Source organism: Aphelocoma coerulescens, chromosome 7, assembly GCF_041296385.1.
Source record: "Aphelocoma coerulescens isolate FSJ_1873_10779 chromosome 7, UR_Acoe_1.0, whole genome shotgun sequence".
Taxonomy (NCBI): Eukaryota; Metazoa; Chordata; class Aves; order Passeriformes; family Corvidae; genus Aphelocoma; species Aphelocoma coerulescens.
Genome location: NC_091021.1, coordinates 30,925,240 through 31,066,329, shown reverse-complemented (window position 1 = coordinate 31,066,329; position 141,090 = coordinate 30,925,240). Strand labels below are relative to the sequence as shown.

Here is a 141,090-nt window from a genome sequence, read left to right as displayed (position 1 = left end):
CTGAAGTGCTCACCTCCAGCCATCTCTTCCTGAGCAAGCAGGGCCAATTGCAGACCACAGGGACACAGAAGAAGGAGAGGCAATGACAGAAGGAACGGCTGGTCACCTTCCTCCAAGGGCAGCAGGGTTGCAAGCCCTTCTCCACGCCTCACATGGTGTGGAATGAAAGCCTGGGGTGAGTTAATGGACTTCTGTGAGCCAGAAGTACCCACCCTGTGTGGTAGGTCTGAGGCCCACTGACTCTTGTAACTCTGTAGATAAAGCTGTAGATGGAGTAAATACTAAATCCATCTAGTTCAGTTCCTGCTAGACAGAAAAGGTAACAGACATCTGGCCACATATTGTCATCAATACCAAGTTTATTATTATGGATCTGATTCCACGGGAAATCCAAAATACTGTCCTGAGAATGGGTCCTCAGTGGTGACCTCAAACAGTGACAACAGACACTGATTTCTCTGAAAATCCAAGAATTTATAGAATACAGAAACAAGCCACCTTGAAAGCAGACTGCTGGGTTCAGGTGGCTTCTGAGACACTGCTGTCTCTCTGGGTAGGTTCACAAAAGAAATCTGCCACACCTGAGATCTAAACCTGAATTTTAAATTTTTTTTTCACTGCTTTGATTGCAAGGTCGTCTTCTTGTAACTCACAGTAGCAGAAGGTCGATGGCATATCCGGAAGGTGGGTGTGCAACCACTTTCTCTGCCTTTGGCCATGATCAATGTTTAACACGTGGAAGTCTCTCCAGGGACAGAAACATCTTAACCTCCCCAAGAAATCTGTTGCAATGCTTCATAATCTCTACCATACACCAAAAAAAATTTCATAAGGATCTGACCTTAATTTCTCTGCTGCAGTTTAAGCCTCTAATTCCTTGTCTATCCACCATGGACAGAGAAAGCAGGTGATTCCCTCCCTTTCTGTGGCAGCCTTTCACACACTTGACAGTTGCCACCTTGCTTCCCTGGTCAGTCCATATTCCAGATGCTCAGTCTATTCCACATTTCTTAATCACTTTTTTTTTTTTCCTAGAGTTCTGGTCATTCCCACTGCTCCCCCTGGACTTTCTCTGATGGTTCATGCCTTTTTTGATCTGAATGACTTTCTGGTCTACTTTTGTAATCCATGATTTGCCACTATTATTTGGACTTCTCAGCCTCTCCTTCAGCCTGCCAGCTGTCACCATGTGCTTGTAAGTTTAATAAGTGTTCCCTATCCCATAATCAGTGCCTCTACTAGTGATCTAAGTAGTACCAGACCTAGATGCATGTACTGGCTATCACTTATCCCTCTACCACATGAGTATTGCATTGTTTGGTAGCTGCCAGGAAGCTTGTTATGCATCAGCACCTTTTTGTGCAAAGTGCTATGCAAAATCAGAAATGGAAGATGGATTCTGTACCAAGAAATTAACAATCTAATTAACTGTTTTTTTACCCCAAAGGGATATGCCAACTCCTTCCTTATCACACTTCGCATCTGGAAAAATGAGACCATTCGCACACCTGTTTTCTCACAAAATGAGATGACCACTTCTTTCTAGAAGTCCCAAAAAAGTAGTTATTACCAGCATTATCAAGAGCCATATTTAAGGCTTGGTTTTAACTGCAGTAAGCCTTGCTTAAGTCTAAAAGACTTCATCTGTCTGTGTCCCTCTTGCTGTCTGCTCACTCACTGTCTGCCGCACCTCGGATGCGAGTCAGGCAGCTCCTTGGTTTTCAAACCTGACTGCTCCCAGTCTGAGTGACACATCTTATGGTGACACAACTGCTGCAGGGTCTGCAGGAATTGTCTGAAAGCCAAGAGCTCTGTCCAAAGGAAGGAAAAATGGCAGGGATATAGTTATGTGAAGTGAATGAGTAAAATGCATCCACTCCAAGACTGCAAGGTAAAGTAACTGAGAATGTGGCATTTTGCACCACTCCTGTTGTGCAGAGTAAACCAGTTTTTAGAAGCTAAATCATGGCACTGGTTGTGTCAAGCAATGAAACTTCATCTTATTTTATGGAGCTTTGATCTTCACAGGCCAATACCAAGCTAAAGTATTCCAGCCAGAAAGTCTGTGACTGTGTGTTTGCAAAGCACCTGTGACAGCAAAACGTGGGCTCTGCTGTTGCTTCTGGAGCTGAAGATTTAGTAACAACTCCTGTTGTTTATACGTGCAAAACATTTGGAATTAAGCACAGATTTGTGCTCTCTTTAAGTGTACTTTTAATTACTTCTGATTAGGATAAAGAGGATAATTTTCTTTTGCAAATTCTCAGGATATTCAGAACATCTGGAAATTAAAGCAATTCTTTGCATGCCAGGTTATTAGTGTCAATGAGAAGAGAGGAGAGAGGAGAGAGGAGAGAGGAGAGAGGAGAGAGGAGAGAGGAGAGAGGGGAGGAGAGAGAGGAGAGAGAAGAGAGGAGAGAGGAGAGAGGAGAGAGGAGAGAGGAGAGAGAAGAGAGAGAAGAGAGAAGAGAGAAGAGAGAAGAGAGGAGAGAGGAGAGAGGAGAGAGAAGAGAGAGAAGAGAGAAGAGAGAAGAGAGAGAAGAGAGAAGAGAGAAGAGAGAGAAGAGAGAAGAGAGAAGAGAGAAGAGAGAAGAGAGAAGAGAGAAGAGAGAAGAGAGAAGAGAGAGAAGAGAGAAGAGAGAAGAGAGAAGAGAGAAGAGAGAAGAGAGAAGAGAGAAGAGAGAAGAGAGAAGAGAGAAGAGAGAAGAGAGAAGAGAAGAGAAGAGAAGAGAAGAGAAGAGAAGAGAAGAGAAGAGAAGAGAAGAGAAGAGAAGAGAAGAGAAGAGAAGAGAAGAGAAGAGAAGACAATACAATGTGCTCATTGTCTTTATCATGGGATCACAGCAAGGATATCGTCTTTTATCATGGAAGAGCCTCACTACAAACAGGAGTGGTTTTGCAGCTGAATGCAGCCCCGAGGCTCCATACAGGATCTCTCACCACCACACTGCCCCAGCAGATCCATGCTGATGGAACTGGGAAGCAGGCATGGATGCTAGTGATTTACTGGGAACACAGGAGGCTGCTTGTTTTAATATATGGCACATATGGCATGAATGTGTTAATGGAATTTATACTGTAAAAAAATTATGTCCACAACAAAGTATGGAATTACTTAGGTAGGATTTATGCAACAGGCATAAAATCCAGTGGAAACAGACTAACCTTTCTGAGGCTTATTAAGTTTTCTTTTTATTTATGGAAATGTCTTAATTTATGCAAGCTGAATGCCAGAAAAGAAATACTATAGATTTAATCAAAACCCAGCTCTTGTTATTTATAAACTTTCACAGCTTTATTCTGCTCTTGTTTACATCAGGAGTAAAATTATTTGAAGTCACTGGGCCCAATCCCAAATCATCTGCATGATTGTGTTGAATGGGCATCAGCACTGTGGTGGTATCAGCTGACCCCAAAGTGATGCTAAGAATGAGCAAGAAAATGTGAAAAAAAAAATGGGACATTAAAAAATTTGCAATTTTCCTGCTTACCTTTGTTGTGTATGTTACATTAAATATACATCAAAGTAACACTCTTCCTCCTTGTCTGCCTGCAAGGAGTAAGATGCAGGCCTCCCTGAGGCCTCCCTGAGGCCCCCAGGACAGGATGGTTTTTACTCCTTGGTGGTGAGGAGGATATTTATCCAGGTTACTAAAAAAGAGATGACACTTGAGTAACCACACTGTCCTTTCATTAGTGGGCAAGGCCCATACTCACAGCTTCAACCAAATTGTGACAATGTCTTTCAAAAAATTACATTCCTACAAGTGTCGTGAAAATCAGAGAGGCACAAGTCAGTGCTCTGGTGAGAGGAGACAGTGTCCCCAAGGGTTACACCATGTCTGGCAGGACAGGCCAGCCAAGGAGGCCACTTTTAGCCAGCCACCAACAGTGTCACACACAGGGTGGTGCTTGCAGTGCAGAGGGACGAGGCGGATGGAGGGAGAAAAATGTGCAAATCCATTGGAAAACAGGCTTCTGTTCTTCATCAGTCTACATGTCTTAGTGCATCTAAATCCTGCACAAATTTCGTCCTGTACTTTTCCACAGCTATAGCACTGAAGCGTCTTAATTTCTTACAGACACTAATGAATGCAACCTTAAAACACCCCCTGAGGTCAGCTGGGGTTACTAACTGGAGGTGACAATAAATGAGCTTCAGCAAACCTTGCTCTGGTGGTTTCTAACACCACCTGATCTGCTTCAGCTTCTCCCCAAAGTCACTGCTGCATGGCTGGCAGAGAGGAGCTGGGGCTGGCTCCCTGCTGCTCCCGGCTTCCCAGCCTGCATCCCAAAACCAGGCAAAACATCACCAATTGAGGCTGGCATCTTGGAAAAGAAACTTGTACATCAGCCCAAATCCCAGTGTGTAATGCTAATGCAGGAGGAAATCAAATGGCACCGGGCAGAGAGTCTCTGGCCTTTGGAGACCTTGCCCCTGGAAATGAGTTTGAAGTGAAGCACTGTGTCTTTTCCTCTGATTTTTAAAAGCAAAGGATTTTTAAAGCTTCCTGATGAGTAACTGTCCTAGTTCCATGGGTCAGGGAGAGTTCAGGATGGGGGCAGATAGCAGGAGGGGGAATTGGAGTTCTAGTGCCCGGATTTCACCACTCTGGATGATGATGAGCCAAATGCAGTGCATCCTGCTGCAGAACCAGCCCTGGAGAAGGCCTGGACCCAGTGGTTTGTCCATGGTTCTCCCTCACACTGAGGTCTGTCTGCTACACCAAATCTAACTCCCATCTCTCATTTAACACTGTAAACACTGCACTCCACCCAGCTCACTACAACAGCAACCCAGCAAGGTCCATCCCTCACCTTGGGAACATGGAGGGCACCAGGAGACTCCCCAGGCTGTGCCCAGCATCCCAGTAGGATGAGTAGGGACAGGGACAGCCTGGTCCGTAAAGGTCTCTCCCATCACCTCCAGAGCAGTGCACACAGAGGCTCTGCTGAGTGATGGCAGAACCCTTCAGGAAAGGAGCCACTGGGTCCCCTGTCTCTCTGTGAAGTTCATGGGACTGAGATTTTTCAGGCTTATCACTTCACCCAGTCTGGGGTTGTAAATAGGGGTGATACCACCTGGAGAGCACCCCTGCTGTCAAATCTGGAGCTTCCACTCCAAAGCATGGAGTTTCTTCTAGGCAAAACATCCGTAGCAACTTCTATTATGTGGATTAATTGCCTGTATTTCTCTATATTTATTCCCAAGAATAACTGTATTCTCTAAGCTGAAAAATTGCATTGGTACATAAAAGGAAATGTAAAATGACCAGATTTGTACCAACCAAAGGCTGAAAAGGTTCCATGCAAAGAGATAATGTTTAGTAAAGTTATAATCCAATGAAAACCTTAATCTTACCATGTTTGGACCTCTTAACTAGACATCACAGTCTGTATTACTTAGAACAGAGTAAGGTTAATTTCTACATCACTCTGTATCACAGAGAAATCTGAAAACAATGTTCATATTTCATTTATTCTTCACTCTACTGAAACTCCCTTTCAAATCAAATCAACGTTAGCTGAAAATAATGCTTTGCCACAAAAACAAAGTGCATTCAGATTTGTTCTGCTTCCACCATTTCAGTTATACTTTTCACAATTATTTTGAATGATGCCCTGCAAATCCTACCTTGTCCTACAAAACTGCATCAGCATCTCCCATCTCTCCGAATTCATCTGTTCTCCCTTTGCCATTATCCCATCAAACTCAGCAACATGGTGATCTCTGCCTCTTCTATAATGCACACTGACCCAGAATAAAGAGAGGGAAAATATTAGCAAATGTGCTTCTTCTAACCGGGATCTTACATGTGCTCTCTAAATGGTGTCTGATGCAGTGCATATGCAGATCTGACTTTGAAAGTGTCATTTAGGAGAAACCCCGGGAGGATTCTCATCCTCTGAGTTTGCCAGCACTGACAGAACCTCACTACAAACACATTTAAACAAACGGGAAGGCAGGATGACTTGTAAAACTTCCTCTCAGGACTTCTGCAAAAGCTGTGATTGCCTGCTCGACAGATATAAAAATGGGAAAGGACAGGGTGGAAAAGTAGTAAGTGATCTGTCTGCCTTACTAAGCAGTTTTAATTGCTTGTGGAATGTGGACGTGCAGCCCCACACTGTAGGGGCTGGAATGGGCTTTTTGCTGCAGATGCAGCATTGTTGAGCCTGCAGAGCTACCACGAAATCCCACCTTAATTCCTGTCCCCATTAAGAGCAAAATATGTAGAACAAAGGTGCCGAAAGGATATAGTGGGCTTTTCTTGTTGATCTGACAGAGCAGTTGGGCACAATACAGTGTAAAATTGAAGTTCAGCTGTTACAAGGATGTGAGATCAGGTCCTCACATCAAGTCCATCTTGTCCCAGCTGCTGCGCTCTCAGTCCCACTTGATGTCTTGCTCGCTTGCTGACACCCTGGTAAAGTGTGGAGACCTCTTGGCTGGTTTCAATACCATCCTTGTTATTCATCACACAGAGTTTGAGACTTAGGCAGTGTTTAACAGAACACATAAAGCCAAGGCAGGGACCTGCCTCAATCAAGGCAGGGACCATGACACTTCACTGGCCACTTTAGTTCCACGAGGTCATGCTCAGCCCCATGCTCAGGCAGACACAAGAGAGCTGGGACACAACTCACAGTAGGACCCTCAGGAGGAAAGGTCCAAAAGTTTTATGGTCTAAATCCCCCTGTGTTTTTTGCCTCTTGGCACACTGGTTGTCAGTGAGGGGACTGAGGGGCAAGAAGCACACAAAACATTGCCACTGGTAGGAGGGAGCTGGACATAGGTAAACAAAATCCACCAATGGTGGTTGCAAGGTGCCACAGAAAGACAGAATCCTGCTGTGGAGCCAGCACTGGAGAACGTCTCCTGGACTTGAACACAGTTTTAAGCAAGCAAAACCCCTGTATGGCTGCTCAGGAGAGCGTGACGCGTCCGAAGGCTGGCAGCAGCAGCGGCCGCACGTCACAGCCCGTACACAGAGCCGCTCCAGGCTCCCTGTGAGCGACAGCTCTGCAGTGAGGGCTGAGCTGCACAACCCATCCTCAACACAGATATAAAAACAGAAACAAAGCACTTCACATTTGTCATTGCCTTTTCTTCATCTCTACGATCCGCCTTGCACTTTGCTTTAGCACAGCAATACCCTCCAGGGTCTCCTGATAAACCTGCCTGGGAAACTGTGCCTCCTGCACCACAGACATTCCCACCCCATGTCCCCAGGGCCACTTCAGGGACCCTGGCCCCAAATCCTCCTCTCCTTCTCTCCAGTGCCTATAAGAGTTGTCAGCCTTAAATCAATGCTGACTTAAATGTTTTAATCACCCTTAGGGAGTTCCTGCTCCTGGTTTTATTAATGCATTGACAATTTGGGATGCTTTGCATCAGCACTGCCTTACGCAGTGGCCATCTGAGGTTGAACTTGTCACAGATGCATCCCAGTGGCATAGCAGTAATCCTTTTCCAAGTTAATTGGCCCAGGCATGCTGCACACACCATTGCATAAAGCTCTGGTTTTACCTCTCTGGCAGCACCAGCCAGAAGCTGGCTTTGCTCACAGGCTGATGTCCCTACACCACAGCCTGGAGCCCCCCGGGCCCGTGTCAGACACCCCATCACACTCTCACCAGCCAAGCCAGCACAGCAGGCAGCCTGCAGGGCTGGGTATCAGGGTGAGTGCACACAACTAAAAATAGTTCAGAAACTGTGAAACCAGGACATCCACCTGGATACCAAGGAAGCGGCTTTCTTCCTTCCAGGGATCACATGCAACCAGTGTCTCTGCAGAGTGAGAGGGAAAAGGAGGATAATTCAGAGCAGCCACAACACTGCTGTGCTCTGGGGGAACATCTCTCTCCGTTACTTGTGGAGAGACTCAGACACAAGCCTTTAAATCAGGTGCTTAGCATCACACAGCATGAATATCCTGTATGTTTTTATTTCCTGTGTCTGACACTTTGCTATCTAGTAAATAATTTTACTATATACTTCATGTTAAAGAAAAAGAGTTTTATACTAAAATAGACTCAGAACACTTTTTTTACACACCTCAAGCTATGTTGCATGATAAATTTGGCTGGCTGAGCCTTCTCCTCCAGCTACAGAGACCCCAGCTTGCTGCTGGATCTCCTGGGGTTTGACCAGAGGAACTGCATCCCAGCTGGGGTGGGCTGACAGGGTTGTCACTGCCCAGTGAGACTCCCCTGGTATTACACATGCTGAATACTGTGCCTTGACATCACATCTCTATTTCCTCAGCATCCCCAAACCCATACAGTGCCAGGCAAGCTGATTTAAGCTTTAAAGTGTCTGACCAAAATGTTTTCCTCCTCCCTCCCTGCAGCTTTGCTCCCCATATAAAGGCACAAAGAGGTTCGTTTCAAACACACACTAATGCACATCTATAGGTGAACTGCATATTATCCTATAAATTGGGAATTAAAGATTCTTAGACTCTAACCCAATAGCAAAAAGACAGCAAATCCATGAAGAGATGCATCCTCTTTTCTGTTTCCGAATATATTATGCTTGCTTAAATCCCAGGAAGTGCCTGGTAATCACCCCAGCTTTGTTTCCAGGGGTATCAGCATGTACAGTGCTCATGCAAACACACGGAGCTGGGCTTCCCAAATCTCCAGGTGTCTACAGAAGGACTGACCAACTCCCCTGCCACTTGGCCAAGCAGCAACATGACCTGATGACTTTGCCAGGGCCATGAAGGGAAGGAAGGAAGGAACTGCACTACAGCACTGGATAGGGCTGCACTGCATCCCTTCCATTGCAAACCCATGAGACCTCGAGTGAATTCCCCAGTCCCCATCAGTGCTGTGAGACCCAGCACAGGGAGCCAAGAGCTGTAAGGGCTGTTTCAGTCACTCTGTGCTTGTGATGCTCAGCCATGGGGATCCTGAGTGGCACAGGTTAATGGGCTGCCCATATTTCCTAATCCTCATGAGCAAACACTGCCAAGAATGATTACTAGCCCCTGACAAAGGTCATGCTCTTATCAGGGCTCTACGCTCATTGCATCGGGATGTGTTTTCTTTACACTTGCATGTAGCTGCTGAAGCTCCATTATTTTCATGCATTTTATTTCTGACACAGCTTTTTTGTTGGTAATTCCCAGAGCTTGGTGCTGAGCATGGCTTTCAGTCACCTCCCTGCATAGAGGAGAGGAGAGGAGAGGAGAGGAGAGGAGAGGAGAGGAGAGGAGAGGAGAGGAGAGGAGAGGAGAGGAGAGGAGAGGAGAGGAGAGGAGAGGAGAGGAGAGGAGAGGAGAGGAGAGGAGAGGAGAGGAGAGGAGAGGAGAGGAGAGGAGAGGAGAGGAGAGGAGAGGAGAGGAGAGGAGAGGAGAGGAGAGGAGAGGAGAGGAGAGGAGAGGAGAGGAGAGGAGAGGAGAGGAGAGGAGAGGAGAGGAGAGGAGAGGAGAGGAGAGGAGAGGAGAGGAGAGGAGAGGAGAGGAGAGGAGAGGAGAGGAGAGGAGAGGAGAGGAGAGGAGAGGAGAGGAGAGGAGAGGAGAGGAGAGGAGAGGAATGGGAATGGGAATGGGAATGGGAATGGGAATGGGAATGGGAATGGGAATGGGAATGGGAATGGGAATGGGAATGTACTGAGTGGTTCCAGTTCTCAACAGACAAGGCTTAATATGATCAGGAGGAAAAACAATCCTTCAAAATGGAAAGCAAAGTTGAAGGAATGAGTGCTTTTAAGTTACAGCCTGTAAAGCCCAGTGCTGGGGTGCCAGAGTACCCCAGGGACCAGGACAGCTCCTCTCATGCAGTTCCACATAACCTGCTGCTGACCTCACCTTCCCTATGAACATTTTTCCAGGAATCTCCATTCTCTCCCATATCACCTTCCTCTCAAGTTTCTTCCCTGTCCTTTGATGCTATTTTTCCCTCCCCTGGCTGCAGGATGTGATGTTTTCCCTCTCTGTGTGCTCTCCAGCAGTAGCAGAGCTGTTTGTGTGGAGTGCTGGTGACATATTGTGGCTGGGCTGGTTAATCACACATATTCCCAAGAGCTATCAAAGCTGGTTGGATCCGAGCTCTGAGCTAGCACAAAATACTCATGCTGCCCCCCAAAATCGACACAAGCCAGCGAGGGCTGTGGTTATCCACATGCTCTGGGCTCAGCCCTTCTGCCTGTTGTGGTTTAGGGTTGGAGTCTGAAGGGTTTTACACCACTGATTTATAATTACGTACATGCATGGAGTATTGTTTAACACACAATCTTGTCTTCAAAAATACTGTGATTTAAGCTTGAACTTGATGGTATTTACATATAAATATAGACCCTAGCTCTGTGTTTAAACTGTGTATCATTGAACAGAGTGGTGAGGCCAGGCTCGTAGGCACTACAAGTAAGATAATTGTTTAACTGACATCATTACACTGATTTAAGGCAAGAGGAATTCCTGCATGCTAAAGTATATGCTAAAATCGCTATTTATTTATTTATTGTTATAAATTGTTCAAGCCTGTATTTATAAATTTTACAAACCCAGAGCCTAAATATACCTCATGTCAGCAGGTGGAGGGCAGGGGCAGCACCTGCAAGTGCTCCCAGCAGATCATATTCAGGCTACAGAATAGCTGCACAATGGTACTCAGAAAATATTCAAGTCCTTCCTCATGCCCTCATGCCAAATGATGTTTCAGAACTGCAACATCAAGTAATTTAAATACTGTCAGTTTATGCAGCATCTCAGTTATCCTTTAATAGTATAGTTACTCTTTTCTCAGAATAGAGTGGTGTCTAATCATGTCAGGATTTTCTTAAGTAATTCTGCCTCAGGGTAAAGAATATTTTTTTATACAACAGCAGTGGATCTATATGGCTTTAAGAAGCAGATTCCTCTAACACTCAGGGCCTGGCTTAGAGGAGGCTCCTGAACTGATTCTGTCAAAAAGTGTTTGCATTTTCTTCAGGGCGAGTTAGAAAAGGGAAAAAACCTAAATGCATTTTGACATTTGTATTTGGAGTGTTATCTGTCAAATATGCCAGGACCAGATCACAGATTTCCTCAAGATTGTCATGGCTCTCCTGCCTATCAGTAGCAATCTGGAGCTCACACAGGATGCAGGCAGAAAGGCACCCTGATAGAGTGCAATGACAGATTTCACATTAGGATGGAGGAGGAACAGCCAATGGCATCTTAAAAATTGCACATGGGTCTTCTCAGTAAGTGAGGTCTGACAGGACAGTTTGCAAAAACCAGAGAGGAAACAGAAACCAGAAGGCTGCCCAGGGCCAGGGCTGTGCTACCTGGAGCTGATCAGTGGCTGGTCACCACATGAGTCGTTCGTCCCTTTTCATCCCTTATGTTTTCTGATGCTCTGGGCAAATTACTCTGTAGGAAGTCTTGACCTTTCACTTCCTATTTATATGTTATTTTGGAGTGACTCTCCCAGTCCCCACTACTCTGAAAGCAGCTAGGGACATAGAGACTATGCAGAGAAAGCCAAGCAGCACCACCAGGGCTGAGGGATGCTGAGGAGCAGAGACACCCCAGGATGGGCATCCCCACATCCTGCAGAACCCCAGCCCTGGGAAGGGCTGCAGCATTGACCTGGTACCTGCTCCAGCAGGACAAACAACACTCATGCAGGACATCCAAGAACACCCTTGCCTGTTCAAAATCAGTGCCAGCAGAGGACAGAGGCTGCTTAGATTTTACATCGCTTCACCTATTTAGTCCCCCAGGCTGGCTATTGATTCTACAGGTGACATTACACAAAAGCCCCCATGGACTACATGACCATTTAGGACAATTTCTGGTACTCCAGCACATCAAGGTAGACCTTTTCAAGGTGATCTTCCAGATCTGCCCCTCCATCACACAGCATGTGGCTGTTTCCAAAGCACCCTATTCTAATATTCTGGTTTCATTACATACAAAGAGATCTGCGGGTCCCATTATCATATGAAATTAAAATTCACTGTGCTGGTTGCAGTCCTAGGTTTAAAGTATTGGCACTGCTAGCAAAACTGAGGCACCACGTGTTGTATCAGCCACACTGATTCGTAGATGAGGAATGCACAAGCTGGTGGCACATTGTACTCCAACATTAGAGCAAAAATGCCAGTGAAATGTAATGCTGTGTAGAGAGACATGAGCTGTTCCCAGGTGTATTAATAGTCAGGCTGAACTGGGGGGAAGAGGTGTTGGTCTGTTTGCTGCTGAGTATTCTTGAAATCCCATGTGGTAAAGTGGTGCTGGTCTGTTTGACCTCAGGTGATGTTATCCTTAGCAAGGGCATGCTTGTCCCAAGGTTTTTCAAGGATCATCAATATCCTACAGTTGCTGTCAACTATTTAATTATGGGTGCTTAATCACTGGGGGTGGATTAGCCCCTGGTCTTCTCCAAACACCAGCATGTACCTGCAGCAGAATCTGATCTTCATTCCAGACAGTGAGCTCACAGGTAGTTCCATAAGGTTGTCCCTGCACCAGGAATACCTTTCAGTCACATCCAGGCAGATGATCATAGGCTTCAGGAGGTGTTTGCTTCTCACATAGTGAATCCTTCTTCAGAGACAGGGCAGAGCCCACAGGATGTGGCAGTGGCCTGCATTTTTCCAGGGTTTGAGACATTGCTTGCAATGCACCACTGCAGGAGGCACCACGACTCCCCCCGCCATGTGACATAGAGCCTTTTGCATCTTGCTTTCCTCAAGGTTTCTGGGGAAGATGCTCCACAAAGCACCAATTCTTAAAAGTAGTTGATGCTTTCGTCCCATTTTCATTCCAGCCTGGTCCTGACTGCTCCTGCCCCCACAGCTTCTAACTGCACACAAACACTAAGTTTTTGTAATTCCTCCTCTCCAATGGGCCAATATATTACTCACTGACACGGTGAACAGGAATCATTGGCCATCACAAGATTGATGGAGTCCCCAGAGGCCAGGTGGGACAGCGAGGTGGTGCACAGAATGACTCTTAATATAGCTACCATCTATTTCACAGTACTTGTAGATTTGAATATGCTATGTACCTCAATAATTTACCAAATTTAAGGGAGTTTTAATACCCATGTTTTAGCTGTAATTCCACTTTCCTACGAAAACCTAATGTCTTCTGAATTCTATATCACTGCTGACATAAACAGCTCCTGTTTCTCCATTCAAAAGAGGCAAAAATAACCCATCAATAATAGGGAATATAAAGGCCAGATTTGTTTTTTAGCATCATCAGGATTTCAGAGCCAGGATGTGGAAGTGGATACATGCGCTATGGCATGGCCCCATCACCCCAGCTGCTGGGGAAACATCATTGCAGAGCAGAATAGAAACACTTCCTTATTTTATTTATTTTGGAATCAGAGGGGTATACAGGCATTGTAACCCCTGGGAATAAAATGTACATGGCAGTAAGGGCAGTTTGGAGGCTTAGCAGGAGCAGCTCTGGAGAGGGACACTCACTGGAGCAGTAAACCAGACTGCCCTGGGCAGGAGCAGCCCAAGCTCTGGAACTCAACCCTGGAACAAAACTCAGTGTTCCTACTCCACAAAGGCTCTCAGCTCATCCCAGCACAGCCAGAAGCCCCCAGCCAGCCCTGCACCTCCCAGGACGGCCCCAGCATCAGCCCCGCACTGGTCTCCCACCTCACCCAAAGAGACCAGTGCTGTGTGCTGGCCTCCAGAGAGATGTGTCAGTGGTGGGGAGTGCACAACAGCCAAAAAGAAAAATCAGGGCCAGGGCTGCACATTTTAGGATTCCTCATGGTCACTGAACCCAAACACCACCTCCTCCCAGCTGCAGAAATGGCTCCATGCCCAAGATCCCAGGGTGCAAACCCCAAGGAGCACGACTGACCCTATAACTCCAGGAACTCCTTTCCATAGAGCATCAACCAGGCTGAAAACAATGCTGGCCACCATGAATGCTCCACGTGTCCTTCTGTCCATCTGAAAATAAACACAATGAAAGTTCCCTTTAAATATTAAATAATGTGAATAAGACAACTCCAAAAATCCTCAGCAAGATCACCCCAGGACATGCCATAACTACCTCTAGTGCCTTATTAATGCAGAATAATAATAATAATAATAATAATAATAAATAAAAGAAAAATATTTAAATCATGTAATAGCTCTCTCACTAGCTACTTGCAAAGCACCCAGATCAGTGGGAAACCTGGGCTCTGCAGCCCATCAGGGAGATACCAAAAAGCACAGAGCTTTTTCCTGATGGTGAAGAGGAGGAAGAGACACCAGAGGGGATGTCACCACTGAGCTGAGCTGGGGACTCACAGAGGTACTTTGGCATCTGCTTGAAAATACATTAAAGCACTTCCTCTTGATGGACACATTTGCAGTATAAGTAGTTGTGTCCTCTTTATTTCACTCTGAGGTTTAATTAATATATAAATCAAATGCTTATAAAACTCACAAATGCTTGGGAAGATGTAAAATTTAATTAGTTTGCCCACACAACTCCATATGTCAACTGTTAGCTCAATTACTCTTTGCCATGAAATACTGACTGCACTTTCCCATATTACTAATTTCCCTCTATCTCAAGTCATGCTTAATCAACACCCTGAACTCAACACACACACTTGTGCTAAATTAAATATTGAGCACAAGGAGCAAATGCCTCTTTAATGAAACCACAGCTGTATTTTGCTCAGAAATGAGATCCTCACACAATATTGGGGCAGAGGGTAATCCCTGGGGTAATCCCTGGGGTGTGGGGCAGGTTATCACCGGCTCTGGGATGTGCTACCAGACCAGCTTGCAGGACATGCACTACCCTGCTCATGTTCTTCCATGACATGCTGGAGTAAATCCCTGTCTGTGTTTTCTTGGGATGGAGCAGATGCTGGTTGGGCAGGGACTGGAGGAGGCGAGGGGAGGCTGGGAATGAAGCACACGTCAGGGACGGGCGAGGAGGGGCAGGCAATGGGTGCACTGTGATCGGCCCAGGCGTGTGGTGTCAAAGTGCAGGTGTGCAGCAGCTAAAGACAGGGACAAGCGACCACTGTACCCATTAAATATGCATTAAAAGCACGTTCAGGTCAGCCCCCAGTCTGGCAGCGACAGTCAGTACAAATGAGCACTGACGCTGCATTTATTCCTATTTCAAAATTCTCAAGAGACAACAAAATGTCAAAATTATCATCTGGAAAGGGTCCAACAAATTCTCCATCCTCGCAAGTCCCCCCTCCCCCGTCCCCATCCCCACTCCCAGCACGAGGGCTCTGATAGCCCCTTGGCCAGGCTCTGTGCCACGCCGTGCCGGCCGGTGTGCCCGCAGCTTTCTCCCAGCCAGCCATGCCACAGGGTGACATGGAAGTGACCTTTGCTGGCTCATCCTCAGTGCCCAGCATGCCCAGCTGCTCCCAGCACAGAGCCAGCCTGTGGCCTCCCATGGGCTCCCAGATGGCCCATCCCACAGAGGATGGATTCTGGCTGCCTGCAGGGAGCTGGGGGACATGGCCACAGCGGTGTCACCATGGCCCATGGGACTGTTCAGTGGGGAGGAGGATGCTGGTGGCTGGAAATGCTGTGGCAGAGGGCGCAGCAGCCAAGTGGAAATTAAAAAAGCTGCGGGGGGAAGCACTAAACCATTTTGCCACTTTGAGGAGAACTCCCTTGGAATAAAGATGCTTATAACTCTACAAAAATACGGTGAATTAAGCTCTTATTTTTCCCATTTGTGCTACTTGCTGGTATATAATTTTCCTGTTTGTGCTGTGAATACAGACTATTCATTTTCCCTAAAACTATTTTCTTGCTGATTTTGCTTTCAGGAGTTGGTGTGGGAGCAGAGCCTGGCCATGACCACTGTGCATGATCTGCCAGCACTGCCTGCCCCTGGGGCTTCTGCTTGGAGCCACTTGCACCAGGCTTTGACAAGCCTGGAAACGTTCCATTGTCCTTCCTGAGGCAAGGGTCCACCTGTCACTGACCCCTGGTTTGCTCCGTGGGTTTGTGTTTTGTTCCCCTCCCTGTAAGGTGGGAGCTGCCAGCCTTGCTACCAGACCTGAGATGATGGTGGGAAGCTCTAAGTCTTGGATCAAGCTCTTCCATTTTACCATCCATAGTTCAAATCTCCCCTTGGCCCATGAGATCACGTAAGAGCCCAGTTTGCCTGTGACCATCTCAAAAAATTGTAATTTCAATGGTAAAAGCACTTTGAAGGTGCAGTTGAGGGGTTTTTTATGAGCTGTCCTGTATAAGCAGAGCTGGAACCCATTATACTGGAACCCATATTATACAAAATAATTTTAATCCTCAAGCTTCTTTCTTCAGGCAATCGACTTGTTTCTTTAATTCAAATTAGATCTTCATATTCAAGTCTCATTCTAGTTAATCATATTTTTCAATTAAATTCAATTGTCTGTGATCTTCCTAACTTCCAATGCTTTCTTGCATCTCTAATACAGGCAAATTTTGCATTTGTTCCTTTTACTTTCCCTTATTTTATTTTTTTTCAGGCTGGTGACATTTTGCTTAACAAAACCAATTTCCAGCCATGGGATAAGAGCAGAGCCATGGCTTGGCCTGATCATGTTTTGGTTGCCCATACATGAATGATGGCTGCTAAAACAATGATGCTGGGAGGGAAAATACATTTTTACAGGCCACCTGCCTCTGCTTGATGTTGGGGCATTCGTGGCAGGGAGGGAACTTGGAGTTATGGGGCAGCAAGGCTGGGACAGGCTCCTGCATGGGCAGGTGAAGGTGGAAAACCTGGTGGTTAGAGGTCAAGGAGCATCCCTCTGCTTTTTTAAGTGTCCCTTCAAAACACAGCCTTTATGCATTTATCCCTTCTAGAGAGAGAAAAGGAAGTGTTACATGGAAAGGGTGGTGTTAAACATGGATTTTAAGTACCTGGAAGAGCTCAGAGCAAGTCTGACTGCTGATTTCAAGTGTCTGATATTCAGTGCATTGCAGCTCAGCACTCCAGGCACAAGAGCACAGCTCACTGCCCGATACTGGATCCAAACCCATCCCTCCTGCAAGCTCTGCACCAACTCTGAAGTCCCACAAGGCCTCTGCAGTCAGACAGTACCTTCTGGTCAGGATGGGGAGACCTGGGGAAAACCAGGGCCATTCAACAGGGGAAGGCAGCTGACAAAAGGAAGGAGAATTTTTAGGACAGTTTTGTGCACAGCTGTGAAGGACCCAGGGAGCAGAAGAACCACCTTGGTGGTGAAGCTGACACTCATTAAGAAAACTCTTGGCCGTGGGAAGACTTCAGGCAACACTTAGTAAGGAAGTCATAGACTGGAAAATCACAGAATGGTTTGGGTTGGATGGGACTTTAAAGATCATCTTGTTCCAACCCCTCTGCCATGGCCAGGGACACCTTCTACTAGACCAGTAGCTTCAGAGCCCCATCCAGCCTGGCCTTGAACACTTCCAGTGATGGAACATCTACAACTTCTCCAGGAAATCTGTTCCAGTGCCTCAACACCCTCACAGTAAGGAATTTCTTCCTAATATATTCTCTAAACCTACCTTATTTCAGGATAAAGACAGGAAAGCCACTGCAGCCCCAGGATACACCTCTGCACACAGAGGTGATGTATATTATCAGCTACATCTTTACCTGGCCAGTTTTCTGACACAAGAGTGCAAAAGGCAGCTAGGAGCACCCTGCTCTCCCCAGTGACCACAAGACCTGGCACTCGCAGGGAAAGCGCTCCTATGAGATTTCCTCAAGTTATTGTATTAGGGATGTTTTGCTGCTTTCATGCTGCAGCAAAGTCTGGCTGTTTCACCATCAGCATCATCATGATGCTTTCAGCGCTTCTGGAAAGGTTACAGGAACCAGAGGACCAGAGATCAGGTGAGAAATTCAGTTTCCACCACCTTTTTTAAATACTAATAAATGCTGGCTATGATAAAAAAGCCAGAAACAGCCCCCAAGTGTATTTTGAAGACAGAAAGACCAGCAGGCAAAGAAAGAAAGGGCCCCAGTTTTATTATTTTGTATAATCAGAATATAATTGGAGAGCAGACGCTGTCTGTAGCACACTGCCATTGGGGACTCTGGTTTTCCAATAAGAAATCCATGAGGGAATTAGATGCTGTTTCAGTGGTGTTCTGGCTGATTTAAGGGATGCACCTGGAGCCAGAATTCATGCCTTCAGTTGCCGTACTTCACCAAAAGCAAAAGATGTAGGGTCCATTTGTAAATCTCTGCAAAAATTGGGTCTGCAGTGGGAACAGTGAGAGTCCCTTAATTATAGCAGTGCTTTTGGGAGCTGTGATAATTAGGAGTTTCCGGTGTTCTGGAAATCAAAGTGGTTTCTATTCTCTTCTTTAATTAATTCAGGCTTTTATCTGTGAAAGTGGAGATGAATTAAGGTCCTGCTCTAGGCAAAGGGCAATGATGCTTGTGCAGTCCCTGGCAGGGTGAAGCCACTGGACCTCCAGGACCTGGGTGACATCCCTCATGCTGCAGCATCCCTGGCCTCTGGTTCTTGATATTTTGGGGGATGAAGGGGAAAGGCCAGAGTGTGACATGCCTCGAGCAGGACTCGCCACAGCATGCCCATATCAGGAGAGACCTGCTGCATGGGGGAGTGCAGCTGTGTATCCACGGCAGGGGACACACTGCCTGCCAGCAGGAATTCAGCAGATAGCAGACACCCAGCATTTATCACCTCCCCACATGGGAAAGGGTGAGTCAAGCTGCGCAAAAATCGCAAGATTGCTGAAAAATCTTTTTTCTTTTTTTTATTCCTGCTCAAAGGAAATTATTGTTATAGGCCGCTTTTATTCCACCCTGAGAAGTGTTGATTTTGGGAGGTTTTCTAGGGCTGGGAAATCACATTGAAAATCCATGTGACTGTTAGAAGGTGACAACAGCAGTATGGGATTTGTGGTAAAATCATGCAGTATGACCAGAGGATCCCTCCATGATGTGAACTGCACATGCACGGATGGCAGGGAGAGGTTTCCAGCTGTAAGTAAAGCCTCCAGCTGATGGGACGACCTCGGTGCTCCAAACAGGAGCATCTGTCACCCACAAGAGCAGAAGCTAGCATAATGCAATTAACCCCTACAGCTAATTAATCAAATCCAGCCCCCACAATGTTATCAAGGAGCTGCCTGGAAATGATTCTTTATGTCAAAGTCTATTTTTAGATCAAATAAATCCAGACCCATCCCGGACAAGCTGTGCTCCATTTTGGGGCATCTCCACACTTCATCATTTCCTGGCAGTGAATTCTGCTGCAAGTACCCAAACCACAGGCTCAGCACTAGAGCCGTGCCCCAGAGCAGCTTTGTGCTGGATTAAACAGTTTTCCCAGAGAGAAACTGAATTCCTACATCCACCTTCCTCGACTTTCTGTTTTCTCCTTTTCCTACTAGATGGCGCCTGCATGACAGGCGGAGACGAGCCCCGGCGGGGAGCATCTCTAACAGGTCTCCTCCGTGAAGGGCCGATAAATGACACTTTTCCCCGAAAAGCCAGGCAGTTGAGAAGGCGATAACCTGCCGGGAGCTGATTACCAGCAGGAAGCCGTTTTCTGGTAGCGCCACGTTAACTGTACTTACCCAGGGATGCTGCCAGAGCCCCAGGAGGGAGGGGAGTAATGGGGCCCATCCAGAAGCTGTATCCAGCATAGCCCAGGTGTGCATAAACCCTCTATGGACGCTTCCAGCCCAGACATCCTGCTGAGCACCCTGGCAAGCACAGTTGTGACAAGGCAGCGGCAAGGAGGATGCTGGGGTTGAAGTGTCTGGCACGGCTGTGCAGTGACCCACACTCGGCCACATCTCACCTCAAAAGCCTGGTCCAAAAACCAGGCATTTCAGCATCATTTCTGGATCATCAGTGGGAGACATGCAGCTGATGGCATGACTGGTGTGGCTACAGACCAGACTTTTAGCCCCCACACAGCCCTCAGGTGGGAGAAGTACCCCCACAGCCCATCCCTCCCCACCTGGGATATTCTGAGAGGGACAGAGCACTGCTTTGGCATGCCTGAAACCTGCCAAGAGGCTGCTTCCCTCCGCCTGCTCCCTCCTGGCAGCTCCATGAGGATTCAGCCAGAGCTGTCAGGTGTCTGCATCACTCCCAGTCCTTCCAGGTAACCCAGCAAGGTCAAATGACAGCATGAGCTACCACTTCTTCACCCAACAAAGACACTGTGTGCCCAGCTCTGACTTCACAAAGCCATCATGTCTCCCCACATCCCACTTTTGCAGTCCCCAACTCATTCCCCTACACAAGCTCTCTATTTCACAACTGTCCCAGACTAACTCCTGGCCTCTGCTCACTGGCAATAATTAACCACGTTATCTCCACCTTCATTGTGCATGTACACTGTACATGTTCCAGCCTCTCAGCTCCTTTCTGAGCTTGGCATTTTCAGCACCCCTGGGCCATGTGCCAGTCCAGAGCAGACAGAACCCTGTTGTGCTGCTAACCCAATTTCCCAACCCAAACGGTACCACCGAGCCCCAAGAAAGCAGATTCCAGCCCAAAACACAGCTTTGGGACAGCCAGAGGAGGAGCTACGTTTACTGACTGCCCTACCAAATAGGTTTGGTTTCCCAGCGGTAAGTTTGCCACTTACTACCTCTGGATTTCAGGGGCAAGCTGAGCCATTCCCTTGCTGTGACATTGCCAGTGGCAGGGTGAGGTGGTGTCCCCAAACTCTGCTTTTGTCACAGCATCTGCTCAGGTGCAGCCACTGCTGCCCAGCACTTCTGCATCCCCAGTGGCCTCTGGGTGCACACCAGCCCTTGGGCTGGCACATGATGCACCCAACGGAGCCGGCAAGGGGGACTGGGTACGGGAAGGCTCAGGGACCACTGCCTTTGTGTCTGGGTACAGCAAAGCCTGGGCATGCCCTGGGTCACCTCCCTTATTGATTGGGTGCGGGGCAGGAGCTGAGCTGGCCTGGTGCACCCCTCCATGCTGTCACCTCGGATGGCTCGAGCCCCCCCAAGACACAGTGTGGGACATGGGGACTCCCCATGGCTCCCTGGCCCGGCAGCCAGGAGCTGTCGAGGTTCATCTGCTCACCAGTGCCATTGTGCCAGCACACGGGCACTGGTGGGGCCTGGCAGCCCCAGCCCTGAGCAGATCTAAAGCAACTCCCTGTCCCCACGGAGGGGAAGGACAGGGAGGAGGGGGTGCAGGTGCCATCATGGCAGAGAGGATGGCAGGACACAGCCAGCCGGGCACAGGGGCACAGATGGTGCTGCCAGAGATCTGCAGCTCTGTGATGGGCCAGGAAAGAGGATTGCTGCGAGAAGAACAGTCCAGATGACACAATGAAAAGCCCTTGCTCAGGACCAGCAAAGAAAAAGGGGGAAAAACCCCAGATATACACATGGAAACACTGGCCAAGTCCAGCATGATCCTGGCACATTGGGTCTCTCAGGGTAGGAGAGAAATTAAGCCAATTTGCAAGCCTATGTCAGGTCCCTCACCAGGAAGAGAGCTCCCAAGGGAATCTTTTGAACAACCAATAAAGCCAGTCAAGGTTTGGGAGCTGAGAAGGCTTTATCTGCCTGCTGAGAGGACTGCAGGAAAAATGGAGCTGCAGGACTCCAACTGTCCAGCAAACAGGTGGCCTGGACAGGGCCAGCCACGGGTTTGAGAACAGGGAGACAGGTATAAAACGAGTGTTCATTCTGAGGCGCTCCTCTGTGACAGAAAGGTGTAAAAGCAGAGGGTGTTTCCGTGGAAAGTTTGCTAATTTACAGAAAAGGAAGTGCAATCTAAAAAAGGAGAAGTAGATTTCAGCACTTCCAGAGGCTTGGTCATTACCTACAGGAGTGATCATACTGCCATGGCAGCAGCCTTGCCCTGTGCAGGGACATGGGGAGACCCACACAGTGCAGAGACCTGAGAGAGCAAAGAGGAATCAGTAAGATGAATTGCAATGACCAAGGCAAACAAGCCAACAACTACAGGTTCTGTAAATAAATTTAAAGGAAAAATTTGTCCTTTATATACTGTGGGAGAGTAGGTAACAATATACAGAAGTCACAGGAGAGTTCTTTCCTTCAGTCTCCACAAAGAGCTGAACGTGGCATATAAATTATCACCATGATAGGCATGAGGAGGCAGGGGCCACAACAGGCAAGAAAGGGCTAAGGAGTAATCTGGTTCTCTCAACTGCAGTCACAGATGGCCTTTGCAGAGGTGTGATGAAGTCCAGCTATCCCAATGATCCTCCTTCTCCCAACCATTCCAACTGTCCAATACCCAGGGAACTCACAGCATCTCAAAGTTTGCAGCTTGAACATCCCAAACTTCTGGAGCTCTCTCTTATCCAGGGTCCAGTCACTGGGAGACACCAATGGGAACTTTCCTCAGTAATCCCACATCTTTGTTGCAGACAAATATCTGCAGATTTCTGTATCTCCCACCCCATGGATGTGTAAAGTGGAGAGTACCTGTGCAAGCTGGGACAGCCCTGGCTGGTATCTGGCCCCATTTGCAGGCAGCACGGAGACCAGAGAGAGGGAACATCTTCATAGGACAGTGGTGAGAATGGGCTGAGATAGCTAAAATCACAGCCTGCCCAGGAGAGAGAAAAAAGTGGGGCTTGTTTCATCCCAGGAAGACATATGCCATGTGCAAGGAGGACACAGAGGGGATGGCAGTCGGCAAAGATTAGGAAAACCCTTCTGACTGCAGGGGCAGTGAAGCACTTAAGGCTGTTTGGAGGGGCTGCACATCCCTCTGCCCGGGCTTCAAACACACACTGCAACCACATCCCCCCAGCTATGCCACGGTTCGGGAACGGATGAGACAATCCCTTCAGGTCCCTTCCCTCCGTGCTCCTCTCCTCCACTGAGTGAGCAGACCAAAGCTCCAGAGAGATTTGTTTTCAAGTCCCTGTGGTTTTGCCCCAGTGCTTTTGTCTGGAGCCACTCCCTTTGGTGCCAGCTCCCGGCGGCTTTGGGAGCGTGCTGCCGCCGCTCCATCGGAGCGGGGCCGTGTGGCAGTGTTGGGGTGTGTGCAGCAGGACAACTCTTTCCCAGCGTGGGGGGAAGGAGCATTATCTGCTCCACGGCTCTCGGCACAGCTTTTCAGAACAAGTGCATGGCCCCTGATAGCGGGGGCAGAGGCGCAACAAGCCGCACCCGCCCATTAAAATGAGACACCGGCTGGCCCTGAAATGCGTTTATAAATAGAGAATTAAGGTCTGCCTTCGACTCCTGTCTGTAATGGACACCGCGGCCCGGCTGCCCTGGCAGCGATGCCCTCCTGCTCGCGTGTGTTTAACCTGGGCATGGCAGTGACGCCCGGGCAGCACAGCGGGAACGGGGCCGGGGGTCTCAGCGCCCCCGCGCCCTCCCCCTGAGCCGGGCGGTGCCGGGCTGGGCGCTGAGCCGAGCTGTGCCGAGCCGTGCTGGGCCAGGCTGTGCCGAGCCGAGCCGAGCTGTGCCGAGCCGTGCCGAGCCGTGCTGGGCCAGGCTGTGCCCAGCCGAGCCGAGCTGTGCCGAGCCGTGCTGGGCCAGGCTGTGCCGAGCCGAGCCGAGCCGAGCGGTGCCGGCGGCCCCGGCGGGCACATGGGCAGGAGGGCGGAGCCCGCGGCCTGACATCACGGCTCCGCTCCGCGCTCCCGGACGGCGCCGCTCGCCCTCCCGCCGCCGCGCAGAGGTGAGCACCGCGGGGGGACGGGCTCGGCGGGGGACGGGCATCGCCACCAGCGGCGAGGAACCACCGCCGGGGCTCGGACCGCCCGTGCCGGGCGTGCAGTGCGGGCCGGGGCGGGGGAGGCTCGGCTCGGCTCGGCTCGGCTCGGCTCGGCTCGGCTCGGCTCGGCTCGGCTCGGCTCGGCGCCGCCGGGGCTGCCCTGCCTGGGGGAACGTCCCGGGCCCGCGGGGACTCCCCCGCCGCCGAGCGCTGGGTCCTGGGCCCCGGTTCCGCCGCACCCCCGGCCCGGGACCCCCGCGGCGGGGCTGGGGAGCGGGGCTGCTCCTGCCCGCGGCCCGCTCTGCCCCTGGGCTCGGACAGGGGTCCCGGGCCCCCAGGGCGCTTTCGGACGCAGCCGCCTCGGTGCGAGGGTTGGTGTTGGGGCCGGGTCCCGGTCCCGGGCGGAGATTTCCGCGGGGACCGGTGTGTCTCGGTGCCGGCGGTCACTGGGGAGAGGTCAGTGGATGCTCGCCCCCGGCAGGTCCGCCGGGCTGTGGTGCGGAGTGCCCGCGGGAAGCGCTTTCCTTTCCGTGGGTGCTGGGCACATCCCTGCGGGTGCGGGAAACTCCCTGGCACCGGGCACAAACCCCCCGGAACGGGTCGAGTTCGCTGTTCCAAGGGATGCGGTCCTCGTGAGCGCAGCGGGGATGGATGGGTGGATGGATGCACGTTCAGGCTGCGCTCCTCAGGGAGCAGCACTTGGCGCTTAGGTTTCACTTTTCATTCTCAGCTTCGCTAAATGCTTTGAGGAGATGAGCGGCTTCTTCCAGCCAGGGAGAAATCAGCACTGAGATATAAAAAAAACTTGGGGAAAATCTTGGCCAGGGCTCAGGGTCCCTCAGGGGCGAGCAGGGAGCGGCTGTGTGGTTTCTGAACCGATGTAGGGACTTGTAAAAGCTACAAAAGTTGGATGCTTTTGTGGGGGGACTTCAGCATTTGATCCGTGTAAGAGTAACAAGGGATGAAAGCTGTGAGGCAATTGTAGAGGTGACTTTGTAGTAGGAGCATCCCACAGGTGATGGCAGCTGGGGTGGGACTGTCCTGTGGCCCTGTCCTGTGGCCCTGGCCAGGGTGTGACATCTGCCCATGACGGCCCCTTTGCTGAACACCGGGGAGCTCGGGGGAGTGTTTGTGCTCGTTATGCCTGAGCTGGGCAGAGGGGTACGGAGGACCCCAGATCATTTTCATCAGAGTAGTCTGAATAAAACTAACACATAGAAAATTGCCTCCTGTGACAAGAAACCAAAACTGAGAGACAGCACCAGAGGAAGGCTGTCGCCTACAGCATCAATACTCCTGTGGGCTGAGGAGATGCAGGACTAATAAGATTTAAATACTGCATCAAGCTTTCGTTTTCTATTCTTCTAAAATCACATTTGCTGTGAAATAAATATACAGTAATATAAGATGCCGCATTCACTGCACATATTTGATTTCCTCTGTGATTGTAAAGAAGAAAATGTTGATGACTCAACAAGTCTGTGTTTAACAAAACCACATCAAACCCCAGGAAAACGTGCTCTTTGAAAGCATAATAATTTTTTTGTTGTTTACTTTGCTTTTTATTTTTGTTTTATTGTTCAGAACTATGCTTTGACTGTGACCTTGTAACATCCCACCCATAAATAGAAGTAGGTTTAGATTCAGGGGAAACACATTTTTTCCGATGATGGAAGAAGTAGGCCAGCCATGCCAGCTCTCTTGAGAGGTGGGAAAGGCAATGGCAGCTGTGGTAAGAAATGTCACACACCGGGAATTAAAACCCACCAATTTGTTATCTATAAGTTTACCATCACTGATTAGAGTTAGCTTTTTTGTCAACCTCATAATGGAAGAAAATGCTATTTTCAAATTTGAATTAACTGCTTGTTCTTAGAGTAGTTTTCCCTGCAGACCTACAGTGGATTAAGCAGCTTCCCATCTTCATCGAAGTTTAAGTGAACTGTCACTTAACTGAAAGTAAAAAGCTTCTAAAAGTATGTCAGTGACATAAGAGCTTCCAACACATTTCCAAAAGCCTTTTCATACTCTGGGGCCTAAACATTTTGAACATTTTCCCAGGGTTTAAGGTACTGAGACAGAAATTCCTCCCATCTTTTTTCCAGGTTCTCAGATTTTCAGTGAGTCTCTCTAAAGCCTTGGTTTTGGTAACACGTGCATTTCCATTTAGTATGAATGCACCACTGCTGTCTTTGGCAGAAATGTCTTCAAGAATCAGGGTCTGTAGATAACGTGTCCACCGCTGAAGGAGGCTGATACCAACTGCTGATCATGTGCAAGTACTAATAGATTGTAGAATTACAGAATGGTTTGGGTTGGAAGGGACCTTAAAGATCATCTTATTCCAACTCCCACCATGCTCAGGGACACCTTCCACTAGACCACGATGCTCTAAACCCTGTCCAACCTGGTCCTGAACACTTCCAGGTCATCTACAGCTTCTCTGGGCAATCTGTGCCAGTGTCTCACCACCCTCATAGTGAAGGATTTCTTCCTTACATCTACTGTAAACCTAACCTCCTTCACTGTAAGGACATTCCCCATTGTCCTACCACTACACGCCCTTGTAAAAAGTCCCTCTCCAGCTCTCTTTAGGTACTGGAAGTTGCTCTAGGGTCTTCCCGGTGCCTTCTCTTCTCCAGGCTGAACAACCCCAACTCTCTCAGCCTGTCTTAATAGGAGAAGTGCTCCAGCCTTCTGAGCATCTCTGTGACCCTTCTTTGGACTCACTCCAGCAGGTCTCCACATCCTTCTTAACGTTTGAGTTAGATACCCATCTGGATCCTGAAAGATAACTACCTGGTCAGCCAGTTGTGTTTGCCCCATCTCTGCCAGGAGCTTCCCAGGAGCTGCTGGGAAAGGCAGAAAAGGCACCACATGGCCCTACGTGAGCTTCATTGCCTTTCCTGGGCAGAGCTCCCTGTTCTCACTGCTGTGCTTATTCAAGGCTGGCTCAGAGCTACCTCTGTACTGTGTGTCATGCCTGTGCTCCGTGGAGGGGGAAAAAGGGATCGGCAGGAGCCGGGCTGGCCCTCTGCCATAGGCTGTGTCTTCCTTCTACCCCACGCTGCCTCCCACACTGTCTTCTCTCCGTGTGGTCCTGTGCATCTTGTGAGTGACTGGGAGAAGCAAAATCAGAGAGGCAAGGGAGTGCTGATCTTGGAGACCCTTCTAACAGGCGCTGCGGCACGGGAATAGCCAACACAAATATTTCCATGCACACGCAATGCAATCCCTCCATGTCTTTCCTGGAAAGAAACAAAGAGGTTTTAAAGTGCTGGAGCCTGCTAGCTCCCTGTGGTGACTGCTGAAGTCAGGTCTTCCCATCTCTGAAGCCCCGGAGAAGAGTGGAAGCCCCAGCTCATTTTAGGCAGGAACACCTCCTCCTATTGTGCCTGGCTGCAGGGAATTACTAGATCTACCTGAGAAGCTTCCACCATCCAGGCTTTGGGTTGCTTTCCTGCTCTCCTTGCACTTGGGTAGGGGAAGGCTCAGAAATGGGTGGGTCACTGAGTTGTTAACTTGGTAAGAGCAGCAACAGAATGAAGACCCCAAAAGAAAGTGAGAGAAGCCACACAAGACTTAGGTACAGCACCTGAAGTTGTTGTAAACCACCCCTTTATGTCACTTAAGAACTGTGAGATGCTAAGCCGAGAAAATAACCTTCTCATTCAGAGTCACATCAGCTAGAAAAGCTCCTGTGTGCTGTGTCAGCATCAGCACTGCTCTAGCAAACTCCATCTTGCTTCAGGTCTGGGCTTTCCACGGTCTTACAGTAAAACCTCAGGGTTTTCCAGGCTTTCAGATTCCCATTTTATGATGTTTTATTACAGGGCAGGTCTTTCTCAGGCTTCTCATTACTCTATCAACACAGTGGGCACAGGCAGCAAGATGTTTTTGCAGAAGAGCAGAGGAAGCTCTTCAGACAAGGACTTTGCTGCAGAGAAGTGGTAATGCAAATGGAGGCAAATTTGGGGGACAGAAGTTTGAGGGTATCTATGGCAGAACCTATTGGTAACTGCTTAAAAGTACATTGTTTTGGTGGAAACAGGCCAAAGGTTTGTTTTCCAGTTGTTTATCATAGATGGGTAATTTTTCTGCTCAGCATTAAAGTGAAGTGTTTATCCTTGGGGAGGGAAACTGTCCCTGCAAAGTGATCACAGGCTGGTGTAGCTCTACAGGAGAACTGTAGCCAAAATGTCTGAGCTTGTGTGGGAAAAAGAGGCTATTTCACCCCTGTGGGAAATTCTGGTAGCCCTGTCTCCTCCACTTTCCCCTGTTCTGAAAGATGTTTTTGAATTTTAGTCCCGAGGAAGAACATTGTGTGGTCAGGGACATGGACATGCCTTAGGCTTCACTGCTGGCTTCCAAAAACAACATTCTCAATATTTTTCAGTGTGTAAACCAGAGGGTGTATGGAGTAGGGAGGGTCAGTGCCTGTCAGCCCGTGTTTTCATTAGTGTGTGATGGAATTGGGAGGCACACACTGTATTTGTAGGTGACACTGAGCTAGGAGAGACTGGAAACATTTTAGAGAAGAGACTAAGAAATAGAGATTGTGACAAGCTGGAGAGCTGGCTTAAAAAAACAGGGCACATGTTCTGTCCTGTGTGGTAGGACCGACTGACCGCCTGGACACCAGGTGAGCGACCAGCCAGCCAGTGGCCACGGGGAGCCAGAGGACAGGGACACTGTGCCCCATGAGTCAAGAGGGTCACACAGTTGTGCAAAAGCAAACAGTCTTCCTGAGATGAAGAAAGAGAAGTGGTGCATTGGGGAAGCACTGTCTCCACTCCAGCTGCTGCCTTTTAGGGGCTCAATTGGAAAATGCAGTTCTGGGCATCCTCCAAGAAAAATGAGAGCAAGGAACAGAGTCTGAGTTGTTGGACATTTGGTAAATAACAGCTCTGATGAAAGAATTGGGTTTCACTTGTGCAGGAAAAACTGAAGGGAGATGTGAAACCTGTTCTCCAAATACAGAATGTGTCTGTCTGCAGAGGAGAAGGCAAATAATTTGCCGTGTCCTTTGGGGGTAAAAGAGGAAGGGATAAGGTTAACTGGATTGAGAGATAAAGAGGAGAGAAAGCAGGGCTCCGCAGGAGCTTATGGAAGTGGTTTTAGCAGATAAATACCTGATAAATGAGATAATCAGATAAAGAGCTGCCCTGGGGCAGGAGGAGGGATGAGGACCTGTGAATGCAAAGGCTTCAGGGTGAACGACAGTTGCAGGGGAACTTGTGGCAACTCCTGGAGCCCCGCAGCCAGTCTGGAGTCACAGCAACTCTGCAGGTCCTGTGGCAGGCGTGGGGTCACAGCAGTCCTTGGAGCCCACAGCAGGTCTGTCCCCACTGCATCGCAGAGGACGTACTCAGCACCCAGTGATGCCAGCTCGGGGCAGGACCACCTCCCCTGCCACAGGTCCCTGTCTCACCTCCCCACCCCAGCAGCAGGGGCAGGGGGTGAACAGCCCCCCCCAATTCCCTGTCCCGTGTGCCTGTGGGTGAAGGGGCTGAAGGACAGCAGCAGGGACAGCCCAGCTCCCAGCATTTCCTCATTCTCGCTCCTGGCTGGCAGCCCAGGTAGGTTTGCAACATGGCTTTTCTGGAAGGCTGATTTACATCCTCTGCCAGTTCCTGGTTTGCACCATTGGGGAGATAACTGCTTTGGAAAGAGAAAGAAGGAAAGGGGTAGCAAGCTTGGTTTCCCTGACTCCTTCTCTTGCCTGCAGAGCTGGGGAAGTAATTTCCAGTCAGCCTGGGCAGGACTGAAAGGTCTCCAGAAATGTGCACCAGAGCTGAGATTAAAGCAGCTTTGGATAAGCTCTTTTATTACTTAAATCTGTTCCAGTTCCAACAGGTTCAGGTTCATGGCACTTGCTGTGCTCCTGGGAGGGATTCTCTGTGTGTGGGAAAGAGACTGAAATGTTTGATTTTCCCTGGAAATAAAATGGTGTTTGCCAAAAAAAAAGAATATTTCTGCTCACAGCAAGACCTGAGTGGAATGGTTCAGGTGCTGAATGGTCCTCTCCAGCTGGGGCTTTTGGAGGGTTAACACAGCAAGAGATGCTCTGCAAACAGAGGCTAGAGGGCTTTGGCTTCATGGTTCAAAGGTCCATCTGTGCCGACTGGAAGTCCCCTGGGGGCAGAGATCACCCCTGTCCCTGGATTGTGTGTGTTTGTGGGATCATGCTCTGGGTGCCAGCCATGGCTGGCAGGGCCCAAAGGGACCTTCCCAGTGCAGAAGTTCCTCTGCAATGACCGGACCAAAGGCTCTGCTGCATCATTTGATTCCTCATGGGCCTTGCTGGTCTTTCAACACATGTGGTCATTAAGGAATGTCAATAATAATCATGTGCTTTATCTCGAGTAACACCCAAGCAGAAGCTGAAGCATAGAGCAGGCTCTTTGATGACCTGCATGGGTTGAATCCACAGCTTCTGGAGACTCAGATGTGGTCGGTCTAAACAAACACTGACTTCAGGGGAAGACACAAAAGCAGTTGTTTTAGCCAAGGTCGTGCAGACTGAGTATGTGAGGCTGAGCTCAAAGATGAGTTTCTGTGCAAACAGGAGCCAATTTGGTTTCACTGGACAGGACGTTCATTGGAGCTCCATAGGAGATTGCTGCCATATTCTTCAGCACAGTTTGATATGTTTAAAACACTGCCTTTTTATTAGAGTTATTGAAAAACTAACGTGTCTTTTATCTGATAAATCTGAACACCAGGGCATTGAAATGAATCTTGATTTTTTTTGTCCAGAACTGCAGCAAAGCTCACGCCTTGCCACCACAGGTCCATCCTTCTTCAGGGTGTGCAACTCAAACACCTCTGGACTGCGAATTACAGGAAACAGCAAGGCTATCCTCTTGCACCAGAGGATGTGAAAGGGGCCCCAAAAGATGGTCTCATTGTTAAAGACATGGTCAAAGATATCTGGGTCATCCCAGACAAACTTGCTGGAGTCTCATCATTGTTAGTATCTCGGTCCCCCACGTCTGTTGAAAGAGGATAACAAGTGTGCCCGTTCCCCAGTAGCTGTGAGGGATGATCTGCTTGGCAGATTGACTCTGCTGTCAGCCCAGGGACACCTGAGTGGGCTCCTGCAGCCCAGCTCCATCCAGAACAGCTGTCCTGCTGCAAAACCTGAGTGAGGCCTCTCAGTGTGGGCAGACAGGCAGAAAAACCTTGTTTGCCTGGCACCTAGCCTAAGCTAACAGCCTCTGCCAAGCCTCAGGTGCCAAATATGTAGAATTATCCTGGCTTTTCTTCTGTGAGAACCCCTCCCTCCCTCTGCCTGGGCAACAGAGAATCGACTGCTTCGATTCATGGAGCTGCTGTCTGTCTGATCCCACTCCTTGGGGCAGAAGTTGCCTTCTGGCCATTTTTTGTAGAGTGCCCAGCAGAGGGGAGCTCCCCATCTTGCTCACTGCCCATCCCTGCTATTGCCCTGCAATTAATAGCAGTAATGGCAATGCAGTCACTGAACTCCGCATGGGAACACGTGTGCTCCAGCTGGACACAGCAGTGATGTAAGGGTGGCATTAGCAGCCTAGCTGAAGGGCAGCTGTACATTGCATTCAATATTTCAGGTAGGGAGCTGCTGCCTAGTTAGGATTGGAGCTTGTTTATTCCCACTGGGCTGCTGTGCTTTAAATCATCTTGTAGCTTCCTTGGTAAGAAACTGATCTCCTTGAATCGCACGTGCCATAACTCAGCAAGGGTGCGGTTTCTTTGATAAGGAAGATCAATAAATGAGGTTTATCTAAGTCTGGAGATGCTAAAGATGTGTCCAAGCACTGTGGTATACACTCATGAGATCCTCTGCATCTGAGTGGCTCTGCAGCATCCTGGCCATGGTGCTTTGCACTGACTGTGGGTGGGTTGACCTTGCTGTGGTGAATTAGCTTTGGGAGGGAGAGTTTTAGCAGATAACATGTCCATAGGTGCACAAAAAGCAGCATGGACATGGTAAGTCAGGGGTGGTGGCGGGAGGCAGGGGGTCTGCGTGCTCCCCAGAGATACAGAAGTGAAAAAAAGCTGTTGCCTAATCAGACAGTCCATTGCCAGGCATCTGCTAGGCAGAGACCACAGTGTTTGTCTCAGTGAAATGTGTTTATGGTGAAGGAGGGATGTTCCCCTCCTTTCTCAGGAGTATTTCAGTGGCAGTGGCATGGCACTGACAGCAATGCAGCCCACAGGCGGCAGCCAGCAGCAGGGACCATCCCACCAAGGGCTTGCAGTGGGGATGGTTCCTGCTCCAAAGCCCCACCAGTCAGAGCATGACTGAAATAATCGCACCAAAATCCAAAGAAGAGATTTTGAGTCTTCTTACTTTGTAACTATCCTGCTGACTTCAAAGGCTGTTTAATTCTGTCATCCCTTTTAATCAAAATAACTGGAGACAGCAAAGATGTTTATCTCCAAACATTGCCAACATCTTTCTACATGTTCAGTGGCAGCTGCAGGACAGAGGAAACACACCACAAGAAAAATTGCTTGCAGCAAAATTTACATCCCAGTGGGACCACAGAGAGGACTTTTGAGGTGCCTCAAATCGATTATGAAATGAGTCTGTGGGTAACAATCACTTTGTCACCCTGAATGCTGATTTCTTCTCCTGTGGCTGAGAGCCAGAGATGCTTTTCTTTATTTCGGGGTAATATTTTGTGTGCACAGGAAAAGGGGAGGGGGGGGTATGGGAGAGCAAGCTAATTATGCTGAACAATGGCATTGGCCCTAGAACAAATAGTTCTGGACATTAACAAATTTAGGTGAAGCAAGGTGGCTTCTAAAAAGTAAAGCACTGAATGTTTGATAAAGTGTCTGATAAGAAGGGACCAGGAAAAAACCCAGCATCTTTGCAGACAGAGCTCTGAAAGTCATCTCTTTCATTTTTTCCCTGTGGCACTTTTCTATGTTTATTTCCCCCCCCCCCCCCCCTTTTTTTTTTTTTTTTGGTAGTGGAATGAGCCAAACTGCAATGTGCTGTTTGATCTCTGTATATATACGGTGGACATGTGCTTTTAAAGGGGAGAAGTGAGTGTGCCTTTCTTTGGCACTTGTTTTCCCCTGATAGCACTTCTTCCATGAGCACACATTTTGGTCTCTGGGACAAGGGGGTGCTTGGTGACAGGCAAGGAGAGCAGACAGACCTCTGCCACAGAAACAGTGTTGTCACTGAAACCATTATGGGTTTGTACCCAGGACAGTGAATTATAGTTTCAAAGTCCATCTGCTGAAGGTGTTTTGCAGGCTTTCAGTGAGGAGCAGGATTGAGGTCGTGGTTGCTGTGTGAGAGATCTTCTCCTCCAGTAACTTGGCTGTGCTCGATGTGTGTCTGCCAGGGACCACCAAGTCGGTATTTTCAGAGTAATGTGACCCTTTGATCATTTTTCTGAGTGGTTTTAACAAATTTACAGCTCATTAAAGTGTATATATGGTATGGGGAGTTTATGCCCGGGTGCAGCTCTTGCCACGTGTCTCTAGTGTCTGTAGTGAACTTTGGTGCTCAGGCACCTCAAATGAGGAAATCCTTTTGCAGATTCTTCACAAGACAGATTGACTGTCCTAAATGATTTGGAGTAGATATTAGGAAGAAATTCTTTAGTATAAGAGCGGTGAGGCAAGGAAACAGGTTGTGAAGAGATCCTGTGGATGCCCCATCCCTGGAGGTGTTCAGGACCAGGCTGGATGGGGCTTTGACCAACCCAGTCTAGTGGAAGGTGTCCCTGCCCATGGCAAGGGGTTGGAAGTAGATGATCTTTAAGTCCCTTCCAACCAGAACCATTCTATGATTCTGTGATCACCACACATGTGTTCCATCTTCCCAATATTCACTCCCTTTCCCAGATCACTTATGAGCATGTTGAAGAACATAAATCCTCAGGGAAATCCCTTGGCAATCTATTCCCATTACAAAAATAATTTATTTCTTCTCACCCTTTGTTTCCCATTGGTAGCTGTTCATGCAGAAGTGCCCTTCCCCTTTGCACCACTACTGTGCCAATCCCAGAAAAGCCTTGGGTGAGGGACATTTCCAAAAGCCCATGAAAAACACACCTGCACCAAGGACCAGGTCACCCCATCCAAATGGTCACCTTCACTTTGAAAGAACTTGACCAGCTACAAGGCAAGACTGCACCAAAGCCAAGTTGTCTCCATCCTCAGTATATCACGAGTCTATTAATTATGGTCTTTATTATAATCTCTAGCAGTGTGCCAATACAAAAGCCAGAGGTCCTGGTGTATAAGTTCCCTGGGCTGCCTCCTGAGCCCTTTAAAAGTCCAACCTTCAGGAATTTGCCAATCCTTTAGGGTAAATTTGCTGTTCCTTAAGTTGTGAGGCAGATTTGAGCCTCCCGCAGAGCCCATGAGCAGTGTGGCAGTTCCCTGCCCGAGTTTTTTCTGGCCTCCAGGTTCAGCTGCTGTGCTGCCTGTGAATTTATTGATCTGCTTAAAACCTTCCCATGTCCTCAATATCTAATCTGTTACAGGGCAAAATTCATTAACGTTTGTAAAGCTCATCAAGATCTTTCATGAGCAAATCCCATCATGTTTTAATATATTTTTTAAATGTCATGAGTAAGTTCTCATTATTCATTAAAGATCTGAAGCAAACAGCGCTTGCCAGACCTAAATATTGGAACAGGCAAGGGCTGCAACTCTCTTCATTTACCGCTTTTAGGACACTTTCATTTCAACTTGAACTCCCTGCCTTGATTCTGCTCCGGCAAATCAGAAGCACCCCTCCAGCTTTTCCAAATGTAGTCTCAGGGATCTCCATGGATCCCTCTTTCTGGACATATTTGGTAGCCCCGTGGGAATCTGAGAGTTTCTGGTTCTGATTGCTGTTAGCGTTGGTCTGGCTTTGTAGTGTGAGATGCCAGCATGAAGAACAGCAGAGGATGGATGCATGCATCCAGCAGATGCTGGATGACACAGCCCTGGGAAACCTCCCTAAAAGCCTTCACCTTCCAACCCAGCATGGTGTTTTATGCCCCTCCAGTGGTGCCTGTACATTACTGCACACTTCCTGGTGGGTTTGGCCCATGGATCCTGGGCTACTGGGACCAAAACCATGTGTTCGAGTGGCCTAAGTGTCATTTTTCCCTGTGACCTCCGATGTGGTCTGGGTCTCTGTGAGACCTTCACAGTGAATTTCCATTTCTCCTTGTTTTTCCTGCCAGGATGTCCAGAGGAGACATGGCCAAACCCCTGCTGGGCCATCGGAGCATGGAGGGTGACTCCAGCCCCACGCCGCCGGCCGGACGCACCGTGGGGGTGCTGGGCAGCGGGGACTTTGCGCGGTCCTTGGCCATCCGCCTGGTGTGCTCTGGCTTCAAGGTGGTGGTCGGCAGCCGCAACCCGAAGCGCAAAGCCAGCCTCTTCCCTGCCGCAGCAGAGGTCACCTTCCAGGCCGAGGCAGTGAAGAAGGCAGATGTCATCTTTGTGGCGATTTTCAGGGAACATTACTCCACCCTCTGTGACCTGGCTGATGTGCTGGCGGGCAAGATCCTGGTGGATGTTAGCAACAACACCGAGATCAACCATCACAAAGAATCCAACGCGGAGTACTTGGCCTCGCTGTTCCCAGCCTGCACCGTGGTAAAGGGGTTTAATGTGGTTTCTGCGTGGACGCTGCAGTCGGGTGCCAGGGATGGAAATAAGCAGGTATTGTTTTCTTCCAGCAAGGGCTAAATCCCAACTGTTCCAGCAGCTGAGGTCTGGCAGCATCAGCAAATGGCCTTAGGCTCCAGGAGAAGGAGTCTTGAGTGATGGCCATGGCATCCAGACACCACCCCTTAGCTTCTGCATTTCTTTGTCCAGAAATGAAGTACCCTCACTCACTTCACGCTTTGTAGTCTTTGGAGCATCTGCCTAAGTGAAAAGTATTATTCAATTGTCTGTTTATCTAAACAGAGCCCGTAAAACAAACTGGCAGTGCACATATGAAAGGAAACCTGTCCAGGAGAGAGGTCTTTGGCAGCCATGGTAAATCCCTGTCAAAAAGCCTGCCAGGAATCATGATGCTCAGTGGAATAATGTAGGCTCCCTGTGACACAGAACCCCTCCCCATGCACTCGATCCCAGCAGCCTGATTTCTTTGCCCTATGTGTGTATTTCTGTTCAATGCAGGTTCTGATCTGCTCAAATAACCAAGAAGCCAAGCACACTGTAGCAGAAATTGCTCAAGTCATGGGATTCACCCCTGTGGACATGGGCTGCATGTCATCAGCCCGTGAGATCGAGAACATTCCCCTGCGCCTCTTGCCAGCCTGGAAAATCCCCATCTTTTTGGCTCTGGGGCTTTTTCTTTGCTTCTTCACCTACAACCTGATCCGGCAGGTCATCCACCCTTACGTCAGGGAGCAGAAGAACAAGCTGTACAAGATCCCCATCGAGGTGGTCAACACCACGCTGCCGTGCGTGTCCTACGTCATGCTGTCTCTGGTCTACCTGCCTGGGGTGCTGGCAGCCTGCTCCCAGCTCTACTATGGCACCAAGTACAGGCGTTTCCCAGACTGGCTGGACCAGTGGCTCCTGCACCGAAAGCAGATTGGCCTCCTCAGCTTCTTCTGTGCCGCCCTGCACGCCGTGTACAGCCTCTGCCTGCCCATGCGCCGCTCCCACCGCTACCTGTTAATCGAGACGGCCGTCAAGCAGGTAACGGGGGTGCTCCTCAGGGCAGCACCTGCAGGAATCTTCTAAACTCATACAGATGTTGGGTGGTGGGCTTAATATCTTGGCTTTTTCGTTCATTTTCCAAAGCAGGTGTGGGACAGTGGGAATAAGCTGTTACCTCCAGGAGCTCTTCCCGCACGGGTCAGCTGCACACCACACACTGGGCGCTCGCCCATCTGTGCTGAGGACCTACCATCTCCCTGGATACACAGCTGCCTCTGCATTTACAGCCAGGGCTAGGATCGCCCTCCCCATGCCATTGCTCCCCAGAAGTACAGATAAGCCTTTGAAACCAGCCTTGCCCAGCACTGGTGTGTCTGAGACTAGGTCAGAGGCAGGAAAAATGCTAGGAGAGGAGAAATCAAATGGTGGTGGGAGCAGATTTCCTTCAGCTCCCAAAATCTTGGGAGATCCCTGTTGGTTCACACTGATGTTCATAATTGTGCCTGTTGGAATAACCATGTCATAATCCAGGGAGGGTTCTGTGTCCTCATCACCGTGTGCCTGCAGGAGTTTAACAAAATGGTGGTGAGGAACTGGTTATATAAGAACAAGGAAATGGAAAAGGACTTTATTGCTTCATGGAGACTCTCAGCAGTGTTTATCCAGTGTGAGATTGCTGCCTTCAGGCAGTTCAGCCAGCTCTGTAGCTCGGCAGTACCATGGGAGGATGGGATTTGCTCTTTGCTGCCCCTGACTTCTCACTGCACCACAGTGCTCCCTCCTGGGATGGCACAGGCGTCGTGCAGCTGAGTGGGGAACGTGATCAAGGAATTACCCCACAACCACTCCGCTTCCTGTGCTGGGGTGTTTGCCCAAGTGATTCCAAATGCTTGCCCCAAAAAGGAGGGAAGGAGCTGTGGGGGCACAGGGGAGCAGGATGGCTGGTTTTGGCAGCAGTGCCTGTTCAGAGCATCCATCAGACACCATTCCCAGCCTCTCAGCTCCAGCCTTGAGCAGGTTCTTCTCGATTGCCACAGTTGCACATTAATCTCAGGCAAACGTTCTGTGTTCATTTCCCCTGTACCTCCTGTTTTCTAGCAACATCTTTGTTTAGTAAATTAAACCCATTTAATGGGCTAAAGAGGACAGTTCTAAATGTTCCTCTTTGCCATGCAGTATAAAACCCATCTTCCCTTCCATTAGCATGAACAATTTCCCCCCTAAATGCACTTAAAACAAAGGTTATTAGGAGACTACTGCATATTCAAGCATCTGTATTTGTTTTCATGGCTTTAAACTGAGTTCTCATTGTAATTATCTTTCCAAATGTGACTTTAGGGCTTGCTGCTGTGGTTACAAGCATGGGAGCTGAGAGCATTCAGCAGTTCTTCCCAGCAGGCTTCAAACCAGGTCTAGCTTTGGCCAAATGGCTGTGGGATAAGAGTGCATTTCCACATCTCCCAAACAGGCAAATAGTGCTGGAGGTGTGAATAGGACCCAGTGCTCATCCAGGAAACCTGCTTCCAAAACCAAAACAGATAAAATTCAGTTCCTCTGTCCCTAAGCGCTCCATTTTAACAAACCTTCATTGTCATGCCAGGCTGTGGAGAAGAAGATGACAATCTGGGTAGAGGAGGAAGTCTGGAGGATGGAGATTTATATCTCTGTTGGAATAATTGCCCTGGGCTTGCTGTCGTTACTTGCCATCACTTCACTTCCATCCATCGCAAACTCTCTCAACTGGAGGGAATTCAGTTTCATTCAGGTAAAGTTGACATTTGCTGATGCCAGAGAGTGATTCTGCAGTCAGAGTCAGGCCCTTACACAGAGCAGGGAGGGCAAGGGTTGACCTGCTTTCCCAGCACATCCTGCTCTGGCACGTCAGCTGCAGGCTGTGCCCTGGTGTCAGCAGCAAACTCTTCCTGTGCACCCCAGAGCCACAGACCCCTCATCCAGGAGGTGAGACCCAGAGGCAGTGAGGGGCAGAGGGCTGTGGTGTGTCCTGGGGCCGTGCTGCTCTCACACAGGGCTTGTCCTATCTAAGGAAGATGCTTTTCTTGGGAGAAGGGGAAATGCAAGGTGTCACGGGCATCCACATGAGGATCAGCAGCAGCAGAGCTGCTGTGGGGAACAGCAGACTGTGGAGGGCAGGCAGAGAACTCACTGTGGAGACAGCTGGTTACAGGACACAGATCTGTCCTTGATGTTCAGGGAGAGTGAGCTGCTGAAAAGAAAAGTGCCTGGGAGGACAGTGCAGGGGAAAGACAGGTTTGGCAGAGCTTGCATGCACCCGTGTTCAGTAAGTCCAAAAAGCTCAGAGTGGTCTGTGAAGTGCCAGAGCCCAAGCAGCACAGAGAGCTGGGTATGGCCTCAATGAAAAGGCCATGTCTGATTCTAAAAACTGAATTAGGAATGTAATTTTTTCCTTCTCAGTGATTTAGGCGCCTTCCTCCCGCTTACAGTAATGGCCAAGCTCCTAAGGGCCAAATTCCCTTGGTGACCTGAGTCTTCCCCATGGGATGTTCACAGACACCATATTCAGACAGCATTTTCAGGGATACATTTGGAGCCAGGCTTAGGGCTAATTAACAGGGATAGCAGAGAAGGAACCTTTCAAGTATCCCCTTGCACATTAGAGCCGATTTTGAGGCCAGATTCCACTCACTCTGTCACAGTCATATCCCACAGCACTAAAACCCCTTGTTACTTGTGTCTCCTACAGCAGGGCTGCTTAGCATGCACCAGGGTTCGTGTCCCACTGCAGTGACCCCCGTGGCACCCAACATGCATGAGCCCCTGCAGGACCCCATCCCCTTGCAGCTTCCCTGTGGAGCCTCCCTGGGCACCACACTGGCACACACCCAACCCTGCCAAAGGGGAGGGCAGGGTTCAGGGATGCAGAGGTGAATAGCTATCATCCAGCCTCTGTTAAGCTCTGCTGAAGCTCTTCAGTGGTGTATAAATAATTCAATATTCATTAGAGCAGGAGTTTGAAGCCTGCTCCCCTGCTTCTCCCACAAGTGCCCTGCTCACCAAATGAGCAATCCAGTTTGTCTTCTTTCCCCTCTTGCTGTGGGCTAGCCAGTAATTATTTACACTGAGTAGAAGAGCTGCACCAGGAGAGCTTGACCCCAAGAGATCATCCCTCAAGGAGAAGGGAGACCTGACTTTAAACCTCTCTTTCAGACTGGACAATGGGAGCATATTAATTCTCACCACCATGTCTCAGGGGAGGGCTGCAGCTGCTGGGACATTGGAAAAATCAGTCCTGACTTAGGCATCTCATACCAGGAATCCCAAACGAAGGGAAGTATCTCCTTGCAGCCTGGAAGGAGGCTTTGAAACCTGCCTTTGGCTCCCCAGGCAGCCTGGCAGCTGTCCTGGAGGGTGCTGGCGTTGTGTCATGTAACACATACATTGTCGTGGCAGGTAGCGCGTCTAACACGACTGTCGCACCTGCCCTTTGGGAGCCCTTCCCGAGCCTTTCCAAGGCTATGTCAGAACTGGGACCACACAAATCCGTGATGCTCGGTTCCAAAATAGCTCTTGGCTGCCCCACATGGGAACTGCCTGGCTTAGTTCATGGAAAGATACTCACACCTATTTCTGTCTGCATGGAATAAAGCGTGACAGTGTGACACAGTGTGACAGAGCTCCCAGCTGATCACATGCAGGAGAGGAATGGCTGTTATTGTGCCTTACTCTGGAAATACCATGTAAAAAGAGCAGGTTACAGATCTCCTGGCATGTTAGCTTACATATATATTTTTTTTTTAATGAGGGATCTTTTAAATTATTTACTCCTCAATAAGTTGGTGATGCCTTTCTTGAGGAAATCAAAAGAGCAGCTACAGCTACTGCTTCCAGGCTCCAGAGGTTACATTCACATAGCTCAGTGTGAGCCTTCCTGAATTAATGCACAGTGGCACAGTGTAAATACAAGGGGCGAAGCATGAGGCTTCTTTCTCAAATATTTGGAATTTTTAGCACTCCTACAGCATAAAAGAGGTGAAATGCAAAGTGCAGACAGCCCAGTCAGATGCCTTCCAGAAAATGCAGTAATTTGTTCCCATCTCAGTTGAACTGGATGGTGTTTGAGAGATGCTGTACCAAAAGCCACATGTGAAACAAATTCAGGAGCCACTTTAGTCCCCTCCTTTCCCAGAGCTTCCCAAATCTGACATTTTCCAGCAGCCAGTGTGTACACCTGTATTAGTGCCATGTACTGCCACAGTATTAAAATACACATCTGTTGCCTCATGGGTCGAAAATCCCATTTGTATTGTTGCCAAAGTTATAGGAAAAGAAAGTTAATTTTCACAGTAGCTCCTGCACATACACAAATTTCAATCAAATACAGTTAAATTGGATACACAGTTCCCCCCTGTGTCCAGTTTTAACAGAAAATGTACAGGATCAAAACACTGGCTAACAGGAATGATTTATATGTAATTCAACTTAAAGGAGACATTTTTAATGTTCCCCAGTGATTTACAAATCAACTCTAATTGCCTGAGGTGTAAAAATGTGTATGATTGCCTTTACCTCCCCATCCTTAGAAGTCCTCCTGGAATTTGAAGGTTGAATTGACCTGGTTTCTTTTCATAGTTCATGTAGTGTAAGATGTAAAGGATCTGTAATCAGACCTTTTCTAGCCCTCCTGTCGAGGCAGTGTGAGAGGCCAGAGCTGCTTCCATTGAGCTAATAATTTCATAGTACTGATGGCTGCACAAGTCAGAAACATATCTGGGTCAGAAATTTTTGGGCTCTTTGCTTTCAGTGCTGCCCAGGCATTTCTAAATGAGCCACGTGGGACTGGACTGCCTTCGCTGATGCATTACAGGGAGCCTGCAAGCACCAAGGAAGTGGGGAAGGTAGAAGAGATAATGCAGAATAGAAAATATATGCAAAGCCTGCATCAGGAAAGTACCATCTTCATACAGCATCTTTCAGAGAGCTTTAACACCCTACAGGGGCGCTGGCCCCAAACTCCCTATGTTGTGACAGCACAAAAAAACCCCCTCTGCCACTGTTTAAAACAAAACCCAGATAGATTTCATAGCCAGAAACTGCACAGAGAGGATCAGTGAGAGCGAAAGAGCAGTATCAGGGCTAGGCACGTTGGCAAATCGGCCCCCTGGGGTGCTCAGCAGGCTCTGCATTGTACTATACTGGGTGTATATTGAGCTGTTAATACTGAGCCAAGCTGCAATCAGCCAAACTTTTGGGTTTTGTGCACTTACAGACCTGCCTGAATCCAGCTGTCTGGCGGATGCAGCCGTGGGTCCTTCAGCCAGCATCAGCACTGGGACCCCCCAGGCACCCCCTGCTCTCCCCAGTCAGCTCCTTGTTTGTGTTACAAGCAGATCAGCCCATCACTGCCATCAGAGGAGCTGCCAGCCTTGTCTCCAGCCACCACAGCTTAGCCGTGTGTTTGTTGCCAATTAACCTTTTTGTTTCATCCCTATCCCGCCATCCACAGAGTGCCTGTGATGGTGTGTCACCTTTTGTCCTACTAACTTCCACTCCTGCTCTCCCACAGTAACAGCAGCAGTTTAAAGAGAAACTGTAGAGGAACAAAGTAATTCATCTCCAGCTCTGACATCTCTGTCATGCACAGAGCTCTGCTCGGGCTGACTGTGAATGCACCCCCTGCCCAGGGCAGAAAGCATCTGCTGCCCTTGGATTCACTCTGTCCCCTTTTTCCTTCCCTGCTTTGCCAGACGAGTCCTAAGCTGGTACTTCCAACCTTTTGCCACCCAGGGGGTTTTTTGCCTGTTGGAAAGAAGCTCAACCTATAAATGATGGATGATTTGCAGGTCAGGTCCTGCTGTTAGGTTCAACTGTGACCACGGCATATTTCAGTAAACTCCTACTTAATTTTCCAAGGGCAACTAGTCTTGACCCTGTTGGGTTTGCTGCTTTTTGCCACTTTGGTTTAGGACATGAACATGGCTTCTGGTAAGGACATCTGTCCCTGAAAGTGTGGGGTTGCACACAGGACTGAGGTTCAGTTCCCGGCTCTGTTCCCAGCTCCTGGCATGACCGTGGGCAGTGCTCAGCTGTAACACAGAGAAGAGTTGTTCCCTGCTTGGCAGGACTCAGCGACACCCACATGAGTGCCTGATAGATACTGTAAAAGTGAAGTGATGAGTCCTTCCTCCCATCTTGCCCTGGTTCCTTATTTCCCTGCCATGTCCTCTTTCCTGGACATATCTTCAGGAAGACCATGTTTCTTGCTGATCTCTGCACCAAGACAGATATTTTGGCTTGTAAAGGCTTTCTTCTCTAAGTTAGGGATGTGAGCAGCAAAATTTTCCCTCTCTAGGCATCTTGAAATTTGGTTGTTATAGCAGGCTTAGACCAAACATTCAAAGGAGGGCAGCAAAGCAAGATGCTACACCTGCGCTTTTCTCTGAAAATACAGCAGCAAAGACCTGTACAGAGGAAAATACAGCAAGTGCCTGGTGCTGCAGGGTGCCAGCAGGCAGTGGGAGCTGACAAGCTCAAGAGCCACCAACTTTGATGCTGGCAGGAAGCCACTGATGAGGGAAACAGTTTAAAACCTATCTTTGAGAGCAACCCTCAGAGGGAGCTGGAAATATTCAGGGGAAATGTTGTCCCTGTGGGTGCTTGGGAACATGTCAGCTGAAAATGGGGGAAGCTCTTGCTGGTAGAACAGGGGCTGGGTTCTTGCTGCCTCCATGAGTGGATAAAGGGCTCTTGACTCACCAGTCCAAGGGCTTAGTCTATCACACAGCCTGATGGTCTGGCTCTCAAACCAACTCAGATCTTTAAGACAGAGGAGGAAGCCCTTGAGGGCTGTTGCTCACCTCTGAACGGAGCACTTCTGCCTACACAATCTCATTTTCCTGTAGATGACGCCAGTCACCTGAAGATGTCTTTGCTCTGTGTGGAGCTGCAGGTTCACCCACTTCCAACAGTGCCAGCTGTGGTCCAGAGCCACAACACCAATGCTTCATCCTGCTGGTCAGCAGCCTCAGCCAGCCAGGGACTGGCAGGAGCAGAGCTGGCAGCAGCAGCTCGGGAGGAGCCCTTGGGAGCTGCATGTGCCCCCCTGCTCAGCAGGGGCTGGGGGCTGCTGCTTCACACGGATGCAGGAGCCCCCCTCTCTGCTGAGTTGGCAGCGCTTTCTGGGAAATTCATGCTGAGCTTCTAATGTCACACTTAACCTCTGATTAGACAAAGAAAAATGCAGTCTGGCACACTACCCAGGGAAGGTTTCCAGCCATGTTTTATTCTGTGCAGGCACCACAGGAATACCCTTAGCTTTCTCTGTGTCACGTACACTTAGAAAATAATGTCAAAAATACAGGAAAACAGCCAGGCACAAGGTATTCTGCTAACTGGTGTGTGTTTCTTTTCCTTTTAGTCCTCCCTTGGATTTATTGCCTTGGTGATCAGCACTCTGCACACACTCACATATGGCTGGTCGAGGGCCTTCGATGAGAATCAGTACAAATTCTACCTGCCCCCGACCTACACCCTCACACTGCTCGTGCCATGCACTGTGATCATAGCAAAAGTCATCTTCAGTTTGCCCTGCATCCAGCACAGACTTTTGCGAATCAGGAGGGGCTGGGAGAAGGGCAGATACGTCAAGTTTGTTCTGCCCAGCGCAACGGGGGAATTTTCAAGCGGGGAGACCTCCAGCAACGTCTAACAGCCTCAGCTCTGAGGATTTTGAAGCACTATCAACATTTCTATAAAGGTGTTTCTTTTTCTTAAACATATATATGTTTTGGTATAATGGTATTGTGGATAAAAAATAAAATTTGGTGACTTTAGAAAATGGATGACCATCAAACTAGGTTAGACAGTAGTAGTTAAATTATATTGCTGATTTGCTAAGACAATTATTGCCTTAAAAATGACTGGGAAAGCCGAGCTAGCAGCACTAATAGACATGGGAAGCTGATGGACTCTTAGTCAGATCAGTCACTTGAGGTGCTGGGTGGCAGCTCCCCAAACCAGTACTCCTCAGTTGCTTTCCTAGCTGCTCTCATAATTTTCAATGCCTTTTTTTTTTAAAAAAAAAAAGCACAGATTTTCTGTGGTTTATGACAGCAAAGATACCCTGCCTCTTGAGTGTATGGATCAATCAAGGCAGTGAGGTTTAGAAAGATCAATTGCCTCTGGTTTTGTTCTCCTCAATGAACTCTGTGGACGAGTCAGAACAGCAGTATCCATGCTATTGTGACAGTAGATTTTACTAAAATCATCAAATCTGACAGCAAGCCCAGTATTCCTGTTCTCTCAAATACAGACAGCACTTCTGGTCCTGGAAGCTGTGCCTGGTGCATGTTCATAAGCTGAGGAAATAAAGCACCTTTTGCAGCAGTATAAAAGCATTTGAGAGAGAGACATGCCCAACACCAGACGTCTGGTCTGCACTGCTGGCTCTGAGGTGACAGCTACTGCTCCATGTTCTCTGTTATACTGAGCCAAAGTTTCAAGCAGTATTTGATTGAAATAGAGCGAGGATAATTATTGGAAAGGCCTACTGCTTCACAAAATTACATGGAGAAAACCAAGGCCTTCCAGCTGGCCTTACATCAAATAATAGGGTGAAGCTTTTAGAAATCACTGTCACCTGAACATTCCCGTTTAAGCAAACAAAACAGCAGCTCTAAACTCACTGGTTTCACTAGCAATAATAAGATCTTTGACAGTCTTGCAAAGGGATCAGTGAGTCTCGACCACAACATGAAAACACAGTAGTTGTACATTTTGGGCACAGTCCTTCATTGCCTTACACCTTAAAAAGTCACTTGCTAGATCACAAAACAGGTATGAAATGCTCTTCTGACCTCACACCACTGTAGACAAGGCACAGGGCAAAGAAGATTTCTGTCCTAATTTCATGTTTCACCTGTCACTTTCTATCAAGTTCTTACTCTTTATCAAAATAATTCTTTAAGTTTTGGACATCCAAATCACCAAACAGTGAATGGACAGCCATTCACTAAAGCTCATTTAAAAGCAAGCAATCGGGATGACACAAGAATACTACCTCAGTAAGGTCAGGTACAAGGACATGCCTGGAATAGCCTCATTTTCCTGCAGTTAAGGAAGAGACACTCAGTGTTCAGTATTGCTTTGAGAAACAAGAGCTGTCAGCACCAAATGAGGTACAGCTTGTGGGACAAGGAAGCTTGTTACTGGAGCAGTTAATATAAAGGGCAGGGGGAATTATCAACTTCAGGGCACATAAGCCCTTCCACAAGCCAGTGTTGCTCCAGTAACCTGGAAGAGTTCTACACAGACAGAGGATCATAGGAATTCTCTGTTTAGCCTTAAGTAACTACAGTGAGTAACATTCTCCAAGTATTGCTCATGTCGCCAGTGATGATATTGAGGAATTTTAGTTCTTGCCTAACACTTACAATAAAGTCTCCAAAAGCTGCTTCTTTTGGCTGAATAAAAAGAAACTGGCTTGAGGGAAAAGCCTAGATTTCATAATCAGGTGATTTTTTTGTAGTTTTGATAGAGTTTGGGCAACATGGGGAAGGTACCATTCTTTCCCACTGTCCCCCTCAGCAAGCTGTTTATTAGGTTTCCCCATCCACCTCCAGAACTTAGCTCAGATTGGCACCTGACCAAATCACTCTCCAAGCAGACTGATGATCCAACACTGTTTATTTCTGGTTAGATGATAGGTTAAATTTCCACATGAATTTGAGACAGTTTCACCTGAATATAATTTCACCCACTCCAGTTTAACTCATCCTTGAGGGAAAAATGGCTACAGCAAGCCTGGTTTTTTATTTGTCTTTTCCATTTCATCGGCAGGCAAAGACAACATAAAAGCACCAGTTTACACACTTTATCATGTGTTTGAATGCCTTTTTTCCCCCCATAGGTTTCTTTTCACATCTTTAGGTCAGGCAAGACTACTGTCTGGCAGCCAAAAAAGATTAGGAGGCAGGGAAAGAACATTACACAGGCTTGCAGGCTTTGTCTTCAAGGGGAAAAGCATGGTTTTGTTGGGAGTCGCTGCAAGGTTAAAGACTCACTGTTCTGCCCAGCAGAAGGTTTGCACCCTCACTTTGTTTACAGGACTTTCATGCCTACAAACCCTTTCCCATGGCAAAGGGATGGTTTCCATGAGCAGAAGGGGAGTCAGCAAGTCAGCATGGGGCTTTTGAGATGGACACAAGCCCAAAGGGACAGACAAGCCAGCTCAAAATCCCCACAGCTACTGCAGCTCTACAGCATTAAAAAAAAAAAAAGCTGGTCAGGTGTCTCCAGGTAATGCCTGTGCCAACAGACTGGCCAGCCAGCCACCATCCCTTTTGAAGACCAAAACCAATTCCTCTAATGCAGAACAGCATTTCACATGATGCCCTCTGTATTCATCTGGTCCTTAAAACATGTGACACAACAGTTTGAGTAATTTCTTCTGATCCTGGAATGCTGAAAATGAAACTAAGGAATTTTTCCATTATCTTTTCCCTAAGCATTTTTTGATGTTCATAGGACATTCAGTGAGACTGGCTTAAAATTTACCATTTAACTGGTTTTGTACTTGAAGTTTTTCTCTCTCTCTGTATATATGTACACACACACACACACACACATATATATGTATATCTTATTGCAGAATATATAGCTGGAATGTAAAAATCTTTGTATTTTTATTTTCTGTACTGCCTACTGTGCCTCTGGGATATGTAAGAACCAAATGAAAACCTGTAAGAGTAAGGCCAGTTTTAATCACTGGCCTCTGTAGTTATATAAAGATATTCTGAACAGGTCTACATAGTTATATCAGAACTCATGTGAGTCTTTTTTCCTGCCTCCCCCTAAACAAAACCATTACTTTAATGGCAGTAGTAGAGTAGTGTGATTATCTAGAATTTAACCACTAAGAAATAAAACCCACTACAGCCAGCAGCTTGTAAAATCTCATTATGAAGGTAATAAAATGATCATTGCTGTGACCCATGGTGCTAGGGCTCAATTACAGAGTTCCTATGCATGTGAGAGGGCACAAGTGTGTACAGACATATATTTCATTACAGGGGGCTACTGATATTACACAGCACTTGTAGCACAGGATCAAACAAGCTAATTCACTAAATAAAAAGTGCTGTTGATACAGAGTTCAAGGAAGAAGACGTTCCAGATGGGGGACTGCAAAGAAAGATGGAGTTTTAATGCTATAAATTTGTTCTCTGCTTCTTGAGTCACTTTTTCATACAAGTGGCATGCCAGATCAACCAACTTCTGGATCTGCAGCATTGCATTTTAATGAGCTAATTTGTAAGTTGATTTTAATGAGTTCATTTAAATTCCTGAGCTGAAGATTAACCTCTGCAGGTACAGTTCTCTCACTCCTTCAGTTTTATAATACAAGGTTTTAAACAGTGTGATTTGTTTCTTGCTCTTCAGGGATTTCCTCACAAAGTGATATATCAAACTGTAGTTAAATCTTTAGGGGGATGTACTTGCTTCAGCACCTCTGTGCAATATATTTCCTCCAGTCTGTCCAAGATAGCCAGCACAGCTACAATCAGCAACAAAACCTGGTGTTATTCTTGAGCTCTAAATTTCACACCCTGAGCTAGCAGGATTTGCAGACTGTGCCTTGGGTTTGAGGTTCGAGATTTGTTACACTAGGACAGTTTTCTTTTATCTGTTTATTGTGCCTTAATAAGCAGCATCAGTTTTGGAGAATTTCTGCACAAGTTTTTTGAGGTTGTTTTTGTGTGTGAAAACCACACACATTTTAAAGCTAAGCACAGAATACACAGATACCCTCTATGATTAAGGACATTCTTGTTAGCAGAGCATGTACAGGATGTTCATAATCAAAGACTAAAAATAAGCATTGTCTGGGGCCAGTCAGGAGGATCACATATCACAAGCCATAGTATTAATGAAACCTTTCAAAGACTTAAAGTGGCACAAGTGCATCCTCCTAGAAAGATAATCTGCTTTAGATTTGGAAATCTCAACACTGGAGGATGCACTACAGCTGCTGTTCTGCTGGTTAGTTACTCTTGTTATCAGTTTCCCATATCTGATCTGCAATTAGCTACCTTCAGCTGCTGCATGCCAGCCTGCTGCCTTAAAGAGCTGCCTGCAGCCAGATGTCTGCTTTCAAGTAGCTGTCTCATTCAGCACTCTAGAAAACAAAGTTCCTATGCAAGATTCAAGCCTGTGTTCTGCAGAGCCGGTTGTATGTGATCTGGGAGGGATGAGGCAGGGGAATAGGTGTGAAGAAACGGCCATGGTAACTGCTGGGATATAAAGCTGTTACAGCTAGATTGCTGCTTTGACTCTAAAGGCAGCTGATGCCTCCAGTAGGATGGACACAATCATAGAAAGAGAGAATTATTTAGGTTGAAAAAGACCTTTAGGATCATCGAGTCCAACTGTTACCCCAGCACTGCCAAGCCCACCACTCAGACAGGTCCCCAAGTGCCACACCTACAAGTCTTCTAAATCCCTCCAGGGTTGGTGACTCCAGCACTTCCCAGGGCAGCCTCTTCCAAAGCTTCACAACCCTTTTGGTGAATAAATCTTTCCAAATATCCAATCTAAACCTCCTCTGGCACAACTTGAAGACATTTCCTCTTGTCCTGTCACTGGAAACTTGAAGGAAGAGACCAACACTCAAATACAAGCATGGAGGCAAAGTTGTGACCTCAAAGTAGTGTTGAGATCAGATCAACACCATGCCTTCTATTTTAAAAATCCCAGTTCACTGAAGAAAAGGGACTTCCCAAACTGTTCTTAAATAACATGTTCCATGAGCTTTAGGTTAGAAAGCAGAATTAAACCTTCTCAGGTGTGGAATGAGAGCAGACAGCAGCAATTCTTACAGTACTTGTTGACATTCCTGGTACACAACACTGTAAGTCACCTGCCAGAGAGCAGGAATGGACAGACAAAGGTAATTCTTATATTAATCTGTCATACTGACCCCATTAATGTATTCACTACCAACAAACTCTGACTCCTCTGGCTAGCTGTTTCTGTCCCACTACAAAGGAATCTACTGGTATCAGAGGGAGAGGATGATAACAAACAGAAGTTACAATCCATATCTGATCAAAAATACCACATCTACTGGGACATGAAAGCTCTGTGCCCCATCCTCTCCTGCACTGCACCACCACCCCAAACACTCACCTCTCATCTATCTGCCATGCATGCCAAGCTTCCAGACAAGATCCTGGTCCCCAGCAAAACAGAAGTGGGTGCTGTGCAGAAGGGACAGAAGCAAGAACAACACCTCCCAGACAACCTGCACACCACGCTGGCTGCACCCACGCACACCACAGTCCTCTCCTGCACACAGCCCAAGACTGCACAGCTGCAATTTCTCGTGTATCACCTTCAGAGTGTGAGCAGTGTTTGAGGGTTATAGTAATAGCTTGGAATCAATAAGCAGTTCCCACAGCAAGCTGTGGCAAACCCCTAACATGACCCCAGTGTGATAATGCTACAAGAAAGGAACTAAACAAGCAGCCCAAAACAGGAGGAAGGAATATTTACATCACCTGGGCTCTACCTGCCACTTTAACTTCCTTCTCTTTGATACCTCCCTGGCACCTGCAAGCTGCTGCAAGAAAAGTGATGGGAATCTGAGCATAAAGCTCTGTCACACCTTGTCCCTGTGCAAAAATTCAAATTTAGCCTTTTAACCAGGCAGCATCTATGCATGCTCTAATCACTGCCAGCATAAAGCTGTACACAGTGCTTGGATTTGGGCTCCAAAACTCATATCCCACCTCAGCTCATCCCAGCTCAGGAAGCACGACCCAGAGAATGCAGTACCACGTTCTCCTCAGCCCTGGCACTACAAGGAAGAAATAGTGGGAGCTTAGGGTGAGAAGCATGGAGGATACATTTGTTGTGTGTTTAAGCTGTGTTGCTGAAGATGTTTTGCTCTGCTTTGCATGTGTGTCTCTTCCAGATGGTTTTCCTTGTGTTTAAAAGAAATAGGCATACTTAAAATCTACTTTACAAAACCCCAGCAAATTAACACTGATCTTTTCCAGACAATTCTTCAGATGAATGTTCTGCAAATGCCTCCTCACAGCATGCAAAGATTTAGATACGCTGTGAACTGGCTCCGCAAAGGATGCTCTCTAACAAGAGGAATTTAAGCCCTGAAACCAGTTCGATTTGCTGCTTTTTGATTTTAATATAAAAAGAAATACTTTCTGCAAGGAAAGATTCAGCTTTCATCACCAGAACCCTAGCACAGACTTCGCAGGCTAAACCAGTTCACAGATAAGCACTTTTCATAAACATGACACACCTCTTGGCTGACAGAGGTTCTGGAGAAGCAAAGAACAGGCTGTGCTGACATCTGGTGGCTTTCTCTGCAGGCAAAGAGTTCATGGCAATAGGTCTTGGCTTTTCACTGCCTTTTTTTTTTTTTATGCATTCCTGATGTAACTTCTTCATTTCCTTACAAGATACAAAGCATGATAAAAACGTTTTTGTTTCCACTGACTGGTAGACAGTGCTGTCCTATGCAAGTCTTTCTGCAAAGCAAGAAAGGAGCCTTTGTTGTGCACCATTAGTGACAGTGTAGAAAAGGTCTCCATTTCAAAGCATATTTTTTCATGAACAAATTTTTAAAAATGTACATTCACTGCCACAGGAAATGCTGCTATTGCATACCAGTTGAGGTGCAAACCTAACCATTAAAGCATTGCAAGTCAGCAGAAGAAGCAAAGGGAAGTGGCTGGGAAATGTTCCAAGCTGTGTCTGTTTCTCTAACTCAATAGGAAATGGGGAGCAAAGAAAAGTCAATATCCTGATAAAAAGAAAAGCAGCAAAAGTTGTCTCCTGGGCGTTTCTTGACTCATTAATCACTTGCAGATCTGTGCCAAGTAGAACTATGGAAAGGAAGCAATGGAAGGAGGATCAGGTGCCCACCAGGAAGCCTGAGCTCAGTCCGAACTGTTCAATAACCAAAAGTGTGCACTTGCCTTAGGCATTTGTAATGCCTCCAGTCATCTGCCCTGCTCTGTATCCAGGATCCTGTCAGTCACGGGAGACCAAGAATGAGTATCCCATGTTCTGGTTTTAGCTTCTTGATCTCTGGACACTCAGGATTTCTGTAGCTTCCAAGGACAGGGCCCACGGATGTCCCGCCATGGCCATGGGAAGGAACTCTTGGATTGCTGCTTGCAACCTCATTTTTAAATAAATCATCTGTCAGGGGATGTTAAATACTCCCAGTGAGTGAAAGAGAAACACCACAGTTTACAACATATTTCTGGATCCCCTTTCAGTCAGAATGTTTACATCAAATAAAGCAGTTAACTGTAACACTGGTGCTTATCAGATCTTTGAGGACTCCTTTATGTCATTGGTCAACATTTAACCCAGCTGTCCATGTCAGCAGATTTTTCTTAACTCTTGCTTCTTCAAAAGGCAACATAACTACCTCTGAGCAGAAAAATAATTAAACCTGTTGAATGAAGAAAGTATAATGTGACAAACTCAGAAAAAACAAGATGCCTATTTGAGCAGTTCATGAATTCAATTCCAAAAGTTATGAAAAAGCACGATTTTTATACCTTTAGTTCTATAGAAAGAAGCACTGCTCTGGTACCTCTGCGCCAAGAGTGTTGCACATGCAGATTTTGCTGTTTATTCAGTTACACTGTTACCTTTTCTTCCTATTTATAATTCCTTTCCAAATTTCCTCTTCTTCAGTAGCTTTCACACCTCCTCCTAATCAAAACTCCAGTCTCTCTGAAGTGATTTTTTTCTCCAAGAAACAGCCAAGCCTGACATACCACTCCGGGGTTCCAGTTTGATTGCCTTTCCCTTCTAGAGTGTTATAACCCAGGATAAATTTTATCTTATTTCAGTGTCCTCTCTGGATGTTGTTCTTTTGTTTAGCAAAAAAAAATGGTGAATGGTTCCAAGAACATCCCACTGTAACAGAAATCCTTATTAAACCCTAAGAACAATGCCTAAGAACACTGGCAAAGCTGTATGACTTACCCCACTACACCTTTGATTAAAAGCAACTGTAAACCAATGCAGTTTATGATTTCTGCCAGGATAACAAACCCCAGTACTAACTCTGTGATTTCCTTCAGCAGAAAGAGGATTTCATGACAACAGGGGCAAAGACATCTCAGTCTTTACTAATTTATTAGCCAGTGTTCAGAGATTTCATTCAGTACGCAACAATCCTGGAATCAAAGCTACTTTGATAGAAGGCTGTACCATATCCCGCCAAAACAATGTTGAAACAGCATCTTTTCTAACAAGTTTTCAGTTTTTTTATCTGTCATTTTGTGGGGTTTACTTGAAAGAAACATTACCAGAAGTCCCATTTAAAAAAAAAAAAAAAAAAACAACACAGTAGAAAAACACTTCAGGAAGAAACCAGTTTACAAGTATGGCCATTGAGAGCATTACAAAAGGCTCCACTGTGCTGCTGGAGAAAGAAGCCAATGAAGTGACATTGCCAGAGCTAAGAGAGCTCACAAAGCAGCAGTTTAACTCTTCCCTTGGAAAGAGAAGTTAATCGGGAGTGCCAGGCACATCATTCTGGAAAATCTGCAATGGAACATTTACAGATTTCCTCAGTGATGCTGTAGAATTGCTCTTCCACTGTACCACACTTGATATGACACTGCAAGTTGGGAACTGTACAAGCCCAGGAAGGACAATTGTTAAGATGTGGTGACTCTTTCAAACACAAATGCTTTAGAGAAAAGGGATCACAAAACTAATCCAAATCTGTCTGAAAGGGCTGGAGACCAAATTCAAATCCCCAGAACAGGAGGAAAAGAATGGCAGTGCTTGCTCAGTCTGAGAGCTTGCATGGGCTGACAGACACCATTTAGATGCCTTGGCAGGACAGCCTGAGACACTGATCTCTCTGGTACACCATCTATTCTTACAGTGTTACCTTCATTATTGTAAATTTGGCTGAACAAGGATGGGACAGTCTGGAGTGCAATGCATCAGCTTGAACTGTCTGAGAAGATGAGCACAAACCTGTATTAACCACATAAATCTGCAAACGTGACAGACTGTGTAAAGTAGCTGAGACATGGGACCATGTTTGGGGAGCAGGTACCAGCAACAGAGAGGCTGCCTGGGCAGAAAGAGAAGGCAAGAGGTAAATTCTCCTCATAAATTCATCAGGGCATACACAACAACATCTGCATCCCAGGAGAACATAGGTGACACAGGACTCCTCCTTACAAGATAAAGACAAAATCATTTAAATCACAAGTTGATAAAGTGGTATCGTTCTTTCACAAGAGAATAAAACTCTGAAGCAAAGCTGTCAGTGAGTAAAACAGCCTAAACCATAGAGGTGTCAGGAAGGATGAGGAAAATGAGGTGGGAACAATACACAGAGGGTTCTTTGGCCCAACATCTAAAATAAAGGGAAATTTTATTTAGATAAACACATGTCAATAAAAACAATAATCAAAGCTCTAGGAAATGGCAGGGTTACTCCTCCAGAAAGTCTCATGGAAACAGCACTGTCAGCTCTCACACAGAGCTCAGGGTAGATGTGTAGGTTTAAAGCAATTGCACGGGAGGTCTCATTCATTTGAGCAGAGCCTATGCCCAAAAAGGCTGCTAAGGCAGAGAGCCATCATTCCTATTTAAACGAAGGGAGGCTTAAAGGCACAGTGTCCCGTGTTGGTACCCCCTAAAAAGCATTTCATAAGTGGTATCTATCCAAAGGTACTTTCTTGGATGCATGATTATTTTCTGTCATTCTTAATTTGGTTCATGTAGTAGGAAAGCCTGGAATTTCCAAGAACAAACACACAGCAACAGAGATTTGGCTCATGGAAAGCATAAAGGAATCAATTCCAGTCTTGAAGACATGTGGCTCACAGACTGGGCCTCTCCTTGCAAAAAAATACAATCATTCAGGTTTTATTCTTAAAACTGAAACCATGAGCTTTCACTCCATTTGGAAAAATGCCCAGTTCCTACTTAGGCACACTGATGTCCTGGCAGAACTCGAGCTGCTACCCCTATGTGAAGGTGTCTCCATCAAGTAAAGCTAGCAACAGGCGAGCTGGTCCTTGGACACAAAAGCCTCCCAACAGACATTTGTCCCTTTCAGCATGCTAAAGAGGGCTGGAAGAGAGGATAATGGAAAGCATTCATCACTGCAAAGCATGAAACACTGGCCAGGCTGCACTATTTAAACAAAAGAGACCAAACATAACATGAGAGAAGTAAAGCTGTGACTTGAAACTGAGAGATTCTCAAGTTCTTTAAAATACCCAGTGATTTGGCCATAAAACATTTCATTTCATTTGAAGGAGGTTTCACTGCATTTTCATTAGAAGTTAGTACTGGGATGGGATCTTCCTGTGCATTGTATAATTTCCATATGCAGTTACTGTCTGCTGTGGGATCACACCACGAAATTGTGTCACAGGTCAGGGATGGCACTGCCTGAGGCTCAAGAGCCAAGCCCAGCAAAAAGAAAAGGGAGGAAGAAAAAAGCCATTTATGTCCACCAGTTCTCCTTCTCTCAGCCTTAGCATATTGACAGAAATTAATTTCTATAGGAAGGGAATTGCACTGTTTGCAAAGAAATCCTCTAGGATTTATTGATCTTTAAGAAAAATCTCATTAAGCAGAATAAGGAAAATTTACAACAGGTATGGGAAAACAAAACAATCTCTTGGGATCTTCACCAGGCCGAAACAGGATTAGCTCTGTAGTTTCTGTAATCTTCCTCACAGAAGAATGCTAATTCTGTCTCATTTGCTAGAAAGAATAAAAAATTAAATATTTAGCACACCAGTAAATGAACCACCAACAGCCAGCTATTTAGAATCTTAGAAGACAATTAGCAACTTTATAGTCAAAGACAATTATAAATCACCACACACTTTTTCTTTTTCTTCCTCATATTTTTGCAAAAAAGATTTCAGTATTAAAAATGTCATTTAACCTTGTTAAAAAGCACCCCAAACAAACAAAACCACCAAGAACATGAATATAAGGAAATAAATATGTACACAAGACCCCTCAAGATTTGTTTAACACAGTCTTCAGAATTGTTTGTATAAGTATTCAGCAAATTAAGTGACTGCATTTCTAACACCTTCAAATGCTAGGAAAGTAATGAAGCATTATATACTCTTTTTTGTGCATTTTTCTGTGAGGAGAGGGAGAAAGAAACTTCTTTTTCCCATTAAATTAGCCTGTAGGTATAATAATTTAATACTTAGAGGATCAGTAGAATATTTTACAGATCACTTTACATTTTCCCTCATGACCCATCAAAATATGTGTCTGAAGAAGTTAATTTTTTGCCCTGCTGATGATTAATTCATGAGGCTTCAACAATATGCAAAGTGAAAGACACAAATTGGCTTCTCCAGCAATACCTTCAAATACCTCTAATTATTCACAGGGGATATGGCAGAGCTAAAGGACCCACAAAGGTTCAGAACAGTCACAATTCTTTCAACCCAGTAGGTCAAGGACTTCCTCTTCTAAAACAATAAGTCAGCAACATTACTAATTCAGAACAGAGACAAATCTGATGGAAAGCCTTCACAATTATTAAACATGGAATTCTTTAAGGTGCTGAGCCAATAAGTTCCACATTCGCTTTTTAAATTAAACCTTTAAGTTAATGAAGTCTGCCTGTCTTGGAAAAAAAAAAGAAAAAAAAAACAGTAGAAGGGATTTTAGAATCTCAACTAGAAAACAGACAAGACTGTTTGTAATGAATACTGAACACTTTATTAACATACACCCTGCTTAAAAAAAAATGCAAGCATTAACTTTGCTGACTGGATAATAACTGTAATAATAATCACTACTACAGAGGCTTTCCTGAGGATACTTATTTAATGTCCTCATAATTTATAACTCTCTAGCCCACCCCTGTATAGAGCCAAGGGCAATCAACTGCAGCTCAGGAAAAATGTTCTGCATGTATCAGAATTTCCCAGATCTTCTAATGGTGATTCTGACTGTTTTATTCCAGTAAGTCTTGTCCAGACTAGATGTTGGAAAAAATTCCTATGTCAATAGGAGATTTCAAATTTTCCTACTGATTTTAAAGCAAATGTACAAAATTGTGATTTTGTACAAAATGAGGAGCTGTGGTACATGCTATCATACTTCACTTCTTGACTTACTTTATTCCAGTTCTTGTTGAAGAAGAAAAGTAAAATCTTCAAGATTTTACTACAAAGACCCCACTCCTAACTTAGCTCATTTTCACATCAAGATACACTGGAACATATCCAAATTCAAAATGGCATAATGGCACATTGCATTATCCAAAGAAAGGGTTTTCCTCTTCTATCACAAACATCTTCTATATACTAATGACTAATGACTGCTGCTATTCAGAAAAGAAAGGAAAAAAAAAGCAGCTTTAAATCATTTTCTGCCCTAAATGAACCACCCTTCCCTTTGTACAGAGACACAGAACAGGCTGCTGTATTCCTATTTCCTTTCAGTGTAACGTTTAGTCTGATGTTTTGACACCTTTTTTGAGATCCTGTCCAACTGTTTCACTGCTGTAGCTACAAACCCAGTTTCAAAGATGGATAATATATACAAATATTTATCCATACCTTTTTGAAACAAGACAGCTTTGCTGTTTCTAATTCAACATTTGGCACTGTCATCAGTCCCTCTCCTGAACTGCACTGCCTCTTATGCCTTACATAGATAAAGATCGTGGTTAAATGAATCTTCTGCTAACTAAATTACAAATCTGTAAGGCTTGGGTGCCAGTAATCATCATCTTCCCCCCCCCCCCAACAAAATGACCTGGTGTAGTAAAAACTACTGTTCATATTATAGGAACATTTAAAGACTTTTAGGAAAGGTATTCTGAGATCAGTTGCAGTTCACACCAGAGCAGAACATTGAAGAGACATCCCAAGTCACTTAAAACCAGAAAATAAATCGCAGGAAACAGGAGAGCCAAGTAACCTATGAGAAAGAAATCCCATTCCATAGCTGGGGAGCAATCAGTGAGCACCAGGAGCAGGAGGGTGCCTCCTCTGTGAAGCCCCTGCACTTAGAGCACAGGCAGTTAATGCTTTCCAGCCAGGCAAATCAGATTCAAATGAGCAAACGTCCATATCAAGGTGGAGTGCAAACACATCCCTTAAGTGCCCTGCTGCCACAAAGTCATTCAGCCACATTTATGAGAAGCCCAAAGGACATCCAGGGACCATCAATTTTATCATGACAGACATTTCTTTACATTATTACCAAAAGACATGCTCTATATGTAGTCTCCTGTCAAAATGTGAGAAATCAGGTCAAGTTTCAACTCCTTGCTATGTTCAGCACATTCTCTAAGTGATTCTGCTCTAACTTTCCTGAGCAATCTGGCTATCAGGCACTGTATGCTGCACATTAAACAAATCTAATCTTATTTCATTATTCCGTGCTGGTTCCACTACTTACATTTCTAACCAAAACATCAGTTTAAATGTTACTGATAAGACTAAGCAGACACGGTACTAATAACCTATCTGTCAATCATTTAAAATTACTCTCAGCAGAATTATAAGCATACCCTCTAAAAATCACAATTTGCATTCTGAACATTCGGAGTGCAGATACCTGCTGCCCTCAGACCAATGATTTGAATAATGCTTCCCTGAATAATTATCAAGTCGTGTAAAGAGCATCAGGAATAGCATTTACTTTTCGGCAGCCTGTCCAAACATAATCAGCCAGTTATCAGTTTAATGCTAGCACAAGGAACAGCATCTTCAGTCAATACAAATGTACTCCCACCTACTCCAGCTGCTCTCAGCGTACTGTCTTCCTTCAAAATCAGTTTGTCATCATCTTCCAAACTCACTACAAGCTCACCAGTCTACAAATCAGAGAACCAGAATACGAAGATAAGAAGAATTTACTGATTGCCTCTGCCCTGTCTTGTTTGACAGTGCAGAGATCTGCCTGCATCAAAGCATGCAAAAGGGGAGGAACACAGCTAATAATCTTACCTTAGATTTGTGTGCTTGGTGAATAATCTTCATTGTATCTGAAAGAAAATAGTGTTTTCCTAAAATAAGGCTTAATAAGCAGACAGCACTGAAAGGTGTACTTGGGAAAGACAAACAAACAAAGCGGGAAGCTTCAAGATCTTTTGTTATTAACAATTTTGTGTATTCAACCTGAAAGAAGAGAAAACATCTTAATCTCGAAGTCCTGGGCCACAGTCTTAAAGCAGTCAATGCAACATTAAGGTACCACATCCTATTGGGCTTCTGTCTGCTGGCTGAATTACAATAACCTACTAACGACCGTCTCAATTGCCAGTCAAAACACATCAATTTAAATGCCACTTAGGGTGTTTTAACTTAATAGGTTTTACACATGCAATTGGGGCAGGACCAACAGCATTTATGCACTGTCAACTACCACAGCTAAGTTGGTCGGCAGCAAGTGATTAAGACACAGTAACCTGACCACTTCAGATCATTCCTTGAAATTTTCCTTCTCATGAATACAACACCCACCATCCATGGTAGAAATTTCGTTAAGCAAATTCATTTTCAACGAACATGTACAGCCTCTTCTCTTTTTAATGCTATACTCTCTTCAATAATTTTTATCTCATGTTTGTGCAGTGTAGTGCTTTTAGAAATTTTTTTCAAAGTACTACTTTCTTCTGGCAATATGGGCAGGGTTTTGCTAACAGAATGGAAAAACAGGGGAAAATAACACTAAAGCAACTGGATGAGTGCGAAGATCCAGAGGGAATGGCTTAAAGCCATGCACGCTAAAAAAAAGAAAAGATTGAACTCTATAAAGAGTCTGTGTCTGAACAAACTTGGAGTAACACATCAATGCCTTCCCAGCAAAGAAGAAAAACCGGTTCTGTTTTGTCTGCTCATTTTCTGTTCTAGTTTAGTTTTGTGCATTGAATGAACACTTCACGTTGAAATAGTCTGGTAAGAGAAGGATACAGCAAAGTTAAACATTGGCTAAACTAACTTTCAAACTACCAGGAGCAAGAAGCCAGATGTTCAGAATAACAGAGATCACATTCCCACTCAGGAGTTTGCTTCCATATTATTCTGGCCCATTTTGACACTATTTAAAACACTACATAAGGTAAAAAGTACTCTGTATTATCACTGCAGAGGTCACTGAGAAGGCAGCCTTGGCATGTTGTAATAACTGTGCTATTAGAAGCAAGACAGACATTAAATTGCAATTACCAGAATCCATCTTGCATAGAAACATTACAAAAACACCAAGCAATCACAGAAAAAATATATTGCAATTATGAAACCTCTTTACTACAGCAAATAAACCCAGCCTGCGCCTGTTAGTTTTAAGCTCCTCCGTCTACTTTGACACGTTCCCTTTTCTCTTTGTCCAGTCATGCCCTGAAGTGTTGTCTCAGTTTTATTTGCTCAGAACTCCATCCCTTGCACCCAGCAGTTTACCATGCCTTCATCTGAGCTATTAAATGGCTTCTCTAACTCTGTTACAGAGATGAAACTACAGTCTCTTCTCATAAGCTAAGTCCTCTCACTAGCCTTTCCTGTTTCATCCCCATTTAGTCCCACTCAATCACACTGCCAATTCTTTATCTTGCCTTTTCTGATAATAGGTCTATCATGGCAACTGATAAGCTACCACTTTCTAAGTGATTTTATGAACTACCTGACATACTGCTCCACATTCATGGATAAAGGAAATAAAACTGAGAAGCAGCTTATGGAGCGAGTTGGCACCCAGGCTACCAACATCAGTGAAAAGATGGCAACGATAAGGTACTAAGATAAGACTGACTCAGAACAGTTCTAGACTAAGAACAAGAATGATCCATTCAAAGAAAAGAAGAGAAAATGAAAGTCAGAAGCTTTGAGATGTGAATTGGAGCACTACTCCAAGAGGAAAAATGTGATGGCGTTATATATGATGTTAAGAGAACAAAGTGGTGCCAAATTCTGCAGGGAAGGAAGATGAAACAGGCAAGGTGAGAGACAACCAGATCCAACCGAGATTTCTGGCACTGCCAAACGAAACGGGGGGAAAAAATCTGTGTGTTACTGGCACTATTCATGCAGAAGTCTCACTGCCCTTTCCTCACAAAAACATATGACAGTAGAGCACTGTAGAGACAGCAGAGATGCCAAAAACATGAACCTGGATGATTCACAGCCTGAGGGGAAGGTGAGGAACCTGGCTTTGATTTTCCTGTGTGAAAATTTTCCTGCAGTGTTGGGGTTTCAGTTTAGTCCTAGTTTTTTTCTGTTAAAGGAATTTTTTCCCATAGCATGTTGCTAGGAGATAAATAGCCATACTTAAGAAAGACAAAAGGGCCCGGCCAGGCTTTTGTTCTCACCTGGCGGGCAGTTCAGTTCGCTCTCAGCGTCTGGAGAGAGAAGGTGCAGAGAAAGGAGCTGCTGGTTCCCGTTTTCGGCGTCTTTCCTTCTGCTGGGAACAACACCGGGGATCCCAAAGCTGCTTTTCCCTGCCCTGCTGGAGGCTGGGCTGTGGCCGCCCGCCCCGCTGCTGTTTCGAGCCTTCGCTACGCTGTAGCCGTGCTTACCCTGCCTGCCTGGAGCCCCGGGGGGTTCCCCTTTTGGATACATCTCGTCTGCCACCCGGGATTTGTGTTTGTGCCTGCCGCTCCAGCCTACCAGTCCAGCCTGCTGTTTCCGAGACTCCGGGACCAGCTGCCCACCGGTTTGTGAAGCTCCTTTGTTCCATCCTTCCCCGGGATCCCAGGGCATCAGAGCAGCCGCGTGCTTCCCGAGCTCGCTCCGGAGCGCCCCCTGCAGCCGCGGGGGAACCATCGCACCTGCCCTGCTCACCGGGAGCCGCCAGCGATCCCTGCCGGCTGCGAGCGGAACTGCACCCGAGGGGAAATAGCCTGACAGCCGAGAAGGCTGGGACTGGGTTTGTGTTTGCTGTTACTGTCATAGTTGTTGTTGTTTTGTTTGACTAGTTATATATATATATATATATATATATATATATATATATAGTAAAGAACTGTTATTCCTATTTTCCCACATCTTTGCCTGAAGACCCTTGATTTCAAAATTATAATAACTCAGAGGGAAAGGGGTTACATCTGCCACTCCAAGGGAGGCTTCTGCCTTCCTTAGCAGACACCTGTCTTTCAAACCGAGACAGATCTTGGCGCCCAACCGTGGGGCCTGAGGGCATTAAGAGAGAGAGGTGAAAAAGGAATAACAGTTCCTGGATAACTTAATTTGGTGTGTTGGATATAGGAACCTTGGTAGGCAGCACTATGTGGTCTACTTTGCCCTGGTTCGGGTGGCATGTGGCCGTGGCTATATTCTTCCCCTTTGCAGCTCCCTACTTGAATATGGGTCCTCTCACTAAGGCTACCATTGCTGTTATCCAGCTCGTGCTGTGGGTCGAGAAGGTGAGGAATTCATGGGTTTTTAACTTCCTCCGGAATGTGGGCACGTGGATAAATGGCTATCACACACTGAGCGCATGTTTTTGGGGTTATGTTAACAATGGTACCTTCTGTGAGGAAATGACACCAGGGGAAGTTTTCCCCCAACCCCTCAACCAGTTCTTTGGACCCACCCCATCAATTTTTGAAGGGTTTAGATTCCTTCTGAATACTAACCACCTGCTGCTGGTAGGCCTACTCTATTTAGCATTCAAGGATAAGTTGAGACTGGCTTGGATAACTACCCAGACACCAGCCCCAGAGACTAGAGATCCTGCCCCAGAGCCTGACCCTGCCCCAGAACCTGACATGGCCCCAGAGAGTAGAGTTCCTACCCCAGAGCCTGATCCTGCCCCGGAACCTGACACGGCCCCAGACACTAGAGATCCTACCCCAGAGCCTGATTCAGCCCCAGAGCCTGACACAGCCCCAGACACTAGAGACCCTGCCCCACAGCCTGATACCACCCAACAGCCCACCTCAGAAATGGACTACCCGAAATGGGTGGGGGTACTGGCGAAAGGGATGCAGGAGATGTGCCAGGAGATGGGCCAGGTGCGCAAGGAGATGTGCCAGGAGATGGGCCAGGTGCGCAAGGAGATGTGCCAGGAGATGGGTCAGGTGCGCCAGGAGATATGCCAATTGCTAAGGGAATACACCTCCTCAGCTAGTGAAAAAACCTCTCCCTGCCCCAAAGAGGGTGAGTCCGACGGTGCAGCAGCGGAACCCACGGATGTTACAACCGCCCAGGTTTCAGCTGAACCCCAAGGACAAGTACAGCCAGCAGCAGTCGCCCCTGTGCAAAGGAGGAAGTGTAAGACCAAATCAGTACGACCAGTTAATGATGATGGGGAACCAGGGCCCTCACAACCAGCAGGGGAGCCAGAGCCAGAAATCATCATTGAGTCCCTGTCGTACGACAGTCTCCGTGGTATGCGAGACGACATTGTGCGAAGGGGGCGTGAGCCTTATACCACCTGGCTGCTTCGGGTTTGGGACCTCATGGGCACAAGTGTGCAACTGGATAGTGGTGAGGCAAGGTATCTGGGATCGTTGACCCAGGACCCAGGTGTGAACCAGATATTTGTGAGGGAGCCAGGACCCCTTTCTCTCTGGGACCGGCTCTTAATGAGTGTGAGAGAAAGGTTCATTCACAAAGAGAGAATGCAGGAGTACCATCATAGAATGCAGTGGAAGACACTTGAGGAAGGGATCCAACAGCTAAGAGAGGTGGCAGTATTAGAGGTACTCTTTGGGAGGGATGGACAGCACGGTAATGACCCCGATAAGGTCAGGTGCACAGGACAGATGATGTGGAACCTGGCAAGACTAGGGCCATCGCAATACACCACCTTCATTGCAACCATTGATGCTGACAATAACCGAGAAACAGTGGGCTCTGTTGCCAACAAGCTCAGGAATTATGACAGCATGGTCAATGGTCCACTGAAAGCTCATGTCTCTGCTGTGGTCCAGGACCTCAAAGAGGAGATGAAGGAGATGAGGAAGGAAATGAGGGAGGAGATGGAGGAGATGAGGAAGGTCAGTGTGGCACCAGTGCGAGTCACAGGCCCCCAGGTCAGAGCCCGTCGTCCCCCTGCGAGAGAGAGAGGGTACACCCCACGAGCTGAGCTCTGGTTTTTCCTGTGTGAGCATGGGGAAGACATGAGAAGGTGGGATGGGAAACCCACTTCTGTCCTGGCAGCGCGGGTGCGTGAACTCAAGGAGGGAGGCACTAACCGAGGGGGTTCCGCTAAGGTGAAAGTAGCCTCAGCCTCCCGTGACCGAGCTGCCAGGTATTACAGACAGGAGGATGATATGTCAGATCCCCTCGAAGGTACCTCTAGTATGTATGCCCAGGGAAAGAATGATAACCAGGGCTAGAGGGGCCCTGCCTCTAGCCAGGAAGAGGCACGGGAGAACCGGGTTTTCTGGACAGTGTGGATCCGATGGCCTGGCACATCAGAGCCACAAAAATATGATGCATTGGTTGATACTGGGGCACAGTGTACTTTAATGCCATCGGGACATGTGGGGGCAGAACCTGTATCCATTGCTGGGGTGACTGGGGGATCACAGCAGTTGACCCTTTTGGAAGCTGAGGTGAGCCTGACTGGGAAGGAGTGGCAAAAGCATCCGATTGTGACCGGCCCAGAGGCCCCGTGTATTCTGGGCATAGACTTCCTCCGGAATGGCTATTACAAAGACCCAAAGGGACTCAGGTGGGCGTTTGGGATTGCTGCTGTGGAGGCAGAGGGCATTAGGCAGTTGAACACCCTGTCCGGACTGTCTGAGAATCCTTCTGCAGTTGGGCTCCTGAAAGTGGAAGAGCAACGAGTGCCAATTGCCACCTCGACAGTGCACCGCCGGCAGTATCGGACAAATCGAGATGCTGTGATTCCCATCCACAAGATGATTCGTGAGCTGGAGAGCCAAGGGGTGGTCAGCAAGACCCACTCACCCTTCAACAGCCCCATTTGGCCTGTGCGCAAGTCTGATGGGGAATGGAGATTGACTGTGGACTATCGTGGCTTGAATGAAGTGACTCCACCGCTGAGCGCTGCTGTGCCCGACATGTTGGAGCTCCAGTATGAGCTGGAGTCCAAAGCAGCAAAGTGGTATGCCACCATTGACATTGCCAATGCATTTTTCTCCATTCCTCTGGCAGCAGAGTGCAGGCCCCAGTTTGCTTTCACCTGGAGGGGTGTGCAGTACACCTGGAACCGACTGCCCCAGGGGTGGAAGCACAGTCCCACCATCTGCCATGGACTGATCCAGGCTGCACTGGAAAAGGGTGAGGCCCCAGAACATCTGCAGTACATTGATGACATCATTGTGTGGGGGAACACCGCAACAGAAGTGTTTGAGAAAGGAGAGAGAATAATCCAAATTCTCCTAAAAGCTGGTTTCGCCATCAAGAAGAGCAAAGTCAAGGGGCCTGCCCGAGAGATCCAGTTCCTGGGAGTGAAGTGGCAAGATGGACGGCGTCAGATTCCCACTGAGGTCATCAATAAGATCACTGCGATGTCTCCACCAACCAACAAGAAGGAAACACAAGCTTTCCTAGGCGCCATAGGTTTCTGGAGGATGCACATTCCTGAGTACAGCCAGATTGTGAGCCCTCTCTACCTGGTTACCCGAAAGAAGAACGATTTCCACTGGGGCCCTGAACAGCAGCAAGCCTTTGCCCAGATCAAGCAGGAAATCGCTCACGCCGTAGCCCTTGGCCCAGTCAGGACAGGACCAGAGGTGAAGAACGTGCTCTACTCTGCAGCCGGGAACAATGGTCTGTCCTGGAGCCTCTGGCAGAAGGTGCCTGGTGAGACTCGGGGCCGACCGCTGGGATTCTGGAGCCGAAGCTACAGAGGGTCCGAAGCCAACTACACTCCCACAGAGAAAGAAATCTTGGCAGCTTATGAAGGAGTCCAAGCTGCCTCAGAGGTAATTGGAACTGAGGCACAACTCCTCCTGGCACCCCGACTACCGGTGCTGGGGTGGATGTTCAAAGGAAAGGTTCCCTCCACGCATCACGCCACCGATGCTACTTGGAGCAAATGGATCGCCCTCATCACGCAGCGCGCCCGAATTGGAAACCCAAGTCGCCCTGGGATCTTGGAAATAATTACGAACTGGCCAGAAGGTGAGACTTTTGGGTTATCTTCTGAAGAAGAAGAGGAGCAGGTGACGCGTGCCGAAGAAGCCCCACCGTATAACGAGCTACCAGAGAGTGAAAAACAATATGCCCTCTTCACTGATGGTTCCTGCCGAATTGTAGGCGCTAGCCGGAAATGGAAAGCCGCTGTATGGAGCCCCACACGACAAGTTGCACAGGCTACGGAAGGAGAAGGTGGATCGAGCCAATTTGCTGAACTCAAAGCCGTTCAATTAGCTCTGGACATTGCTGAAAGAGAGAAGTGGCCAAAGCTCTACCTTTACACTGATTCATGGATGGTAGCCAATGCTCTGTGGGGTTGGCTGGAAAGGTGGAATAAGGCAAAATGGCAGCGCAGAGGAAAACCAATCTGGGCTGCTGAGGAGTGGAAAGACATTGCCGCTCGAGTAGAGAAGCTATCTGTGAAGGTCCGTCATGTAGATGCTCACATTCCCAAGAGCCGGGCTAATGAAGAACATCGTAATAACAAGCAGGTAGATCAGGCTGCGAAAATAGAGGTGTCCCAGATAGACCTGGATTGGCAACATAAAGGAGAGTTGTTCCTAGCTCGATGGGCCCATGATGCCTCAGGCCATCAGGGCAGAGATGCCACCTATAAGTGGGCACGAGACCGAGGGGTGGATCTGACCATGGACAGTATCTCCCAGGTCATCCATGACTGTGAGACATGCGCTGCGATCAAGCAGGCCAAGCGGGTGAAGCCCCTGTGGTATGGTGGGCGGTGGTCCAAATACAAGTATGGGGAGGCCTGGCAGGTTGATTACATCACACTGCCTCAAACCCGCCAAGGCAAGCGCCATGTGCTCACAATGGTAGAAGCCACCACAGGATGGCTGGAGACCTACCCTGTGCCTCACGCTACTGCCCGGAACACCATCTTGGGCCTTGAAAAGCAAGTCCTTTGGAGGCATGGTACCCCTGAGAGGATTGAATCTGACAATGGGACTCACTTCAAGAACAGCCTTATAAACACCTGGGCTAGAGAACATGGCATTGAGTGGGTGTACCACATCCCTTACCATGCACCAGCAGCTGGGAAGGTTGAGCGGTGTAATGGACTGCTTAAAACCACCTTGAAGGCACTGGGTGGGGGGAGTTTCAAAAACTGGGAGGTGCATTTAGCAAAAGCCACCTGGTTAGTTAACACCCGAGGCTCCACCAGCCGAGCCGGCCCTGCCCAATCCGAACCCCTACAAACAACAGATGGGGATAAGGTTCCAGTGGTGCACATGAGAGGTATGCTTGGAAAAACTGTTTGGGTAAAGTCTGCCTTGAGCAAAGACAAACCCATCCGTGGGGTTGTTTTTGCTCAGGGACCAGGTTGTACCTGGTGGGTGATGCAAAGGGATGGAGAGACCCGATGCATACCGCAAGGGGACCTTGTTTTAGGGTGAACTACCCATGGCTCTGTACTTGTATCAGTATCAGCATGTACATATGTATATAATTTAGGTGATGCTTGTATTTATATGGTTAAAAAGTTAAGTTTCATGTAACATGTTAGTATGGAAAAAAATTCGGGGTGGATAATGTTGGGGTTTCAGTTTAGTCCTAGTTTTTTTCTGTTAAAGGAATTTTTTCCCATAGCATGTTGCTAGGAGATAAATAGCCATACTTAAGAAAGACAAAAGGGCCCGGCCAGGCTTTTGTTCTCACCTGGCGGGCAGTTCAGTTCGCTCTCAGCGTCTGGAGAGAGAAGGTGCAGAGAAAGGAGCTGCTGGTTCCCGTTTTCGGCGTCTTTCCTTCTGCTGGGAACAACACCGGGGATCCCAAAGCTGCTTTTCCCTGCCCTGCTGGAGGCTGGGCTGTGGCCGCCCGCCCCGCTGCTGTTTCGAGCCTTCGCTACGCTGTAGCCGTGCTTACCCTGCCTGCCTGGAGCCCCGGGGGGTTCCCCTTTTGGATACATCTCGTCTGCCACCCGGGATTTGTGTTTGTGCCTGCCGCTCCAGCCTACCAGTCCAGCCTGCTGTTTCCGAGACTCCGGGACCAGCTGCCCACCGGTTTGTGAAGCTCCTTTGTTCCATCCTTCCCCGGGATCCCAGGGCATCAGAGCAGCCGCGTGCTTCCCGAGCTCGCTCCGGAGCGCCCCCTGCAGCCGCGGGGGAACCATCGCACCTGCCCTGCTCACCGGGAGCCGCCAGCGATCCCTGCCGGCTGCGAGCGGAACTGCACCCGAGGGGAAATAGCCTGACAGCCGAGAAGGCTGGGACTGGGTTTGTGTTTGCTGTTACTGTCATAGTTGTTGTTGTTTTGTTTGACTAGTTATATATATATATATATATATATATATATATATATATAGTAAAGAACTGTTATTCCTATTTTCCCACATCTTTGCCTGAAGACCCTTGATTTCAAAATTATAATAACTCAGAGGGAAAGGGGTTACATCTGCCACTCCAAGGGAGGCTTCTGCCTTCCTTAGCAGACACCTGTCTTTCAAACCGAGACATGCAGTTAGCACCATCACAGTAAGAGTAAGCCCCCAGTAACTGGTGCAACAGGTTTTAAAGTTATGCTCAGTCCTACCCAGCACAATCAGGCCCTTGGCTATGACATATCCCGTGGGAGAAGCTAAACTGATCTCTGAGTGATGAAAGAACTAGCAGCTGGGATAGGCAACACCAGGGATACAACTGAGAGCAGCAGTTCTAGACAGGACCCCTCATCCAAAGGCACAGATGGGGTGAAGGGCACCTCCAAATTCAAACTTACATTTACAGATGTTAAGACCTTAAGTAACATTAAAAATAATAGTAACATTCAAATCCTTGCCACTGATGTATCATCAATCTTAATCCCTAACTCTTTTTCTGGCTTCAGTGTGTACTTTCTGTTTTACCATTAGCAAGAGCACAAAATGAAATCCTTGCCTTTTTTTCAAATAGGCAAATAGAGTTTATTACCATTCACATGTATTAAGTAGGTTTCTCATTCAGTTCTTTACATCACCATAGAGGAAGGAGTTTGTCAACTCCAAGAACATGGGAGACAGAGGATCACCTGCAGGGAAACTCCAAGGGAACCTTGAGAATTGCCAAGTTTAGAAAAAGATATGTGACTGACATCCGAGTTTACGAACTCCGAGAAAGGAAGCAATTTAGCAATATTTTAAAAGTTTTCTCTGTCCCAAACAGATGAATTGCACATGTTCATGCCAATTTGCACAAAAAGGAAATACACATATAGCTTTACATTAGAGGATAAAGTCAGCTTAAATTTCCCATCATGCTATTTCATACCACCAGCTTGTATTTAAGAGCTTTCCTATCTACTTAGAGCAAGGTTCCCCTGTTTCTCTTATATTGTGTAAACTATTTAAGTATGTAAGTCTTAAGCATTTTCTACTTCTTGCCTTCAGCTTCTGCTTCACCATCAGTAAATAGATACTGAAGTACATAAGCACCCAGAGAACTACAAAGTGTTTTGAGATCACAAGCTGCTCATTAGGGTAAAGACAGAGTTAAAAAGGCTCTTATAAAAGTAATAAAAAATTAATAGCAAAACCCATCAGTACCCAGTAGCAAATAATGTAAACCATGCAGCCTAATTTAAAGATTAAAACAGATCTTTAAAATAATGGTCAAGTTCTGCAGACAAGATCCCAGTGGCATAGCCCCAGCTACAAGAGCTGGATAGAGTTGCAAATGTAGGCAGGTACTGGCACCAACATTAGGATTGTACAGCAGTTATCTTTTAAATTGTATAAATGCTGGTGTAAAATACTATGTGGGCATTTGACAGTAATTACAACAAGCAGTATAAGAAACACCTACCATACTTGTAATTTTTAAAAGGAGGAGGAAGTCCTGTTCTTGAAGACACATCTATTAAAATAAAAGCACAAAGTTAAAACAAAGCTCTCTTTTTAAATTATTTCCAATACTTCATTTTCCATTATTGTGCAATGCATGCATCCCCCAGGCAGCCTTTACATCAAAATAAATCTGCAACATAGGAGACTTGTTTGAGCATCAAATGCTAAAACACAGCCTTTGGCTCAGATTCTATAGTGACTCCATATGTGAATAACTCCATTTGAGCATGAAGTCCCTCTGAACAAAACACCCCATGAGGACAGTGAGTCAGTGCAATTAGGGTATGATCACAGGAGTCTGATGCTTCAGAAATCTGCCAGGAACATCCTTTTAATGGTTTGCCCAGCATCTCTCTTTACCTTATACAAACAGCTGACAACTGTCATTCATAACTGAATCGTTCAGTAAACACAGCCATGAGAACCAGCCACGAAAAGGAAGTCAAACTGTAGAAAATTAACTCTTTAGCTGCTTGCAGGACACAGCCCATAAGGAACTGCAAGAATGCTGACACCTTCCCTGGTGTCAGTGCTCCCAGTGACTTAAACAGGACCTCAGAAGGCCCACTCAGCTGTGGGGTGCCCAGCAGCAAGGTGGCTGAAGCCATGATTTCTTCAGTAGTTTAACAATTTATCTTAAACTGCTCCTTCAAAACAGATTACAGTAAAGGAAGGAACAAGGCTTTTGGACCCCTCTGGAATGAGGTTCTAAAAAGTTGTTCAAGACATTGGCTTTGTCTCAAATAACAGCGAGTTGCAACACTGCACACATCAAAAGCAAGTTTCTTAGCATTGGTTTTTTTTTTTTATTTTGTTCATAGCAGCAGCTGTGCCATATGTTCTGAAAGTGCTTGCAGTTTTCTAAAAGCATCCTAAGATCTTGCCATGCCTATCACTGTCCAGAAATATGGAAATTGCCAAACACAATACACCCATGAGTCCCAGGGCAATGTCCTAGGAGTTGCTCAAATCTTATAACAGCTTAAGACTTGTTTAAGCTGACTTCATGCAAAAAAAAAACCCAAATTATGTTATTCTGTACCCTTTGAATGTCTCCATTTAGGTGTGTGGAAATACAGCTGCAAGATTAAGAGTAACACCCTAATTACCAAGTCACTGTGTGGGCTGGTCTGCAGTACTTAACTTTTGTTACTTTTAACCAGGCTTCTAAAACAGAAAGCCCACAGATGAGTAAATCTGCACGACAAAACTCAAGATGGAGACGGGAACTCAGAAACAAACATGCCCAGTGAGACCACACAGTGTCAAAAACAAATTTTCAAGATTCTCTCTTCTCACAAATAGCAAACAGACTTGCGTTCCTGCATTCCACATATTTGTGTAGTTAGGATCAAAGACTTTCTAAATTCTATTAATTTATTCTTATTTATTGATGAATATTTGCCTGACAGCACCACTCAAGGAGCCTGAGGCACTGAGCCAAATGCAGCAATGTCCTTGTCTCTTTGACTTGTCCATGTCTCTTGACTAAACATGAGGATCTGGGCAGGGGGAGCAGTCCATCCAAATTTAGGCATGGCACACCGACCATGGGAGCTCTTATTAACTCCAGACCTTTCATCTAAGGAAGAAAAGCACACAATGGATGCAAACACAAATTTGGCATCTCTACCAAAGCCACAGAATTCCCATTCATTTTCTCCCCTCCACTTTCTTGTGCAGGGACAGCAACACTTGGGCCTGAAGCAAACGAATGAGACAAAGGCCTCCTACCCTTCCTCACAAAAGCGATGAACTCCTTCACTGTCTGATCCAAGGGAACTCCATGGTACACCACAGGTCGGAAGTTGCGGTGCTCAAAAGAGCGCACAAGACGCACTGTGACGGTTGAGCTTTCTGCTGACATGAGAATTAATTCTGAATAACCTGGGAAACATTAAAGGGAGGAATTATTGCCTTTCCTCTGTGTATGAGCACAGCTGGAAAATGAGGCGCAGGTGGGCCTCATGCAAAGGGTAAAACACGGTGAGAAACTCAATGGCATTGTGCCTTCCAGGGTTCACTTCCATGATTCCTACTGGAGCAGTAATGGGGTCTCCAAACAAGCAGGGCATTACCGACACTGCACACCATGTACTCCAGTGTCTGTGCTGTGTAATGCCACACCAGACTCCCTACTAAACGTGCAGAAGTGCTATGGATAAATGCAAGTGTGTTGTTTGGGTTTTAAGTGACTGAAGACTTGACCTGCTGGGCAAGTAACACTGCGCTCTAGAAGAATGTCCCAATACAAACAAACCCAAAGCCTTTTTAATATACTTATGCTGCAGAGAGTGTAACACCCTGAAAAATGCCTAAGCTGTTACACAATGCTCATTTTCACCTCCCCAGGGAAAGTGAAAAACTGCCCCCACATACACAGGCAGATAATTCTCCTGGTACACTACTGCATCATTAATGGATTTAATTTATAACAGCTGGTCTCTAGAACAGCTCTGTGGGCTTATACTACTTCAACAGAGAGCAGAGCCTACAACAGAGTGGCCTTGTCAACCCAAGTCCCTCTTCAAACAAGCTTACATACTGCTCTGTTGGGTTTTTCCTCTCCAAAGGAAAATAAGCTCTTTTCTAGCTTGACAAACTTCTCTATTTTTGGCGCTGGGCATCCCTCAGCTTCCTGCCCACATGCTAAACTGACGTGGCTGCTGCAGCAACGAGCAAGGATTGCAGCCCACGTGCTGCAACATCAGCACAACCTTTGCACCTCCCATCCCTGAGCAGGCATCTCAGTCACCACCTCCAGTCCTGAAAGGGAATCTCTTACCTATTCATCCCCTTATCTTCTTTCTTATGTTCTTTTTTGTGTGTCTTTCTTTTTTTCCCCTTTTTTTTGCTGTGGGGTTATTTAAGTGCCCCACCATCATGCAGGTGCACCCCAACCCTGGCTGTATTTGTGCCAGCTGTACCCTGGCAAAGCGAACTACCAATATTTCCATCAAGTACTATCTGCAGAACGGGGACAAAGACCTTCCACCACACAAGGCAGCTTGCTTTTACACCTCCTTGGTTAATAATTCCCCGAGTTCACTCTATTTCAAATGAGCTGTGTGTATCACCCAACACACAAATAACACATGCCAATCAAAAAAATATATACTTTGCACCTGAAAATAACTCGATTTACAACAAATTTAACAGCAAAGATGGATGTTTTCTTGGTGCTATTCCACATGGGCTGGCGACTTGGAGGATACAATTAAGGCCACAGCATTCAATTCACTTGCTCCTCAGCAGCATGGAAAAACACTGTGGGAACACAGAATCGGGAGCACAGTCAGAAACCGCCGATTTCCACATTTACTAAAACCGACCGCATGTAGGGCTGGGACCATGTACGACCCCGCACCTCCACGGGGACAAGAAGGCAGGTGGGAGGCGCCGGTGGCCCATTCCTCTTGGAGAGAGGAACCTTTCCGGACCCGCAGCAGCACCGGGCCCGCCGCCCGCCCCAGCACAGCCCCCCGGCACAGCCCCGCCGCCCGCCCCACTGGGCCCGTTACCGCTCTCCGCCGCCACTTCCGGGTTCCGCCCCCACCCATCCCTCCAATCGCATCCTTCCGGTGCCACCCGCGGGACGCGCGATTGGCTACGCGGCGTCCTGTCCCCGCCCACGCCCGCACCGCCTCCGCATTGGACCCTTGCCCGCCCTGCGCCCGCTCCCGGCCCGCGCTGATTGGCTGTCGCGGGGCCCGCGGCGCTGCGATTGGCCGGCGGCCGATCTGGCGAGGGGTGAGGCGGGCGCGCGGCGGGGGCGGCGCGGCAGAAGCGGCGGGGCAGGGACCGTGCGGGGTTCGTCGCAATGACCGAGGTGCGGGGGGCGCCGGGACTGTGGGGAGCCGGGGTGGCTGGGGGGCTCCGGGTACCTTCCTTTCGCTCACCCGCTGCTGCTTTCCCCCCAGGCCGCGTTCCAGAAAGCTGCCGAGGAGGTGAAGCAGCTGAAGTCGCAGCCCGCGGACCAGGAGATGCTGGACATCTACAGCCACTACAAGCAGGCCACGGTGGGCGATGTGAACACGGGTACGTACCGCCCGGGCTGCCCGCGCTGGAGACGCTTCGGGAGGCAAAACCTCTCTCCCATTGCGCTTCCCGCAATCCCGCGGTTCAGCGAAAGTGACTCAGTGCCGACTTGGCACCGATTTCTGTGCGGGAGGGCACAGGCTGACCCGATAAGGCTTTGTGCAATTCGTGGTTTTTAGATTAACCCAGCTGCCGCCGTCTGAACCTCGTCGTGCAGCGAGGGCCTGAGGATGCTTTGTGTTAGCTTTGTGCAAATATTGGGATTGGGATTTTTGGAGACCTCTGTCAGTAAGTAGCTGCTCAGGCCAAGGGGTGCTGCTTTAATGCAAACACTTCTCGGTTATACAGACTTAAACAGCAAAGCAAATGATACAAGTGTGGAATTGCAGTACTGGAGGGGATGACACAGTTTATTTAGAGTGGATTGGCTGCTAAAAATAGTATTGGAAGCAAAACCAGAAGAACAGGAGAAAACTTTAATAGGAGCTGCAATTAAATATCATACTTTAGAAAGACTGTACCAATGATGTGTCTGCAAGGACACAGTGCAAAATGTTTCTGGCTACTTCTCTTGCTACATTGCTGTCGATGGCAGCTCAGCCTTTGGAATAACATTTAGAGTGAAGCGTGTCTCTATCGACCTTGTGTAACACTGGAGTAGCTAGAAATAGAAAGGGAAAAGGTCATTTCTTTGGAGTGCTGGCCTCCTAACCCAGTAGCTGGCAAAGTTTATTGAGTGTCCATTGATTTAAAAGCTGGCAGTGAAGTGTACAGGAAATGGTAAGTAATTTAATCTTTTGCCAAAGTGCGCAGCATGAGGGGGAAAAGAAGTCACTTTGGGTTTAAGATATGATCCTTTTGATGTGGCTGGACCTCAGCATTATTAGTGCTTGACAGTGTGAAACTGTGCTCCAGAGCTGTGGATATGCCACCATTCCTGCAAGTGGCTGCACTCCTGTGAAGCAGCAGCCAACTTGAGTTGGCAGAGAAGCAACCTGTGGGAGGGTGACTGGTGGGCTTTGTGCTGGAGAGGAGTGAAGCTGCCAACTGGAGCTGCAGGTCACTGTGCCATGGGAGCTGCACTGTTGCCCAGTTCCTTTTGTGAGTTCTAAGAATTGTCTTTAAGGAGAGAGAGAGGAAGTAAAATCACAAAGATTTTACATGAAGAATGCCATACGTGAAGCATAACCATATACACATCATTCTACTCAGCCACGCCACAGCCTGCAGTGAAGTGAGTTAGATTTCCAAGGTTTCCAAATGCAGATGCAGAACCATAGGTTAGAAACACACCACTAACTTGATGGTAATGAGTTCTAAGCTTTATGTTACTACAAACAGCTGTTTTCATGTCTCTACCTGTAATGGACCTCAGGGTATTTCTGCTTTACTTTAGAGCTGGTGTTCTTTAATTGGATAGCTCTTATGGGACATCAGGCTCTTCAGAAAGTACAATTAAACCACGTCATGATAGTTCATGCTCTTCTGCTCAAATGCCGCTGTCTTAAGGGAATTTGAAAAAGTCTATTTCTGTTGTCACCAACAATGTTGTAACGTATTCCTCTGAGGTGATCTGAGCTTAGCATGCAACAGCTGCAGAGATGAGCCATTGTATTTTGTCATGGTTAAGAGCTAACTAAGCCTTCAAGTGGGTATTACCTACAGCCAGATCACACAAACTAATCCTGCTGCTTATCCTGTCTCTCTCAAGAGCGCCCTGGTATGCTGGACTTCAAAGGCAAAGCAAAGTGGGATGCCTGGAGTGCATTGAAAGGTAAGTGTCTGATTAAAGAAATGAATAAAATTACCAATGGCAAACTAGTCAGAAAGGCACATGTAGTTCAGCAAGAAACAGAGGAGTGGTACCTTACAATACAAGAGTTCTAGAAGTTCAGAATACCATAATAAACTTTTACTTTTTATTGCCTCTGCAAGGCAGAAATAATCCTGAAAAATATGGCCCATGTGAAAGGGAATTAGGGTACAAAATGCCCAGCTGGCCTAAGATGTTAAATAATGAACAATAACAGCAGCAGAAACCTAAATTTGTTTTCCTGGTCTCAGCCTAGTACCCCCAAAGACTGAGCTCTCCCTCCAGCTGTTATGCATCTTCCAGTTAGGAAAGCTTTAGAAGAAACAACTGAGCTCTAAATGAGGAGCCAAACAAGTAGTCTAATCTATGGCAATGGGGCTTTTTTTCCGGTGTTTTAAGGAATAGCTTTCCTGTAATAATTGTCAGTGACATTAATAGAACTAATACACTGCTTGGTTGCTGTCTATATAAAAACAACTTTGCTGTGAAACACTGTTTTTTCATGGCTGATGGAACACATTTGTTTAAAACTTCATCAGTGGATTCACAACCAAGTGACACTCCTGGCTGCTTTGCTGTCAGGTGGCACGGGCTATAACTAGGAATTGTGACTTGTAAAAGGCATCTTAATCTGAAAAAGGTACCTGACTGCTTCCTGTGTTCTGTCCTTCAGGAATGTCCAAAGAAGATGCAATGAAAGCTTACATAGCAAAAGTGGAAGAACTAAAGGGCAAATACGGCATCTGAGGACTGGATAAATCAGCTACATGCACGCCTGAAACCTGCCTTATTTCTAATAATGTGGAAAACTGGTTTCTAAGAGTAACCTTAGATACCTAGTATGTCATAGTGGATTCTCCTCATGTCTGTAGTTCAGGAGAAATTATGTTCTTGCCTAATATACTGACACGGTATAAATTCCTTCTGGGAACAAAATGTGGATCTCATTAAAGTGCATTTGGTACTTTAGCTGTTGTGCTGGTCGTCCCTTAGGACCTCTGTGAGCTCATGCCGTAGTCGCCGCTGCCGAGCAGAGCCGTCCTCCCCGTCCTTGTGCCACTAGAGGGGGTTCGGGCACTGCCGACTCGTGTCCGCACCAGTCGGCCTTGCCTCCTTTCCCACGTAGGTGAGTGGCAACCCACAGAAGCTGGAGCACCACAGAGCTTCTCTGGAAAAGGTTGTCTCTAATGCTGTGTGTGCTAAGAACAAGGTTGCTTGATACTTATTGCCCGGAGCTTTCAGAGACTTAGTCAACAACTGTGAAATCATCTTTCATAAAACGCTTCTGGAACATGTTATTTCCCAACAACAGTGTTGGGCTTCTAGAGAAAAGGCAAATACTGAACACAAAACCTTCCCCGGGAAAGGAAAGGTTCCACAGGCAGTGGAGTTGATTCTCTTGATGCTGTAAAAGCAAAAGAATCAACTTGGTGTTGCCGTGTACTAGGCTGCAGTGAGGGGTGAATCCTGTATAGACTGGCTGAACATTGGCAAGGCTGCTTAAAGAGAAAGACTTGCAGTGATCATCAGCAAAAGTTTGCTTACAAAGCACACACTTGTGACCATCTCTAGTAGGCTTTTAATTGTTTTGGTCTGCCTAGTGTAGACTCTTAGAGCTGCTGATGATGGAAAGGGAAGCGTTTGCTTTTAAAACTGGACATACAACTATTCCAGCATAGAGCATTTGAGAATGAAATCCCAACCTTTTACAGGAATAAGGCATAATTCCTGCTGTACTGGTTAGCATCTGAATAGGTGAGGACTTAAAGCACTCTTCAGATAAGATTTATTATTGATTTATAGAACTACATAGGGATAAAGACTACCATTACATGTCTGTCTAGGTAAATACAGTTTTGTAGCTAATGATACATGGTGAGTAGTAGATTTAGAGATTACTTCACATGCTTTCAAAAATTATAACTTCCCCCTTTGCTACTTTTAGTGGGGAATGTTATTAGAGTTGCTTTTTGTCCTTTAAAATGTGTTAGGATAAAGAACAACAAAAAAAGACTATTTATTCTTGTTCCTCCTTGTTCTGGGTAAGCAAAATAAGCATTTGGGTTTTTCTGCCTGCCCTTGTATGCTCTGTTACTCGAGATTGTCTTAATTAAATTCACTTTGCGAGAGAGGGGTAAGAGCAGATGTTCAACATAAGAAATGCTTTTACCTCCTCTCTAGCCCTAAATTCCATATCTTTGTGATACAGCTCCATCTTGGCAGCTGTATTTTTGGTTATCCTTGAAGGATTCTGCCAACCTTTATCAAAACAGAGCTCATACCAGCAAATGTTCCCACATTGCTCTTGTTTGCTGGAAGCACTGTGAGCACACTGTGCTTTGCCAGCATGTTTTCTGTCAAAACAGGTGTAGTCAGAATTTTTGACTGCTGTGGAGTTGGGTCTAAAGGATGGCTGGGAATAGTAAGTTCTATATCCCAGTCCTCACTTGGCTTTGTTTCCCCTGTGACAATTAATTGTTACAGTGCTGCTCTCCTTTCTCTTATCTCTGGCATTAGGAAGACATCACCCTGTACACAGTGCTTATCCCAGAGACAGTTTGCTCTTGGCCAGGCTTACAAATAATGCCATTTGCCAAGTAATACAAGTGACTGAGGACTCTACCTTGTATGTCTTTATTTGGATACTTTAATTTTTACTGTAGTAACACCTTTCTGCTTGCAGCTTCACCATCCTTAAGAAAGTAACATCACTGGTCTTACTATTTAGCTTGCCCTTTGGCAATCAACTGTGTCTCAGGAGCAAGCTGAAAAATTCAAGATGTGGAAATAAAAGCTCTGCGGTAATTGACTACAAAAGGCAGAAGCAAAGGTACTGGTGGTGACTGCACACAGTGTTTGTGACAAGAAGCAGCAACACAAAATTTGGCTGGACAGGTAGTAACAGGGAAGAGTTGAAACAGACTGAGCTGAGTTGAGGGGCTGCTGTGGTTGTCTAGCAGCAGGATGAATGTCTGTAAATGTATGGGATGCTGGGCTGCCTAAAAATACTGCTGACCTAGTGACCGCCTAGTGCTCACAGGTGTGTGAGGCACCTGGGCTGCATAAATAACACTTGGGCAGTGGTGGTTTAAGAGCATCTACAAACAGATGTGTAGGTAGAGGTAATTGCTTTTATTAAACTAATAAGGTGGTAAAAAGAGACAACCGTTACCATATACAGCCTTGAGATCGGAAACTGAAGCAGCAAGCCTCAAACCAAAATATAATTGCAGAGCCATTGCTCTGCCTGCAGTAAGGTGGAGGATCAGATGTTTTTGATGGCTGGGCACTGCTGCAAAACAGGGGATTGTTCTGACACTCACTCAGGGAGTTGCTGCTATTTCCTCTTTGTTAGATCAAAGAAAGGCCAGCAACATCCTGATCCTCGCAGTGCTTGGGAAGGAGGAGAGACGTGCACTGAAGCCAGCCCAACACGCAGGAGGTCAGAGGCCAGCTGGCACACACACACTCAGCTCTGCTCTGCTGAGCTTGCAGTGTGCAGGACAGAACCTGGACTTTGGATATGGCAATAACAAATGTTAACTCCTGTGTGTGATAAGATGGTGTTCCTTCTATCGTGCTTCTATGATTAGCTCTTGCACAGAGCAGCACAGAGCTGGTTGGCACCCACTGCAGGTAGAGATAAGAAAGGGGATGATGTTTTCCTTGGAAATCTCTTTCTGACGGGTTTTGCTTGCTATTAACAAACATGTGAAGGTGCAACACTCCTAGCACAGATTTAACAATTCAGTATTGGTGTGTTGCTTAAGACCCATTACAGATTTTTCAACCCTATGAAGTAAATTTTTCAGTTTGATTAAAAAGCGCTCTAAGGCTGACTGCAGTGTGCAACTGACCCCAAATTCTTCAGTATTCATCTAGAGTGTACTTGTTTAATGATGCAAGCATTTTAACCTTTGAACTTATTTGACTCTGATGATACTGCTAAAAATAAATGACAATTGCATTTGCTGTTCAAAATATTTGCTCTTCCAACTGAGTGTTCAGGGTAAACAGTATTGGGCAACACCACTTGGGGGTGACTGGCCATCTAAGCCATCTTGTGAGATGGATCATAAACTGGGGAGACAAAAAGAAAGTGTATTTTGGTTGGGACAGTTTTCTAAATACCAACAGCAGTCACCCCAGAAATGGGTTATACAGTCTTCCAGATTGTCAAAGCTGTGTAGAAATAAGACAAGTTGGTACTACACTGATGTAAGACATTTGAGTGTATTCACAGTAATAAACTCAGAAGGGTAAAAGTTAATAGAACAAAAATAGAATCTAATTTTTTTTCTCCTACCCACAAGTCTATGAAGTACCTTCTGATCTATGAATTACCCAATCTTCAGCTGCTCACTTAAAGTACAAATAACATCAATCCATTTTAGATGTGTCTTCATTTATAGAATGACCTTGTATTTCTTCTAGAACCAGGGTATCTGTGAAAGTTAAACACAGCTTAGTTGTGTTATCTTTAGGGAATTCACATGGTGCTTGTCTGCAGTGATCTTTAAACTTTCTTTCCCAGTTATTCCCTGTACACATACAGTTATAAGCTACATCAAAAGAAGCATCACCACACGCTTTTTTTCCCCACCCTGGGCAGAAAAACAATTAAATTACTTGGCCAACACAGCCAGGTAGACACCTTGTTTGTCTCCATCAAAATGTGCAAGGCACTAACTTGTATTGTGTTCCCCAGAAGGCTGAGGTAAAGGTATGTCATCTCCTAACAAACAAACTCCTCTGAGTAAATTCTGAATCTGAGAGATGGACTCCCCAGCTTAACGTACTTGGTATTTTTAAATCCATTGATATGAGTTGTTACTGAGAGAAGAAATCTCTATGTGACAGCTGAGAAACTGAATGATTTCCCCCAATTTACATAGTATTAAAATATGGAGCCAAGTTTTTCTAGTAGTGCTAAAAGGCCTAAAGTTAGGGGGGGGGGGGGGGTGTATTGAGTGTGTATTTCAAAGCAGATTTGTCAGAATGGTCAGATGCAAATATTTTGAGGTATATCTTAAGCCAGTGATCTCTGAAAAAGGCTGAATCTGAAGCATAATGAGTGAGCACCCAGGGCTGGATCTCTGCAATGTGATGCTGAGGTAGGTCCAAAAACCGATCAGAAGTGAAAGCAATTTTTGCTGGGATACAATACCTATTCCTTTAAGCCTGTCCTGCTTAATATCTCTCTTCTTCTTAGACTTAACTGAGGTGGAGGCTAAAATCACTGTAATATCAGCATGTATCTAACCCAGCTCGGAGTCCCTTAGCAAGTAATGTTTGATGTGGGTGGACAATAGGACCTACACCCTGGTGGTGGGTATTACTGGGTATTATCACCATGTGCAGCAGCCCAGGCCTCCCATGCACATCCAGCAGTGAGTGGGAGAGCCTGGGGCTGCAGGGACACGTGCTAGCCCCTGTCTGGTGGCCTTCCTGTGGCACAGAAGAGGTGTCCAGGCAGGAGGCAAAGTGAAACCATCTGGCCCAGAAGCTTTCTCCTCTTTACATGCTTTTACATGCCAGGATGAGTTTGTCTGCTTGGCTGCAATAACTTGCAGTGATGGGAGCAAAATCGTGAGGTAAAGTAGTTGTGATAAGGGGCTGGTCTGAGCTGTGTGGGCCTTGGCATAACACAAACCCCTTTTTGGTACATATGCTGCTGCCTGGGGCACGATTCACCTAGGATGACTGCCTGTGTTCCCAGAAGCTGCTGGGCTTGAGCAGCTTGCCAGCAGCTTGCTGACTTTTTGCCCCATTCCAGAAGCTCTGTTTTGGCCCCACTAGGCTGAACCCAGCCTCAGCTGAATGCAGCTTCTTCAACCTGGATTTTCAGTTTACTACCAGGAAAAAGAGAAGGCAAAAGAACAGTGACAGGAGACACCTAGCCTCTTCCTTCTTCCTCATAACATTTTCTACTTGCTCACTGCTTTGAGAAGATACAAAAAAATAGCAACATTTCCCCCCCCCCATACAGATCTTGGACACCTGCCAAAGTCTCAGTCTGCAAGATACTCAGAATCGATTTGTCTCAAAGATCAGGTCAACTTCTGCCTGGAGAGGTATCTTGAACTAGGGATCTAACAAAACTGAGGGTTTAAATGCCTTGCCAGGTGAGTTGCTATGCCAAGAATTAAAGATGTGCTCAGAAAGAATTTTATTGAACAGAAAAATGGATGTACAGAAGTAACTGGCTTCAAGATTAGATGAACGTGGACTGGTGGTGCCTCAGTCACTCGTGTTCTGCTTCACCTCTAAGTGATTTCACTTCATTGGGCAACTGTTCCCTAAGCCCCTGGTGACTCTCAGATTTCGGTCCTGAACCTTCTCCAAGCTTCTGCAGGAGAAAAGCTGGAACAGATTCTTCAGTGTCAAACTTCTCATGGTTTTAAATGAACCAGATGAACCTATTTCTGTGTCGTACAACAGTCTCTGGTAATTTCCATTATTTATGAACACATTTCCCCGAAAACTTTCTCTCCAGGGATAGGATGTGAAATGCCTACTTAAACAATAGAGAAAAGGGAATTTCTAAACAAAATAATGAAACTGGCAATATACCAAGAACTCTACATTAACACAACTGAACCAAAAATACTTCTAAAGTGCTTTAAAGGTCATTTACTGTGTTGTTATTACATAGGTAATGTATTTTTCAGACAATCTTTTTTTTCTTTTAAGGCACTGGGCTCTTTTTATTGTAAAATACTGTTTTCACATATGATACTCAAAAACAGTATAGAGGCATTTTCCCACTTTTTTTTTTTTTCTTTTAAAGTCAGATAATATGTTTGGCTTGTTTTGTAATGAGACAATGAAGATAAACTCATTACATTTGAAAAAGGTGCAGAGTTCTCACAGGCTTTCTAAAGCCAGACAGCTTTACCAGAAGGTATCTCCAGCCAAACAAGTGCAGAAATGAAGCACTCACTTGTTACAATCATCCTCTCTGGGGTGACTTCACAAAAGTGACTCTGAAAGTGCCTATTCAATGCTGATTATAATTCCAGGTCAAGTTTCATTCTCATTTATATCTGGTGACACTAAATACAATACAAAACATTAAAACTATTTCTCATTTGCAGAAAAAGTACCATCCCCAACCAACCTTTTTCCTCAAAGAACAGGCTTGGCACATAACTATATATTTACTAAAGAATACAGGTATGACAGGGGAGCAGTTGTGGTTTCCAAAGTAACCAGTTCAATTTCCTCATTCATCAAGGCTTTTTATGTGTGTGTTTACTCATGTGAGCCTTACCATGGGCTTTTATAGGAAAAAAAATTATCTTGCTCAGCGGAATACTCCTCACCGTTAAAAATTAGGATTTTTAATTGCTGAAATCATTAGGATGACTCAGATGTTTTAAATGCAGATCTGTGCTTAAAGATTTTGCTAATTGTGGGCCAAATTGCCTAATGCTTTGCAGGATTGAGCCAATGTTAGAGGAAGTATAAGTTAGTGAGGTTTTTGCCAGGTAAGAGTTGGTGTAATTTGTCTGGTCCAAGTCTGCATTTGCTCAGCATGGTTACATGTAAGCAGCATTTATTCAGCTCATGCAACAAATGAGACAACAAGACCTGCTTATGCTTTTTGAGCCAAAAATAGATATATATTGTTGAATTTGGAACTTTGAAGTGGAAGGGTATAACAGCAAATGCATGCAATCAGTCTGCACAATGCAATGCAGAAATGCTGTTTAACCTGTGGAATAAAGAGCTCAGGATGTTCATAAAGCTCTTCTATCAACTGGTGAACCTAAGATGAAACGGATGTGGCAAGCATCAAGTTTGCTAGTTTTGTAGCACATTCAGAAATAAAATATGTTGCAAACCACAAACCCACAAAAATAAGTTTTAACAACAGACCTTGCAAAGATTTGCTGTGGGTTGCAAAAGCAGAAAATCTCAATTTGGTGTCTGATAGAAATATAATCCAACACTGTATACAGCTTTGTAGAGAAACATTTAAACAAAAGATTCTGCAGGAAGAAAAAGGTCACTATTTATCATTAAAATTAAAAGTATGAAAACTAAAGTAAACGTTGTTCATAACACTCACTCTTCCTAGAAATAGTGTTACAGAAAACACCCCCAGATAAATCATAGCAGGCATGAATGGTGTTTTAAAGGAAACACAGAAAGCCCTTATGAAATTGCGTTGAGATTAAAATAATGGGACAATCTGTATGGACAGATGATTAGTTCAGAAATGGAAGCTGGAAGAAGGGTAAAGTTACAATAACTTCTACCACCCCATACTGGAGAAGATCCTTCCAACTCCTTTAGTCTAGAAAGGGAATGGCCAAATTCTGACCCCTGTGCATATGAGGGAGGCTGAGAACAATGACCCGTGGGTCTGTCCACTGGACTGCAGACTCTGTGCTGGAGTCAAAATCAGAATTTGGCACTAAAACAAGAGTTTCTGATGACACAGCAACACCCAACTTTCTTGGGTTTTTTAAAAGCTGTTTCAGACCAAAAAAAAAAAAAAATAGTAATCAGTAATTCCTTAGAGGATGGCAAAACATGAGTGAGAAAAAGAGCAAAGGCGTAAAACTTTATGAGCAGAGAGGTTTTTGCTGACAGTACAGGTACAGATAGGTAAGGCAGAGCAGCCTGGTAACAGAGAACAGCGCGCACACAGCCCAAGGTGCGAGGCCATCGCTGCACCGGAGCCGCTGCCGAACTGCTTCGGGAACACAAACAGGTGCAGACACGGCGGGGACCGGGCGGCGAGGGCAGGACGGGCTGCTCCTGTACGCACCGGCGTCCCCGGGGCTGGGTCTCACCGCAGCCCATCACCGCAGCCCCAGAGCCGCTCCCGGAGGCTCCTGCGGTGTCCCGGGCGAGCGGGCAGGGCTGGGGCTGCCTCCCCGTCCACGAGTGCTTGGCACCTTGTGCTTGGCGCTACACCACAAACTGTTCCTGGCGGCAGGAACACACTTCGAGCCCTCCCGCAGCCGGTGACACGCGGGGACACGGGACGGGGTGAGGCTGCAGCGCGGCAAGAGGCATCGCCACCGCCCAGGACACCTCCTGCCCCGCGGCCGTGCTCCAGAGCGGACTTGGGCGAGTCCGTGCCACCGGGCCAGGGCAGCGCTACCCCCCGCGCCGTGCCGGGCTGTGGGGAAGCAACCCCGCTCGGCTCGGCCCGACCCAATCCGGCCCAGCTCCGCCCGTCGGGCTGCGCTGCTGACTCAGCCGCGGGGGGGCCTGGAGGGCGCCCCGGCCCCGCGGGCGTGGCGGGCGGGGGGACTGCCCTCCGCCCTCCGGGGAGATAAAGAGCGGCCGCCGCAGCCCGCCCGCATCTCTCGGCGCCGCCGGCAGCATGACGGCCATAGGGGCGCAGGTACGTCCGCCGCTCCCTCCCGCCACGGCTGCTCCCTCAGCCCGTCCCTGCGCGGCCGGGGTCGCTCCCACCCTCCCCGGAGCAGCTCCGACCCTTCCCTGAGCAGCGGGGCGCAGCCGGCCGGATCCCCTCTTCCCGCCTTCTCCGACCGGCGGCGGCTCCCCCCTCCCGGCCGCACGTGGCTCTCCGAGGGGGCTGCGAGCGCTTGGCTCGACTTTCCATTACATCTCGGGTCCCTTGGAGGGTTTCAGTGAAGAGGGGAGGTGCGTCGCCCACGCGGGTCCGCGGGGGCTGGAGCCGAAGATCCCCTCCCCCCCCACCAAGCCCCTGGGCAACTGAGCCGTGCGACCCCGGGGTGAGGACTCAGGTCCGGGCCGCCGCTGCTGCCGGCCGGAGGCGGAGAGACCGGCTGGCTGCAGCCCAGGGGGCCAGTGCTGGGAACTAGGAGCCCCCTCTGCCCACGGCCGCCGCCTCCCCCGTCCCAGCCACCGGCCTCCATCCTCCCAGGGGCCGGTGGCTTCCTCCAGCCCTGCCAGAGCAGGAGACTGTGCCGCAAGACCGTGGGGCAGGGACCTGGTTCAGCCGAGAGCTTTTGTGATGCCGGTCCCGGGCCTTGACGTGGGAGCATTGTTTGTGCAGCCAGGGAACCGGGAGAGCTTCACCCACCCTTCCTTTCTCCTGTGTACAGCCTTCCCCTGCGAGAAGGGGTTTGATGTGCACAAGTAAATATTTCCAAATACTGAATCCCACAGCTTTGTCCCTCTGGATTCATCTCACCCTGAAGAGCACTGTTAACTTTGTTTTGTTTTTCCCTCATGCTCTCCTTTCAGGCACAGCAGCTGCTGGTGCACCGGAGACCACAGAAATCCTTCTCTGAGACGCTCATCAGGAGCCTGATCATCCTGTGCGTGGCGATAGCCGTGGTCTTGTCGTCCATCTCCATCTGCGATGGCCGCTGGCTCTTTGCGAGGGGGCAGCTCTTTGGACTGTGGCACTTCTGCACTGTTAGCAACAGCAGTGTCCTGAAGTGTGTCACCAACCTCAGCCTGGCCCAGGTGGAGGGGCTGAGCGTGGGGGTGATTCCCATCAGGAGCATGGTGTCCTTTGCTGTTGTGGTTGCCATATTTGGCCTGGAGCTGCTGATGGTGTCCCAAGTCTGCGATGATGCCAATGCAAGGCGGAAGTGGGCACTGGGTTCCGTTCTCATCCTCATCTCTTTTTTGCTGTCGGCCACTGGTGTTCTGAGCTTCTCCATACTCGTGAAGGATCATCTCACCTTCACAGGTTTCACGCTGACATACTGGTGTGAGTTCATTGCTGCATTTCTCTTCTTCCTTAACGGGATCAGTGGACTTCACATCAACAGCCTCACACACCTCAGGAACGGGAGAGGCAAAATCTAGGCACAAAGGATGTATCTCTGCCTTTGTGTAATCAGCTTTGCCAATTAGACTGGAAAAAAGAGAGTCTAATGAAGTTTGAAAAGGATGCTCTGTCTTAATTTGTGTGCGAGGAGGGAAAGCATGAGTCAGTCTTGATGCCTGTAGAAGACATACCCACCCACTGGTCAGCATGGAGGGCTGTGCAGCACCAGCCAAGCAGAGACTAGGACTGGCTGCTCCTGCAGTGTGGTTTTCTGGAGGAGTGGATTAAAGCAGAGGGTGTCCCATTAAACCTGCAAAGGTTTGGAAGACTGCAGTCTATCCCACATGTTGTTCTGAGGCTTGCACAGCCTGTACTGTGTACTGCTGTGGGTTTGGTGTTGCTGTGCTTTTCCACATATTCCAGAGCCTGTGAAGAGTGTGATACAACTTTGGAGTGTCTCATGGGTTTGTTCTGGCTTGGGGATGGATGAATTCTGCCTGGCCGCGCTCACTGGTGTGGAGTACTGAAAATCTTCACTGGATCTTATTTCACCATTTTTCTTTCAAAAGAGAAGGCACGCAGAACTTGATCTGGTCACAGGTTTTGTTTCCTTCTGGCACATTCCCTTTATCTGTCCTTTCCTCGGTCAGCTTTTTTTGGGGACACTTCAGACAGAGGTGCTGTCCTGGGGCCAGGGGTAGGTGTTGGGTGATGCAGGTGTACAGGGAAGGGATGTGATGCTTTCCTCAGGCAGCCATGCATGTCCCTGTGCTTGTGGCCTCTCCCCAGTGTCACCACTCTCCTGGCACCCCTGAAGGACACATACCAACTGGTCAACCAAACTGGCTCTCTCATAACCCTTGCAAAGTTTACGGTAACAGGGCATTGCTCTTAGGTTTTTTTCTTTGTTTCTTTGGGGCAAGAGGGACAAGCTCTGCAGAGTCTTCATGGGGTGTTGTGGCTGAGCAGACCATGCAGAGACCACCATGGCTTCTGGGATGTGTTTTCGTTATCATGGTTTCCACTGGGGCAGTGGGAAATCTGCTTATCCTGTAGCTGAGAGTCTCCTGGAGCATTTCTTATGCGAGGAAGAAGCCCCAGATCCTCCTGACCAGACCAGGTCCTTTTTTTCCCCTGACTAACAGTGAGTCTGGGAGGAGAAACAGCCTGTGATTGCCTAAGGAGGGGCTGATGGGTGCAGCTCTAATCTGTCACCACTGGTAGAAATGTTGAGAGACCTGGCCAAAATTATTATACTAAGGCTGGTCTTCCTTCTGCCAATATCTGAGTCAAGATCTCTAAAATTGCTACAGTTTTGAAGTTCTCCATGGTGTCTTACGTAAAAGGAGAGAAGACCTCATTTGTAGAGTAGATTGCTCTACATGTGTTCTCCCTGTCCAACACACAGCACTCGGTTGCCCACAGTTAAAAATGCCTTCAGAGTATTTCAGGGTTTCTGGTTTACTGTTTGCTTTGTATCCACTGGTAAAGCTGCTTATATCTGTTTTAGAACAAATGTTTCTGTGTGTTTCATTCCTGTACCTTGTCTGTTGAGCAAGGTTTTATTTTCCTGTACAACAAGTTTGACACAATTTTTCACCTGAAACAAATGCATCATAGCACAGAGGCCAAAAAGCCTGTGTAGGTGAGCCATGAGTAAAAAGCTTTGTCTTTGAAAGCTAACAATCTTAAGCCGTGCCTGAGCTGAATGTGCCACACTTCGATGAATGTGCTCCTGTGGACTCTTCAGGAGGACAGTCTCCATTCCTTCTTGGATTTCTGTAACTTCTTAAAGACAACATTCCTAAGCCTGGTTTGCAATGCAGGTTCAGACTTGGCTTACTCTGGACAGTGCCAATTGTTTTTTTGCACATGAATCTGCTCATCTTTCTGTCAAGATGATGCAGAGCTGTGCTACCCAGACAGCTCCTGAAGCTCTTGTAATGTCTGGGGCTTTGTTGGGGTATCTTGGCCCACTCTCAAGGACAAGGACTTGTGCCTTTAACTTGTCTCTGGAAAACTGCGCTGTGACTGTGTCTGTGAAGGTGCTTTTGATTTGCTGAACTGCACTGTCAAAGACATACTGGTGGGCTGAACTTGAAGATGTTTGTGTGAGCTAGTGCTGTTTGCTTCAGCAGAGCCATTTAGGCCAGAGAGACCCTGTGAGGTCTGGTCCCAAACTGTTGCACCAGGACTACCTTATCTAACCAGTGATTCAGTTGTGTTGCCCATGCCAGGCAGGACAGTTCCCTACACGTAAGGGTGTCTACGGCTTGTCTAGAAACATTAGTGTAACCTCAGAGTGATGCTTTGGTGACATCCAGACTTGGAAATCACTTCTGTGTGACACTCCCTCATGCTAGTGGGAGGCTGTGCCTCCATGCCTTTCCTTGGAAGGCAGCCATAGCCAGACTGGGTTCCAGGCTGGTGCCTCCCACTTGGGTTAGAGAGAGACTGGACAATTGGCCATTGAGTTCACCCTAGACGTGGTGCAATTGTATTTTAGGATGCCCTCTGCTAGCTGAAGAAGAGGCCTTTTGTTGGGGGTAGGGAATCCTCTGGGGAAAATAGAGTAACTTTTTTTTCCAACCGGTTTTGTATAGTACTGCTCAACTTAATTATGCTGGGAAAAGACGCATTTTGACAGCTAAATATTACAAAACAGAGCTGATTGTCTTTGAGATATCCTTCTATAGAGTAACCTGTGCAGCAGTGGGTCACTGTTCATTTTCTGAAGCGTGTGGAAGTGTTAAGCAATATTCCTGAAGTTTGTTAAATAAATTGATTTGAAATAAGAACTGTAATTCAGTCTTTTTATATTTAGGTATTGGGGTGCAGATTTAAGGGGATGAGTGGAGTTTTACATAATCTCCCAGGCATCATTCCGTGTGTTTACCCAGCTAAACTGATGAAGAAATGACTGCTTGGCACTTTGCCAAGCTCTGACCAAGGGAATTGTGAGGCCACCACGTGCTCCCCTCTCCTTTTCCCTCCAGTGTGTCTGCACCAGCCCAAGAAGCCAGCGCTGCCTTCTTGTCTTGCAGAACAAGAGGGGCAGTCAGCTGTGCTGCTCCGTGGGAATTTGAGATAACCTTGTAGGCTCTTCAATGATTTCCTGCTGTTGCATGTGCTCTTTACCAGCTAAAGAGCTCTTTCCCGTGTCCTTCACCTTCCTGTTCCCACACTGCACCCCCATGTCTGAAGTATCCTTGCTCTTTTCCTTAAGCTCTGATTGTTTGGCCTGCAAGAAGTGGTGTCGGAGTACAAATGTATTTCTGTATTTTTCTCAGAGCTCACTGTATTAGCAGGTTTAGTTAAATGTCAGGAAAATAGCTTCCCAGCTACACCACTGAATTAGTTTTTGTAATCTCAAGTTAATTAGCACCTGGTGTTCCCTTTCCAACAGGAGAGGTCGTTGGCTTGTCTCAGGCAGTTTAACATCTCTTAAAAGCAGGGTAATGAACATCACTTCTTGTTAATGAGCCGTTTAGATGTAGTTACTAACTTTAATTGGACACTTGTACACAAGCCATTGCTTGTGGACGAGAATAAGGAAATGTTGATACAGGGCATGCTAGCTAGGGAGGTATCCTGCCTGGACTGTATTTTTCCAGAATCACAGCATGGTTAAGGTTGGAAGGGTGCACTGGAGGTCATCTAGTCCAGCCTCCCTACTCCAGCAGGGTTCCCTAGAGCATCTCATTTTGATTTTTAGTCTCCAGTACGTTCATCAACTGTGCTTGGAGGGACACCTGGGATGGGGTTGAGCCTCACTTGCTTCTGAAAGCCGGAGGAAGGTGATTACAAAGATACATTATGTGACTTTCCTCACCTGCTTTCTCTTTCCCTCTGCTGGGGCCTATGGTAAGCTGATAATGGCCTTTCTTCTCAACCTTCTAAGTCAGCTGGCACATACAAGAAGGGCCTCATTTCTGGGTGAAAACAAGGTCTGCCCCGGGCACTGTCCTGGAAGGGGTGTTGCCTGAATTCCTGAGGCCTCTCACCTTCACTGGACCCAACCCCATTGAATCCGTACCAACCCTTCTGAAACAGCCCATTTCAGCTCCCCTGCACTCAGGCACTGCACAGTGTAATTATTCACGGCACAACTATTGGTTTTTGCTTCTGACGATTTTGCTGGGAACTTCCTTGTTGCTGTGTCGGAGAGAAAATCCATTAACGACTTCCTCTTAAATACATTAGCTCTTCGGCTGCTGGAGCTGCTGCCTGCCTTGCTGGCTTGCAGAAGGACAACTGGCTCCTCAGAACGCCTGGAGTGAATAGCCAGAGGCTGTCACCAGTGTCCCTGAACAATGACAACTACTTGTGTGAAAGGTGGTACTCAGGTCCTATTTACTGGTAACAGCCACCTGATTTACATTGCTTACCCAGGAGCAAGTGCAGTGAAAGGGAGGTGGGTGGAGCCTATGAATATGGAGTTTGTGTTCAGTCTGTGTGCCGTCATCTCCTGCTTTTTGCATTGCTTGCTGAGATCTGCTTTCCTGTTCCTCTTCATCTGCTTATAAACATGTCAATGTCCCCAGAGCTAAGCAGCTCTTTTCTCTAGTATCCTTCAGCACAGCTAAACAAGCAAGATCCCCAGCAGTGCAGGCAGCCTTTGCACTGCCTGCCTAGGAGATGGGAGAGGTAAGAACCCATTCCCCTGTGGTGGTGTTTGGCAGCAGCTTCCTACATCCAGCGGAAACCAGGACCAGGTCACAGCATCATAACGCCAGGGGCCACCTGCTTCTGGCATCTTCCCGAGTGGATGTGCTCTTCCCCAAGAGCTGAGGACTCCAAATTCCAGCTGACATCTAGTTTTTATGGAGCCTCAGCTCTTCATACAAACAAGGCTTGTGCTTGATGTCTGAAGCAAACATGTAATATGGAATCTGGGAATAATTCCTTTTTCTTGGTTATACCAGGAAGGCCAAATAAAACCAAAATGGCCGTGTAAAACAATAATTTATGCTAGAACTGGGGGCTTTTAAATATAAAAGCCAGAAGCATTTTTTTCTGGGGCATGTAGTATGCCCATGTACAAATAGGTATCACGCTCAGCCTGGGCTCCACCCGATCTTGTGCTGGTCCTAACTATGCACTGCAGGGCTGAGCTCTTACACTGGCTTGTGTGAGAGCCAATAATTGCATCAGATCTAATTAATTGCATGTTATTGTATCTCTGAATCTGTATTTCTTCATTTATGCTGGAAGGAGACATTTGCATTTAAAACAAACAGCTGCTTTGGCTTGAAGGATGAATGTTTAATTCTCAGGGAACATACAAGTTGTTTCACCCTTCTTGGTCTCTTTCATTGGCTGGAGAGAAAATTAAGGTTATGTTTTTTTGTAAGTATCTCACTTGCTAAGTGCACTGGGACAGAGTGAACCCCCAAGGAGTTCAGAGGCTCTGCTTGGCTTGAGTGAGTCAGCAAAAAGTGAGATCTTTCATTCCAACCTTCATGAAGGGGCTTTCACTTCTCCTTTGGTCATGGGACTGATCCTGCTTCTGTTCTTCTTTCCACTTGTTTTGGCTGACTTTTAAAGGAGAAAGCCAACTTGAAACCTTGCTATTTCTAAAAATGTGAGTTTAAAGTAATTCCTTAAAACACTTCCTAGTTTACAGCTTTACATCTCATTATTTTTTTCATGGAAAAGAGGTTCAATTGTCCTACTGCTGGGTGACCTGTGTGAGCCAACCAAGCAGGGCAGGCTGGAGCAACCACGAAGCCCTCCCTGCTGCTGAGTGCCCTTCCTCTCCTGGCTGCCCTCCGTGTGCTGCTGCCTGCAGCACCTGCTGCACCAGGGAGGGTGTGGGGTAACTGTCAGCACTGCCAGAGAAAAAAATATTTTTTTCCCGAATCTCAGAGTTTCAAACAGAGCTAACAGCACTCCAAAACCTGCTTCAGTACAGGTAATTTAACCTTGAACATATCCTTTTAACTTCTCTGCATGTTTGCCTTCTGATAAAATGGCAGAAGCCTACCATGTAGGCACTTGGTGTGATTAAAAGCTCGTTGGAGCAGTTTTGGCAGAGGGGGTTGAGGAGTGCTGCTCAGGCAGCATTTGACATGCCATGCATGTTTTGCCAAGGTCTTGTAGGTGGTCAGGAGGAGGGAGAAGTGATAAACACCATTTGCTTTTGGTTGAATCATCTTTGCCCTTGAAGAAACGCAGCCAAAAATTGCCCCAACTAGGGAAATGTGGATACAAAATCAAGTAGGAGATCTGATTTCATTTGTCAGATGAATTATTGTATCCCTTTCCCATTCAAAACGGGGAAATTTGCTTAATTATGTCCTTAAGAGCATAAAGCTGTAGTAGCTCAGATACTTTTTGACAGCATATTACAGTGCACAGCCTTGCAGATTTCAGTACAGTGAGGGACTGTAGACTCTACAGAGATTTTTGATAACCACTATGGTAGTGTTTTTCACCAGATAGCTTCTACTGTCCAGTTCAATTGAGCTTTAGCGGTCTCAAGAGCTTCCATTTCTTCCCTTCAAATACAAACTGGTCAAGTCTCAGAGGTACAGACACAATAGGAATCAGCTATCTTGCTGAAGTTTTTTTGGTCACCCTTGGAATATGCTGTAATAGCTTTTTCACCATTTCAAAATGATACAAATATCCAAATTGGACCACTATTTTTTCCAAGGTATCCACTGTTAAAAGAGGCAAAGGCAAAAAGCTTTCTGAACCTGCCACTGTCACTGGAGCAATGGATATGCAGAGAGGAAACTGGAGCTCAGCTATGCTTTATGTTCTCAGTGTCCATCATACATCACCACAACAGAGAGACTTTGAACCTTGGTAGATTTTAGGGATTAATTAGTTTCACATTTCAAACCCATGGGCTGTATTGGAGGATGGCATGTAACCTTCATCAGATAAAACTGAATGTCCTCCCAGCTTCTGCAGCAGAAGAAATAGAGAACATCAAAAACTCACCAGCCTGGCTTAGCTTGGAACACACTGGAGAGCCACATGGAAAATGGAAGGTCACATTTAAGGTAGAACTAGCAGCAGGTGTGGAAAGAAACAGAAATTACTGTGGCCAGAAACTCAAGGAAAAGCATAATATTTTGGCCCATATTTGCAAAATAACCATGGTGCTGCACAGGATATACACGAACAGATGTGCTCCAAGAACCACCGATCTACAGCCAAGTCCTGCTTTCAGATATGTACACAAGGCTCCCAGCTCAGTCCATGGGACACAACCATGTGTATCTGAGCATGGAGGTACCCTCAGGTGCACAGTGTTAAAGCACACTTGACCTTTGGAGGGTTTCTCTCCTGTGCTCTGGTGGGCTGGACCTCACCATCTGCATCTCTTGAGTCAAGCCACTTCCTCCGTTACTCACTGAGGTGCTGAGGTGCTGACGCCAGTGTTTGCTTAAATGCCACTGCCTCCATTTTCTCTGAACTTCCAGCTGAACCTGGGTAGAAAGGCCACAAAATACTTAGTTCAGCTAGTTTATGTTGGAGCCCTGCACTGCAGAGAGCAGTGTAAGAGGAAAATGAGAGTGGGTTACCTTTGCCAAGGTTTGGGTTTGCTTATTTATTTAACCCCCTGTTTAAGGGGTTAAGGTAAGGCCTATTTCTTGACACTTCTAGTGATACTGTTGTTCAGCCACACAATTTGCTATTTAACTGCAGGTGAAACTGTTCACAGAGTCTAGTTGGCCTTATGAAGTGTTTGGTTTAGAATTTTCCAGAATCTTAAGTTTAGATATAAAACCAGGACATTTTGGCACTCTAAGGTAAAAAAAACAAACAGATTTTCTTTTCAAAACCACTTTTTCTGAACCCAGTTAAAAGATCAGTCAGGGTATTTCAAAACCCTCTGTCATTTCAAAGTGACTTTTTCTCCTTAGGCACTGGTTTGTTGTTTTGGTTTTTTTTTTCCCCCTTCCAATTAGCTCTAGATCTTCCAGGTTGGTGTAATGTTTCCCCTCACCTCTACCAGCAGCAGCATTTCAGAGTGCAAGTTCTAGCCCAGAAGCCTGGGAGTTGTCATGCAACTACAAAGGAAACTGTCTCTCTACCAAAAGCTTTACCTTACAAGAGTCCTAATAAACTTGGACTGGGTATAGCTTTTGATAAATTCCCTCCTAAGGATTGAGTAAATAAAACGGCCATGGATGGGATGACAGATAATGGTACCATATGTCAGAACCAGTCGGCTGTCAGTGTGACTGTGCGAGGGATGGTGCTCCCACCCTCAGTTCCCAGACAGTAATAATGTTATCTGATTTATGAAACGGTTGCAGTAGTTGAGAGGTGAAGTTTGCATCTGGCATACAATTACCTAGGCTTGCCAGGTCTAGGAGGAATTTCATGAGTGATGTTAGGTAGCTGGGAAGAAAACCCTCAGATAAAACATGTAATTCATTGGGGAATGTATCCCACTGATTAATGAGGCATGCTTCAGCAATAAAAAATAATGTTATACACACCAAACTCACCTCACCATTAAGGAAACAATAAAGTACAGCCACAACAAAGCCCTAAAAGATAAAAAGAACCATGGTCACAGAACTGTCGTTTCAGCTTTTGAATGGGGATGAGGCATCTCAAGGGAAATCAGACAGCTTGGCTTTGCCATTGGAAGCTCTAGCCTGTTGCAGAGTTTTATGTTCTACCTCCTTTTCTTACTTTAAAGAAGTAATAGCTTGTCAGATATTACCTGGAATGATCCAAGAGCCAATTCAAAAAACAGCTGAATTTCCATTGTGCCGCTGCTTGCGTCCTCAGGGAAAAAAGCAAAGATGATGTAGTGGACCCCAAAGAGAGGGATGAGGAGGAGTGTTGACTTTGCAAGTCTCCTGAGAATGAAAACAGAGGGAAAAGCTGGTGTAGAAGGAGCAAGAAATGCTCAGGTGGCCTTGCATGTCTCATAAGGGGTGTAAGGGACATACTTGTATTGGTTGAAATCACTGCTCCGTTTTTCAGGGGAGCTGAGCTTCCTCATCAGGATTCTTAAAATGTTGACAAAGAGAATGAAATTAATCTGAAAAAAAACCCCAAAGTAAGAATGCAAAAGCAACCCACCAAACAACAAACCCAGTATCCACTTACATAACTGCCACGTATCAGCAGAGCCAGTTTGGGGATTCGATTACAGGGCTTGGGGCTGGCCTGCCTGTGTCCATGTTCCCATCCTAGTCTTTGTTCCTGCTTCTCCAGCCTGCTTGGCCACCCTGGGCTTGGAAGCAGGCTGCTTTACCTGCTGGTTTGCTGCAGCTTTAGTTATGGAGATGGTCAGGCCTTATTATCCAGGCAAATCACCAAAGGACAGGGAGACCAGGAGCATCGGTTTGACCCCTTGTGGCTGTGGGGTTCTGGCAGCCTCTGCACAGTCTGGCCCCACTGTGGATGCCAGCAAAGGGGCAGCACTGGAGCTATCACTTGTTAACTGGGACTGCAAGTGCTGTGTGCTCTCTGCCGGAAACACTCAGTGTGGTTTAGGATCACGAGGCAAATCAGTTAAAAATGGGGAGAGGAGAGAGTCGACACTGGAGTTCTTCCTTTCGCATTTCCCCCCTCTTGAAGGGTGGATATCAGGTAAAAATGCTGATCTGCTCAGTTTGGGTGCAGATGAGGCAATAGCTGTTTCTGCTCGTTTGACCCTCAGGCAAAGAGTTGGAGTTGCAGGGAGGCAGAGCCGCCTGAGCGTGTCTGTGTGTCTGTCCCGCGGCCAGTGCCCTGCACCCCGTGGGGAGCGACCTCGGGCTGATCTGCCCTTGGCTTGCACAGCCGGCACATCTGCACCCCTTTTGCAACACCCTGCACCGCGGCAGGCCCTTAACCCTTCCCTGTGCCGGGAAACACCACTGCAGAGGTGCATCCTCTTCATGGTGGGTCGTCCGTGCCCGTGGGCATTGGAGCAGGGCTCTGGGGTGGTGGGTTTTCCTAAAAGAACCGGGTCTACTGGAGATGGGACAGACCCAGGAAGTCCCTGAGTTCTTTAAAGTTGCTGGATGGAAAGGGAGCAACTGTGGCTGCTGAGGGAGTCTGGAGAGGGCTGGAAGTTTGGGGAAGCTGGGGAGGGACGAGGAAAGGAGTAGAGCTGGGAGGAGCTAGAGGTGAAGAGCATGAAGGAAAGAAGTATTTCATGAGTGGTGGGGAGCAAAGGAGGTTCAGGTCGGGGTATTCTGGGGTTTTTAACCCATTAGGCCAGGGACGAGCCGTGTAGACTGAGCAGGACTTTTCACTGATAAAAAACACCGGGGAAGGGGGAGCGCTGCGATTCCTGCCGGGAAGCATTGCCCGCGGGCAGCGCAGGAATGAGCGTGAGCCTGGGAGCGCAAAGGTGTTTATCGTCGCTGATTTTCTGCCCTTTGAACTGCTCGGGGCTGTGAGGAATACAAAGATTAGATCTGGGTTCTTAAGATCTGGCTGTTTGGTTAAGGGCTTGAGTAAAGCCTCTTTGGGGTAAATCTGCAGTCAGGCAGCCGGCTTCTGCCTTCAGTGGCTAAACTAGGCAGGATCAGCATTCTGAGGACACTTGGAAGGCGATAGCCGGTGGGGACCACCAAAAGATAAACTAAGATTGTGCTTTTTGTCTTGCAGAATGCCTGAGTCTTGTTGGCTTTTAAATATTGCTGAGTGGTTCCTAGCATGAGGGTTGTTTTATAAAGAAAAATAAGTGCCATGGCCTGGTTAAGTTGATCCCAAATCACTTGTGCTGTCTGCTGCTTGTCTTGTGGGGATGCAGGATTGCTCACTGGTCAGTGGGAGCAGAACTTTAACCCACCATCTCAGCTGCCTGGGTTTCTGAGAGTGTGCAGAAGTTGCAGTTTGTGTTTTGCAAACATAATGGTTCTTACTGGAAACGTGAAAACCTCAACCAGCTCCTGGGGTCTCACTTGGAGTGTCAGCAGGTTACTTGAGAGTAACCCGCAGTTCATGTTTCTGGGCTAGGGTTTTAGACAGGTCATTGCAGCATGGTCTGACCCAGAGCATGTTCATCGGGCAGAACAACTATCCCAAGCAGCACCTCCAACCCCCTGGTACCTAAGGCTCTGAAGGAGAGTATCAGCAAATGCTCAAAACACAGATGCTGAGTATTATATCCACCGAACTGCTCTTGTCATCACTGCTGCCTTGCACTGGGTGGGCTCACACTGAGTTTCAACGCCTGTGCCTTAATTCACTGAGCAGTGCCTCAGTGCTGCCCACTAATACGTGGTGCATGCAGCCTGTTAGCTGTTTTCATTCCTGAAAACAAAAGCCAGTGGTCATGTAAGGCAAGTTGGTTTTGGCTTTGCTGAGAGAGGCACTGACCGGCAGACACAAAAGTAATTGTACTGAAATGTACAGCCACTCGTTTCTCCTCCGGGGATTTCTTTGAAACAGTCCAAAACAAGCTTCCACAAACCAGCCAAGTTCATATGAAATCAACAGGATGTGGAAACCTGATCTTCAGGCTCTTGCTTCTTGGGAGGACATTCTAGCTTTCCTTGTGAACTTAGCTTTGGGGCATTAGTTACTAAGTCCTGCTGAGCAGAAGTTGCTTAAGCAGTAACTCATGGGTCACACCAGTTCAGACACATGTCTAAGATCAGTTCATTAACACACTTCTAAAGCATGTTGAGTAGATGAGCTCTGACTTCACAGTGTTTGAAAATACAGTTTGAATCTGCTTGTCCCAGAAAAGACTTACAAAAATAGACACAACTATGGGGCCTCTAATGATCCACCAGGTATTGGCATCAGTGTTAATGTCCCAACACCTGTAAAAATAGAAGAGAAGGTGCAGTCAGTTATGAAAACATTGGTATCTTTTCAAACAGGTTGAGTCTGTTTTGTACCTTAGATAGGCCCCTATTCCCTTCTCTACAAAACTAATTTACTGTTCTTACTTAGTGGTACAACATGTCTGATGGAAAACTGCCCACCTGCACTGGACAGAAATATGTCCTTCCCTTAAAGTATAAACACTGTTCAAAATTTTGAAAGGGAGAAGAGAAAGAAACAAAGTTTCACTATTCAGAAAGTTAAATACAGATACTGAAAACATTGTGGTCTGAATTCATACCTGAAAGCTACCTCCTACCCTTGAAAATGCTGAAATGGAATTGGAAGCTTTTTCTCATGTTGCTCAGCTGTACCTCTACTCACACCCACACTAGGATGCATGCTCCCACCACAGCAGGGTGTTGATTGATTTATCTGCTCCCAGCAAGTAGAAATGAGCAGGATGCCATGGAACAGCCTGGACAGGGGCTGCATGCTTCCCCCCTCCATACCACTCACCCAATATTTTCATGGAGCTGCCTAGCAGTCGCCCATGCAGCCACAAACACTGTTGGGGCACCTGCAATTGGAAAAACCAGTTACTGCTTCATAAGTTCATCCCAGAGGCAGAAAAAACCCAGTTATTCTTGCTGAAGGGAGAACCAGTACCCCATCCGAGGGCGATGAACCACCAGAGGTACTTCCTTTCCGAGAAGAAAGAAATCACCAGGAGAGTGTGGAGGTACAGTCCCTCCACGAGGAGCCAGCTGTAGTTAGACATGATGCAATACTGAAAGAAGACCATGGTGAGCTTACAGCCAGCCTGAGGAAAGAGAGGGTAATTAGCTCCTGCCTGGGTTTGTGCCTACCTTCTAACAGAAAGAGTGAGCTGTAAATTAATCTTGGCAAATAGAGATTTTATAGCAATTAGGGGACTAAATGGGTGTCCTTGAGACAGGGGTTCACATGACAAGAAAGCAGAGCTGGCACTCCTAAATGCATTAATCAGCTGCCTCACTAGAAGAACTGAATGTGTCATGGACACGTGGATTCAGGTTACTGTCTCAGGGGAATTTCACTATTACTACCTTCTTAGTACCAGTAACACTAATATCACCTTAGAGAAGCAGGTGAATGTATTGTCAATCTTTTTTCCCCAAGAAAACCAGTTGATAAAGACAAACTAAAATGTTCTCAAAGTATTATTTTTCTGCAACATAAATCCAGCAAAACCAGTGGGGTAAAACAAAACAAAACAAACCTATTTTTGTTACTCTCCCTAATTCTTGTCTTTTAGTTTAAAGCATTGACCATCATCTCCAGTGTTGCTCACCCCTCCTCACCCCCAAATTTTCAAAATATTTTGCTGCCAGAAAAAGGCAAAAACTTTTCAAAATTTGAGAGGTCCCAGACTCTCTGAGTGCAAGCTCTTACCTTACTATGAGGTCTCACACTGCAGTGTACATCAGCAATATTTATTGTGTTCTCAGAGAACAGGCAGAAGCATACCTCTCTTCTCCCATAACCCTACATGATGAATATAAAACTGGAAGGGAGATTTTCTTCCCTGCTCACTAGATCCTGCTAGGATCCTGCTGGGAAACTGAGGGGGGGAGCAAGCTGGCAGGCAGAGGGTTACCGTGTATGCCCCACAGTAATTTGTGTCTTCAGAGGAAAACAAAACAGCATCCTTGATGAAGTTGGACGAGGCTCGCAAAATGAATGATGTGAAGAGATGCATGTGGATGTAGTTCCTTGTGCAGCGAAGTCTTCTGCAAAAAAATGAGAGAGAGATCCAGTGAAGTGACACTCTTTACCAATGTAAGGAGCCTGTGGCTATAAACAGCAGGTTTCAATCCTTAGTAGTGTTAAACTGACAAATGAAGAACAGTGTTGTTCTGTCTGTGAAAGGAAGACTAAGGCATCTCCCAAGAGGGATATCCTAGAGAAGACCTTAAAAAGCTACAGTCACATCTGCTCCATTCAGGTACTAAAACGACTGAACATTGCCAGGAAAATTGTGATTTCATGCCAATATGCTTGTTCTGGCATCCCTCCCTCCTTTCCAGAGTAACATGAACCCAAGGTGTTTATTCACACCTGGATGAATTTATTTATTCTGCCAGCACAGTGCACTTGTGCCTGCAGGGTTTTCTGTATTAAATCTCCACATAATCTGTGTCCAGAGGCCATGCAGCCTGAATATAAATTTGCAAAGTAGTTTGGTTTCCTTTTGCCCAGAGGAGCCACCCTGACACTTACTGTAAGGGAAATTAATTCCACTGAATAAGCAGCACAGTACAAATTCCAGGTTACAGGGATGAGTGAAGATAAGCTGAATGTCACATTGCTAATAGAAACACCTTTCCAGAAGTCAATGCAGTGGCACTTAGAACAAAGTTTTAGCCACAGTCTCAAGTGGGGAAAAGAGCAACAGAGGGAAAGACACTCTGCCCAAGGGACACTGAAATCATGGGAAGACCTTATCAGGGAGTTGGTGCAAATGCCATTTGCAACACACATCCAGCTACAATTTGAAAAGGAGAGCACAACATAATGGGCAGCCCTGACATTTTCTGGGAGACAGGAGTCAGAGATAAATTTTGTCACTGATTTCTGTGAAGGTTTTCGTAAATACTTCAATTTTTAATTTCCCCTGAAAGTCAATAGAAGGATTTGTGTCAGCTGAGATGACCAGAAGTCCTGGCCAAACACAAACCAGAGATACTTCTCACCTAAAGGAGGCCAGGACCACTAAGGCTATCATCAGCGTCACAAGGGAGGTGCAGTATCCGATGGTGTACATGGTCTTCAGGGTCATGAAATAGGAACGCTGCAGGGGAACACATAATCACATCTTTACCTTGTCTGTCTGGTAGAGATCAGCCCACACCAAGAGAAAGATCTCTCCTTGTATTAAATGAATAAATTTTCTTGTAAAATCAGCTACTGAAATTTCAGCCTGAGCAACCACTTCCAATCATTTGCAGGAAGCATTCATGCTGAAAACCACCAATAGCAATAGCCCCACCTGAGTTAAATCACAACATCAGCCAGTCTCTCCTTAACACGTTTCTCCCCAGCACCCCAGAGCAGCAGATCTGTGGTCATGGGCACTTAGACTCACTCTGGCCTCGTTGGTTGTGTCGTTGACATTGTAGCCACAAGCAATGTCAGGTCTTGGGTATGGGTCTGACCAGCCCTCGCTTGTACAGTTTCGGTACACAAAACCTGTGTGGTAACAATAAAAAAGACAGAATGGGGTATGACCATTTCCAGTTGCATTTTTGTTGTTCTCGGGGTTCAATCACCATGTAGGGTTGCTCCAGGAGCCAGGAGAGTATGTTCCCCCAAGCAGTGCACTCTTCATAGCTGGAGGCGAAATGCAGCTGAGCTAATTCTGTTGATACTTGCCCAGTGTACTTGTGTGGGTCATAATATTGTTTGCCCACTCAGGGATGACTGTGATGGATGTGTTTTTATTAATTGCAACATAAATAATACTGTTCAGTACATCTGGTGTTTCTTGGCCGCTATTCCAAGATCAGCAAACACACGACTTGTTCAATCACAGATTCAAACTCCATGCAAACCTGATACTCTGCTGAATGCTCCCACCTCCTTACTGTGGTTTGTCATGCTCCAAATAGAACACAAAACTGTAGATGGTCACAGATTTTCAGTAAGATTTAAATGAAAACTAAAAGTCTTTTCCCCGCACTGGGCATTCTTTTGCCCAGTTGATTTCCTTGCTTACTTGCAAATTAAATGTTAGGAGGAAATTTCCCTCATTTAAGCTCAGTTTCTGGAAAGCTGAGTACTTGAGTCCAACTGTGTCCCTTGTGGCTGTCTTCAGAGAAAAGTAGGCATTTGCAGAATTCAACTTATTTTTTGGACTGGTATCTGCAAAGGGCTGTTTGTCTGACCTTCTTCTGCTGGGATGTCTGACTTTTAAACTCCTAAAGCTGAGTGAGATGAATGCCCAACAAGTTGCACGTGGCTGAATAGGATAGTTTTGAACTCGTCCATATTAATGTTTGGCACTAAAGTGGAAGTGGGAAGTCCTGCCCTGCACCACTTACAATGTCACTGGAAGAAAGTGGCCCTAGCAGGCATGTAGGTTATGTGCTGAAGGGAAACTTTTACAAAGAAGTAAAACCACTGCCCACTGTCCTAATCTCATTGATCCGTCCAGTAAGAATCATACTTTGGAAACATGAAGTGAAATCCTGGCTTTGTTGCAGTGATGGCAATGCTAGCAGGTGCTTAAAGGGGACATGAAATCAGCAGTCCTTCTTAGTACAAGCCTTGCCAGAGGGCTCCATAAAATTCTATTTTTTGCCCACATATTTAGCCATGAGGACTTCAGGCTGTCTGGCTCTTGCAAAACATCCCTGCAGTGTTGAGGGAACTGAGGGAGATGTATATGCAGCAATGTTTGGCAATGGTTTATCCTCTTTGGAGCCCTGCTGGAATTGTCAGGACAGAGTCAGGGTTCCTGCTACCTCTGGGCTAATGCTGGTGACCTGACAGCATGTCTGCACTTGAGTTGAACTCACCTCTGTAAACCTGCAAGGCACAGCAAACATGCTGAGAACTCTGAGTGGGAAGAGATCTGGGTGTGTCCTAATCAGACTATTATTCTGATGCTTTTTTGAACATCCTGTTCCAGCTTAGCATCTTTGAAAGGGCCAGGCTTGCTTTCTAAGCCAGGTTTTCTATGCCTTGCTGCAGTGCAGCAACAATGGGAAAGAAACAGCTCTCAAAACGGTTCTCCCCAGCCTGCCTTGGCACCCAGCAAGGGGGTGGTGTGGTGGCAGATTCTCTACTTCAGTGTCAACTACTAAGACACCCTTACTTAACTTGGAGCAAAGCACTGTACTTGTAAACATGCCTGTGACTGTTTTGTGCCCGAGGCTGTCAAAGCAGATCAGACAAGAAGAGGTGAAGTTCTGTGTTGGTGTGAACATGCTATTGCATTATATGCAAAACACAGGGGATTATGCCAGGAACATCATATGGACATGAGGAAAATATTAGCAATGCTCCTTGGTTATGGGTGACACACACCACTGGGGAAACTGCAGCATGCCCCACTCAGAGCAGATTGGGGGTCTGCAGTCTGTCTAAGGATTGTGCTTGGTGTTTAATCATAGTTTGGAGGCTTTTGGAGTTGCCTAGGCAAGAAGGAAATCTGGCAAAAGGGATGGCTGTGGAACTGGGACTATGTGATGTGGCCTTTGCCTCTGAATCTTCACAACAGTGACACCTTTCTTCATATCTTGCCTGAGACACCATGGTCAATTCTGTTACTTGGTTCCAGATAATTTTGTTTCTTTGGTCTGCTATGTAGAAAGGGACCAGACAGTCTGGGCAGCAAATGCAAATCTAGATGTCAGCACAGAGATCAGGGTTTGGGCAGAGCTCAGAGCCATCCACATGGCTTAACATATGGGCCTTTGGCATTTGTGGCTGCCCATCTGCTTTGTAAGTGGTGAGGAGAGAAAACCTTCGGTTTTCTTTTGGGGCAAGCAGATCTTTGTTTTGCTTTTTCAAAATTGTTTCAAACAGGGCAATGACTGTAGCAGTAAATAAAGTCAGGAGTCAAAAGCCAACCACTGTATTAAATCAAAGAGAAATGTGGCCATGAGAATGAGGTTAAACTATTGCTGATTTTGACCCAAAATTCCAGATGCAGAGACTGAAATAAGATGCTAGTGGTGATGGACCAGGTCTTGGTGTTCTGTTTTGAACACTGTAATGCTGATTATTGTTTATCAGCTTCTCGATAAGGAGGGCAACTAAAGTTTAAGCTCTTGGACTATCTCCAAGATAAGGCAGTGAACATTTGAGATGTAATTATGACCTTTGAATTCCTGCCTACAAATTCCTGCCTCCTCCCCGGTGAGAAGGCCAGAGGCAGGGAACAATTCCCTCTAGTGGCTGTACCAGCAGGGATTTCAGTTACTGCATTTAAGGGCCGGGATCACTATGCTAAAGATGTGGATGCCAGACGGATGGTTTCTTCAGCGATCTATGCCTTTGTGTAGTTTATCCTTTACTCTAAACCAGATTAAAGGGCTCAAAGGGCAGATAATGTTCGTGTGTACAGAAAGTAGCACGGTTTTTATTTTAATCTGAGTGGCTTATGTCTGATTTCATTTAGAGAGCACTAAGTGCTTCTCCTCTGAGTTATGTAATCTTTATTAGACAATCTAATACTTTGTCTCCTGTTCCTCCCTTCATAAAATCAATCTGTCTGCTTTTCTGTAAGTACTGGACCTCATTAATCTGTGTCCTATAACTGAAGAATGCAAAAGCCTCTTCTCATTTGAATCATTAACTCCCTAAAGAGAAATGTAAACACATTTCTAAGGCATTACTGAAAAGCAGAAATGAACAGAAAGCAGGCTTACTTAATAGCTCATGATTACTGTCGCCTACTGGGAGTAAATTTCACTTCATTTCTAGCTTAGATATCTGAGAAAAAGGACAAAAAGCATTGCTTGAGCTCGCCTCTGAGTGAATTGTTTCGTGAGCCATGAAACCTGAATTTCCATGAGTTTGTGCGACTTGTGTGGATCCTGTCACAGGCAAGACAGAAATCCCCAGTGCAGATTTCCTCTTAATGAAGGCAAAAAAGGGGATCTTTTCTGTCTGCCAAGCTGGATGTTTGCCAAAACTTTTGTGAACCTAATGCTCTGTGAAGTTTTGTCCCCATCAAGCTCATCTGGGACCAGCCACCGGCTCTAGGAGTTATTAAAAGGGGAAAGACGCAAATAAACACAGAACCTGAGTGGAGAAAACTCTTTTCCTCAAGAAACTATGTTAAAACCTGCATTTCAGGATAGCATTTACTTCCTGCACTTTTTCCCACCTGGCTAGAAAAAATAAACACTTGAAAGATCTTGCTACTTTAATTCCAGGCTTTTTCGTGTTTAGCTTAGTGTTGGAAACAGAGCTGCTAAGTAGCTTTCATTCTTTAAAAGAAGGAGGGAAAAAAATTCATTTCAAGTTCAGACCTGAGAGTAGGGTCTTTGTAAATAAAAAAATAAAGTGTTTAAAAATAAGTGTTTAATAAAAAACACCTGGGCAAGAAAAACATCATTTTAGCATTACCTTTTTTCCCAGTCAGCATCTGGAAGAATTCAGGGCAGTGAGCATTGACAATCTGTCCCACAGTGGATGAAGGCCAGCAACTCATGTTATCCCACATTCCAGCACATCTGCCTGGGGGGGCAACAAGGAAATACCATACAGCATCTCCCAGTGACATAACACCATGAAACTTCTTCCAACAATGAAACACTGGGAGACACCTCCAAGCAGCACAACACCATGCAACATCTCCCACCAAGGCAGCTACAGGAACAAAGATGCTCAGTGCTCTGAAAAGCAAGCTGGATGAGACAGAGCGAGTCCTGCTGAGACCTGGATAGGACAGAGGAGGTCCTGATTGCTTCAAACCAGCCCCAGCAAGCTCCCAGACCTGTCCCATTCTGGTCATTGACCCTGCTGGTCTCTACTAGACACACAAATAGCAATTAGAGTCATTCTGAACATCACATCAGGCCCTTTGCTACGTATTTTTTGCTGGAAACTACTGAATGGCCCTGGAAAGATAAAATAAATCAGATGGGAATTTTTCACCTTACTTTCAGTGTTTCTAAAGCTTCCACTTTGAGTCATCCTAATGTTTTCCTTACATAATATTTTTGTAAACAGGAAAAAATGCAACTAGATGGCCCTGTTTGAGCAGGGAGGTTGGACCATATGACCCACTGGTCCCTTCCAGCCTCACCCATTCTGCAATTCTGTGACTAGGAGTCTAAACAGCTTCACAGTGATACTTAAACCACAGATCACTTAAATCACAGAATATTCTGAGTTGCAAGGTATCCACAAGGAGAGTACAACTCTTAAGTGAATGGCCCATTTGGGGATCACACCCACGACCTAGGCATTATTATCACCATGCTCTAACCAGCTGAGCTAATCTCATCATACCAGGGAAAGGATAGAGAGGAACAGTATTGATGTCTTCCTTTTATCACCATAAATACTCCTCTCTTTCACTATGCCAAGGCTGTGCTGAAGTGAAGGATGCCAACAGACAACTCACTGAATGTGGCTGCCCAGACTTACCCCATTTCCCTCAGTTATGTGCAAGGGCTGCTTATTTTAAGGATGGGATTGTTATGGTGCCCTCTCACAGTCAGGGAGAGAGGGAGGCTTTTCCAGCTGCACCTTCAGCTTGACTCTGTTGCCTTCTGGCAGGGCTAGTAGAGATGCCTCAGGGAGCCGATCTGGTAGTCAGTGGAGCACAGTATGATGGTGATCTCTACTTAGGCATCTTGCTTAGGTGCTGGAGGCTGGCATGGATTAATTCTGGCCTGAGGTGCAGAGTGTTATTGGAGAATACCTACATTTGATGCTCTTTGTACCTCAGACAAATTGCAAGCCTACCCTTACTTATTTTGCTCTCTTCCAGATACAGGTTGAAATCATTCAGGCTCATTCCCTTTTGCCTCCACTCACTGGTCAATGGTTTTAGCACATCCTTCTTTGTGGTTTCTGCAACATAACAGGGGAAAAAAAGGCCACTGGGGCATGTTAGGACTGCCCTGTGCCTGGTGTACCCAGACGTGTGCTGTCTGCCCTGCATTTTCCCTGAAAGCTGAGGGGAGGAAGTGCTGACCGAGCACTCTCCTCAAACACTTCATGCTTTATAAGGCCAACCACCATTAGCCTGACAAAAATATTTACATTTCTAGAAATGTATTGATTTCCTCCTGCGCAACAGTCCTAGTGCCTGAAAATACAGAGCTGTTCACAGCCAGGGTGGCACCTCAGCCCGAGTGTCCTCCCTGTGCCAATGTTTATAAGACTTGGTAAGGATTTACTTCAAAGCAAAAGTTTAAAGGCAAGCAAAACTTCACCTTGGGTGACATTTATGACTTAACGCGCTGCATTGTTTGGTTTATCGAACCTTCATGCCAACACCACAGGCATAAAACCCCCAAATCAGAATCAGTGCACAGAAAAACCTGGCAAAATTATGATGTTGGGTGGTTTCCATCCAGGAAGAGAAAACAAAAACCAGCTGAGCTATTCCTCCTGCAGGTGGGCTTCTTGCCACTCCTCATGGATGAAAGCTGGTGCCTCTCACCCCCAGTTAGATAAAGAGCCTCGGGGTGGAGACAAAGGACAGCAACACTTCCCTCAAGTTGCAAACAGCATTCTCCCAGCAGCAATACATGGTGTCATCATGATCAGAGGTTCCAGGTCTCCAGTAGCTTCCCTGCCCTGCTCCTTGCTCCCAAGAAAATTTTCTTGTCTTCATTCATGCACAAAAAAGACCATAACCATGACTTGGGTTACGTTAATATTACACTGCTCCCTTTCCCAAATGAATGTTATCACAAGGGCAGAGTCCCTTTTTCCTTTTGCTGCAGGAGGATAAGAAACATTCACTGCTCAGGTACTTTGTGCCTGATCCTCCAGAAATGAATTCCTTTATTTGTGCCATCTTCACAGAGATGTGAGCACTGTGGCAGAGATGGCATGGTGGGAGCTTGTCCCCTGCTTTGTCGTTTTCCCTGCCTGTGCCAGTCAAAGCTTCTGGGGCAGGTGCAGGAAGGATGGGGTATGGAAAGTTCCCCACACCCTGCAAAGCCACGTTTCTTCCTCCCTGCATGACCCACCAAGGGTAAGCACTAAATTCCTCAGCTTTGTTTCTCTCTTCTTCAAACTGAAATCCCTGTATAGGATTTTCTTCACATGGGCTTCAGGGATGCAGATATCTTAAAAGCTGGAGGTATTTTCAGGTGTGTTATTTCCCAGAATAGAAGCATTACTCCCTAATTTACCAAGGTAACAAATCCCTCTTAGAGCTTGGTAGAATTTTAGGTAGAATTATCCCGTTTAAATATTCCCACAACAAAAGGCCTTGGGGGAATTTTACGATGTGGATCCTGTTTAAAATCGGATTAAATCTCTTCTGAGAAGCTACTATTTGACTGAGATAAAACAAGACTGTCTGTACAATGGTACTGCTTGCTAATGCTAGAGTGGGTCCACACCTGCACGGTCCTATGGAGTTCTACTTGTCTGCATCTGTGGAGCTCTGGTGCAAAGCAAATACAGAGCTGAACGTTAGAGCCATATCACAGGATCTAAGCAGAAAAATAAATAGGTTTCCTCTTTCCTGAAGTAAACAAGCAATACTGATTTATTCATATCAACAAACTTCTTATATGCAATGAGGCAGGTCTGTCTTGTGGAGTATCTGGAAGTCTGCCATAAGGTATCCTGTCACTGCTACGTGGCTGTAATGTCCTGAAGCTGTGCTCACACCCATCAGTCTGCAAGGGACAGGGATAAAACAGTGACAGGGAAAAACGCTAGGCATCCTAAGAAACAAGGCAATAGATCTTGTCTCTGAGTTCTGCCCTTGGGCCAGGTCATAGTGAGACTGTTCTGTGTCTCCAACACTGTCTGTTAGAGAGGAAGGCTTTGAAACTAAGAAAACACCTTAACTCTAGCTCTGCATGGTAGCCTGTCTGTGGCCCAGATAGCCTGCACACAGCACATCTCATGGGAGCTCCTTCCTTTCTCATGCAGGTGAGGACTTTGCCCATGTCACAGTTCACAAACGCCACCCAGAATCAGTTCAGTCTGCGAGGTGCTGTGAGTGACACAACCTCATCCTTAGTGTCGATGGCTGGTCACACACAAAAAATAGTCACATATGTTGCCAACACCCAGTGCTCTCTCTGAGTTGCTGAGCCAGCAGCTGCCTGGGGGAACTAACACGCAGTTCAGAGGCAAGGTTTAATAATCTCTTGCACATGACCCCAGTTGCTCAGCTGTGAAAGCAAAGCTGTCTACATGATGAGGACTCAGTACCACAACTTTCCCAGGCCAAAAAAGTCCTTTATATGATGATAAATCCACGCTGAATTTCAAGAACTCTGTTAGGTGACAGTAACTTAGAGCAAGGAGGAAGTAATGAGGACTTTGAAGCCACATGATTTAAATGTTGGCTGCTGGTCTTCATTGATTTTTAAGGCAAATATAGTTAAGTAAATTTACACTTGCTAGGGTGACTTTTTAAATTATCCTTGTCCACAAAGAGATTATTGCAATTTGCAATACTTTGTTGCTGGTGTGTTCCCTAGTTGTGAGGACTGCAGTCAAGCAACTGGGTTAGAAGGCTCCCACAACTCTTCCTGTCACAGTAAGGTCAAATCCCACTCTCAAAGCCTTGTAACAGATCTTACCTGTTTTTCTGCTCCTAAAGGAGAGATAGTATACTAAGTGCATGCCTCTTATGGGAAGGGATGTAGGGGTATCTGAGTTTGAGGCACCCAGTTCATGTGAGAGCAGCTTTTATCATGTGCATTTGTTCAGCCTTTACCTGAGCTCAGGAGCAGATCATTTTCAGTTGTTCTGTTCCTTGCCTCCAGGGAAAGAGTCTCCAAACACTTTTCTTCCTCCCTTTTCAGGACACTCAGGAGGTCACAGACAGGTGGAACAGCTTTGATCTACAAATTTTAAAAGCAGTGGAATCACTTTTCCTCTTAAAACTTATAAAATCTCAACAGAATTTACCCTTTTTATGCTCACATTCCCCATGCAAATCTATCACTTGACTGTGGGCAATATTTCCTTTAAATACAGACAATTTTCCCAATTAAGTCTGCATTTTTATAGTAGCAGCAGGCAAACACAGACTGAGTTTATGTCTTCTCTCTTTTGCTGATATTACTGACATTGAGAAAAATGTGTTATTCTGCTAAATTAAGTACATGAGCAGGATGCTCTTCTAAAAGACTGCAGAAACATCCAGGACGCTGCTGGAGTCTCCTAGAGTAACAGAGGATTAATCACTCACCCATGGCAGTGTTAAACCATACGCCTGGCAGGTCATTTTCTTGGGCACAAGTGATCTAAATACACCCACTGGTTGCAGACCACCCAAGCCTGTTTCACTGCTACCATCTGGTAGCTGCAGGAGCCCACCTGAAAGCAAAATCTCACCCAAATTTTTGTGAGAACCTAGATGGTAATTTGTCCTAAGGTTATTTTCTCATCTTCCCATCCTCCTTTCTCAGAAAAACATGTGGAAATGTTAGTGTTCACTCAATCCTGATGTAGCAATTAAATGTGTGTTTATGTTTTATGCAGCTGGACCAAAATGAGTGAAAAAACCAAACAGCTACAGACCATTAAAATGACAAATATTGAAAATCATTGCAAAATTATTTGCAGAACAAGGTCTTAACAGTTACACCATTCAGAAAAAAAGTATTTTTATCCTTTCTGTTATTTTACCAGTGTCTATTCTTTTTGACACAAGAAACCTGAATTTAAGTGGACTCTCATTATAATGAATCAGATAGTTTCTCTCTCATGGATAAACCCAAAATCTCTATAAATTCTCACTATGGAACTTTTATGTACATTTATATAAAAATGCATATATATGTATACACATAATTAGGAGATTAAAAGCCAATCATCAGGATCTATTAGTTGAAAAGTATCAGATAGAATTTGTTTATGTTCTTTGTTCAAGAAAGTTAACCTAGCAGCATCACATTACTGCTCAACCTAATAAATCCTGTAGCACTGCTGATCACTTTCAGATTAGATTTGGGAGAAAGAACAATCCCTGAAAACCTTGAAATGAGAACTATTCCTTTTCTACAATTAAATTTTAGCATACCAGACATTAAAGACCATATTCCCACTATTTTGGCTGGAAATTTTTTGAGTATTGTATTTCTGAATAAAGTTTGATGTTTTCAGCAGTGTATCATACCTCATCTAATTGGTCTGGTGTGTTTAACTTCATTATATTTCTCTATTGTCTTTGTGTGTCATGAAATAAATAAACTAGAAACCACCTGGTTTTGCACAATGTAATGAATTTTCTGGAACCACACATTCCAAGACCTTGTATGAAAGAAACTGCCTTCTGATGCCAGGATTTGAATGCTGAGCATTTGAAGTGGCCAACATAACCAGTCTGGTTTGTGTGCGGGTTGTTAAGATGATACTGAACATATGTAAAAATAAATGCAAGGAATCATGTTAACAATGATCTCAGGAACAGGGGAATACTTCATCTTAAATAAGCCTCTACATTGTGTGGGCACTGTTTTCTTTTAAGAAATGTGGGTCCTAAGAAAGTTTTTGGTTTAGAAAGATTTAAATTCTGTGATTTCTTTATGGCTAGAATGAGGCCACATGCTTTTAGCACACCCAGTTGTGAAGACCACCCTGATGATCTGATACAGCATTACTTTCTTACATTAAATGTGTTGTTCAAGCAGGATTACAACATAGGTAGTGCCTTACAATTACTGTTTTACCCCACAAAGTGATGTTCACCCTATATTTCTAATCAGCTGGATACCACTTCCTGGTAATAGATATGCAGCTAACAGGATTTTAATCCCTGTTTAATTTTAAAGCAGAGAGCTTCCAGGTGCTGGTTTAAAGACCTTATTTTCCACAAACAAGTCCCTGAGCCAGTCTTTGCCAACGCTGGCAATCTGACGGGGCAGGCTGGGTGCGAGCACGTGGATGTTTGCGGAGTGATGCGAAGTCCGCTTCCCATGCCATGGCCAGATAACCCCACTCTGCTACCAGCTGTGCTCAGTCTCACTCGTGTTTACCATCCACAAGTGGGAGCAAACAGCCTGTCCCACTGCTTGAGAACAAGCAGGGAAAGAGGCTCCTCTACGTGCGGTTTCTATGTCTCTTCCTAAACAGTTCCCTGAAACAGTTTTGATCTCCTTAATGCTTCACCAGCTACTAAAAGGATAATCAACTCTATCCCAACTGAAAGCAGGACAGAGAGCAAGACATCCTCATATTTTGTTTAAAGACAAGATACCAAACCCATTCCAGAGATAGTTGTGATAAATAGATCTCCAGAACAAGCAAAAAACTGCAGTTTGTAATATTGATAGGAACAGCCAACACAGTTTTTAAAGTGTGAAATGAATGGATCTAAACACTTCAAATTCACGGAATTCACAGCCATTTAATTTTAAAATAACTGGGTTTAGCTTAATGATAGGATTTAAAAAACAAAAGATGCCTGGCAAAATCAAAATAGGTATTTTGAAAGACTACAAAAAGAACCAATAGAAGGAGGTGCTCTTGGGGATACCCTGAGCAATGACTTCTATTTACGGAGTCCTTTCTTTAGGTAGTACTAAGAATAATAAACTAAAATTACAAGAAAACCATCACAGTCACTATTTCTATTGCAGAAGATGATTAAAAGGCAAAAGGTTTGAAGATTGTATTCACTCTGCAATTAAAAAGTCTAGGCAGAGCTCAGGTTTTCTCATAGTTGGAACCAAATCCCCTGCTAGGACAAATAAATTGATTTTTCCATTAGTTGCAATGAAGCAGTGATTTGATCCTTTCCTAACTTCTCACACCCAAGCTGGACATATTTCACCCCTTGTTTTATACGCATTCAAAATCTGCATAACCTGAGCAGCCCCTGGAGATCACAGCCCAGGTTCCACTCTCCTTTCTGACTGATCCAATGCCTGGAGCTCAGCAGTGACAATCTGCCACATAAATCTCAGTGAAGTGATAAAACTAAAAAAAAAAAAAGAAAACAAACTTTGTGGTTTAAACATTGCTGCAGGTTTCTTCAATCTGAGTCCAGGGAGGCAATGCTAGACATGGGAATTGCCCCTTAAGGGATTAAGGTGGTGTAAATCAGTAAAGCTTCTCTGTATGGTGTCAAATCTTTTCTCCTTCATCACAGCACCTGCTGTGTTTGTTAAAGTGGATTAGTAACACTGCTGTCTTTATAAAGGTGGGGAAACTGAGGCATCCAGCATCTAGTCACCTGGCCACTGTCAACTAGTGCAGCAAGCAGCAGAAGCGAGAATTAAATTTTAAAATCCCAGGTTCTACACAGATTGTTTTAAACAGAGACACCACAACTTCATGGAATACAGGTGTGCAGAATTACTCAGATAACATGTGATTCCATGCAAATGGGAATAAATAGATCTGAGCACCTACCGGGACAGCTGAAATCCAGAAGATTACCCAGATGGTCCACATAGTGAATCACAGTCTGTTTTCTTCATCCCTCATGCATGGGAGGTCACCAGGCTGTTTGTATGCTCTCCAGCGTGGCTCCTAGTTCTTTTCACTTCATCCTTTCCCCTCCTTGCTTTTTTCCCTTCCCAGCTTCGACCATCCTTAGCCAATGTTTGTCTCCAGCTGCTGAGCTCTAGAGAGCATCAACAGTGACAGGACGCCCCCCTCCTGTCCACCCTGCAAGCTCTCCTCCTCCTCCTCTGCAGAAGTGCCCTGTCCCAAGAATTACAGCACTTCTCTTGAGCCTGTTCCTACTGTTGTCTGCCTCCCTTCCTGGCTATTATTCACTGTTATCGACGGGTGTCGCTGGGGAATGATCATTCCTCATGCTCCCACAATAAGGGACCAAGCAGGACTCCCCTGTAAGATGTCAGCCCCACAATGGCAGGGGCAATCAATCAAGGGGAAGTACAGCCCGGAATAAGTGCTCTGCTGAGAAGCCGAGTTGGAGGAATGTGATTCAGGCTGCCTGCATTGCTTCTGCTCTCGATATCTCTGCACATGCTTCCCACAGGGAGCACACATCCCTGAGAGCCAGAAATCAGGAAGCTGGCAGACCCTGCTGCAGGTGAGCCAGCTGCCTGCATGTCCCACCAAGCCCAGGTGAGCACAGCTGCCAGAGCCAAAGACAACTTCAAGTCTGGGATAAACAGGGGATCTGCTCTTCCCTCCCCATCCAAAGAGGACTCCAAATACTCCCTAGACTTCATCCTCTTATCCAGTATCTGAAGAAACAGCCAGTCTGCATTTCATCCCACTGCTATAGGCTGCAAGGTATCATTGCATTTGGATCCCACTGGTACCTCGTTGTTGGGATATAGATTCCAGACATCCGGGGTTCCCCAAAGATGGTTCCTTGGCAGTCCCCTCGCCTATCAGCAGAGCACGCTTTGTTATTCCCAGTTTTGTTTCTGTGGCAAAACTATTGTAAAGGGGCTGTGTGCTTACCTGGCTGTGAGCTCCCAGCTGCCAAGGCAGGCACTCCAAACCCTTGCTTTTCACATTCACTTGTAGCACAATGCTGAATATGGCTTCAAAAAAGAGCCAAAGTTTGCATTGTGTACCAGTGCTCTTTCTCAAAGCACGACAGTCCTCAGCTTGTCTCAAAACATCTTTTACCACCTCTTCCAATTTACCACCACCAGACAGGTCAAATTTAATGAAGGGGTGCCCAGAACACAGGTGTGCTCCAGGTTTACCAGTAAAGTCAATGACTAGAAAAAATATGGCTAATTGCCTGCGCACTGAAAATCTAGCCATTGGATTAAACAAGTCATCCGCCGAGCAGCACAATGAAGGAATTTGGGTTTCCTAGCAAGTGCTGCCCTTCCTATGCCCACTCTGACTCCAGCTCCTCTCTATATGTGCTCACGAAGATCGCTGAGTTGCAATGCTCCCTGTTTCCCTACACACCACCGTCATCTCTCCCCACAGTCCCAGAGCAGCAGTCAGGCAAGCGGCAGCATTTGCTTAACTCCTGTCTGTCCTAGCTCTGTCCTGCTCATCCACCACATTCACACAGCATCCTTTCCCCCCAAAATGGCAAATGCTTCAATCTTCCTTGCTCTAGTCCACACTAAATTTGTAGTGACTTTCATTTCTTGAAGACATCTGCTTTCCCACAGAGTTTGGTTGAAAATATCAAAGGGTTGAACAAACTGTTGAAAGGGGGTCTGAGAGGCAGCCAGACAATGTCACTGTAGTAGTCTGAAGAAACCACACTGACAATGCTGCATCATCTCAGTGGGGTGCCAAGTCCTTCTCTCTCTTCCTTTGGCTGAAGGAATATTTTATTATTCCATTCATATTGCAGCATCTTCGCCTGAAAGCCAGCACTCTTTCTTGCATTTATGTAATGGAGAGAGCTCTGAATGTACTTTGGAGTGTGGGGCTTTTTCCAAAATAGGCCTAGGAGTTTGGAGAGTCAATGCTGGATTTAAGCACCAATGGTGTAAATGAATATTTTGTGACCCTCCCATTTTATTCAGGGTCAGGATGAGCATTTGAGAGAAGATGGATGCAAAATAAAACCTGGGAAATTCTTACCTGTGCAAACCATCGCTTAACCTGCAGCAGATGTCAGCGCACTGGGACAGACAGTGAGAGCTGGGAAACCTAACAGCAGCAGCAGACCACAGAGAATTATTACCAAGAATTCACAGAGCCCCAAATTAGAATTTTGTTTAATTAAACAATGTCTGTGTGCATTTGCTTTTATATCTACTAAGTATACCCCTTGTAAATTTGTCACAGCTGGAATTTCTTTCAGGTCCCATGTCTAAACCAGGAAAGAAGCATCTGAATTTGTTCATACAATTTTGAAGGACTTTTCACTTTAACTTTAGGAGTAAATAAAAGAAATTACTTTGCTTTGTACTACTCTGATTGTAGGATTGTTTACTTATCAAGCACTAACCAACTTTGATTGTAAGTATTTATTTATTAATACTTAAAAATTCCATTAGTGCTGGAAATAACTATTTTTTCTCCTTCCTTTGCTAAATAATTAAATTGTTTGCAATGCCTCTACTACAGCTTGACAATTAGGCCACACATTTTTCATCTGACATCTAGAATATAGAGACAAAACTGAGGCAAGAATCACCTATTTAAATCCTGGTTAACAATCTTTATTTATATCAGCCTTCTCAAGGAAATATGAAGGTTTGTTGGGTGATAATCCCCTCTTTTCACCTACCTTTTCCACTCATTTGCTGCTTTCCAGGAAACTTTACAAAGTGCTTCTCCAGAGATGCATCATGCTTAAACCCTCTGATGCGAAAGCAGACATGGTTTTTGGTTTACACTCAACTATCATTGTCCAAACAGACTGATGTACATGTGAATTGTGAGGAGAAATATGTTCTATTTTACCTCTATGTTAGAAAAACTGAAAGTGAACAATTTTATTCTATGAATATGTTAGGAAGAAAAACATTCTGGGAATATTTCTGGCTTTCTATATTAAGCCTATATTTAAAACATCATGTCAAGGTTGTAGGCATAATTTTTCCTAACCGAGAGCAATTACATCTTACTAAGTATAGGAACTATGTCCTGGGATCTGAATTTTATGATCTGAAGCTTTTCTTCCTTATTTTTTTATCCAAAATGAATGTTGCACTACTTTTGGACACATTTTACCTCTGCTTTAGAAAAACTGAAAATGAATCATTTTATTCTTGGTCCAGATCGCCTGTCTGAAGGGAAAAAAAAAAAAGAAAAAAAAAGGAAGAAAATTTTGCTTCCCCTTCTCCCCTGTACCCATTTAGGTAAAAAAGCCCTCATAATTTATGGGTGGTATGAAAAATACACTGAAGAAACGTTTTCAGGATTACTTTCCAAGGGATGACTCTTTAATGCTGAAAGCAAGAACATATAGGAAGCGAGGGGGGGGAAAGAAGGTTTTGGGATTTTTTTTAAACTGTAATAAAACATTCAAAATCTGTTTTAAACCAAGTTTTTAAAGGGAAAGAAGTGCCTCTGCTCTGTCTGCGACCACACTGGGAATCCTGAAAACGACGCTTACTAGGGGGAAGAAGGAAAAAAAAAAAAAAAGAAAGAAAGAGAAGTTGTTTTTCCTGTTTTTTGTACTTTCGCCATGAGAGGAGCTGGAGTACCGCTGTGGGGATCCCGCCCAGCCGCGAGTGGTGCGGCCCAGCGCGGCTGCCTCGTTGCCGAGCGACCTCCGCGGGGCCGCCGTGAGGGCCGGGCCGGGCCGGGCCGGGCCGCGGGGCTCCGGGAGCTCTGGGAGGGAGAACCGGGCCCTGCCGGGGCTCCGGGAGGGCTGAGAGGGAGAACCGGGCTCTGCCGGGGCTCCGGGAGCGCTGAGAGGGGGAACCGGGCTCTGCCGGGTGTCCGGGAGGGCTGAGAGGGAGAACCGGGCTCTGCCGGGGCTCCGGGAGCGCTGAGAGGGAGAACCGGGCTCTGCCGGGGCTCCGGGAGCGCTGAGAGGGGGAACCGTCTGCCGGGGCTCCGGGAGGGCTGAGAGGGAGAACCGGGCTCTGCCGGGTGTCCGGGAGCGCTGAGAGGGAGAACCGGGCTCTGCCGGGTGTCCGGGAGGGCTGAGAGGGAGAACCGGGCTCTGCCGGGGCTCCGGGAGGGCTGAGAGGGAGAACCGGGCTCTGCCGGGTGTCCGGGAGCGCTGAGAGGGGGAACCGGGCTCTGCCGGGGCTCCGGGAGGGCTGAGAGGGAGAACCGGGCTCTGCCGGGTGTCCGGGAGCGCTGAGAGGGGGAACCGGGCTCTGCCGGGGCTCCGGGAGGGCTGGGCGGCTGTGGCAGCAGGAGGTACGTGCTGTGTGTACAGCGATGCCTTTTCCAGCCTCACGCAGTTGTAATGGCTTTGCACCGCATCCTTTGGTGGGGTGAGGCGTGCGAGGAGCTCCGAGGCACGAGAAGGGATTAGAAAGCCCGAGCGCTGACAAGGAGAAGGGTCATAACCTGGTCTGAGGGCGTTTGGGGTGAGTTTTGCCATGGGCTCTCAGGATTTCACAGCTCTGTTGGCTCCACACACACACACACACACACACACACACGCACGCACGCACGCACGCACGCACACACACACACACACACACACACACACACAAAGTCGATAGACACAGCTGTCCTGGAAAATTTAAGAGTAGCAGGTATTCAGACATTCCAGGACCTTAAGGATTTGTTCTGTATTAGCCCTTTGAGCAACACGCAGTGTTATTGAAGTTGGTGAGCCGTGATGGCATCATCACTGTAAATTATGGAAAAGGGTACGCCAGGAATCCTTTGAGGAGACTTTTGTCTGCTACACCTTTTCCAACCTTGCGTTTCCGATGCGGAATGCTGACCAGGAGAAGGAGGGTGGCAGTGGTACAAATTAAAGTTGAAGAACACAAGTGGAAAAAATGTAAACCTTATCCTTATGTTTAGAAATTTTTTGGCAGTGTTTTTGTCTGAGTGTGGTTGGTTTTGCTACCTCAGAAGAAATTTACTGCAGTGCACAGTAATGCAGCTCCTCTTACAGGTTTTCTGTTGTGAGTGGAAAATTTGTGCTTGAAGTTATTGAGTGGAAAATATTATGAAGGCCACGGTCCTGGTAGCACATTATTTTGAGCTTCTTGCTTATTTATTATTTAATACTGCACAAAGCCGTAAGTCAAAACAGCAGTTTATGAGCTTGAAGCACCTCTCAAGTTGTGCCTGAAAGATCTAAAGCAGACTGGAAAACCAGACAAATACCAGAGATGAGACCATAAAATATAATGAGGGAGGTGGAATAATGCAGCTTTGAAACTGTTGAGTGGTGCCTGCTTGAGGACTGAAAATCCCAGCATGGCTTTTGAATTCAGTACTTGTTCCAAAAGTATTGTGTCTTTTTCTCCATGCAGTTCTCCAGTTCATACAAGAGTCAAGGGCTCTGTGTGCTCTATTTACAAAGATAATTTCTGGTGGATGGATCGTGTCTGGTGTCTTTATTATGTAAAATTTGCACTTGTCAGTAGAGAAGTTTATGTTCTGATAACTGCATACTTAACACAGGATCTGTAATGCCCGTGGCTTTCAGCATTTACAGTTATCTTCACTGAACTAATAACCCAGATGGTGCTATCCAAACAAAAGATTCAAATGCCAGTTTTCTTATCCCTCATATTAATATTTAAAAATCAAAAGTTAATCTGCAAGTTAACAAGTCAAACACCCAGGAGACATTGGAAGAACATCTCTGCAGAAATTAGTTCAGATGGTGGAATTAACAGAACCTCCTCTCTTCCTCTCTGCTGGGGGATAAGGAAGAGAGAGGTGTTTTACACAGACCTGAAAGGCAGGTGTCCCCAACAAGCCTTAGAACAGATGCCCAAAGTGCTAGGCCTTTCAGTGGGAGCAAGGTTTCCTGGAATCATTCTCTCCTTGTACTTAGCACACACACAGAGTAATCTACTTCAGCAGGGAAAAAGGAGCTCCCTCTCCTAAATGTTTCAAGGCAGTTTTAGGCAGCAGATGTTTCCAGTGCAAGAGAAGACATTTTGTTCATTATGTTGTTTTTGTTTGACCCCAGGCACTGAGGAATTTTAGTGCCATTGAGATCCTGTTTCTGTCCTAACATGGATCTGGTTCCATCGGCCTCCACAGACATTACTGTCTCTAGGGGGTCCTTGAAGAAAGTACCCAGTGTCTTGAGCCACCTGGTGGAGGAACCTGAAAAAAGACAAGCTGTCCCCCATCACCTGCTGGAATCAAGTAAGTTCCTGCTCTCTGACTGTTCCCAGCCTTGTGGCAATTCTGGGAAACACTTGGCTGTTATTTTTTTTGCAATTCACTGAGAAAACTCCCATCCTGTTGCTTAAACTGCAGCTTCCTGCGAGCCCAAATAATGGGGGGGGGGGGGGGGGGGGGGGTGGTAGTCAGGAAGTAAATAGTGGCTGTGCTGATCCTGGCTGACCCTAAAGTTTTGGGGTGGCTTGTTGAAGCCATGATGCCAAGAGATGAACTGGTGGCAGGATCATGGATCTGCTGGGGTAGCGGATGCTGCCATAACTTTCCATTTATAAACTCATGCCCACTTAAAAGGAGAAATAATATCTTTTTGTTCCAGTAATACATCAGTATAGCATAACTAGACTACATCAATGTAAGTACCACTCATCATGTGTGTTTCTGGTCTCTTTTTCTCTCTATTTTTTGATATATAGAGATTTATTCAGAACTTCAGAGGAGCAGGTTTGTACAGGCTGAGCCTGCTGTGTTACACTATGGAGGGTATGAAGTTGGAAAACATCACCAACAGATGCTGGTAAGTTTTGGAGTGGGGATCCCCTTGAGGCTCATAAAAGGACAGCAGAATCTGAGTGGACTGCTTGTGGTCATGAGGCCTTTGCTCTGTGGAGAGCTCTAAAAAGCAGCACTTAAATTCAGTGGCCCTGCGGTAACAAAAGAGACGAGTACCAGGCTGTGAGCATCACCCTCCTTTATACTCCCTGTTTCCCATGTCTGCATCAGTGTTAGTGATATGTGGTTTGCACATCATGAGTGAAGGATTTGGGCTTTAACTCCACAGGAGATTTGTTTTTTCAAAATGTCCTTGAACTGTCACTGTGTCTGCAAACATGTTCACTGGTGGGAAAGTTTTGAAAGCACCTCTGGTCTTTTGCCAAGAACAATTTATTCTGAGAAAGGAAATTGTATGCATCGGTTTGATTATCTTTCCTTGTGAATGGTTTGGGTATTTCCTTTTCTACTCTCTGCTCTGCCTTTGTCTGCCTTTTTTATTCATGTTTTAAGTGTGTTGAGACAGAGGTTGGGTGGTTATGGTGGCCTAGGTTCTCTGAATATAATGAAAGTAAACAAATGCAGGAGGCTTTTATAGGCTTGGCTGAACTGCCACCATCCAAAGGTTTGTTGCTAGAAAACCAAGACAGAACCACAGAGTACTATACAATTCCTGTTGTTTCAGATGTTCCTAAAAGTGGTCAATAAATTGTTTCATTATTTGTTCCTTTTGCACGTAAGAAAAACAGCACCAGAATTTGATTCAATAGTAGCATCTTTCTAGCAAGACTAACTTATTCCTTGGTTAAGAATTGTGACTTGTTTCCAAAGAATAAAGACAGGGGATATATGTTTTGCATCATTTTCTTTTGAATTCAGAGCATATTTAGTATTATTTCTACTAAAGTAAAATTGATTACGTCTTTGCTATGGAAGGTTTTACAAAAAGTACCGTTGGCATTCTTAATTGACCTCTTATATTGTAAAGTGTTTTGTGCTTTTTGTGTTCTTTTGTTCTGCAGAAGCTGATAAATATTTCTACCAATGCACTAAACCTTCACATAATACCACCCCAGACAATGTATTTTCAGATCAAATACAGCAAAACAGTAAGTGTCAGAAAATCTTCACGCTGCTCTTTGCATGCAGCACAGGTTTTATGTCATATAAGCAGCTCTTACACACCTTTTAGTTTGTTTTGGGTCATTTTCCAGCACCGGCTTGTCCCTGGTTTGTCCCTTGTGATTACTGTTGATTTTTGTCCTGATGAGTGGCGATACTACTATGACTGCATCCGAATTCACTGTGAGGTGAGGATTCATTGCAAAGTATAGCTAGAGTTGTAATGGGATGAAACAACTATTAGAGCATGATGATAATGATAAAACTTAATCTTTTAGAGACACATGGATTTATTCCCAGTAAGTCTTGACTGGAGTATTTAACTTTTAAGCATTAAACTTTTTTCTCTGTAAACATCCCAGAGCTGTAGGTAAGGTTATATAACTTATTCTGCTATTCTTTGCCAGTAGATCAGTCTTTGTGCCACACTGATGTAATTTCTTAGCTGAGCAGGCTCAGAGGAGCTCTAGAGATTTGCATAAAGTATGGAAAGATGGATACTGAAAGCAGGTAGAATAGTAACATTCTGAGGTGCAGCACAGTGATAATCCTGAAGATGTTCTATGCCCAAAGTCTTACTGGCCAAATACTAGAGAAACTTTTTACTTCCATAACAGACTGAGAAAGTTGGGACTGTTGAGCTTGGGGAAGAGAAAGTTGCATGGAGACCTCATAGCAACCTTCAAGTATCTGAAAGGGGCTACAGGGAAGCTGGAGAAGGACAGATCATGAGGAATGTAGTGATAGGACAAGGGGTAATAGGTAGAAATCAAAATACAGGAAATTTAGGTTAGATATTAGAAAGAAGTTCTTTGCTGTCAAGGTGGTGAGACACTGGAACAGTTGCCATCGGGAAATTGTGGGTGCCCCAACCCTGGCAGTGTTCAAGGCCAGGCTGGATAAGGCCTGGGTCAGCCTGGTATAGTGGGAGTGTCCCTGCCCATGGCAGTGGGGGTTGGGACTGGATGATCTTTAAGGTCCCTTCCAATCCTTAACATTCTATGATTCTATGATTTACTAATTATAAGAGATAAATATTTGCACCCTTTTGTTTGTTTGTTTGTTTGTTTGCAGGGAGATGATACCTTAGTTGTTCCCATGCATGCTTACCCTGCTATGAATATTGTAGAATTTCCATCATTTATAAATCTGTCTGATGTATCAGTTGGTCAGAGGTAAGTTAAGGACAGACATTTGTCCACATTTTGTGAGATGTGCCCAAAAACTGAAAAATCTCATTTTTCTCTATTTGTACAACTTGATGTCTTGAAAGCCTTAAGAAACTCAGCTACCATCTGGACTGAAAAATAATTCTGTATATAAACTGTTTCAGGTGCCATTCACCATAAAGTAAACACGTGCAGGCTAAACATATGTAGAGAAGGAGCTGGGTTTTTTTGCTTCTTGTATTTAAAAGTATTTAATGACCTAGACTTCATTTTACTCTGTCTATTGCATGGATGTAACACTGACTGTTCTCATGAAGTAATCAGTAACAGTTGTTAATAGGAACTGGGAAGAGGAAAAGGAGAAGGCAGGTTCTGTTTATTAGGGTCTAGTTCTGCAGTATATTGGCTATATTAGTTGAAATTATGGTGATTTTTATGAGTGTAAAGATTTGAGAGAATTCTAGGAAGTGAAAGTCTTAGCAGGTGGCTTTGTCATAGTCTGTGAGTTGAAAGTAACTCATGAATTTTACTGAAGCACAGAAATATGAATAGGCAAAGCACATATAAGAAACATGCAAAATTCTGCAGTAGAAATGAGTCCAGCATTGCAGAATAACATTTGTGTCTTTTTGTTCGTTTGTTTTTCTAATCCCCTTTAGTCTGTTAAACTTTAGTGAATTGTAACGTTGTGGCTTTCTCACAGGACTGAACATAACTCCTGACTTTCTGGGGACCTCTAGGCATGATGTGATTCTGTTATTTGCTTCCTGTTAGTACTGAAGTATACAGAACTTTCATATTCTCAGAATACAGAGAATATGTTAGAAAGAGAACAAAATATAATTTTAAATAATGAGAATTTTTTTCAACGCAGCAGGGATGCTCAAAGATACTCCTGAGGAAATTTGGAAGAATTCCTGAAGAGAAAACTTGTGGTTTCAAACCTTCATTTTTACCAGTATTTTTCAGCATTAAACTATTAAAAACTTTCTAAAAAAGGAAAGCTCTCTGAGGTAGTTGGTACTTTACAGAACCCAAGGGAATCTGGGCTCAGTCCATAGCCCATGAAGTTAATGGAAAAACTGCCTTTTACTTCCATAACTGTAGGATAAAATCTGTATTCTACCACCCACCATTCCCCTTAGGTACAGAAGGTCCATCAGGCAACAGGTGGCATATTTGGCTTGTTTTTGAGGCACTTTGGCTACTGTTCAAGCTGCACTATGCCCTAAAACAAATTTCCTGCCCAGTCTGCCATTGCATCTTCTTTGTGAACAGGCCATAGTAAGGCAGAGACAAAAGAACTTGGCTATTATTGCTTATTTCTTTAGGCATTTTAAAATGTGCTTTCCAGAGGAACACTGTGTGTAGCATGCATTCTTTGCTGATCAGCAGGGTAGGATTTCAGTCAGACAGTTGATAAAAACCAGAAACAAGCCTGTGTAAATGGATCTTGATGTGCAGGGTGATGAATGGTGGTGCACCAAAGCTTTTGTGTTTCAGTTTGGTCTGTGAAAACAGTTGCATACAAAGGCAAGAGAGGTTGAAAAGATGTGTACTAATAGTCCTCACACAACGTGCATGAGACATAAAGGGCTATTATGAAAATTAGGCCCCAGCATCGTTATTTCTACAGTGCTTAAAGTCCAGTCATTCTGATGTGCTGGAGTTTTCAATACTTTCTTTTCTCATCATCTTTCACAAGGAGGGCCATGGGCAAAGGCTGACTTCTGGTTCTGTACTCATTGCTCCAGTTTGCATTGTTTGTACTTGCTAGATACTACAGTCTGTAAGAATTTGAGGACAGACATAAATAACTTCCAAAAAGCAGATTTTTAAAATTTTTCTGTAATCAAATTCTGTATGGGTAGGAGAAAGTAATGTCCAGCATTCAAATCAAGATTCAGCTCTTATTTCCTGGGGGAATGAAAGATCTGAAATATTTTGCTGTTTTGGAACAGTGAGGAATTATGATTTTCACATTAATAAGTAACCCACCCCTCTGAATGCAGGTAATTTAGTGCATGGTATGTATAATACAATTTCTCAGCTTGTAATTGATGAACAACTGTAGTTTGATTAATTTAATTCTTCTTTTATCTCTTTTCAGTAAGGAGTATGTTATCCCATTGCAGTGCAGCTGTCCCATAGATTTTGAATTCCACATTGATATTATTCAGCCTCACAGAGCCTTCACTGTCCAGCCAACATTTGGTAGACTGACTTCTTTAAAATTCTAAATGTTAAATCTGTGTTTATGAGGTGTAGTTACTTGTGACAGTCTATTCAGTGCTGTACAGAAAAAACCTTTGCCTCTGGTAAAGTTTTTGCAGGTAAATGCAGCCAGTCATTTGCAGCCTCATGGCAAATACCAACTTGGCTGTAAGTTCCTTTAGGCAATGTCCAGCTATGACAAAAGGCAAGCTCTGACAAAATATGGGATGTTCCAAACAGTCTGTGTGGCCTTTGTCTTCCCAGAAGAGTATCTCGAAAAAAAGGGTCATCCCAGTAAAACTTAAGTCAGAAATTTTGGTAGCCTGAAAATATGGCGGAAGGCCATCTTTAAAGCACTAAAAAGTTGCAGCTCCTACTTAAAACCATTGTGCTCAGAGTAATCATAGAGTCATTTAGGTTGGGAAAGGCCCTTAATGTTTAGGGATATGAATGGTGATTAAAGTGGTTGAGAAAATAATGGAATAGGTAGTAAGGAAATAAGGTCAAGCAGAGACAGGTAATGCATCAAATCCATATGAGTCCCCTAGCTTGGAAAAGCACAGAGGAATATGTTTATAATGCTTTGTCCATGAAAGCAGAAAGTGCCAAAGACTTAAGTCTAGCAGATGCAAGTGAAGAATTTCTACATATAAACAGGCAGTCATTTTCACAGCAGTATGAAATATTATAGGCCTACAGTCAAACCTCTCAGCTATTGTAAAATATCTTCTATTATCTGGCAACAGGCATAGTTTTTGAAAGATGCTTTGAGACCTGAAATATTTTCCATGCCTCCTACCATCCTCTCAAACATTAAGTTGTTTAAAAAAGTAGCCCAGAATCAATTCCAGCATACTTAAGGGGGCTCATGTTATATGGACTCTTACTGTTTTTCTCCTCTAATCACAGGAATCATTCCAGGCAATGGAAAAGTCAAAGTAACTGTGAAGTATTCCCCATTTGAGTATGGAACAGCACAAATGGCAATGCAGTTACGGATTTTAGAGTTTCACTCAAAACCCTATGTGTGTGTATTCACAGGAACATCAACACCACATCTGGCTCTGATGTATGTGTGGCTGATTGGTCTTTTAGTATTTTTGCCCAGTTCTAAAAAATACTCATGTAATAGGATTTTATACCATTTTGCTATGATCATTTTAAGCATTGGTATCTTTGGAGACTTACAGTGCACTGATGTAATTCTACTGTTGATACATATACCTGCTTTCTTACACTCTTTGCTCAGAACATCCTTAATGTATATGAAGTGAAACAAGCAAAATAAATATAATGAGAAGTTACATATCCTTAAAGCAGTATTGAGCATCCTCAGCTTCTATCATTCCCACTCATTATTATTCTTATTGCTGAGGCCTTGCAAGATGCAGGGGGTTTTGAGCCTTTTGGGTTGTACTTAATTTTTTGGGGAAAAAATTGGACTTATTGCCACTTAGAGAGTACTTATGAAAGCAATATGTGTCCTTCTGACATCTAGAAAAGAACATTTTGATGAACAACAATGTCATCCAGAGAAAAAAGCTGTGTCTGGAAAATCCATGACGTGGCGAAGAGACCAGTTCAGCCAACTACAGTCAAAGCCTACTCCAAAACTGAAGGTGTGAAAAGATAATAATTACTTTTCTGGGCAGGAAATCTTCCATGTTTCTATTTCTTCCTATTAATTTATATCTTATAGGAAATTGAATACCAGAACCTCAGATTCCCCACAGACTTGTCAAATCCATATGCTGTGGCTAGTGTTTTGATTCAGGAACCAGGAAAATTGAAGATAAAGGACATAAAAGAAGGTAATTAAACAGCATAAACTTGGTCTTAGCATTATTTGTAGGTCTGATGAGGAACTTGGCTCCAGAATTGCTGAGGTGATGTAACTGTTGTTTCTGTGAGAAATCTCACCTTAGCTTTATGTATTAATGGGTATAGTTATCTTAATGAAGGGATTTCACAATTAAAAACCCAATCTAGACTGAGGTGTATATGGCTTTCTGATGTCCCTGCAGCCCTGTCCCAAGACAAAGAAGGGATGAAAACCAGGCAGATGAAGGACACTATATTTCAACTGAAAGTCAAACAAAATGCTCAGGAAGAGGAAGCAAATCATCTAAAGAGGTAATTATTAGTTAATCATGTTAGTTAATCATGTTAATTAACCATGTTAACAAGACTGGGATTTGCTTAACCAAGGCCTCTATGAATGATGTATGAAATATCCGCTAGTGCAGAATGGTGCCATTTCGTGTCCCAATATGTTTGTTTTAAGCCTAAGTTACTGTTGTTTTATTTAATTTTTTTTTCTCTCCTGCTAAGAGCAGACTCAGTAATAATCCATAGTAGTACCCAATGAGGTCTTTGATTGCCTATGGTTCCATTCAAAAAGAAACCTGCTCAAAATCTTGTTTGTCTAACCTTGTTCTCAGACATCTCATCTTGTGCCCTTAAGGGCAAAAGAAGATTTTGTCATGGTTGTCAGTATATTCAGGCTAAAATGAATAATGAAGTGAGAGCAGAATTACACTTGAAAGCATTCAAAAAACGTGTAGATGTAGTGCTGATATGTCCCACTGATAGATGTGGACATAGTTTAGTGGAGTGTTAGGCAGTGTTAGGTTAATGGCTGGACTTAATGATTTTTGAGATTTGTCCAACCTTACTTATTTTATGATTCTGTTGTACATCAAATGGTGCGAAGCAGAACGTAGTTGGGTCTGTAAGCACATCGTGGTTTCATTTGAAATCCACAGATCATCTCATGCACTGAATGTCATGGACACATAGGCACCTCAGGAAGAGGAGAGTAAGTCTGTTAGCCTTTGAATAAAGCAAACTGTGCATTAAGTAAAGCATTTTTCTTGTCTCCACTGCAAATGCAGGCAAGTTCATAAGGGAAGTGATCCAATCTCTGTGGAGTTTAAAAAAGAGATTATTGAAAGCCGACGAAGGGAAGAAGAGCAATACAAGGTTAATCTTTGATGTTTTTTCTGTAAATTTGAAATCAAACTTATACTTTCAGATTATGCAGTGCACTAGTGAATTGTATCAAGCTCTCTACATGTTCAGTTTTTCTTTGTTAATCAATGCAAACCTGTGCTAATTGTGCTTTTTACTGCAGTCATATCTTTATTGTGCCTGTGCATCACTGTTTCAGGGATGGTTTTATCTTTAAGGCAGACAGAGAGAAGGGTAAGGTATTACCAGAAGTATAACAATATTTGCCCACCTAGCAGATTTGCACCCAGCCACCCAGTCTCTGATCAGAGTGCCACATTCCAGCATAATCCTGTCAGCACCAAGACCACATCCAAACTTCTGTTTGTGTTGTACCTCTGAGGAGCTGCTGTTCTGAATGGCTCACATTCAAAGAGCTAGATCCAGTCAGTACTCCCACACAGAGCCGTGGGGAGATAATTCATCAGGTTGTACTTCTGCATCTTCACCCTCTCTCTCTTTGGTTTCTTCCAGTCACTACAGACTATGGGTCCTCTTCCACAGAGGTGACACAAGCAATAAGCAATACTTGGTGGCAGGAAATATTTTTCTTTGTGTGGTACAGCCCTCAGGGACAGGTGGAGCCTGTCCCTCTTACCCTGCTTCCTGGGTATTCGAGTAGCTTCTGACATCCCACTGACTTCCAACTGGTTGTGGGAGTGAAATTATTTATACATAGGATAAAGGCTTGATTTATACACTGAATTAGGCAATATAAAACATTATATTTAATACTAAAAAGGAAATTAGTAAAAAAGGGATCTAAATTGTGAGATTGGTGTATCACTGAATTAGATGTATGTTAACTTTGTTTAGAAGCTTCTATTTCCTTACCTGCTGATTCTGGCTATGCAAAGCAAACCATGTTGCATTAGGACAGAGATTTGATTGAAACTCAGACCTGAAAATACTTTTTTTAACTTTGTTTGACTTGCTTAAGGGTTGCAATAATCACTCCCTAGAAGATAATGAAGTCTGTGTTTTGTGAAACACCTCCATAATGTTACATTGTGAGTTTCACTAATTATAATGGAGGAAAGAATTCCCTGGATGCTTTGTGCTAATGTGCTTCTTCTTCAAATTAGATCCAAAGAGGAGAACCTGTCATAGAACAGGAGTTCCAAAGGGATGAAATAGAAGTCTCCTTTAGACGTGTTACCCGGCATGTTGACCAGGTTTGTTCATATGTTTTTATAGCCTGCTATGTGCATGCTATATTTTCACCTCCCAAGCTAAGAAACAGCCATAGATGTTTGACATTGAATACTTTTCCTCCTGATATTCCTACTTCTGTATCAGTGCCTTATTTCCCATTTTACTTTTAGCTGGGGCAGGCACCATGCTGCATGCACAACTGATCTTCTAATGTTCTAATCTAGTATGAGAGTCAAGTGGAGATCTGCAGTCCTAACCTGAGATTTATATTGCTTGTTTCTGAAAGATCTCTCAGGAGAAGCTTTGTCATGCCTCATTGTAAGGTTAAGCATATCACAAGGTGTGCAGCCTCTGCCTGCAGGTTAGATTGACAGGAACCTTTCTGGTACTTAGATTTTTTTTGCCCTTCTCTGTGGCATCTTTCACCCTTCCTTGGGTATGTGCTATTGTTGGAGAAAGGTTTTGCTGAGCGCCTGGTTTGAGTCCTTACAGCTATTCCAACTTCGTGTCTGTGCAAGATGAAGTATGCATTTGGTAGAGCCCCTGTCCATTCTGTCTGCTGTCCAACCGCCCATAGAGTGCACTTAAGTTGTAGTCTGTGTTGGTCATTTGTGTGGATGCAGACCATGCCATCTTATCTCTGCATTTCCCATACTACATCTGCTAGTACTTGGTGATTACCTCCCATTAAGCCCTGCAGTGAAGGCTTCTGGTTAAATGCCAATGCTGCAAATATTTTCACTGGACTTAATTTCAGTATTTAGAAGTAACATATGGATTCAGGCCAAGGAATGGCTTGGGATGGAGAAAAGTTCTCCCTTATCTAGTTGTAAAAAGGGTTGTCCTTTTTCTTTTCTGTTTCCTTTCTTAAAAATGCACTGTGCAGCAACCAAGTGCCCATCCCACATTCGACTTGCTCCATAATGACCCTTGGGACAGCAGAAAGAGGATGCTCAGGAAATTCCAACAAGCAGCATACAAGGTAAAGCAAACAACCAGAATACAGTGTGATGGCATGACACCTGGGAAACAGTACAAAAGAACGTGCAACCAGCACATGAGGAGTGTTCACAGCCAGCTAGGGATTTGGTAGTTTGGTAAATATGCCCCTACCTCACCAGGAAATAAGGATCTGGAGTAAGTTTTGTATTCAGCTGGTCTTTCATATTGGAATTGATACTAAACAAATGCAGATAAATTCAGATTTTTTTTTAAACTAAAGAATACTTTTGTACAAAAAAGATTTGAAAATGCATATAAAATATTGCACCAGTACAAGAAAGACTTTAATAAACTGGAGTGAGTTTATTTGAGTAGAGCCACCAAGGGCTTAGAGCACTCACTCTGTAAGGAGACACTTAATCTGGAGAGGGAAAGTAGAGGGAGAGAGCCATACCTTCACACTCCTCTGACGTTACTGATGATGGAGGATCTTTGCAATGGTACATGATGGAAACATGGGAAACAACAGGTATAAATTTAAATAAGGGAGGTATAGACCTGGAAGAAAAAGACTAATCAGTAAAATCACTTATTTCTTTTGGTTTAAATATTATCTTGCATGTCCACTGCTCTTTCCCCAATAAATCTTAATGTAGTAAGCAAGATGGAAACGTCCTGCTCTTCTAGTGTCCAGTTGGATATTCTTCAATCTATTCACAATATTGAGATCTTGAAATTAAATTCTCTTTTCTGTATTGCACAAATAAGGAAGTAACTAAATAGCCCCATGTGGTATTAAAACCTTGTATTCTTCATTTTTACCCTGTGGAGTTTGGGCAAAACACAGTGCAGGTTGCTGTTTACTCTCCTCATTCTCAGAGCCACAAATATTCATATGGCCCTGGTTAACTGACTGTTCACCCTCTCTTTAATCTGTATATGCCAGTAAACACAGCTGAAGGATTAAGACCTAGCCAAAAAGTTTGATTAATGTGTAAGACTAAATTAAGGTTTTAACTGTATTTATTGTGTAATGTCATTCTAGAATTGAGATCCTCTCTACATCTTTCCTTCTCATTTTCTCCTGAACAGAAAACTATATTAAAAATTCTTAAATAGAGATGTCTGAGTGAGCTCTGGAGAATAAATACAGGTATAACACATACACTGTATTTCTATGGCTGTAAATCTTAGGGTGTTCAACCTAAATTTAAAAATCATTCTCTCAGATTTTGGTTCAGATTCGTCTAAATCGTTTATTGCTTCTGTTCCGTGGACTGACCAGGGAGGCTGGAGGTCTGGAGGAGGGCTCTGTGTCTGGTAAGGATTAGAAAAACAAGTTGATATTTTGGCCATGGGCTATGATAATTCAGGTTCTGCTGCAGTGTGTCAGGTTCATTACATATAAACTTAAAGACAGAGTCTTTATAAAGGAGTCTTCCAGAATAAAATAGAAGTGTAACAAGGTAGAATTATAGAGTGATTTGGATTGGATGGCCTTTAAAAGGCCATCCAGTCCAACCTCCCTGCAATGAGCAGAGACCTAGATCTTCACCTAGATCAGGTTGCTCAGAGCCTTGTCCAACCTGTCCTTGAATGTTTTCAGGGATGGGGCATTCCCTACCTCCTTGGGCAACTTGTTCCAGTGTTTTACCATCCTTGTTGCAAAAAAATTTCTTCTTTACATCTAGTCTGAAACTACCTTATTTTAGTTCAAAACCATTACTCCGTGTCCTATGGCAACAGGCCCTGCTAAAAGGTGGAAATGGCTGTAGTCAAACTACATCTGTTTTTCAAACACAGTATTTACCAGATTTTAAAAATGTGATTAACTATTCTTAGGAACCATGCAGCTTATCTATGTAATAACAGGGCAGAAGCTGTGGATACATCATTGGAACTGTTCAAGGCAAGGTTGGATGGGACTTTGGGCAACCTGGTGTAGTGATAGATGTCCCTGCCCCTGGCAGAAGGGTTGGACTAGGTGATCTTTAAAGGTCCCTTCTAACCCAGCCATTCTGTGGTTGTACATATAGGCCTGAGGAACAATGAAAGGGCAGATGGGACTGTATGAGAAACAGGGAGATGAACAGATCTGGGGGAGCCCAAGAGGTGAGAGACACAGGATGAGAGGAGGAGCTTATTGCAGGGGCAATGGAAGGGGGAAAGACACCTGAATGTGGTGAAGTCTGAACTCAGTGAAATGACACAGTAGGAACCATGAGGCACATTGCCAGGTTGCCAGTACTGGGTTGAGTTTTTGTCCTCATTGTTTTCTCATAGAAGTGCTTTTAATCAATCACTTTTTTATCACACTGAAATGAAAATGGTGGTCTGGAAAAGTGACTTGTTATTTAAGATCATAGAAGAAAACTGGCTTTGGATGGGAGTCACAGTTGGATATATGGGAGACAGAGAAGAATTTGGATCTCTTATTTCCCAGTCCCTTGTAGACACACAGTTTGACAGCTCCTGAGACACACTTGTCGGTGATTGAATCCCAGACCCGGACCGGCAGGGAATCTAAATCGTTTGTTCGAAGGAATGAGCTGGTTTTATCCTCTTTTCTAAGGCACAGTATTTCCATATATGGCAATCTTCACTATGTGACCTATCCCGTGTTGCCACTCAGCACCACTTTCTCAATGTCCTTTTGTGGGGTGCTCGCTGCTGTTCACTCCTCTGTCAGCTCCTGGCAGGCTCCTCTCAGTGGGGCTCTGCCGTGTGACACCTCCTCCCCCCAGGGCCCGGTGGAGACGAGCCTGTGTGTGCTGCCATGTGCTCCTTTGTGCTGCCATGTGCCTCTGCAGGCAGGTGTAACAGCTCACAACACAGTTCTACCTTACAGTTCCCCATAACACTGTTCCATCTCAGGCCTTTTCCTGCTTCTGCAGATAGGCACTTTTAATTCCCAGGATGCAGAAGATGCAGAAATATTACAAATAGAAGGTGTAATGACATCTAGTGTAAGAAAGGCCTCTGACTTCTTTCAGCCTTGATGAGAACTGTGCTGGAAAGAGTGGGTTGTAATGTCTTTTTAGGAAAGGGGAAATTAAATCTGTCTGCTATTCAAGGTGTTGTGCTCATGTCTTGTAGATGAGACATTTAAAGTCATTAGGAAGTATTAACTTAATTTTTATATTAAAATTACTAGACATCCTGGTTTAGGAAAATGTTAAATACATTTTGTGACTTGATTCCATTTCTGAAACAGTGCATTAAGATATATTACAAAATCTTAATATTTGCTTTGCAATCATGACAGAAAGAAGGAGTTTCAGCAAACCAGAAAAGAGTGAAGAACATAAGGGCTTTTCTTCCAGCATATCTGAAGATCGTATATTGCCTTTTGAATTCCCCTTTTACAGTTCGCATGAACTACACAGTTATTTGGTAGGTACAGTAACTAAAATGTTAGTCAGCAGTCTAGATAGAATTTTGTTGAAGACATTGGCTCCAGGGTTGGTAGTCCCTCTATTAAAATTTCACAATGTGGCTGGTGTTCTGGGCTTCTAACAAATTAATTCAGGACTTCAGATTTACTGAGGGTTCTGTTGAAAACAGTAAAAAAATCTTTTCATTCTCCTAATTGTATCCAAAAATTGTGAGCAATACATTAATGTTCAGAGCTGATTAGCATCCATTCTTCAGAAAAAAAGAAAGAAAGAAAAAAACTGAAATGCCAAAGTCCAAGAAAGAACAGCAGAAATATCAAACTATGTAAAATAAATATTTGCATAATTATTTCCGTATGTTTTCAATTAGCTGTACTCATGGATTGCTGCCAATACAAAACAAAATGCCATCCATATTACTGGTTTTAAATACTGTTCTGTTTCAGGCACCTGATGCTCTTGGCCTAGTTCCTATTGAATCTGTAGATGTGAAAGTCAGACACATTCTTCCTTTTTACGACTTGAAGGTGAGTCAGTACAGCTCCCTCATGTTTCTCTTACCTGTCCAGTTAAGCGTTTTCAGCCTGATTCAGTGGCCTCTGTGCAGCCCAGTAAAAATGTTACCTTAATAAGGCTGTATGATTAGCATGCTTTCATTAAAACCAAATCTCACCAGTTCCTATAAGTAACCAGCTTACAGCCAGCAATAGTCCCCTCTCTCCAGACAGAGGTGAATCACCTCAGCTGAAATTATTGTATCTCAAACATCAAAGTCCTGGTGAACTATGGCTTCTCAGAGTTTTGGTTTTATACTGTGTTCTGCAGTAATGTTCCAAGTGTCTTTTACCATGGAGATGTGATGTGTCCATGATAAAGCCAAATGTTCCATTCCATTTATGAGTTAACAGAAAGTGATTATTGTCATTTCCTGCAGCACATCTTTCTCCTTTGAATTTAGGTTCCTCAGCATTGCAACATTATGAAGTATCAGCCATTTTGTACACACTATGCAGCTACAAGTTACAAACCTGTAAAACTTTCTCGACCACTGAGGCAGGGAGCCCAGGTAACAAAGTCACTCCTAATGCTACATTTCTACAATTATTTGATTAATTTTACCTCGGCATTTTATACCAAAAGATTTACTACACTCTGAAAACCTTTGATGTCTGTGTTTTTTAAGGATGAATTGATTCAAGTAGTTCCTTCTCCTGAGAAGCAGCTCTCTCAGAGGACAGATTTTCACAAAGAAGCAGCAGAAGGGGATATCAGCCTCTTAAACTTGGTTCCTCCCCAAGCTTTAGTCCACCCACCAGAGAGCAACCCACTTCGCATTTTTGTAAGTACGAGTTGACTTCCATGAAGAACCTAAGAAAGGAGCAGAGTGTGCTTGTTTCAGCAGAAGCCTGATGTGGAATTTGTGGGCAGTTTTCTTACTCAGATTGGTTATAAAACTATCTAGAGTGAGAGTAATCCTTCATGGTGCAAGTTCTGGTGGATAGGAGTCACAGAGCTCAATCCCACTGAGAGGGGCGCCATTTCAGTTTAGGGTGTGTTTTGATCAGTTTAGGGGAGGGATGATAAGACAAAATTCCAGTGAAAGCAGAGAACTGGAGACCCTTTCAGTCTGACACTCCACAAATGATCAGTGATCACAGGATTTCTGGGAACACTGTGGGACCCCTCCCTGCTTCTCCATTTGTTTCCCTATTTGGATGTTAGAGGAAAAGCCATGATCCTGGCATCTCAGTCCTTCTGTAACCTCACACTCTTGCCCGGGTCGGTAGGACAGGTGCAGTCTTTCCCTGCTGTTCAGCTGGGGGACTACAGTTCTGCCTAATCCTTGGGTGAACGGAGAAAAGTGAAATCAAACTCTGCTCGCATTGCATCCTGCTGCCTTACAGTTTCTAAGAGTTCTCAGAGCATCCCAAACCACATTTCCAAGTTATTAGGCACAGAGATTCAAGAAATCACCACCAGTTGCATGGGAGGGTTTTCTGTTACTGTTGTCATGTAGACTGTGCTACTTGGCACCAGCTGCAAGAGATATTTCCCACACACTGCAGCACAGCCCAGAGGTCCCCGAGGTGCCTCTGAGCAGGCAGAGACAGCTGTAGGGCTCAGAGCAGTGCTGTGCATGGGCACAGGCAGATCTCCCAGCCAGCATGGCACTGGGCCTGGCTTGGGTGGCTCTGTCTCCCAGCACTTCTTAGCTGCAAGGGGCCAGAGCCCACTGTGCTAGTCTGGTGATCTTGGCATAATATCTGTGAGGTAGACTTGTCCCACCTGCACGCAGCCAGGACTCCAGTGGACTTGCTGATGAGATCCTCTGTGCATCTCTTTCATCCCTCTGTCATATCAGTGTAAAAGCCAGGCACAGCTTGATCCACACTACCCAGCTTTGGGTTTTATCCAGAAACAGATGCTAGTGCAGGGAAATTGATGGCAAAATGTTCATTAGCTTCCATCACAGCGAGCCCAGTTTCCCTTCTTGGATTCTGAACTGTTCAGAGAATCAGCAATGGATTTCAGAGTAATTAGGCAATAGTTTTTTCTTCCAGACTTGGAGACAACAGCTAAATTGCTGTATTTTAGACAGTAGGGATCACATATAAATCAGACAAGATTGTAGGATGAGGGGAAGAGACAGAAAATGAAGGATCACACCAAACAGAACAGTCACAGTGAGACAAAGCTGTTCATCTGGGGAGACTACCTTAATTGAAAGAACTGAATTTTCACTAATTTTATTTGTTATGATGCTCAGAACAATTTATTAAAATTATCTCTTCATTGTTTTTAGAACCCCACTCCAGGATTAGTTCCATTTTTACTTCCTTTGGCCTATTGTGAATCAAATATTGAATATCATCTTTGTCCTCATCCAAAATATACCCTTACCAAGGAATGCCCCAAAGGATCCAGTATTCCAGTCACACAAAAGAAATTTCTGGATCACAAGGTATGGCCTTTTGGGTTTGTTGTATGAGTACCTGCCTTAGGTATGTTCTTGCTGAGAACTGGCTCTAAGGAATCAAAATGGAAGGTGGAGACATTCTAGATAGAAGATATTTTCAAATATAAATTATGCCTGCACCTAAATAGTCAGTACATGGGTCAGAATAACTAGTTCTGCTTAGGCTTTATCCACGTCTCTTATTTATGCCTGAGTGGTTTTTTGCTCTTTCCATATGTTCAGTGTTGTATTTTCACTTCCTTACAGTGATGGAAGGCTCTGAAATATTCAGCTCCCCAAATTCAATTCTCAGACACGATGCTCTGTCCTGCAAACCTCTCTCCCCACTGCATTATGTATTAGAGGTCTGATTGTTGTAGCACTTGTCATTTCAGGAAGTGATTTGTGGAGTAATGGAATGGAGAAAATTCTCACCATTGGAATATTCCACTTTTTCTAACGTTCCCACATTGACAAATACAATACCTAGGTAAGAAAGAATTTGAATATACAATGCCTCTACCCTGCACTAGTTTCAGCTGCCTGTAACTATATTGATCCATCACTAGTCCCACAAATCAAGGTGGCCCTACAGGTGGAATTAATTGCTGCTCAGAAATCCAAAACCAGCAGAAAAACCTCCTACTGGACTCCTAGAAGGGTAGATTAAGAGCAGTATCATTAGAAGAAATGGCTAGCCCAGGAAGTAGAATTCCAGTCTGGGCTTTCGATAACATCTCTCCTGAAAGCTTGTTGACTCAGTCCTAGAAGACCCCCAGGAGGTGCAAACTCTGTCTGCCTGTAAAACCTTTAACTTACAGACACTTGCACCCAGTGGTAGCCAGCATCTCTCAGGCTCACATTCCCTCATATCACAGCAGTTTCTGGTGCACCCAGATTTTCTGCAAATATTTAAAAGTACATCATCTTCATTGTAACTGCAACTGCTGTGGGGCTTTAAAATACAAAAATACCATTAGTATTAATATATTAAACTGGTACCATTTCCATCACAGGGATCCTTACAGTTTAGATATGCTTCCAAGAGATGTACCACCAGTGCTGTCTGACTTACCTGAGAGAGACAAGGAGAACATAATTGATCAGTAAGTTTCTCCTCTATTCTGTATATGGTGTGATTGACTGTGTCTAAACCAGTCCCAAGATGTATGGATTTGTCAAAACCTGTCCCAAGAGATCCTCAAAGGCAAAAGCACAAAGTCCCTCTTACATAAAACATACTTTTGTTATTGTTGGCTAAAAAAAAATACTTTCAAAAGGACAAAAACAAACTGTTCATCATCTTACTAATTTTTAGTGAGACAGATGAAGCTGAGTTCAACATGATTCTTACTTCAGAGATGGTGCGAGCTGAATTTCCACAGATTGGGGAGGCACTTTCAGAAGAAGATGAAGAAGAATCAGCAAAAAAAGCAAGGTAGGTATAATTTGAAATTAGGAGAGAGGAATGGAAAGGAATCTGAAGTCAGCATTGTTGTGATAAGAAGCAACGAAGAGTCCTCAGGCAGGTGCAAAAGGGAGCTCATTTATTGCAGAAACCAGGCCTTTTTAAGCAATTAGGCTTTTATCAGCTTCATACTTTTAAAATACAACAAACATAATTTAACCAACTACCATAAACCACGACGTAAACACATGATGTTTATATAATTTGTTTTCTATAGTTACGTAACTTGTTTTCCACCTCTCTTCCAGCTGAGTCATTACCCAGAATCCTTTTCTACTTAGCCAAAGTAACAGGAATAGGCCATGATTTTACAAAGGCAACAAGGCCTTCATTTTATAGGGTTTTACCTATGCCCAACAAAGCATCCCTTTCAGAATTGCATAGAAAGTCATACTGAGATGCTTTAGGGGCTCTATCACAAGTGGGATGCAGATCTAGTACTTTGAGCAAATTTGCACTGCAAATTCAGTCTCTGCATTTTACTTCAGAAAGCAGCTGTGAACATGACACATTGGCTTTGTTTGTATCAGTATGATCTAACACTTGAGGCAGTCTGCTTGCTTTCTCAAGAGATATTCAACATTCTTGGACCAGTGACTTTTGCTTTTCAGTGACCTTTTTGGTTAGGTGTTTATTAAAGCTTGCAGAGGAAAGGGCCCTTAGAATTTCCCCCTGGCATGGTGCTTTTTTCTCTGGCTTTTCCTAGGAGTGTTTCACATTTGCTCTGTCTGAGCTTCACCCTCCCTGAGCACACATTGCAGCCGGCAGTGTGGGTGATGAGTGACTGCAGAGCAGCACAGGTGAAAGTGCTGAGTTCTAACCTTCAGTTTTCACAGTCCTTGTGGGACTTGGAGCAAGTGAATTCATTTCTGTCCAACAGTTGTCCCCTCTTTAAAGTGGCCATGATGTGCTTTAGATACCAGGATGTGCAAGATAACCTGAAACTTTCAGAGCTGTCAAGAGATTTGAATGTCTGCTTTACTTTTAGAGGGGAATAATTTGATTGGCATTGAAATCCCATTCAGCCATTAAACTTTAAAACAGTATTGTGAGGTCTCTGACAAAACACTGATTGCTGTCTTGTGAATACTACAGCACTGATTGAAAAGAATTTGCTGTAAAAATGTAGATGTGTCACACTCAGTGCTGTTTTTTACATTTTATGACACTGCTTGTCAGAACGTGGGGATTTGGGTCAGCTTGTGTAACTAAAGAGTGACCTTCCTCCTCCACAGCAATACAGTGCAGGGTGGTGCCTTTCTTGGGTGAGTGGTTTTATAACCATAAGTGTCTTTCTTTTTTAAATCTTAAATATCTGTTTCAGAAAAAAAATGAAAATAGTTTTCAGTTTTAGACAACTCCGGGTATTGATATTTACTTGTTGAAATCTTCCCTATTATTTTGGGTTTGTAAAGAGAGGAGCAAAAATTTATTAGCAAACACTGAAGTCCCAATCCTTTATGTTGTCACTGAAAGGTTCTTTGTTGTTGTTGAGGGGGTGGTATTTCACTAGATGACAGAGAACATACTGCTCCTCTACAGAAGTTTCAGCGTTTTTATCCTTAAGGCAAACCAGGTTTTCATGTGGCTACTCTTGTTCTGGCAATCACATCCTGTGTTCCTACAGGGATAAAATGTAAAACTCAGTCAGTCTGTGTTTACCTGTCAGATGGTTAACTTTCCTAACTGGCCAAACCAACACTTAAGTGTTCTTTCTGCAGTTTCACTACTTCTCTAGTTCTGCATAAGTAATGGAATACCCTCTGTGTTCATTATGAAAAAAGAAATCGCGAGTGCCTCTTTGGATTTTGTCAGCATTCCCAAGTAGTTTCCCTGTTTATTATAAATACAAATGATGCTTTAAATTTCTTGCAGAGACACACGCAATGGTCCAGGTGGACATTCTCAACCCCAAAACAATGAGCTTGGAGAGAGAGTTCGAAAACATCTGGAGACATTGAAGCTGAAAGCACTTAATAAAAGCCTTATTCTGGGATAAGAGTAATTTTACAAAGTCCATGGCCTGGCCCTGCTTATCCTGTTAATGTATGAGGCCATCTCTGTCCCAGCTACATTTACTTTTGTCCACTGAGGTTAGCAACTTCTTACACAGTAAGAAGAGAACCACCAGTAATGCTGCCTACCAGTAATGCCGGCTCTGTCAAGGACTCTCACTGTGCCCACTACCCGAAACACAATAATTATTCCAGTCAGAAACCTCAGCCTTGCACCTGCTTATTTTGTTGTGGTGTGAAGGACCAGAAAACCTCAGTACTACCATGTAAATAGTTTGGTAATTAATTTACAGCCCACTGTTGTCAAATAAAATGTGAAAAGACCTTGTGACCAAATTCTTCTGATTTTGGTTTTTTTAGTTACGGCGTGTCCTTGAATTTTTGCAGGTAAGTTGCTAAATCTCAGACTTGACAGTAAACCATATATTTGATATTTTTAAGGAAAATAAAGACTTGAACACCATTACTGTCCACAAAGACAATGTCCAAACAAGTCTTATTAGCTGTTCAGGGATTCAATTCAGTGCACAGGTCTTGGCAAAAGGGTGCATGGGTTGAGTGAATGAACTGCAGAGCCTCATGAGAAATCTGTAATGGTCAGGGTGTATTCCCTAGGAAAGGAGATTTCTCAGCATATCATCTTGCATCTGAGGTGTCTTCTAGTTTCTTGTCAGACTTCAGACAAAATTAGTTTTACTCACAGTGAGTTGGTCACTCATTTTGAAGAGTGGTCCAGGCTGTTTGTGCTGAAAAGCACAAATCTTCTGTACTAAGAAGCATGGAAATTGCAGCAATACACACTACATTCCTAGGATCCATACTTCTTTCCAGGCATACTTAAAACCCCTAAGAAAAGAAGTTTATTTGAGAGAGTGATCAGTGTAGAAAAGCTGTAAAAAGCCCAGGGAGATAGAAAGTGGGAAAGTAGGGTGAAAAAGCTGCAGAATAGCCTGTATTATACTAGCTACAAACTATCTCTGCTCCCTTCAAAGAAATAAAAAGCTGTTAAGTTTCTGCTAAATGTCTAATTGACAAGGGATTGTTCAGAATGCAGGTCTGGATATCTGCAGATTGCTCTGGCTACAAACAACTGCTTGAATTTGTACACATTGCTTTTTTCTTCTGCAAGTCCTGAGGGAAGCAGTTGATCTTTTAAGAGATAAGCTAAGAGTTGAGCATGTTTCTTAATATGACCATGACAAAAACATTTTTACAGTTTACACTGAAAGCATTCACAGTTCATAATGCACAGTTTAGGTAAATCAAGCATAGATAATTCTTTGGAACTGTTACCTATCAGCTAAATGTCTAGTCTAGTAAAGATGGAAAAAGTGTCCAGAAACAACAGTGATTAAACGAAGTTAATCTCTTTTTCGTACATCAGTATCACCTTCCCTCCGTTCTCCAGAACTGTTTCCTGGTCATCTCAGTGGAAATTAATCATGCTTCTCCATTCTCCAGCAGTAGACACCAGCCTCCAAGGAAGTGAACTGCCTTTCTGTAGAAGTGATCCTCCTTTCTGTGTTTTAAGGCTTTTAGGGGCCAGGTTTCAGTGTGCAGAGAAGGTAAGAAAATGCTATTACCTTGCACTAAAATCTTCCTAAAATTCAAAGGGATTGATGGTAGTGTGCAGATGTCTGTGCATTATATCCCTCCAGGATACGCAGGTGATGAGCTATCAGAGCCGATCCCGCTGTGTCTAAGAACATGAAATTTAGCTAAATTATCTGAAGTCTTAGGTTTTCATGAGACCTCTTAAGTCAACCCCTGGATGACTACTGAGCACTTTCAGAAATGAGACATAAACCTTAAGAATTATAACCTGCAGTTAGTGGCTTTCCACACTTCTATGTTCAGTGTTTGATGAATAGGACTGAAATGTTACAGAAAATTAATTGGAAGAAAAAGGAGTGATATAATGGAAAATGTGCCTTATTTTGGGAATCTAAGGGCTGCATTTTTACTGATGGAGGTGGGAAAGTCAAAATGTGTAAATTGATGTGCAGAATGTGCAGACAAGTTTATTTCCATTCACCGCAAGTAAAATTGCTACTGCTTCCCTTGTTTGGAAAGGATTAATTGGCTAAATAACAGTGCAACTGTTTTACTAATTAAGATATATCCATTTTTCCTGAAAGAGCCTGTCCTATTAGCAAGGTTAGTAAACACTGACTCACTCTTTAGCTTTTCTGCCTCTTATTACATAAATTAGCACTAACCTCTAAATCAAATAAAAGGTAC

The 141,090-nt window shown here is 45.3% G+C and overlaps 6 protein-coding genes across 11 annotated transcripts; 4 read left to right on the top strand and 2 right to left on the bottom strand.

Moving 5' to 3' along the window:
- Positions 1 to 20,344: 20,344 nt before the first annotated feature.
- On the top strand, positions 20,345 to 44,017 carry STEAP3 (STEAP3 metalloreductase). Of its 3 annotated transcripts, none has more exons than XM_069021179.1 (5): positions 20,345 to 20,539; positions 34,826 to 35,309; positions 35,775 to 36,302; positions 37,864 to 38,028; positions 43,657 to 44,017. In XM_069021179.1, exons 2-5 carry the CDS (start codon positions 34,827 to 34,829, stop codon positions 43,945 to 43,947), a joined length of 1,467 nt encoding a protein of 488 aa, XP_068877280.1. In that variant the 5' UTR covers positions 20,345 to 20,539; position 34,826; the 3' UTR covers positions 43,948 to 44,017. The 3 variants fall into 3 exon arrangements, with proteins under 3 accessions (XP_068877280.1, XP_068877283.1, XP_068877282.1); XM_069021182.1 differs by lacking the exon at positions 20,345 to 20,539 and adding an exon at positions 23,488 to 23,603; XM_069021181.1 differs by lacking the exon at positions 20,345 to 20,539 and adding an exon at positions 23,813 to 24,095.
- A 10,814-nt stretch (positions 44,018 to 54,831) lies between these two features.
- On the bottom strand, positions 54,832 to 72,764 carry C7H2orf76 (chromosome 7 C2orf76 homolog). The gene is made up of 7 exons (XM_069021183.1): positions 72,713 to 72,764; positions 72,317 to 72,458; positions 70,926 to 71,078; positions 69,151 to 69,201; positions 58,256 to 58,293; positions 58,041 to 58,122; positions 54,832 to 55,025 (listed from the first exon to the last, which is right to left on the bottom strand). The coding sequence occupies exons 3-7, from the start codon at positions 71,056 to 71,058 to the stop codon at positions 54,949 to 54,951; spliced, it is 381 nt and encodes a 126-aa protein (XP_068877284.1). The 5' UTR covers positions 71,059 to 71,078; positions 72,317 to 72,458; positions 72,713 to 72,764; the 3' UTR covers positions 54,832 to 54,948.
- A 177-nt stretch (positions 72,765 to 72,941) lies between these two features.
- Positions 72,942 to 76,011, top strand: DBI (diazepam binding inhibitor, acyl-CoA binding protein). The gene is made up of 4 exons (XM_069021184.1): positions 72,942 to 73,020; positions 73,112 to 73,229; positions 74,941 to 75,003; positions 75,716 to 76,011. The coding sequence occupies exons 1-4, from the start codon at positions 73,012 to 73,014 to the stop codon at positions 75,787 to 75,789; spliced, it is 264 nt and encodes an 87-aa protein (XP_068877285.1). The 5' UTR covers positions 72,942 to 73,011; the 3' UTR covers positions 75,790 to 76,011.
- Positions 76,012 to 84,341: 8,330 nt separating this feature from the next.
- On the top strand, positions 84,342 to 88,569 carry TMEM37 (transmembrane protein 37). The gene is made up of 2 exons (XM_069021178.1): positions 84,342 to 84,406; positions 85,237 to 88,569. The coding sequence occupies exons 1-2, from the start codon at positions 84,386 to 84,388 to the stop codon at positions 85,807 to 85,809; spliced, it is 594 nt and encodes a 197-aa protein (XP_068877279.1). The 5' UTR covers positions 84,342 to 84,385; the 3' UTR covers positions 85,810 to 88,569.
- A 4,351-nt stretch (positions 88,570 to 92,920) lies between these two features.
- SCTR (secretin receptor) lies at positions 92,921 to 112,644 on the bottom strand. The gene is made up of 13 exons (XM_069021576.1): positions 112,580 to 112,644; positions 108,936 to 109,062; positions 104,636 to 104,746; positions 100,644 to 100,747; positions 100,252 to 100,349; positions 99,156 to 99,288; positions 98,186 to 98,339; positions 98,036 to 98,096; positions 97,443 to 97,512; positions 94,696 to 94,787; positions 94,464 to 94,602; positions 94,243 to 94,284; positions 92,921 to 93,213 (listed from the first exon to the last, which is right to left on the bottom strand). The coding sequence occupies exons 1-13, from the start codon at positions 112,619 to 112,621 to the stop codon at positions 93,037 to 93,039; spliced, it is 1,350 nt and encodes a 449-aa protein (XP_068877677.1). The 5' UTR covers positions 112,622 to 112,644; the 3' UTR covers positions 92,921 to 93,036.
- Positions 112,645 to 116,325: 3,681 nt separating this feature from the next.
- On the top strand, positions 116,326 to 139,185 carry CFAP221 (cilia and flagella associated protein 221). Of its 4 annotated transcripts, XM_069021175.1 has the most exons (25): positions 116,326 to 116,361; positions 116,982 to 117,120; positions 118,695 to 118,876; positions 119,329 to 119,429; positions 120,427 to 120,513; positions 120,619 to 120,714; positions 121,601 to 121,701; positions 123,806 to 123,909; positions 124,819 to 124,978; positions 125,408 to 125,528; positions 125,609 to 125,720; positions 125,934 to 126,042; positions 126,804 to 126,891; positions 128,004 to 128,093; positions 128,960 to 129,055; positions 130,245 to 130,335; positions 132,281 to 132,408; positions 132,857 to 132,937; positions 133,369 to 133,476; positions 133,594 to 133,749; positions 135,214 to 135,372; positions 135,762 to 135,856; positions 136,383 to 136,472; positions 136,685 to 136,804; positions 138,710 to 139,185. In XM_069021175.1, exons 3-25 carry the CDS (start codon positions 118,741 to 118,743, stop codon positions 138,831 to 138,833), a joined length of 2,553 nt encoding a protein of 850 aa, XP_068877276.1. In that variant the 5' UTR covers positions 116,326 to 116,361; positions 116,982 to 117,120; positions 118,695 to 118,740; the 3' UTR covers positions 138,834 to 139,185. The 4 variants fall into 4 exon arrangements, with proteins under 4 accessions (XP_068877276.1, XP_068877275.1, XP_068877277.1 ...); XM_069021174.1 differs by lacking the exon at positions 116,326 to 116,361 and having other exon boundaries at positions 116,377 to 117,120; XM_069021176.1 differs by lacking the exons at positions 116,326 to 116,361; positions 120,619 to 120,714 and having other exon boundaries at positions 116,377 to 117,120.
- Positions 139,186 to 141,090: the final 1,905 nt, after the last annotated feature.

Bases quoted from the DNA above. Each gene is read 5' to 3' on its own strand.
- STEAP3 (XM_069021179.1), top strand. From the start codon at position 34,827: ATGTCCAGAGGAGACATGGCCAAACCCCTGCTGGGCCATCGGAGCATG. The intron at 35,310-35,774 runs GTATTGTTTTCT...TGTTCAATGCAG, and splicing joins CCAGGGATGGAAATAAGCAG to GTTCTGATCTGCTCAAATAA. The intron at 38,029-43,656 runs GTAAAGTTGACA...TTTTCCTTTTAG, and splicing joins GGGAATTCAGTTTCATTCAG to TCCTCCCTTGGATTTATTGC.
- C7H2orf76 (XM_069021183.1), bottom strand. From the start codon at position 71,058: ATGTCAGCAGAAAGCTCAACCGTCACAGTGCGTCTTGTGCGCTCTTTT. The intron at 69,202-70,925 runs GTAGGAGGCCTT...TTATTTTAATAG, and splicing joins CATCGCTTTTGTGAGGAAGG to ATGTGTCTTCAAGAACAGGA. The intron at 58,294-69,150 runs GTAGGTGTTTCT...ATTTTCTTTCAG, and splicing joins TTTTAAAAATTACAAGTATG to ATACAATGAAGATTATTCAC.
- DBI (XM_069021184.1), top strand. The intron at 73,230-74,940 runs GTACGTACCGCC...GTCTCTCTCAAG, and splicing joins GGTGGGCGATGTGAACACGG to AGCGCCCTGGTATGCTGGAC. The intron at 75,004-75,715 runs GTAAGTGTCTGA...TCTGTCCTTCAG, and splicing joins TGCCTGGAGTGCATTGAAAG to GAATGTCCAAAGAAGATGCA.
- TMEM37 (XM_069021178.1), top strand. From the start codon at position 84,386: ATGACGGCCATAGGGGCGCAG. The intron at 84,407-85,236 runs GTACGTCCGCCG...CTCTCCTTTCAG, and splicing joins TGACGGCCATAGGGGCGCAG to GCACAGCAGCTGCTGGTGCA.
- SCTR (XM_069021576.1), bottom strand. From the start codon at position 112,621: ATGTGGACCATCTGGGTAATCTTCTGGATTTCAGCTGTCCCG. The intron at 98,340-99,155 runs GTAACCCTCTGC...CTCTTTCCTCAG, and splicing joins ATTACTGTGGGGCATACACG to GCTGGCTGTAAGCTCACCAT. The intron at 98,097-98,185 runs GTACTGGTTCTC...TTCCAATTGCAG, and splicing joins GTTCATCGCCCTCGGATGGG to GTGCCCCAACAGTGTTTGTG.
- CFAP221 (XM_069021175.1), top strand. From the start codon at position 118,741: ATGGATCTGGTTCCATCGGCCTCCACAGACATTACTGTCTCTAGGGGG. The intron at 120,715-121,600 runs GTGAGGATTCAT...GTTTGTTTGCAG, and splicing joins GCATCCGAATTCACTGTGAG to GGAGATGATACCTTAGTTGT. The intron at 126,043-126,803 runs GTAATTATTAGT...CTGCAAATGCAG, and splicing joins GAAGCAAATCATCTAAAGAG to GCAAGTTCATAAGGGAAGTG.